General features: G+C 46.9%; 2 protein-coding genes and 1 long non-coding RNA gene across 7 annotated transcripts; 1 reads left to right on the top strand and 2 right to left on the bottom strand.

Moving 5' to 3' along the window:
* Nucleotides 1–18,641: 18,641 nt before the first annotated feature.
* LOC119967636 lies at nucleotides 18,642–24,244 on the bottom strand. The gene is made up of 2 exons (XR_005461035.1): nucleotides 24,147–24,244; nucleotides 18,642–19,779 (listed from the first exon to the last, which is right to left on the bottom strand). It is a non-coding gene; the product is annotated as an uncharacterized LOC119967636 (long non-coding RNA).
* zgc:163080 (uncharacterized protein LOC799515 homolog) lies at nucleotides 24,070–39,491 on the top strand. Of its 4 annotated transcripts, none has more exons than XM_038800424.1 (5): nucleotides 24,070–24,086; nucleotides 29,806–29,890; nucleotides 31,379–31,480; nucleotides 36,714–36,801; nucleotides 37,917–39,491. In XM_038800424.1, the coding sequence occupies exons 2-5, from the start codon at nucleotides 29,815–29,817 to the stop codon at nucleotides 37,954–37,956; spliced, it is 306 nt and encodes a 101-aa protein (XP_038656352.1). In that variant the 5' UTR covers nucleotides 24,070–24,086; nucleotides 29,806–29,814; the 3' UTR covers nucleotides 37,957–39,491. The 4 variants fall into 4 exon arrangements, with proteins under 4 accessions (XP_038656352.1, XP_038656348.1, XP_038656351.1 ...); XM_038800420.1 differs by lacking the exon at nucleotides 24,070–24,086 and adding an exon at nucleotides 24,185–24,325; XM_038800423.1 differs by lacking the exon at nucleotides 24,070–24,086 and adding an exon at nucleotides 24,317–24,458.
* Nucleotides 39,492–77,569: 38,078 nt separating this feature from the next.
* gsta.1 (glutathione S-transferase, alpha tandem duplicate 1) lies at nucleotides 77,570–109,474 on the bottom strand. 2 transcript variants are annotated; one of them, XM_038800418.1, is made up of 7 exons: nucleotides 109,323–109,474; nucleotides 106,465–106,562; nucleotides 96,295–96,346; nucleotides 94,834–94,966; nucleotides 90,172–90,313; nucleotides 82,168–82,296; nucleotides 77,570–78,256 (listed from the first exon to the last, which is right to left on the bottom strand). In XM_038800418.1, the coding sequence occupies exons 1-7, from the start codon at nucleotides 109,438–109,440 to the stop codon at nucleotides 78,134–78,136; spliced, it is 795 nt and encodes a 264-aa protein (XP_038656346.1). In that variant the 5' UTR covers nucleotides 109,441–109,474; the 3' UTR covers nucleotides 77,570–78,133. The 2 variants fall into 2 exon arrangements, with proteins under 2 accessions (XP_038656346.1, XP_038656347.1); XM_038800419.1 differs by lacking the exon at nucleotides 109,323–109,474 and adding an exon at nucleotides 109,111–109,129.
* Nucleotides 109,475–123,110: the final 13,636 nt, after the last annotated feature.

The raw sequence follows: 123,110 nt of genomic DNA, 5'->3' as shown, positions 1-123,110 counted from the left end.
AAGCGGAGTCATTGAATATTTTTGAGGCATAGGTAGATTCTCTGCTCGCACTCATCCCTTCCCCTTCCTCCGAGAATCATGGGTGCCCACTTAGCCTCACTTTCCACCATGACGCCAACTCCAGCATGCCACCAGGAAACATCGTCCCCTCGCCCCCTCCTGTCAGCATTGCACAAGTAGCGCTCTCCCTGAAACCCTGATCCACTCCTCCATCACGCCCAAATCCTCATCCCCTTCCCATGGTATCTTCCCTTGCAATTTTAGGAGGTGCAGCACCTGCCCCTTTGCCTCTTCCATCCCCACCATTTGAAGCCACACATTTTCATTTTGGGTTAAGCAGCGTTTTGCTTACACCTTTTTAAAATTTGATCTACTATATCCGCTGCTCCCAGTGCCATCTCCTGTACACTGGGGTCTAAACTCAGACTGGGTGACCACTTTGAGGAACACCTTTTGTCTGCCCGACCCCAACCTGCCATTGCTTGCCATTTTAACTCAGCACCTTGCTCTAATGATCACATGTCCATCCTTGGCCTGCTGCAATTCTCCATGAAGCCCAATGCAAGCTGGAAGAGCAGAACCTCAGCTTCTGATTCACCACGTTACAACCATCAGGGCTCTGAAACTTGAGTTCAACAACTTTAAACTGTGACCTTTCTGCTCCATCTGAAACCTTTTCTTTAATATTCCATATATTTATTGTCTCCCTGCAAAAACCCTTCTTTCTCCTCAACCCCCAGACACACCACCGGGTGGCCATCCGTCTCTTGTTCTTAAAGTTGCTACATTTTATTGTAATCTCTCCCAGCTACAGTATAACTATCCTCTTAGTTCTGATGAAGAGTCAAATGGACTTGAAACATTAACTGTTTTCTCTCCAGACCTGCTCAGTTTTTAAAACATTCTCTGTTCTTGTTGCAGACAGATTCTTGTTAGGCAAGGGAATCAAAGGTTATTGGGGTAGATGGGAATGTGGAATGCAATATGAACATGATCTTGTTGAACAGGCTTGAGGGGCCAAATTGCCGACTCCTACTTCATATACTTCACAGCTCCAGGGTCCCAGGTTCGGTTCCCGGCTGGGTCACTGTCTGTGCGGAGTCTGCGCGTCCTCCCCGTGTGTGCGTGGGTTTCCTCCGGGTGCTCCGGTTTCCTCCCACAGTCCAAAGATGTGTGGGTTAGGTGGATTGGCCATGATAAATTGCCCGTAGTGTTCTAAAAAGTAAGGTTAAGGGGGAGTTGTTAGGTTACGGGTATAGGGTGGATACGTGAGTTTGAGTAGGGTGATCATTGCTCGGCACAACATCGAGGGCCGAAGGGCCTGTTCTGTGCTGTACTGTTCTAAATCTAAATATGTTCAGTTGCATTGTGTAATGCAAAATGGATCGCAAGAGGCTGTACAGGTTGGTTCTTCCAGTTGATGGGTTAGATTGTCTGGATTCTGACCCCAACAAGTTTATATTTGTATCATCAAATGTATCGGGGGTCCTTGGTCACGGAGAATGGTGGAATCTTCACTGGGTTTGTAAAAGAAAAGGGGACAATTTGAACAGGTTGTTTGTCAGCCTCCAGCATGAATGAGTCTTATTTAATGAGAAAATCGAGCAATGTTCCAAACTGGTTCACTGATTTACTTTGTCGCCAAAGGCAATGCAGTAACAACATCTTCATTGCTGCAGTCAGCAGATCTAGCATAATGTTTGCTAAACAGATTAAAATAAAACAACAGTTCTAATTATTCAATGCAACAAGATATTTATAGTAATGGGAAACAATTATTCTTGCAGCACTGCACTGCTGATAACCAGGGATCACAGATCATTGAGGAAATAAGTTCTGCACATTTTAGCTTATTTCCCTTGTTTCCCTCAGCATGACATCCAGTAATCATACTGTGATTGCCAGATTTTCACCTCCCAACAAGAAAGTTGATTATCGTTTGTCTGAAGAACCTCCTGACTTTAGCCCTTAAAATACATGGTCAAAGAAACATAAAATAAATTAAGATGAGTTGGATAAGCCCAAGCGAGAAGGGGTTGCCCGGAACCCACTTCTACCAACCGGCCGACCCACGCCGGCTGACCTTCACGACCCACCATTATTGCTTACCTTTAATACAACAGGTAAACCTGCTTGGTCCTCACAATCTCACTTGCTTTATCATTCAATGTTACATTTCTGCTAAGAAATCAGCTGGTGATTTTTAAGTTCTCACTGCATCATTTGGAAAAAAAATAGAGGTTTGTCCTCAAACCCACCATGCTTATCTTCAAATGCCTTTGAAGTTTTGAGGGTTTTAAACTTTCATTTGCCAGTACATACAACACAACATGGGCTTTGCATCCTGATTTGCATTCGCACAATTAATAAACCCATACCTCCAATCATCTTAATACTGCTTTGTTCCTGATTTCAGCTTCTTAATGGGCTGTTCACCAGAGGCCCTGGAGCTCACACCACAATTGCTTTATCCTGCTGTGGACTTTCCTGAGCAGCGCTCTCCAGATTTAGTTGCAATATCCTGGTCTGTTTGTGTCTCTGGCCTTCTCTTCCTTAATAAGAAATTATCCATTTAAAATTCTTCAGTCCTGTTGCTTGCTTGCTGACACCTAAAATGGAGGAATCTCTATTCAGTGATATTGCGCCCAGAGCACATGACCTCTGCCGCCGCTTCTGACGGGAAGACTCCCATCATTTTTTTTTTTTAAATCTGCTCCTGGGACAGCGTGCTGGATATCCGAGGAGGGAGTCTGTATTGCTGGGCTCCTGGCCTGCACACTGCTACATCCGGCTGAGGAGGCATGCATGCGTGGGATGACCGGCACTTTTAAAAGCTAGTCGCGATCGTTGGGCACTTCTTCCTGCGATCAGCAACACCTCGACCAATTGCTCCACAAACCTTCCGACACCCAGCCACAGGTCACGACCCTGAGTTTGAAAATTACTGGATTAGAGGGCTTGTTGATGGAGTTCACAGAATCACAGAAACATACAGTGCAGAAAAGGCCCTTTGACCTATCAAGTCTGCACCGCCACATGAAACACACCTGAATTGCCAATCCTAATCCCGTTTGCCAGCACTTGGCCCATAGCCTCGAATGTTAAGACGTACCAATTGCTGTACTTTTTAACCTGCCTCTACCACCCTTCCAGGCAGTGTGTTCCAGACCGTCACCACCCTCTGGGTAAAAATGTTTTTCTTCAAATTACCGCTGAAACTCCCACCCCTCACCTAGTGTTCCTTCGTAACCAATCTTCAACTCCGGAACAGCCGTTCCCAACCCACTCTGTCCATGCCCCTCATAATCTTGTACACTTCGATCAGGTCACCCTCGGTCTTCTCTGCTCCAGCGAAAATAACCCACGCTTATCCAACCTCTTTCCATTGCTAAAATGTTCCATCCCAGGCAACATCCAGGTGAAACACCTCTCCACCCGCTCCAGTGCAATCACGTCATTCCTATAATATGGTGCTAGAACTGCACTCAGTACTCAGCTGTGGCTTTACCAATGTTCTGTACAACTCCAACATGCCACGATAGACAAAGGCAAGTGAACTCTATGCCTTTTTCACCACCTTAATAACCTGCTCTTCTGCCTTCAGAGATCTATTTACAAACACGCCAAGGTCTCTTTGGTTCTCAGGACTTCCCAGTGTGGTGCCATTCATTGAATATTTCATTGTCAAACTGCTCCTTCCAAAGTGTAACACCTCACACTTTTCAGGATAAAATTCCATCTGCCATTTTTATGCCATTTGACCATCCCGTCTATATCTTACTGTAACCCAAGAGACTCCGCTCACTGTTAACCACCCGACCTATCTTTGTGTCATCCGCAAACTTGCTGATCATACCCCCCACATAATCATCTAAATGATATGTATAAATGATTAATAATAGGGGACCCAGCACAGATCCTGGTGTACGCCACTGGACACTGGCTTCCAGTCACTAAATCAGCTGTCTGTCATCAGCCTTTATTTCCTACAACTTGGCCAGCTTTGCATCCATGTTATCATGTTCCCCTGTATCCCATGTGCATTTGCTCTATAAATCTTCCTTGTGAGACCTTTTCAAATGCTTTGCTGAAATCCATGTAAAAGAAATCAACAGGTTTGGATGAGGAAAGAAAGGAAAAGGCTTGAGTAGAGAATAAATGTCAGAATGGGTTAGTTGGACTGAATGCTACTCTATAATCCTGTGTAACGTATGTACCCTTGCCCTGCTGACATCTTATTTTGAAGTATGGTTTATGGTTTGTTAACAGTATACAGTTTACTGTGGGGTGACATAGTGGTTAACACTGCTTCACAGCGTGAGAGACCTGGGTTCGATTCCAATCCCAGGTGGCTGTCGCTGTGGAGTTTGCACATTCCCCCTTGTCTGCGTGGGTTTCCTTTGGTTTCATCCCACAGTCCAAAGATGTGCAGATTAGATGGATTGGCTATGCTAAATTGCCTCTAGTTGGGGCTACGGGGATAGGGTGGGGGAGTGGGCCTAGATAGGGTGCTCTTTCAGAGGGTCAGTGCAGACCCGATGGGCCGAATAGCCTCCTGCACTGTAGACATTCTATGATTACTCTTGTGCACTTCCAAAATGACACTATTCAGTCACTTGCTTTGGAAAACTGAAAAGCCTAGCTGCTTAAACCTCAAACTCATAATTAAACTTCTGCGGGCAGCACACTGGGCAGTGGTTAGCATTGCTGCCTCATGACACCGAGGTCCCAGGTTTGATCCCGGCTCTGGGTCACTGCCTGTGTGGAGTTTGCACATTCTCCCCATGTTTGCGTGGATTTCACCCCCACGACTCAAAAGATGTGCAGGCAAGGTGGATTGGCCATACTAAATTGTCCCTTAATTGGAAAAATGAATCGGGTACTCTAAATTTATATTAAAAAATAAGCTTCTGATTTTATGAAACAGTTCTGGTTCACATTAATCAAAATTTGACAATTTTCAAGGCTGATCAAAGTACTTGGCAATTTGAGCAGGATTTCTGACTACTTTGCAGTTCAGCATTCTGAATACAGCGGGTGCTCAAAACTGAAATAGAAACAAATTGTTATCCTCTTTAAGTTTTAGTTTGTTCAATATATTCCTTTCTTTATTTTAAATCACTTTTATATCAAAGCGCACCTAAACGTTCAATGTCATACCTACCTGTTCTATCTCCCTGGATAAATACCAAAGCAAAATATTATTTAATATTCCTGCCATCACTCTGTCGTTACCTCTGGTACTGCGTTATCCTGCCTATCCTTTAATTATCCTATTCCCATCGCAGCTTTCCTTTTTTAACTGCTGTTCTGTAAAACATTCTACTATTTTATGTTCCTTGCTAATTTAGTTTTATAGATTCTCTTTGCTTTCCTAATTGATTTTTGGCTTCTCTCCTAATCTCTTCATATTCTCTTTCACCATGCACTCCTTTACTGTCTACGTACATCATTTATGTCTTTTTCCTCATTCTCAATTGTTCCCTTATGCCATCATTCATTCATCCTCACTGGTGTTTAATTAGTTCTTGTCGCCAAATATATTTTTCTTGCACTCTGACAATATTTTTAAATGTTTCCCATTGCTGTTCTAAACCATAGTCATAACGCAGTTCCCATTTTTATCCTCCTTCTGTTTCTTTTCTTGTCTCATTGCTTAGGTCTCAAGCTCTGGGATTCCCTCCCGACATCTCTCTTCTTGATGTCCCTGCTTAAAATTTCTCATCTGATCTAACATCTTCTTGTGTAGCTCGGATGTCATATTCTGCTTTGTAATGCTCCTCTGAAGTCCTTTAGGACATTTTTATTACGTTAAAGGCATTATAGGTACTGTTGTCCCATGTGTTGAATAAACTTAAACAAGGATTCCCCAAACGTTTTGAGCCCCAAGCATTCTCAATGACGACACCCCTTTTTTCCCCATGAAATAGGTCTAACCTCAGAAATGTAACAAGTATTTTCTAGTTATACCTATGCATATATTAGGAAGAGACGCGCAGACTCGCCAGCTTCATGGCTCCCTCACATTAAGCACTTGCCGAGCCAGCCTCCAATGGCCCTTTAACATCAACCCCTGGAATTAGTGCCCAATTTAGGAATGGGTAATATAAAAGGTTCTCTGATTAAAACAATATTTTATTTTACCCTTTCTTATTTTTAATGGGAAGAGTGATGCTGGAAAGCCGATACACGAATCGGACACATGAACCTCTCCCTCACACACCGATTTCCCCCCCTCTCCCTCTCACGCACTCTTTCCCCCCCCCCCCCCCCCCTCCTACACACACGCACACAAACATTCTCCCTCTCACACACATACCCCTCTGTCACTCATCCCTCGCTCATAATCTCATCCTCTCACACACACACGCCTGCTCACACACTCGCTCTCACACACTCTCAGCCCCACTCGCACACACTCAGCCCCTCTCGTACACACACAGCTCCTCTCGTACACACACAGCTCCTCTCGCACACACTCAGCCCCTCTCGCACACACTCAGCCCCTCTCGCGCACACTCTCAGCCTCCTCTCGTACACACACAGCTCCTCTCGTACGCACTCAGCCCCTCTCGTACGCACTCAGCCCCTCTCGTACGCACTCAGCCCCTCTCATACGCACTCAGCCCCTCTCGTACGCACTCAGCCCCTCTCGTACGCACTCAGCCCCTCTCGTACGCACTCAGCCCCTCTCGTACGCACTCAGCCCCTCTCGTACGCACTCAGCCCCTCTCGTACGCACTCAGCCCCTCTCGCGCACACACTCAGCCCCTCTCGTACGCATTCAGCCCCTCTCGCGCACACTCAGCCCCTCTCGTACACACACAGCTCCTCTCGCGCACACTCTCAGCCTCCTCTCGTTCACACACAGCTCCTCTCGTACGCACTCAGCCCCTCTCGTACACACTCAGCCCCTCTCGCGCGCACTCAGCCCCTCTCGTACACACACAGCTCCTCTCGCGCACACTCTCAGCCTCCTCTCGTACGCACTCAGCCCCTCTCGCGCACACTCAGCCCCTCTCGCGCACACTCAGCCCCTCTCGTGCACACTCAGCCCCTCTCGTACACACACAGCTCCTCTCGCGCACACTCTCAGCCTCCTTTTATACACACACAGCTCCTCTCGCGCACACTCAGCCCCTCTCGCGCACACTCAGCCCCTCTCGCGCACACTCAGCCCCTCTCGCGCACACTCAGCCCCTCTCGCGCACACTCAGCCCCTCTCGCGCACACTCAGCCCCTCTCGCGCACACTCAGCCCCTCTCGCGCACACTCAGCCCCTCTCGCGCACACTCAGCCCCTCTCGCGCACACTCAGCCCCTCTCGCGCACACTCAGCCCCTCTCGCGCACTTTTTTATAAATTTAGAGTATCCAATTCATTTTTTCCAATTAAGGGGCAATTTAGCATAGTCAATCCACCTAACCTGTACATATTTCACACACAGTAAAACCCTTCTCTTTCGCACGGTTGCTACCCCCTCTCTCATGCACTACATTCCTCTCTCACACGCACTCTACCCATCCCTCTCACATGCACGGTACCCTCTCTCTTTTTAAAAAATAAATAAATTTAGAGTACCCAATTCAGTTTTTCCAATTAAGGGGCAGTGATTAAGGGGCAATCCACCTACCCTGCACATCTTTGGGTTGTGGGGGTGAAACCCACATAAACACAGGAAAATTTGCAAACTCCACACAGACAGTGACCCAGAGCCGGGATTGAACCTGGGACCTCAGTGCTGTGAGGCAGCAATGCTAACTACTGCGCCACCATGCTGTCCCTATACCCTCTCTCTCACATGCACTCTACCCTCTCATACAAGCACTCAAACCCCCCCCCACACATTCTCCGGTCTTACGCACTCATCTCTCACTCTCACCTGTCCCTCCCTCTCTCACCTGTCCCTCACTGCACTCACCTGTCCCTCACTGCACTCACCTGTCCCTCCCTGCACTCACCTGCCCCTCACTGCACTCACCTGTCCCTCACTGCACTCACCTGTCCCTCTTGCACTCGCCTGTCCCTCACTGCACTCACCTGTCCCTCTTGCACTCGCCTGTCCCTCCCTGCACTCGCCTGTCCCTCCCTGCACTCACCTGTCCCTCCCTGCACTCACCTGTCCCTCCCTGCACTCACCTGTCCCTCCCTGCACTCACCTGTCCCTCCCTGCACTCACCTGTCCCTCCCTGCACTCACCTGTCCCTCCCTGCACTCACCTGTCCCTCCCTGCACTCACCTGTCCCTCCCTGCACTCACCTGTCCCTCCCTGCACTCACCTGTCCCTCCCTGCACTCACCTGGCTCTCTCTGCACTCACCTGTCCCTCTCTGCACTCACCTGGCTCTCACTGCACTCACCTGTCCCTCACTGCACTCATCTGTCCCTCACTGCACTCACCTGTCCCTCACTGCACTCACCTGTCCCTCACTGCACTCACCTGTCCCTCACTGCACTCACCTGTCCCTCACTGCACTCACCTGTCCCTCACTGCACTCACCTGTCCCTCACTGCACTCACCTGTCCCTCCCTGCACTCACCTGTCCCTCACTGCACTCACCTGTCCCTCACTGCACTCACCTGTCCCTCCCTGCACTCACCGGTCCCTCCCTGCACTCACCTGTCCCTCACTGCACTCACCTGTCCCTCACTGCACTCACCTGTCCCTCACTGCACTCACCTGTCCCTCACTGCACTCACCTGTCCCTCCCTGCACTCACCTGTCCCTCACTGCACTCACCGGTCCCTCCCTGCACTCACCTGTCCCTCACTGCACTCACCTGTCCCTCCCTGCACTCACCTGTCCCTCCCTGCACTCACCTGCCCCTCACTGCACTCACCTGCCCCTCACTGCACTCACCTGTCCCTCACTGCACTCACCTGTCCCTCACTGCACTCACCTGTCCCTCCCTGCACTCACCTGTCCCTCACTGCACTCACCGGTCCCTCCCTGCACTCACCTGTCCCTCACTGCACTCACCTGTCCCTCCCTGCACTCACCTGTCCCTCCCTGCACTCACCTGTCCCTCCCTGCACTCACCTGCCCCTCACTGCACTCATCGGTCCCTCTCTGCACTCACCGGTCCCTCTCTGCACTCACCTGGCTCTCTCTCTCTCTCTCTCTCTCTCTCTCTCGCATCACCTGTCTCTCTCTCTCTCTCTCTCTTGCATTACCTGTCTCTCTCTCTCTCGCATCACCTGTCTCTCTCTCTTGCTGTCACCATCCCGAAAGACGTGCTGCTAGGTAATTTGGACATTTTGAATTCTCCCTCCGTGTACCCATAGAAACGTGGAATGTGGTGACTAGGGGATTTTCACATTACCTTCATTGTAGTGTTAATGCAAGCTTACTTGTGGCAAAGATTATTATTATAACTGTCTCTTGCACTTGCCTGTCTTTCTCTCTCTTGCACTCACCTGTCTCTCTCTCTCTCGTTGTACTTAGATCAAAGGAAGATGGTTGTGATTGTTGGATCCGTTTGTGTCTTTCTTTGCGTTAGAAGGTCAGAGTGGGGATGTTGGATGATGATCGTACATGTTCAATACCATGATACTGGGGTGCACAGTAGTTATAGAATCATAGAACTGCAAAAGTAGAGTGAGTAGAGTGCTTGTGAGAGAGGAGCATAGAATGTGTGTGAGAGAGGGGTGTGTGTGCAAGAAGCAGAGGTGAGAGAGATGCAGGTAGTGTGAGAGAGAATGAGGGTGCAAGGCTTAGCACTTCTGCCTCCCAGGGCCTGGATTTGATTCCCACCTTGGCTGACTGTGTGGAGTTTGCACTTTCTTCCCTTGTCTCCATGTATTTCCTCCACATGCTCTGGTTTCCTCCCACAGTCCATAGATTAAAAAAAAAAAAATAACTCTGGATTACCCAATTCATTTTTTCAAATTAAGGGGCAATTTAGCGTGGCCAATCCACCTACCCTGCACATCTTTTTGGATTGCGGGGGCGAAACCCACGCAAACGTAGGGAGAATGTGCAAACTCCACACAGACAGGATCGAATCTGGGACCTCGGCGCCATGAGGCAGAAGTGCTAACCACCGTGCTGCCCTCAAGTCCATATATGCGCAAGTTAGGTGGAATGGCCATACTGAATTTCCCCTTAGCCTTCAACAGTTAGATGAGGTTACGGGGATACGGTGGGGGACTGAGCCGAGGGAGAGTGCTCTTTTGGAGGTTCGGTGCAGCCTCCTTCTGCATCGGAAGAATTCTATGATTGTATTCTATGATGAAGCATTCAGTGTCCAAATACAGCAACAAGTCACTCACCTGATGTAGGAGCGACGCTCCGAAAGCTAGTGATTCAAAGCAAATCTGTTGGACTTTAATCTGGTGTAAGACTTCTAACTGTGCCCACCCCAGTCCAACGCCGGCATCTCCACATCACAAATACTGCAAGACCTGGACAAATTAATGCTTGAACTGATTGCCACAAAAGTGCCAGGCGTTGACCATGTCCAACAAGAGAGAATCTAACCATCCGTCTTTGATATTCAATAATATTTGCCATTGCTGCATCCCTCACTATCAGCATTCTGGGTTTGGCATTGACCAGACGCTGACCTGAACCAGCTACTAGCACATGTTAAAGGCTGGGAATCCTGCAGCAAGTAACCCACCTCCTGACTCCCCAAAGCCTGTCCAGCAATGTGATATAATACTCTCCATTTGCCTGGTTGAGTGCACTCTCCAGAACATAGCAGCCTGCTTCAATGGCACCCCATGCACCACCTTGCACGTTCATTCCTTCCACAACCGATGGAGAATGGCAGCAGTGTGTACCAACGACAAGTTGCACTGCAGTAACTCACCAAACCTCCTTTGGCAGCACCTTCCAACATGCAACTTCTAACAGCGGAAGGGCAAATGCATAGGAACACCATTGCCTGCAGGTTTCCCCTCCAAGCCGCATATCACCCTGATTTGGAGCTATACCACGATTAATTCACTGGGGAAAAAATGCTGTAACTCACTATCTGACCACACTATGGATGCACCTACACCTGTTGGACTGCGGCGGTTCAAGAAGGCAATTCCCCATCGCTGTCTCAAGGGAAATAAGGGATGGACAACAAATGGTGATCTTGCCAGCAATGCCTGTATCCCATGAAATAATTAAGAAGGCCTCTTTTGAAAATGGGGAACATGATAACCCATTTCCAAACCTTAGGACTTCTCTGTTGTCCATTCATCATAACTGACAATGCCATCCAAATTCTCTTTCTGCAGAAGTTAATTGAATGCGGCAAGACTACTGCCCTCAACAATGAAAGGTCTTTACAACTACAGTTCAGATTTAATCCCTCCTCTCAATGGCTTCTTATGCCTATAATTAGTGATTCATTGCATTTAAAAATGTCTTGTAGCTGTAGAAAATTGAAATTAAGTTTGGCATTACTTTTTAGCAAATACCTGTATAGAAAGTAATCAAAACAATGGCCTTTTCATATAGAGGACCAAAACACAAGTGATTGGAAGTTATCCTTTGGCTACATAATTTCTGGTTGGACCACACCTGGAGTATTGTGGACATTAGTTTGCCCTAGGAAGGATAGTTTGGTCTTGGAAGGATACCTGGTTTCCAAGGAGCAATTACACAAACCAGGTTTTATTTCCCAGGATTTAGAAGATTAAGGGATTTGATCCAAGGTTTCAGGATAATGAGTGCTGATGGGGCAGATAGAAAGAAACTATTTCAGCTGATTGACTCCTAACTTTAGACTTCCATTGGTCTACAATTAGAGCCGGATGGCAATTAGCAAACAAAGGGTGTTTTGGGACGCTGTTCTACAAATGGCAATTGTTGCTGGGTTAATTTTAAATCTAAGAATGGTAGATGTGTGGGTGGCACAACAGTGCAGTGGTTAGCACTGCTGTATCTCGGTGCTGAGGACCCAGATTCGATCCAGGCCCCGGGCCACTGTCCATGTGACGTTTGCACATTCTCCCGGTGTCTGCGTGGGTGTCACCCCCACAATCCAAAGATGTGCAGGGTAGGTGGATTGGCCGCGCCAAATTGTCCTCTAATTGGGAAAAAATATATATATACTTTTTAAAAAGAATTATTTATTTGTGTGAACCAAAGTAAGGTAGCTCGCCATAGCCCCAGATGACCATACGCTGCTTTCCCCTTTGGACAAGCAGCTGACATTTGAGGGAAAAGCAAAGCTGGGGATCATCATTAAAAAGGAAAACCAGGCCAAAATCCTAGCCAAAAGGCTAGAAGACTGTGTACCTGAGGTGGTCACAGAGGACCAGACGGGCTTCGTCAAAGGTAGACAGCTTACCGCGAACATCAGGCGCCTGCTGAACGTGATAATGACCCCCTCCGGGGAGAGAACACAAGAGGTGATCGTCTCCCTGGACGCAGAAAAGGCCTTCGACAGAGTCGAATGGAAATACCTCATAGAGGTACTGGAGCGGTTCGGGCTTGGAACAGGGTTCACCGCTTGGGTAAAGCTCCTATACAACGCTCCCATGGCGAGTGTACGGACCAACAATACCAACTCCCAATACTTCCAGCTGCACAGGGGCACCAGACAAGGATGCCCACTGTCCCCGCTGCTGTTCGCACTAGCAATCGAACCGCTAGCAATCGCGCTCAGGGCAGCAAAAAATTGGAGGGGGATCCGAAGGGGAGGTAGAGTCTCACTCTATGCGGATGATCTGCTCCTCTATATCTCGGACCCACAAAGCAGCATGGACGGAATCATAGCGCTCCTGAAAGAGTTTGGAGCCTTCTCGGGCTACAAACTCAACATGAACAAAAGTGAGATCTTCCCAGTACACCCGCAAGGGGGGGGGGAGGGGAGGGGGGGGGGGGGGGGGGCAGCGCTAAAGGGCCCCGCCGTTCAAACAAGCCCGAAATAAATTCTGCTACCTGGGGATCCAAATAGCCCATGACTGGAAAGGGGTCCACAAATGGAACCTCACCAGCCTGACGGAGGAAGTTAAAAAGGACCTGCAAAGATGGAACACACTCCCGCTCTCCCTCGCGGGGAGAGTCCAGACGATCAAAATGAACGTACTGCCCAGGTTCCTTTTCCTGTTTAGATCCATTCCGATCTACATCCCCAAGGCCTTTTTCAAAGCGCTGGACAAACATATCATGGCGTTCGTATGGGGGGGTAAAAATGCTAGGATCCCAAAGAAGGTCATACAAAAAACAAAATCCAGGGGGGGGCTAGCCCTCCCGAATCTACAATTCTACCACTGGGCGGCAACAGCCGAGCGAGTAAGGGGATGGATCCAGGAGCCAGAAGCCGAGTGGGTGCGTGCGGAGGAGGCCTCCTGCATGGGAACCTCCCTCCGGGCCCTCGCCACGGCAGCACTCCCATCCCCACCCAAAAAACACTCCACCAGCCCAGTGGTGACAGCCACCCTCCAATCCTGGAACCAACTGCGGCAGCAATTTGGCCTGTACAAAATGTCGGACAAGGCTCCCATCTGCAACAACCATAGGTTCAAACCAGCACTGAACGACGCCACCTTCAAAAGGTGGAGGCAGGACGGGGGGACACTGACAGTCAGGGACCTAGACACGGACGACAGGATCGCAACACTGGACGAACTGACAGAGAAATTTCAGCTAGCTGGGGGGAACGAGCTACGGTACCTGCAGCTCAAAAACTTCCTACGAAAGGAGACAAGGACGTACCCACAACCGCCACGACAGACACTATTGGAAGACCTACTGGACGCAAGTATCCTAGAGAAAGGGAACTGTAGTGACATGTATGACCGACTGGTAGACAGGGACGACACCGTACTGGACGCAACAAGAAGGAAATGGGAGGACGACCTGGGGATGGAGATAGGGTGGGGACTCTGGAGCGAAGCACTGCATAGGGTCAACTCCACCTCCACGTGCGCAAGGCTCAGCCTGACGCAACTAAAAGTGGTACATAGAGCCCACTTAACGAGAAACCGTATGAGTAGGTTCTTCCCGGAGGTGGAGGACAAATGTGAGCGGTGCCAGAGAGGCCCGGCCAACCACGCCCACATGTTCTGGTCTTGCCCCAGACTTGTGGAGTACTGGACAGCCTTCTTCGAGGCTATGTCCAAAGTGGTGGGGCTGAGGGTGGAGCCATGCCCGATAGTGGCGGTCTTCGGGGTTTCAGACCAGCCAGATCTATTCCTGGGGAGGAGGGCGGACGCCCTTGCCTTTGCCTCCCTGATTGCCCGCCGTAGAATCCTGTTTGGCTGGCGGTCAGCAGCACCACCCAGAGCTGCAGACTGGCTGTCCGACCTCTCGGAATCTCTCCAAATGGAGAAAATCAAATTCGCCATCCGAGGGTCGGACGACGGCTTCCACAGAACGTGGGAGCCATTCATGCAACTGTTCCGGGACCTGTTTGTGGCCAACGTACATGAGGAAGAATAGTCGGGTGGCCAAGAACCAGGGGAAAATGGGCGGGAATCGGGGGAAGGTAGCCGGGGGGAGGGGGGGGGGGGGGGGGCTACGGGCTCGGTATGGGGGTTTGATGGCAAGCCAAGGCCCAAAACCAAACTATAAATAAATGCCTATAAACATGTGCCTCGGCCATATTGGGGAATGTAAAATATGTATGCTGGCTAAAGGGGGCGGCCACAATTATTGTTATGAAGATGCTTACCTGTAAATATTCATGTAAAAAAAATGTGTTTTCCTTTTTTTTTTTTCTTTTCTCTCTCTAATAACTTGTAATTTGTCATATATAAAATATGAAAACTCAATAAAAAAACATTTATAAAAAAAAGGAAAACCAACCCCATGCGTGGAGTAATACCACAGGCACAGTATGTAGATGAATAGAGCTACAAGGAACTGAAGAACACAAATGGATAAGGTGCTGAAGCAGTTGGAAAGGACTTCGTTGCTACCTCTGTCCTGAATGGTTCCATACTATTAGCAGGAAGGATACTCAGCAGGTAAGGCGAGTACTGCATCGGGTGATGTAAAATGGTACGCATAGAAAGGAGCCATTCGGCCCATCGTGCCTGCCTGACTCTTTGAAACAGTTATCCAATTAGTCCCATTCATCTCCCCTGTCCCCACTGACGTATAAAGCATTCAATTCCCTTTCAAAATAAAAACAGAAAATGCAGGAAATTCTCAGCAGACCTGGCACCATCTGTGGAATGAGAAACCAAGTTAATGTTTCAAGTCACTAACGTTTGAAAGTTATTTTTCAATTCACCATCTTTCAAGCAATGTGGGGCGGCATGGTGATGTGGCGGTTAACATAGCTGTCTACGGTGCTGAGGACCCAGGTTCAATCCTGGCCCTGGGTCACTGTCCGTGTGGAGTTTTCGCATTCTCCCCTTCTCTGTGTGGGTTCATCCCTACAATCCAAAGATGTGCAGGTTAGGTGGACTTGCCACGCTAAATTACCCCTTAATTGGGGGATGGGGGGGGGGGGGGGGGGGAATATTGGGTACTTTAATTTATAAATTTTTTAAAAAATTATTTCAAGCAATGTTTTCCAAATCATCGTAACTTCAAAAAATTATTGTCATCTTGTTCTTTACCCAACTACCGTAAATCTGCATCCTGTGATTACCGACCATAATGCCACTGGAAGCTGTTTTTCTTTGTTTTACTGGTTCACAAGATATGAATATCACTAACAAAGTCAGTATTTGCTGCTCACCCCTAACCAACCTTGTGAAAGTGGTGGTGAACAGTTTTATTGAACCGCTGCAATCAATGTGGTGTAGGTACATCCACAGTACAGTTAGGGAGGGAATTCCAGAATTTCGACCCAGTGACAGGGAAGGAACGGCGATATATTTCCAAGTCAGGATGATGAGCAGCTTGGAGGGGGTCTTGCAGGTGGTCCTGTTCCCATGTTTCTGCTGCCCTGGTCCTCCTAGCTGATAGAGGATGTTTGGAAGATGCTGTTTAAAGACCCCTGGTGAGTTGATGTAGTGCATCGTGTAGATGCTACACACTGCTGCTATTGTGCACTGCTGATGGAGGGAGTGAATGTTTAACATGGAGGATGGGCTATCGAACAAGCAGGATGCTTTTCCAAGACGGTGGCCAGTTTCTTGAGTGTTGTTGGAAGTGTCCTCATCCAGGCAAGTGGCGAGAATTCCATCACACATGATTGCACTCCATTTGTGGTATTGTGTGAAGCAAATAATGGCATGATGGGAAAACTAGTCAAGTCTTCTTGGTACAATTGAATTTAAACTGATTTCACATAACCTAAGGCACAGATACAAAATACACAGATACAAACAGCCGAGGTCAACTTGACCTGAGAACTGGGTGACTCTGAAATTCTAGGATAAGGCGTGTTCGTCATGAGACTAGAAGCAGTCTCAATACATACCAACCTGAAAAACTGTCTCTTCCTGTACGTAAATAAATTTGTCCATTTCTTAAAACAAAGACAAGATAATGATATGAGACTCCAGTCCCCTAAAGGTCAGCAAGGTGACGCCATTGTAACGATTATTACTTATGTTTTACTTTCGATCAAATTCCTGACCAAGTTGTATTCATGTTATCTTGATCCTATAATGTATAAAAATCGTCTTATTCCTCTGTGAGATTGCAGACTTGGGACGGACTCAGCAGTTTGTACTTGACTGCCTTCCGACTTCAAGTCTCAGCCATACTGCTAGCAGTTCTAATTCGTAAATAAAGTTCAGTTTTGCTTACCTAATGAATGCTGTTTGAATTTCTCTATCACAGACAGACGCGGGGAAAATATTGAATACGACACATTTACTCCGTCAACACCCTCCATAATTTTTCACACTTCTATTAAATCCCCCATAAACCGTCTCTGCTGTAAGGAGAATAATCCCAGTTTCTTTAGTCTCTGTGTAAATGCAAAATGTTCTTCAAATAAGTCCCTCGTAGTTTAATAATCTTTTATGTTCATGTCTTCACCTAAGGACAGCAGTTTCTGTATAGCAGCATTCCTCTAAAGTATTAACTTGGTTTATGTGCTCAAGTAATAGTAGTAGACTCGCCATCTTTAAGGGCATTTAAGTGGTCACTGGATAGACATATGGATGAAAACGGAATAGTGTAGGTCAGATAGGCTTCAGATGGTTTCACAGGTCGGCGCAACATCGAGGGCTGAAGGGCCCGTACTGCGCTGTAGTGTTCTATGTTCTATGTTCTAAGTTATCATTGTTAACACAGTCTAGGGTATTAGAGGCAAATTATTTTGAGATGGGGCAGCAACCTAGCGAACACAAAGGCAACTAACATTGGAAGACTGGATGGTGTGTTCTGACAGGTAGGACTGGATGAGTTTGTAAGGGCAGTGTGGTTCAAGGCCATAAAGACACTTGTCGATGGGATGTTGAGGTATGTGAAGGATGGAATCAGGAGGCTGCTGAAGAGTGCTTTGCAAAGCCTGGAACTGATGAAGGAACAATAGCAGTGAGACCAAGCTATATAATAAATGTGAAGTTCGACAATCTTGAGGGATAGGTTGTAGGGTTTGAAGCTTGTGTTCATACAGGATGCTGAAATTGTGCAGCATTAGGTTCAGTCTAAACTAGCAGTGAAAAACGGGGAATGGAATACGGGTGGCATGGTGGCACAGTGGTTAGCATTGCTGCCTCACAGTGCCAGGGATTCAAGTTTGGGTGACTGTGTGTGGAGCTTGCACATTCTCCCTGTGTCTGTGTGGGTTTTGTCTGAGTGCTCTGCTTTACTCCCACAGTCCAAAGATTAGGTTAAGTGGATTGGCCGGGCTAAATTGCTCCCTAGTATCCAAAGATGTGCAGGTTTGGTGGATGGGCCATGATAAATGTGCAGGGTTACAGGGAAATGGAAGGGGTGCGGGCCTAGGAAGGGTGCTCTTTCTTGGTGTCGGTGCAAACTAATGGGTGGAATCATAGAACTTACTGTGCAGAAGTAAGCCATTCGGAAAGAATATCCTATTTAAGCCCAGATTTCCACCCGATCCCAGTAACCTGACCTAACTTTTGGACACTTAAGGGCGGGCATCCTTCTACACTTAACGGATTCTATGCATTCAATCAGGGGTTAGGCTGCAAAGCTTTTGGTTGGAATTAGACAGGATGGCTTTATTGTAGCAATCTCCTATTGATTATTCAGCAGACAAGTGAAAGTTGAGCCCTTGCTAAAAAGTGGTGTCACCGAGGGCAAGAAGGTAGACAGGAATCCTGGAATATACTTGAAGGCAAACTATATACTCGCAGTATTGAAACAGATTGAAGTGAAAGTAGGGCATTCACAGCCAGATGAACCACAGACAAGCTACTGTGGATGACAATGTAGTGAGGCAACTTTGTTAAATACTGCTGAGAGATTGAAGAAAACAAACAGGAAATGGTCAGGGTCATAAACAATAATGATCATGGAAGCAAAATAAGTGCTATAGACAGGGTACTAACTGACTAGACATATGAACAGGGATTGCTTTGAGTGGTGGACTGTTAAGAATTAGGGAAAATTAAGACTCAAAAATGAAATTGGGATAAAATAAAAAGGGGAGTTGACAGCAGCAGCTTTCTGAGGGGATCTTGATCTGCAAGCTAGCATATCGGTGAGGAAAGCAAGTGCTTGCCTATGTGACTAGGGGAAATCAATGAAGTATAGAAGAGGTAATGTCAAAGTAGCATGATAAGGAGGTTGAAGTGTATGCTAAAAGCAGGGTCCATGGGATGGGTAACATAATAATCTTTATTGTTGTCGCAAGTAGGCTTACATTAACACTGCAATGAAGTTGCTGTGAAAATCATCAAAGGGAAATAATTACATATCCATAGCACAATAACTGGAGAAAGAGTCACATTAGCAACAGCCACACCCAGCTTCAGAAACTTGTTTTCTGAAAACAGGTTATTGCGCAACAAGCAGCCAGTTAAGATCCCAAACTTAAACTGAGAAGATTTTGCCTTTGCTGAAAGTGAAGACGGTTTTCCAAGATGCGGCCAAATAACCTGTGCATGGTTATTATCTACCAGATTTAGCTCTTAGTTATATAATATTGGATGGTGTTTGGGAACAAAGGGGTAAGTAACTTCATGTAATACTGTGTATATAGCCATCAGTGTAATTAAGTGTTGCAGTGTATTATAGTCCTTCTTGTTGCTGTGTGTTTTTTCTTTTAATAAATATTCTTTATTAATTGATCTCACAATGACTGCACTATTCCTCCCTGGTTCGCATATCTTTAGGGATACCAATTTGAAAATATATATCACTAAGAATCGGTTACAAGTTACCCTTCTGGATTTTTGGGAGCCCTTGCATTTAACATCAGCGGGGTTCTTAACATGGACATGACGTTGAGTGACAAAAGTGTTTTCGAGAATCTTGAGGAAAGTTGAAGGTAGTTCAGGAAAGAAGAATTGAGGGTGTACTTTTAGAGATGGATGGCTTTCTATATTACCACCCTTATAAACAGAAATATTACAGGCTGGATTTTCCACCTATTTGTGCCAGTTTGCATTGGCGTTTCGATGGACAGAGGCTGAAATTTTCTCAGGGACATATTCCACTTCATCACTTCTGGTACTGGGTTTGGGAACTCAAGATGTGCCAGTACTGTATATAGGGAGGTCGCCCCCTGGTGGATGCTGGATACGTGGGCTGTCAGTTTGGGTCCAGTATTCAAAAGATGGCGGGTTCTGAGCTCGTGCTCTGAGAAGACGGTCGTGCACAGGTTCCAGCAGCACAAGAAAGTTTTCAACAGGACAAACATGTTTTTTTCTTCAGGCAGATACCTTCTTTCTTCAGGCAGATACCTTCTTCCTTCAGTTGCGGTAGCCTCAGGATCTCGGTCTCTTGGCACAACCTCCTAGTAGAAATTGCAGAGCTCATTTTCTGTACCAACATTACCCAAGACCAGCCTTGCTGGAGATAAATATTAAATGGTAAATGCAGGCCTAGATTATTTCAAAATGTCACCAACATTACATAAATGCTTACTGCCCGAATTTTGTTTCAAATATGATACAAACACCAGTATTGATGTTGTTTTATCCTTAAGTTGATGGCTTTTGCAGAATAGAAGCTACTGCTTTAATTTAAACCAAATGGGGAAAAATAAAAGTGCATAAATGTAAGGATCGTTGCATTGTAATTTAAGGCACCAATGAGTTGGTTAGTAAGATCAGTACAGTACTCTATGCGATTATCCATGATAGCATTCAACATATTACCTAGAGTATGAGTGAAGGAATGTCATACTGTAATCTAGATTTCACAAAGGAACTAGTTTGTAACTTGTCCAACAATAAGTATAGAATATTAAAGTTATCAACTAATTGGAGAAGCTGTTTTATAAATATGTTACATGGTCAGACCTGACACCAAGATAGTATGTTGTCTCCCTGGGCCCAAGGTTAAGGATGTCACTGAGTGGCTGCAAGGCATTATGAAGGGGGAGTGTGAACAGCCAGAACAGTCATGGTTCATGTCAGTAGCAACGAGATAGGTAAAGAGAGGGGTGAGGCCCTGCAAGCAGAGTACAGGGAGCCAAGAACTAAATTAAAGGTAGTAATCCAAGATTACTCCCGATGCCATGTGCTAATGAAAGCAGGAATAGGAGAATAGGTCAGATAAATGCAGGGCTGGGAGATGACATGGGGAGGGAAGGAGGAGAATTAGATTCCTGAGGCTTTGGGACCATTTCTGAGGAAGATCAGACCTGTAAAAGCTGGACAAGTTGCACTACAGCAGAACCAGGGCCAATATACTCGCAGGGGCATTCACTAGTATGGAGCATGCTGAGACATACTCGCGCTTCTTCCAAAAGTTAATCGGAGAGGACTCTGTGATCAGCAGCCTGAAGGATGAGGCCATCTCAGTAAATTCATCGGAGTCTGACATTTTGAGGATCAGCAAATTCTTTTATGCCAGATAGCCTGACGTGAAGCCCAGTCAGTACAGTTTCCCAGTCCTTCCTGTCCTTTACCACAGAGGTCTTAGAGGACAGCAAGTAAGAGAGCCTGGACAACTGCTAACTTTGCATGAGTTGATTAAGGCCCTCGAGTCCTTCAAGAAAAGTAAAACGCCTGGAAGTGACAGGTAATCGGCTAAGTTGTGTTCGGTTCTGAGGGAATGGATTGCTCACACCTGCTGGAGGTGTACAAAAGTCTGCTTCTGGCCGGGAGCATGTCAGAATCCATGAGGAGAGGCATCATTACCCTCATCTATATACAGAAGGTGGGGGAGGAAGTTTGAAATTTCGGATCCAGCTCACTGTTGAATGTGGACTATAAAATTCCGTCCAAGGTCATCGTCAATCGGGTCAGATCTGCTCTGGAGTCAGGGATCCACCCTGGCAAGACATGTGCTGTACCCAGCAGGAAGATCTCTGATGGCCTCACGCTGCTCAGGGGTATGATTGCCTATGTATGGGGCAGGGGTGTGGCTACCTGCCTCATCAATGTGGGGCCTTTGACAGAAGATTGCACACATACAGGGTTTGGGTGGGAACCTGCAGTTGGATCCAACTGCTCTACAGAAACATCATTAGTGTTGTTTCAATCAATGGATGAGAGTCATAAAGCTTTCCAATTAAATCTGGAGTCAGACAGGGTTACCCTCTCCTTTCCTATCCTGTTCATATGTTGCATAGAACCCTTTGCTGAACCCAACAGGAAAGATTTGGGCATAAGAGAGATGATTCCAACAACTTCCCTGTACACTAGCAATGTCACCGTCTTCTTTTATTTATATAAATTTAGAGTACCCAATTTGGTTTTTTTAAGGGGCAATTTAGTGTGGCCAATTCACTTAACCTGCACATCTTTGTGTTGTGGGAATGAGACCCACGCAGACACAGGGAGAATATGCAAACTCCACATGGATAGTGACCCGGAGCCGGGATCAAAGCGGGGTCCTCGGTGCTTTGATGCAGCAGTGCTAACCACTGCGTCACCATGCTGCTTCAGGCTGATCAACATCGGTGACCAGTGGCCTCGAGTGCCAAGGTAAATCATGAAGAGAGTAAAGTCCTGTTCTTTGGGGACTGGGCTGATCTGTTCTCCCCATCACCCTCAGGTAAGACTACCTGAAGGTGCTGGGGATAGGATCTGGAGGTACCAGGCATAGGTTAGAAACGGAAAGGACTGAGTAGGTATAATGAAACAAAAACTGGATATGTGGGAGCAGCACTCCTTCTCCATTACAGGTAACCGGGTCATCATGTGTGAAATACTCTCGATGTTGCTGAACATGACACAGGGCTGGCCCATTTCTCACTCCTGCGCTGTGGCAATCACATGAGCCATTTTGTACTTCATCTTGGGGTTGGAAATGGTTTGCATTTGCAGGAACATGATGCACAAACCCCTAAGGGTGGGGGGGGGGGGGGGGGGGGGGAACATTCACAACATCACCCTAATCCTGTTGATCACCTTTGTGTGTTGCTGTATCAGGTTGTCCCTAGATTCTTGGTACGCAAATGCCAAGTATCACTATGTGCTAAGGTTCTACCTGTACCCAGTATTGTGAAGGATGGGCCTGACCATGCGTCTGTAAAATCTTCCAGTCAGTTGGACTGTACTGTACCACCTGTCTCCCGCGGAAATGTTAATGTAAAGAAACACCTTTGATCACAAGTCCCACGCAGTGGTCTGCATTTAACATCCTTGAGGCCATGTGGGAAAATGGGATGGTGGATCCTGCGGGATGGTTCCCTGAGCAGACAGTCAGTCATTTGTGGAAAGTGCCTTTGCAACCAAGGTCTGGAGAGAGAGATTAGGTAGTTTTGTTGCAATTCATCCCGAGCAGCTGTGATGCAGGACTCTGTGCTCCACGGGCTGTTCCCAGGGTCACACCCTGAGACAAACATCAGCTGTTGCTGGAGAATCATCAACCCTGTGAACTCTGCTTTTTGGTCTGCCCAAAATCTGTTCGTCTTCCAGTGCAGAGTTATCCCTGAGTGAGTGTTGCAGACTGGCACATTCCAAAGCCCAGGACTATGTGCCGGGGGAATTAAAGCTTGTGGCAGCCTCTACAGAGGCATAATGTGGAAAGGTCGCTGTGTAAGACCTTTTAGCCACAGTGCACCGAGGGGCTGGAAATTTTGTAGAACCCCTCCAGCTGTATGACTCACATTGAATTTATAGTGACGATTGCATGTGTCTCAATTGTGTTGAAGCACCTGAGTGAAACTGTATCTAGGTAGACAAATTTAATGGCATTGCACCATTTGTAATAATCATTTTGAAATGTCTGTAATGTTCTTTCAGATATTTTACAAATATAGCATTTTTTTTTGCAACAGAAAGATAGGAAAGGGGAGGAGTGCCGGTATTGATTGATGGGAACATTTCAGTGCTGGAGAAACGGGATGTCTGAGAAAGGGCAAGAAAGAATCTATTTGGCTGGTGTTAAGGAACAAAATAGGTGCAGTTTCATTATTCTGCTTGATCTATAGTCCATCAACTTGTGGGAACGATGTTCAGTAGTAATAGTGTGAAGGACAAGGAGGGACAAGAATTCCTAGAGTGTGTTCGTGAGATTTGCGACACCAGTATGCAGCCAGTCCATCTCTCACCCCCTCCTCTCTGACCAGTCCAGAACTCACCCCCTCCCCCTTTGATCCAGTCTAGCTCTCACCCCCTCATCTTTGATCCAGTCCATCTCTCAACCCCTTCATCTGATCCAGTCCATCTCTCACCCCCTTCTTCTGATCCAGTCCATCTCTCAACCCTCTCTGATCCAGTCTAGCTCTCACTCCTTCATCTCTGACTCAGTCTATCTCTCAACCCTCTCCTCTCTGATCCAGTCTAGCTCTCATCTCTGATCCAGTCCATCTCTCAACCCCCTCATCTCTGACCTGTCCAGCTCTCACCCCTCCCCTCTAATCCAGCCCATCTCTCGTCCCTCCCCTTTAATCCAACCCATCTCTCACCCCCTCCCCTCTGATCCAGTCCAGCTCTCACCCCCTCCCCTCTGATCAATCCAGCTCTCACAAACTCTCTCATGCTGTATTTAAGTGCCGCTCAGCCTTTTCTCTCTCTCTCACCCTTACCCTGACACACTTACTGCCCTCTGGTGTCTGACGGTAGAGTTAATGGCGGAACTATCACTTAAAACACAAATTAAATTCAACATGATGGGGGGGGGGGGGGGGAGCAACAACATAAAGAAGTAAGCTCAGCGGAAGCATAACGAAAATAAATTACCATGGGGTACAAAAGCATCACTTACGAAATAAATAATTTGTTGCTGATATTCGGAAACGTGTCTAATTTAACTAGAATAAAACAGCAGCTATCGGTAAAAGAGCGGCTGTCTGTCGGAGGGCAGTTTGCAGACGGTGGCTGCGGATTTAAATTGGGAATCTCACAGGGCAGAGTCAGAGAGCGCGAGATTAATCCAGGCAAAAGGTCTGTCATCTCCGGGGAGATTTTCGATTTAAATCCATTGTGGTGTTTGATATAAACATTTGTAAGAGGGAGAGAGAGATATATGAGCTGCGTGTTGGCCCTTTTACAATTCACACTGGCTGTACATTGCAGGGTAATCTTTGCACGCTCGGGGTGTTTAAACTGAACAATGTTTAGGGCGAAGCTGCATTTTGTTTTGTTATCAGGCGGTGCATCAGCAAATGCTGCCTCCCTGTGTTTTGTGAACAGAGTCCAGTTGCCAGCCGGAGGAAAGTGAATTTGGGAGGCCGCAAACTCTTCCTCCTGCCGCTGATTTCCAATCTGCTCAGCTCAGCCTCTGTTCACCGCCATTGCTGCTGCTGTCTTCGGAAAGTATGCCTTCCTGCCGAATGGTCTTCTTTCCTCCCCTTAAGTTTCTTGTCTTCTGCCCTGTCGCTGGTTGAATGTGGAAATGGCGCGTTACCGCCAAACTGGGGAACGCGATTTACTCTCCTCACTCCCTCCCAGGCTGCAGAGGGCCTTGAAATGGATTGTGAACGCTTTGTATAAATGTGAATTGTAGGCTAATTATTTTAACCACACTGCAGGTTACTTGATAATCGGTGTGTTCTTCGGGCAGAGCGGGGGCAGGCCCATTATAGAATAGAATCACTGCAGTGCAGAAGGAGGCCATTCAGCCAATCGAGTCCGCACTGACCCTCTGAAAGGGTACCCTACCGAGGGTCAGGACCCCACCTTACCCCTTAACCCAGTAACCCCACCTAACCTTTTGGACGCTAAGGGGCAATTTAGCATGGCCAATCCACTTAATTGCACATCTTTGGATTGTGGGCGGACCGGAGCACCGGGAGGAAACGGACGCAGACACGGGGAGAAAGTGCAAACTCCACACAGATATTCACCCGAGGCAGGAATTGAACCCGGGTCCCTGTGAGGCAGCAATGCAAACGTGTGCAACCCCATATGTTTAAATTTGTATCTTTAAATTTGTATCTTTAAATGATATTGTGGAGTTGGTTTGCAACAATGTTTGAGCTAGTGTGGCATCTGAGTCTGGAGCTGTGTTTCCTCAATTTGCCTCTGCTGAATGTTTCAAAAAGGAGCCATTTGAGTTCTTTGCTGTGGCTGTATCACAAAAGGTAGACAGATGGGCTGTGGGGTAACAAATCCATGGTCACTGGGAATTCATTGGGAATTGTTCATGGCCTTGGGGGTTCGCGAAGGACTTTTCCAGATTCTTTATCCCCTCAATTTGCCTGGCTGTGGCTGGGAGAATACACATAAGTGATGCTTGATTGATTGTGTCCTTACTGTTTGTTTGGGACAAGCTTGATGGACCACAGCCGGATGTTTTCCAGTCTATTGATATTTCTGAGACCCAGCTTTAAATATAGCCCGCGTCAGTGAGATGAAAATGAGCCAACTGAACCAGTCTCGTTTCACTTCCAAGAAAATGGGAGGTCAGCATACTTCCTGATTCATGTCCTACTGGCCAACCCTTCATAGCTTGTACAGTTGTGGGATGTAGGCAGAGCTTGGATCCTGCGCTGCTCCTGCCCTTTTATCTTGCTGTCCAATAAAATAAAGCATTGGAATGTCACCAGGACGTAGGATTATCCAATTCAGTGGTTGAAAAGTCTGCAATCGGGTGGTGCAGTGGATAGCACTGCTGCCTCACAGCGCCGAGGTCCCAGGTTCGATTCCTGCTCTGGGTCACTGTCCGTGTGGAGTTTGCACATTCTCCCGGTACTTGCGTGGGTTTCGCCCCACAACCCAAAGATGTGCAGGGTAGGTGGATTGGTCACAATAAATTGCCCCTTAATGGAAAAACATGAATTGGGTACTCTAAATTTATTAAAAAGAAAGGTCTACAATCTTGGACTGCCAAAAAATACTTGATACAGTGGCATCATTTTCTTTCGCAAATATTCTGAGCACTTGATGCATGCTGTTGCATTTATGTTTATGCAATATTAGGACCCAGAGGTATAATAATAATAGTCATGAGATCTGAGCTGAATATTTGTGCTTTTCATACATGTGCGTATTGAACTGCTTCCAAGGCACCGAACAAACACTTGATAACATGTGATCAGGTACAACTTGTTAAATTGCTCCATGTGGGGTTAACATAGACTCATAGATTCCCTACAATGCAGAAGGAGGCTATTCAGCCCATTGAATCTAAACTGACCCTTTGACAGAGCATTCCACCCAAGCTAACTCCCCGCCCTATCCCAATAACCCCTTAGCATAACCAACATCTTTTTTGGACGCTAAGGGGAAATTTCACATGGCCAATTCAACAAACAGCACATCTTTGGACTGGGAGGAAACTGGAGCACCCGGAGGAAATCCACACAGACATGGGAAGAATGTGCAAACTCCACACAGACAGTCAATCAAGGGTGGAATTGAACCCGGGTCCCTGGTGCTGTGGGGCAGCAGTGCTAACGACTGTCACCGTGCCAACAATTGTTATGACCAAACTGTCAGAGTTTATAGAGCTGAATCCATGGAGCTCATCTTTGTCGAAAATAACAAAGCAAATGTTGTGCTATCTCATTTGGCAGAAACCATCCTGTTTAAATATACCCTTTGGCATTTTGGATCTGTTTGCTGCAGCAAAAACTGTCACAGCTTTCCCTTGAAACTATGTTAACCACCCTCACGGTCTTCTTACTTCAGTAAAACCTGGCAACCAGCCCGTGTCCCAGGTTCCAGCTTTTTAAAAAATCTCTCACTATTCACAAACAGACAGGAATCAGAGGATTTTCTACATGAGAGATATGAGGTGTTTCTCTACCTAGATGAATGAGCAAATTGCTTATTTGGTTTATGGAGCATATGTTCTACCTTTTGTTTTGGTGCTACTTCTTTAAAAAGTTCTTAAAATATTAATAGTAGACCTGTTTGTAAATCCTTTCTGAATAATAGCAAATCTCATGCAGCAGGCCTTAATAAAGAAGATCCATTGTGCTATAATGTTCCTTCAACTTCCTGTGAGAAATACCTTTCCCCCAGTAACACTGACCATAGTGGCATGTCTGAAATCAGGAACTGATCTTGTACAGAATTGCTGATTTAGCCCCATGACACACTTCTCTGGTGCAGCACATCGCAGCATTTTTGAGAGGGATTTGAATTTGATAGAATGTTATCAAGTGCCATTTAAGGATTCCAATCCTTTGGCATTGTTGTAGAGTCTCTGAGAAATAGCGATTAATCTCCTGGAATCTGAAGGTTAGCCTCCTGGGCGTTATTACGAGGGACCCAGTAGTAAAATTGTAATTTTTGTTTTAATTGAGCACTTTCATCTATTAGGGAGAAAAACTTTAGAGATGAGAAAAATTGTTGTTGGATTGGGTGAGACTGTTGGAAGCAGAATATCATGTAGTGAACATAAGAATTTTGAGCAGGTGTAGGCCATCTGGCCCCTCGAGCCTGCTCCGCCATTCAATGAGATCATGGCTGATATTTTGTAGACTCAGCTCCACTTTCCGGCCCGAACACCATAACCCTTAATCCCTTTATTCTTCAAAAAACTATCTATCTTTATCTTAAAAATATTTAATGAAGGAGCCTCAACTGCTTCACTGGGCAAGGAATTCCATAGATTTACAGAATTGCTGATTCTGGGTGAAGAAGTTCCTCCTAAACTCAGTCCTAAATCTACTTCCCCTTATTTTGAGGCTATGCCCCCAGTTTTGCTTTCACCCACCAGTGGGAACAACCTGCCCACATCTATCCTATCTGTTCCCTTCATAATTTTATATGTTTCAATAAGATCTCCCCCTCATCCTTCTAAATTCCAACGAGTACAGTCCCAGTCTACTCAACCTCTCCTCGTAATCCAACCCCTTCAGCTCTGGGATTAACCTGGTGAATCTCCTCTGCACACCCTCCAGCGCCAGTACGTCCTTTCTCAGGTAAAGAGACCAAAACTGAACACGATACTCCAGGTGTGCCCTCACTAACACCTTATACAATTGCAGCATAACCTCCCTGGTCTTAAACTCCATCCCTCTAGCAATGAAGGACAAAATTCCATTTGCCTTCTTAATCACCTGTTGCACCTGTAAACCAACTTTTTGCGGCTCATACACTAGCACACCCAGGTCTCTCTCCACAGCAGCATGTTTTAATATTTTGCCATTTAAATAATAATCCCTTTTGCTGTTATTCCTACCAAAATGGATAACCTCCCATTTGTCAACATTGTATTCCATCTGCCAGACCACAGCCCATTCATTTAACCTATCCAAATCCCTCTGCCGACTTCCAGTGTCCTCTGCACTTTTTGCTCTACAACTCATCTTAGTGTCGTCTGCAAACTTGGACACATTGCCCTTGGTCCCCAACTCCAAATCATCTATGTAAATTGTGGGCCCAACACAGCCCTGAGGGACACCACTAGCTACTGATTGCCAACCAGAGAAACACCCATTAAACCCCACTCTTTGCTTTCTATTAATTAACCAGTCCTCTATCCATGCCACTACTTTACCCCTAATGCCATGCACTTTTTCTTATGCAGCAACCTTTTGTGTGGTACCTTGTCAAAGGCTTTCTGGAAATCCAGATATACCACATCCATTGGCTCCCCGTTATCTACCGCACTGGTAATGTCCTCAAAAAATTCCACTAAATTAGTTAGGCATGACCTGCTCTTTATGAACCCATGCTGTGCCTGCCCAATAGGACAATTTCCATCCAGATGCCTCGCCATTTCTTCCTTGATGATAGATTCCAGCATCTTCCCTACTACTGAAGTTAAGCTCACTGGCCTATAATTTCCCGCTTCTGCCTACCTCCTTTTTTAAACAGTGGTGTCACGTTTGCTAATTTCCAATCCGCCGGGACCACCCCAGAGTCTAGTGAATTTTGGTAAATTATCACTAGTGCATTTGCAATTTCCCTAGCCATCCCAAAAATGGATCCAACCAGATTTTGGCAATTTAGTACCACTGAACAAGATGCTGTGTGAGCTATGGTTAGCTGCCATGTTACTACAGAAAACCTTAAATGGTCACTGCTTTATCTGTACAGTCTGCCAGTTATGCACTGCTCGTTGAAGCAGTATGTATATACCATCCCACAGGATAGTGGAGTTCTGTTGTCTTATCTGATTCCCGACACAGCATGTCCTTGGACCACCGATAGGGAGCTATTAAGTATTGCTGATACTTTCCCACAGACAAAGAAAGGGAACTTTCCCCAAGACATGTTTGTGCATGTCCAGTAACTGACTGAGTGACACTGACAAAGGTCTGGGAACAGGCCACCCAGTTGCCCTCTTGGGGGGTGGGGGGGGGGGGGGGGGGGGGGGGGGGGGGGACCTAAATAGAAAAAGTCGTAAAAACAGAATGCTGATGTTCACTGCTGCATTTAATCTTTTGTTTGTGTTTCTTTTTTCGAAGTGAAAACTGGTATCAATGATAAGATTTTTCTTTCCCTTCCCCTCCTTTCTCCCCTGCCAGAATTGAAGAATGCCTTTCGATTGGATAAGCTATTCCTACGCTGCTATCGTGACTGTGGGTGGCATCCTAGGATACACTCGGAGGGGTAACGTTCTTTTATGGATGTTGTTAACAGTTCTTGGTGTTTGATATTTCTGTCCACAATGTCGAATCTCTTGAGTGTATACAATTTTTATCTCTGATACATTTACTACTTTGAGTACTTGTCGTGAGTGGAATTTCCTTCTGTGTCCCTAATATACCCTTTGCTGGTTTGCCTTTACCAAGTCTTGTCCCACTGTTGTGACTCAATTTGAAGTAGTATTCTGGATGTAGTTTATCTATACCACTTATATATTAAATACATTGAATTTTCTCATCAGTATCCTTCCTTCAAGGGTAACAAACCCTAGTTTTTTTTTTAGAATTAGAATTAGAACAGTACAGCACAGAACAGGCCCTTCATCCCTCGATGTTGTGCCGAGCAATGATCACCCTACTCAAGCCCACGTATCCACCCTATACCAGTAACCTAACAACCCCCATTAACCTTATTTTTTAGGACACTATGGGCAATTTAGCCTGGCCAATCCACCTAATCCGCACATCTTTGGACTGTGGGAGGAAACCGGAGCACCCGGAGGAAACCCACGCACACACAGGGAGGACGTGCAGACTCCACACAGTTTCTCTAGTCTTTGCAATTTTTTAAAACTGCCCTGCTCCATGTTATTTTGGGTTGGGCTAAAGTGCCACCTGCACCCTTAGTCTTCCCCATAAAAGCATTGGTGTTAATTCTCCCATTGCTCATTATCAGCTGTTGTTACAAGCTCAGAGATTTGTTAGTCTGCTGCTATTCGCTGCTGCAGTAAGCAGACCTTTGGTACATTAGTTCCCACACAAAAAAAAACAAGCAGAACTTTTTCAAACTTAATTTTACTCAGGAAATTTTAAAACCAGGAGAAAAAGGTATGTTTTCTTTGCTAGACTTGATTCATATCTGTGTTGTCAGAGATGAAAGATTCTGATTAACCCACTGTACCATGTTTTATTTATTTTTAATTTACCGCATTCTTAAAATTGCAAAGCCAATTCGCAGAGTGGACTGCGCAAGGCCGTAATCATTGCTTGCTTGAAAAACCTATTCAAATTGAACTCAATTCATGATGTAGCAATTGAGTGCATGCTCTAGTTGTGAACCTGCACTCATCTCGTACAAATCTATGTTAAAGACAGACTGGCTCCAGCTTCTTTGCCAGACGAATGTTCAGTGACTTAACACGCCCATCTTGTTATCATTTGCTTTGAAATTTCAATTAATTCCACTTAATTTGTAAATTGTATCATAATCTTCATTCTGATTACATTCCACAACTACCCTTCAAGAAGGCACCAGTGTAACTTTTGACAAAAGGCTCTCTGAGTTTGCTAAGAATAACAAGCTAAGCCAGTTGTACTTGCATATAATTAAATAGTAAGGTATTATGGAATGGCATTTACTATCTGTTGTATGGCTCATCAGAGGATGCATTGAGTCAAAGACTTGGAGGAGAATTAAAAGTGCAGGAAATTATTTGTACTTTTCTTTTCCTAGGGAGTGTGATGTCTTTGATATCTGGACTGCTTTTTGGATCACTAGCAGGATATGGAGCTTATCAGGTTTCAAATGACCCACAAAATGTGAAGATCTCCTTGTGTAAGTTTGTGAGCTTTCTATTCTTTGTATGTTTTAAAAAAGTCAAGTCAACTCTCCCGTTCTGTCACAAACTCATTTAGTGTGAATCTGTTTGTATATCCAGTTGCAGCTCACCTGTCCGAAAGTTCACTCAACTACAATTTAGTGCAGGGGACATTACAATAAATTGTTTAGTTTCCACCTTATATACAAGTGCAAGTAGACCATCAACTCTCACTTTGCTAGACATGTTAGTGAATTAGCAGAAGGAAGGTTAAACTCTTGTCGTTCCCATGTATAAAGTGTGCACTGCACTTGTGTTATCTCTGTACATGGCACAAGTTCACTGTTCACGATTTCGTGCTTCGCTAGTTTTTGCGGGGGCGGAATCCCCACGAATGATGGGAATTGCACATCTAAAATAAAATGAATGGATTACATTTTTTGGTAACTATTTAGGTCTTATGTTTTGTTTCTGCTTCCTCCTGAATTTTGATGGCGGGCACTCACATGGAGTCCTTGTCTGAGTGGCCACTTTACACATTTGAGCTGATTCTAAGGGGTAGCATCAAAATTGAGCCAAATCCTGACTCTGCGTAACTTCCACGCACACTTTCCTACACTGGATTGTGCACAGGAGTAGGAATTCTGCGATTGACATTCAGAATTTAAATAGAATTGAAACCTAATGGATGGATGAGTTAAAAATCATCTTTATTAGCACCAACCAGGGATTAAGACTGGCTCATTCCCTGATATTTTGGTCTTTGTGTCACAGTTCACACTGGGCAGTGCATACAGGCTAGAAAATAAATTTATTTTTTGCTCGAAATATTAATTTGTACTCTATTCCGACAGTTTCACCTGTTTCAATTGTCTCGTAGTGTGTTTGGGGTAGAATGGAGCTTTATTGTTAAGTTTTAATAAATGGATAACTCTGGTTTAAATTCCTAGTGAGATTAGGAAGTTCCACCTTCCATAATGCCTGCACATTACTCTCCAGCTTCTTATAAAGCATAATATCTGAAACTAAGGGAGGTCAAAATAAATTTGAGTTTAAACTTTGTTGTGTACCTGCAGTGCCATTAAGGCTGATTGTTTATCACAAATAAAGCATGAGTCAAAGCCAATATTTAATCATTAAATTCCACAATTTCGAGCCCCTTCATTTATTATCACCAGGAAGCAATTTGCAATTTGCAGCTATCGGTACTTAAGACTCCTTCAAGTAAAACCAATTGTCTTGTTTTTGTTAATTATCCCAATCATCTCAATAAATTGTGCAACAGAAAATTGAATTGCTCAATACTGTATAATTTATTTCTGGTTCAAAAAAATAGTGATAGGTTTTGTCTGTGTTAATGCAGTTCATCGCCAACAGTCTACCTCGGCCCTAACAGCTGCGTCCATTTGATAATTTAATTTCCTCACAAGGCAGCCTCACTCAATGAACTTTAAAAAAAATAAATTTAGAGTACCCAATTCATTTTTTCCAATTAAGGGGCAATTTAGCGTGGACAATCCACCTAGCCTGCACATCTTTGGGTAGTGGGGGCAAAACCCACACAAACGGGGAGAATGTGCAAACTCCACACGGACAGTGACCCAGAGCTGGGATGGAACCTGGGACACCGGCGCCATGAGGCTGCAGGGCTAACCCACTGTGCCACCGTGCTGCCCCTCAATGAACTTTCTGATTAGGTCACATTAAGGGTAGTTTTGTTTGGCTGCAAGGATAACATGGCCCATGGGGGTTGGGCAGAAAAGTAGTATTGAGGCAGATCTTAGTTGAATGGTAGGGCAGGCTCTGGGGGCTGTAGGGCCCCACTTCTGTGCTTACTTTGCTACACCTTGATCCTGATAGGAACTAGATTGATGCTGGCAAGATTCATTTTGTCTTCACAGCTCTCATTCAGACAATCATCTCATAGCATCAATCCTGGACAAAATTAAAAGCAGTCCAGAGTCCAACTGACTGTACCTGCCACCTGTTCCACAGCAACCCTTTTCCCCATCTCTCTTGCCCAGCTTCCTAAAGTATTTACATTTTTCAACTAATAATCAAAATAAAATGTCATTTCAGCAAACCTTTGAAAACTCGTTTTCTGGCAACTACCATATTTTAGGGTTGTATGTGTTGTGTTTTAAAGGGAAGTACTTTTGCTGTTCTTTTCTGTAGAAGATATTCATCTGAGAATGACATTGTAACCTGAACAAATCACAGAGCAACACCGAGCTTGAGTTGCAAGTGATGCAATTGTTTTTAACCTTGCTGTAGCTACTGTTTTTTGCTATAGTTCTGTGGTGTTGGTGAAATGTGCTTAATATTACCACAAAGCAATTAGCTACAAACCTGAAAACAGCCACAAAGTAAGTCAGGGTTAAGACAAGCCACTCAGACTGGCAAAAGGTGAGAAGTGATATTCCAGTGGGATATGTGTGCGTGTGTGTGTCAACAACAACCAAAACCAAAAAGAGAACAAACAAATAGGTAACCAACACCCCCACTCCCCACCCTCCCTGCTGTTACCCTCCATCCACTCAGCCTCTTTTTTTTTTACACAAAAATCCCCCCCCCCCCACGCCCCCTGCTGACTTAACTATCCCGGAAGAAGTCAATCCCTGGGCAAACCCTTCCACAGACCCTCTAAAGCCAAACTTGATTTTTTTTCCATCCTGAGGAATTCCGTGAGGTTGCTCACCCACACTCCCGGGTTCGGCTTCCCGAGTCCCTCCATCCCAACAAGGTCGGTATCCGGGCTACCAAAACGGCAAAGGCCAAAACGTGGCCTCTCTCACCCCTTGGACTCCCAAAAATTGCCAATTCTGGACTCAGGACCTGCAACACCTCAGACATCACGTCAGCGAACCTCCGCCAGAATCCCCCCCAGCTTTGGTCAGGCCCACAACATGTGGACATGATTCGCGGGACCTCGCGCACCATCCACACCTATCATCCACCTCAAAAAACCCGCTCATTCTGGCCACTGTCATATGTGTCTGTGATCTACTTTAAATTGAATGAGGCTAAGCCCAGCTCACAAAGAGGATGCATTCACTCTTCTCAGAGTCTACTCCCATAACCCAGCCTCCAGCACCCTTCCCAGCTCTTCCTCCCACTTTCGCTTAACCTCCTCTATCGGGGCGCCCTCCCAGTCCATTCATTGTTTATAAATCTCCGACACCCTGCCCTCACCAACTCCTGCTTTTGACACCACTTTGTCCTGCAAAGTGGCAGGTCAGGAAAGGACGACACTTGGTTCCTCACATAGTCCCGAACCTGTAAGGACCAGAACCGGCTGGGCTCCTCCAAGCTTGAAAAACTGCACCCCACAAATGGGTCCCCAGACTATTCAATCCCCGCCCGGTTCCACTGCCCGAACCCTGTGTCCAGCACCCCCCTTCCCCTGAACAAACCTGTGATTCCCACAAATCGGAGGCCAAACTGAGGCCCTATGCAGCCTTTGATTTGATTTGATTTATTGTCGCATGTACCGAAGTACAGTGAAAAGTATTTTTCTGCGGCCGAGGGAATGTACACAGTACGTACATAGTAGACAAAAAAGAATAATCAACAGAGTACATTGACAAATGGTACATCAACAAACAATGATTGGTTACAGTGCGGAACAAGTGGCCAAACAAACAAATATCTGAGCAAGAACAGCATTGGGCGTCGTGAATAGTGTTCTTACAGGGAGCAGATCAGTCTGAGGTGGAGTCATTGAGGAGTCTTGTAGCTGTGGGGAAGAAGCTGTTCCTAAGTCTGGATATACGTGTCTTGAGACTTCTGTACCTCCTGCCTGATGGAACAGTCTGGAAGAAGGCAATGCCTGGGTGAGAGTGGTCGCTGATATAATGCTGTCTGCCTTCCTGAGGCAGCGAGAGGTGAATATAGAATCAATGTGAGGGTGGCAAGCTTGTGTGATGCGTTGAGCTGAGTTCACCACACTTTGCAGTTTCTTCCAGTCTTGGGCCGGGCAGTTGTCATACCAGGCTGTGATGCAGCCAGATAAGATGCTCTCTGTGGCACATCTGTAGAGGTTTGTGAGATTCGATGCAGATATGCCGAATTTCTTTAGCTTCCATAGGAAGTAGAGATGTTGTGGGGCTTACCTGACTGTTGCATCAATGTCAGTGGACCAGGACAGACTGTTGGTGATGGTGACCCCCCAGGAACTTAAAGCTATCGACTATCCCCACTTCAGAGCCATTGATGCAGATGGGAGTGTGCTGTGCTACGCTTCCTGAAGTCGATGATCAGTTCCCTGATCTTTCTGACATTTAGAGAGAGGCTGTCTTCAGTACACCATGCACCTAAGTGATTTATCTCCCTTCTGTGGTCTGATTCATCGTTGTTTGAGAGACGGCCCACCATACTCGTATCACCCGCAAGTTGAAGTTAAATCTTGCCACACAGTCATGTGTGTATAGGGAGTGCAGTAGAGGACTGAGCGCACATCCTTGCGGTCCCCGGTGTTGAGGACTATTGTGGAGGAGGTGCTGTTGCCTCAGTTGCTGCCTCCATTGTCCCTGCACCCTCAGGGCCACCACCACTTCCGGACTTGTTGAGTACCTGGCTGGCGATAATGGCAGAGTCGCCATCAACAATGCCCCCAAAGGGCAGCACGGTGGCACAGTGGTTAGCACAGCTACCTCACGGCACTGAGGTCCCAGGTTCAATCCCAGCTTTGTGTCACTGCCCGTGTGGAGTTTGCACATTCTCCCCATGTCTGCATGGGCCCCACCTCCACAACGCAAAAAGATGTTCAGGTAGATGGATTGGTCACATTAAATTGCCCCTTAATTGGAAAAAAATAATTGGGCACCCTAAATTTATTTTTAAAAATCATTGCACTTGTGTTGTGAGGAAATGTGTGATAATGTTGTGAAGTAACCTAAAATCATCAAATAGAAAGCAAATAACAGATGCCTCAGTGAGTGATGTACAAAACAATTTCATTGCTCCTGCTTTGACTGGGCTGGCAGGAGAGATTATGGTATTGCTATGAACTACTGTTAGACTGAAATTGTGGAATTAGCTACTGAAGATTCCAACTCTAAAATCAACGTGCTAACGGCATTCTGGCAAGTGGTGTTTCCAGAGTGTTGGTGTCTCTGTGATGATGTCCTTTGTGACAGGAAGATTTCTAATCATCAAAATATAATGCTTGTATTTTTGGTCAGAATTTGTAGATGCACAAATTACTTGCTGTTTCTGTTTGCCTAAATAGTATTTTCACTTCAATTACAGTAACTGCCGGAATTTTGACCACGGTAATGGGAGTGCGCTTTAAAAGATCTGGAAAGTTAATACCTGCCGGTCTCATCGGTGGGATCAGGTAATACTTCTAACTTTGTTTCAGACTTCGATTTAATCTGCAACAAATCAACTGGAACATGAACTAACATGATACAAAACTAAAACGTTTTACTTATAAATCAAAAAACAAAGTTCAGGGCAGAATTTTATGATTCCCCCCCTTCCCCACTGCCCAGGCGGGTGCTGGGCCTCGGGAAGGAAAACCCACATGATCACCTTTTAAGGTCCGTAAGTGGCGACTAGTGGATTTGGGAAGGAAGGGAAAGTGACATTTACTATTTTTCCCATCTCAGGTGGGAGGTTGGTGGGCGGCTGGGGAGGGGGGGGCACCCTCTGTGGGCTCCCTCAGAGTTAGGGCCATCCCACCTTGGGATATTGGAGCTCTGGGACCCCCCCCCCCCCCCCCTCTGGGTACTCCATGATACCGCAATCCCTTGCCCCACCCCTCCCGGGCATCCACCACCCTCCCACCCCCAGGACTTGCCTTTTCAAAAGGTTTTGGGACTTAGTCCCAGGCAGAGCACTGCAGTACCGCTACTAGCCATTGCAGCACTGTGTCTAGCTGGGCGGATGAGCTATCAACCAATCTTATTTTCGACAGCGCTCTTTGGCAGGACTTCCTTTCAATGGCAGATGGACGTCCCGCCCACTGTCAAACAACACTCAAGTGAGCGTTAGATGGCAGTGGAAGTTAGAAAGTGGATGTTAGGCTCTGATTCTTGGGATGGCAAATGCCAATTGCTCGTCATCTTTAAAACTCTACCTAAAGAGAACATTTACAGATCAGAGAATGGGCACACAGTTGTCAGATGTAAATTTAATGTGGAGAATGTTAATGCAGTTTGAAGATGCAAAAAATATAAAGAAGTGGCAGTACAGCTCACGTGGCAAGATGCTAAGGAGTGTGGAAGAGACTCCGGGACACAAATTCCTTAAAATCTCTGATCAGGGACTCAGTGGTCTTGTTGACCCTGATGTGGTATTAAAACATCTCCCTCCCTGTGGATGGTTGAGGCACAGAGTGGAGGAAAGCTTTGGAAACTGGGGTATAGTTTACATTTGATGCCCTTATTACCATGCTGTCTAACTTTATGTGCAGTTATATCTCTAAAATACTTTTCTTCTTCCTTGCAGCTTGTTTATGGTTCTACGATTGATAATTGTGATGCTTTAAACCTGCAATCAAATCACTACAATGTAATACAGAATTATTATAAATAATACTTTTACTCTGTTAATCTTTTAGATGGTAATTCTTCTGCAAAATAATTCTAGAGAAGCCAAACCTGATACAAAATAACACTTTAATCAAAGGGATATCTATTGTAGCAATAATTGTTCTCTTGTGTTTATGAAGTTAGGTCAAAGATGTAACAAACTGGCATGAATTCGCTCAAAGATTTTTTAAATTCAGATTGCATCAGTGATTCTTAGACCTATGTGTAGAACAGATTTATGAACATTACCAGATGTGTAGATGCACAGATATTAGGGGACTTTAATATGTTTTGCCCTTTCCAAATATTTTAATCAATGTAATACATTCCACATGCAGTTGACTAAACGTTTCTAAACGTATTGTTTCATTTGAGGCTGATTTCAAAACACAGCTGTGTCCTTTTGTTTTGTTCTCTTGCCGATGGGTCTAAGGCGAAAATTTAAGGTGAATCTTAAAAAGGATTTATAACAAGCTGTCTGGTCAGTAACACATCTGTGGATTTCAGAATTGCATTCATTTCTGTCCACCCAGTGCAACATGTGCCTGACCAAATGCTCTGACCATGAGTTAGTGAATAACTTATCTTAACCCCTGCCAGTGAACGCAAGATAAACTGACGGAACAAAGATTAGAGCCCTTATCATGGCAACATATCTTTACTCAAACATTAATTACATCATGGCAATAATTATTGAAAATGGAAGAAATTTATATTTAAATGGAAAATGGTCTTTTCAGAAGTAGTTAGTGAAAGTGCTTCTAATCTCAGTTACAGCACAACAAATTCAAATCACTTCACTGTTAGTGAACTAATACATGGTTCAGGCAAGTGGATCAGGTTTCATCTTTGCGGCTTGGTCGGACCCTGCTTCTGTGTCGTACTCTCAGTTTCAGGCTCACACCCAAACACTTACTGTTGTGCAGTCAACATTTGGGGGACCGGGTGCAGGGAGTGAGGATGCAAAACAATGCCACCTATGCTGGCCAACAAGATTACACAAACTCTTGGCAGTGCCCCAATGCACGTGGACAGCAAAGTCAATGTATGTACATGTTCATATCGAGAGACTGAGGCTCCAGTTATTGAAGAAAACAACAGCACCTGGTTGTTGCAGCAGATCAAATAAACTTGACTGCAGCCTCCAACTGGCCCAAGAGAAGTTTGAGCCTGCAATGCCTATACCTATGACTAATTTCTGCATCTCATGACATTGTGAAGCACCAGATTTCCCTACTGGCTTTAACGGTCATAATACAGTGAAATGTAATTTCATAAACTCCAGGTATGGTAATTATGATTTGCTAATGGTGTATGAGTTTTATGCTGACATAATTTCGGTATTTCGTTTATACCATTAAATGTAACCGAGTAAATGATTCCTTCCAGTGCAATCAGTTTACTGATTCCAGAAAGTGTCTTATAACTGTGTTTCTGAGGTTACCATTGTCTTTGTGAGAAATAAACTTATTATTCCTTCAGTAAGGATCCACATTCTGTGTTTTCTTATCTGGATTTTTTTAACTTGATCAACAGAGCTGTTGCAGTAAAAAGACAGTTTAGGACTGTAATTTCAAACTACATTGTTACATTATAAACTGTAAACAGGAGTTACCTACCTTGATTTTATCTCTCCCAAGAGGTATGAAGGGCCGAAGACAGATATTGCTTTAAAAAATTACTGACCGGAAGAAAAGAAGTACTTGCATTTATTTGGCATCTTTCACAACCACACGACATCCTGAGGCACTTTACAGCTGATGACTACATTTCAAAGTACTTCAGTGTGACAAAATGTAGGAAGTGTTGTCTGTAAAACCTTAGACAAGTCAACCAGTTTATTGATCAAACGTTTTAACCAGATGCCTTTATTGGCGGGGTGAACAAAGGACAACACAAGAATAAAATTCAATCAAATTTATTTAATACAGAGAAACAGTTACCCTTAAATTATCCCAAAATATTACTGACAGGTTCCCAAGATTGATAATACTACCCGTGCCCATGAACACAGTCATGCTGTGGATCCAATTCTCTGAGTCTCGCTTTCCTCAGGGTCTTTGTTGCGTCTCGCACGCTGCTTCCTTCCATCTCTGATCAGTCTTCCAATCTTCACGATCACCTCCACACTGAGTCTCAGGGTGTGTCCTGGGGGAGGGTTTACCTTTATTCCCCCCTCCCCTTGTGCCTTTCAGGACATCAGGGACCCATCTCTGGTGTTTTGTGGTACCATATAAGGTAACGGCGGGAACTCTGGGTGCCAGAAAGTCTGGCTTGACCTGGGTAACCCAAAACAAATGATCCATATGAATGGAGCTAATTATAGCCTTATGGGTGATTGACAAGGCAGGTCTAGACATGGCCTGGCAGTTTGTCTGTGCTTCAAGCTTGGCCAAGTTTGAATTCCCATCAGCCTGCCTGGCGTTGACTGCGGTTCGATTTGAGTATGTCCAGTTCTTAATTTAAAGTGTACAATTTTATTGAGCCTGAAATCTATCCAAATCATTCCAAATTGCCACAGAAGCATGACAGCTAAAGCAATGTTGTTATGTTCAGATAATTTCACAGAATTGTTACGGTGCAAAAGGAGGCCATTTGGCCCATCGAGTCTGCACCCGCCCTCTAAATAAGCATTGTGGTTTACTGCTATTCCCCTGCCTTTTCCCTGTACCGTTGCATGTTGTTTCTATTGAAAGAATCATCTAATGCCGTCTTGAATGCCTCGATTGAACATGCCTCCACCACACTTCCAGGCAGTGCACTCCAGACCCGAACCACTTTTTCTAATATGTTCACATCCTTCCTCTAGTGCCCAGAACTATACACAATATTCCAGCTGAGGTCTAATAAGTGAATGGTATAGGTTCAGCATAATCTCCTTGCTCTTGTACTTTATGCCCCTACAAATAAGCTCCAATTAACTGCTCTCCCCACCAGTCCAACCACCTTCAATGATCTTTGCACATAAACACCCAGGTCCCTCTGATCATGCACCACTTTAAGAATTTTACCCTATATTTTATATATAACCGATCCATAGGAGCATCACTACAAACCTTCCTCCAGCCCAAAAAATATCAATTGACCAATATTCTCTGCTTCCTATTATTCAGCCAATTTTGTGTCCATGTTGCTAATGTCCCTTTCATTCCTTTTTTTGTTTATGAGAGTAAATATGGACCATGACCATGACCCCAGGCTAACTCTCCTGCTCTTAAAAAATAGAGATCTTTTACACCCACCTGACATGGCTTATAGGGCTGGGGTCTAAAATCATTTATGCTGGGTTATAATACTGAGAAAAGGGGTGATTGGTCTGTTTTTAGAATTGTGCTGCTGTAGCATCCTAATCATATCACTGTCATTCAGCACTTGAATGGGTATCCGAGTATAAATCAGGGCACTCGCAACTGACAGCTGAACCCTTGCAATATGCCACAAGGGAATAAAGTGATGTTGTTTGCATACTAAACTTTTGCTGAAGAGCCGCTGAATTGCTCTTGCAGTATTACATTGACATCAGAGGAAATGAGGTATTAGAAAATTCAAGATACTCTCGGGTAATTGTTAAAACATGAAGTCTGAATATAGCTGCAATGATATGTTCATCATCCACTCCTTGATTTGCATGATTCTCAGCAGTTTAATGCACAAAGTACATAGCTACTGCTTAATATGGAACTGCAGTATTTGTACTAATATTTAGAATCATAGACAACTATAGTACAGAAGGAGGGCATTCAGCCTGTCTTTCCTACACCCTCGTTTTCTCAGAGTAATGCAGTTAGTCCCATTCCTCTACTTTTTCTCCATATCCCTTACTTTTTTCCTCCATTTGAGACTTATTCAATCCCTTTTGCAGGCTACTAGTGAGTCTGTGTTCACCGCCATACCAGACAATGCATTTGAAAAATAATTCCTCTTAACCTCTGGTCCTTTTGCCATAACCTTAAATCTGTGGTCATGGACCCTTTCAATCATTGGAAATACTTTATCCTTACTTGCTCTATCTAAATCTGTCATGATTTTGAACTTCTCTATTAAATTTCTTCTTCACTTTCTCTGCTGTCAGGAGAACAACCCAGGCTTCTCTAAACTACCCACGTAACTTTATTTCCTCAGCCTGGGAACCATTCTAAAATACTATCCTGTAAAATTTGCAAAGCCATCACATCTGTCTTCAAGTGTGAACATGAGAACTGGACACAAATCTCCAGCTGGGGCTGAAGTAATGTTTTATAGAGACTTGGCAATATCTCCCGGTTTTTGTACTCTCTACCTCTATTTAAAAATCCAAGATCCCATCGGCCTTACTAACTTTCTTAACCTCTCTTCCCCCACCCTCTGCAAGATTTGTATATGTCTGTCAGTTCTTGCACCCTTTTTTAAATTGTCCCATGTGCCATTGGTTCTTGGGAAATAGGCAATATTAACAAAGCCAACATTTATTGTCAATCCTCGATGTGGTTCTTGAGGTGCTGCAGTTTGTGCATTGAAGAATAGTTCTTAAGTAGTTTCACCAGCACTGCTGTTATTCACCAAGTGGTGAGGGGGTTGGATAATCAGCAGGGCTCAGATGGCACAGTGTGGCTACAAGCCAAAATCGCTGATTACGCTAATGCAGGACTGTTTCTTCATCCGTGCCACGGCAGCGGAGCTTACGGGATCAATCACCAGCCCAAATCTTCTAATCAGCTTTGAAACCACTGAGTCCTATACTGATCAGACAGAAAACTACCCACTTAACCTGGATATGTTGAAAAAGACAAGACTTCTGAGCCCATCATGCAGAAGGACTCCCTCAGTGTAGGAATCCATTCGGAGAGCAGTGAGGAGCATCAGTGCAAAACCTACACACCCTTTTTATGGCACTATCTTTAGCAAGGTAAGTTTTTTAATGTCTTGTGTGAATGTTAGTGAACGGGTGAGTGAATGGTTAGGTTGGGTGAGGTTAGTGGGTAGGGTGATAAGTAAATAGGCCGGCAGCTGGGTGAGGTGATCATGTGCAGAGTTGGTTGAGTGGGTACGAGGAACTAGGAAGAGTCGGCTTGGTTCGACAGTAGTTGCCAGGTCAGGGGTTAATTAGGTCACTTCGAGGGGCGCTTGGGTGGTGGGATCTAGTCAAGTTGGGTCGGGGAGCCGGGAGTCATTGTTGGGGTGTCAAGGGTGGAATCATTAAGTCAGTTTGAGTGATTGGGGAATCATTGCGTAGTTACCCAGGAGATATATTTGGGTATTTCTGTTCAACTTTTCCTTGATAACTAACCAATAAGTAAATTGAAACTGTCCAAAGTCTTCAACTCTAGCTGGGAATTGGTGATGTTTGCGGAGGGGCCCGGTGAGCATGGAAATTGCCCATTGGAAGTTTAAATTCTGAAGGAGTCAGCACACTGTGACTTCTGCAGGGTTCTGGCATGCTTCTTGTGTTGTATGGCGGGTCTCCAATGATCTGAGACTGGATGCTCTAGGCCTCTAATTCTGGTAGACTCCTACCCAAACCAGGAAGATTTGGGAACCCAATTCCAGAAACTTGCTAAGCGGAGAGTCCAGTGGGATTCCAGAAACAGTCTAAAGAATTCCGGGAGATTACAAGTTTCCTCTTCCAGTTCTGGCACCAATAGGGCATTTACCAACATAAACAATATCAGAAAATCAAGACATTTATTCAACAGGGCAACAGAATGCGTTCTATTTTTGCAGTAAAATCACAAGCTGCACAGTCCTTTTTATATCTTAACCTTGTGGACTTTTGTGCATTCATTTTTTTTCTCACATCCCTTCTGCTCCATTGTACAATGCAAACTTTTGGATGTAATCTGCAGCCATTCCTGTGACTGCATGAAGGGATCATTTTCTTCAATCAAGACAATCACTAGCACATTTAAAATTGGGAAAACTGAGCTGGTTACCGACCAGATGCTCACTTTGTTGAATAGGGACCTGCAAAAGTAAAATATGGTTAGGATTTTACAGTGGGGGGAGCAAGCAAGACCTGAAGTCCTGAAGCTTATTTAATCTTATTAAAATGAAAATGTCAGACTGCTCAGCAACCTGACTCGTGAAATTAGTTTGTGGCCTTGGGGTGTGGAACAGAATTATGTAGAAGAGTGGCAGAAGCTAAGAAAATTTCCCCAGCTGGAGAACATTCCATCCCTAAACAGTATTAATTCCAGAAAAGATTGTTGTAGACATATTCCATAGAGTGGCAGTTAACTGTCGATTACCTGAAGCCTGATTAGGAGTCGAGATGATGATTTGCTTTTGAAGCTTAACTGGTGTGTGAGTCATCTGAGTCATCGAACCCTATTTAAGAACCCTTTTTGAGCACAAGCAGTGGGAGAGGCCACGAGAATTTGAGTGTGAATTGAACTGGTAACTCTTTCCTTTTTTCTGTTTTATAAGTTTATTAGTTAAATGTCCAGTTAAAAAGGTTAATAAGGAGCTGCTACCTCACCCAGATATCTGTGGGAGTTAACTGTCCATCACCTGAAGCCTAATTAGGAGTCAGTAGGTGCTGATGCGATAAGAGGTTGTTAAATCAGTTAAGAGCCACTGGTATTAAGGGTAAGATAATAGAGGATTGGCTGACTGACAGAACACAGAGAATGTGACAAAGGGGTCTTTTTCAGGAACGCAGCCGGTGACTAGTTGTGTGCATCAGGGGTCGGTGTTGGGACCACGACTGTTCATAATATACATTAATGACCTGGAAGAAGGAACCGAGGGCACTGTTGCTAAGTTTGCAGATGATTCAAAGATATGCAGAGGGACAGGTAGTATTGAGGAAATAGGGTGGCTATAGAAGGACGTAGACAGGCTAGGAGAGTGGGCAAAGAAGTGACAGATGGAGTAGAATGTGGAAAAGTGTGAGGTTATTCATTTTGGGAGGAAGAATGGAGGCATAGACTATTTCCTAAATGGGAAAAGGCTTAGGAAATCACATGCACAAAGTTCAAGATTCTCTTAAGGTTAATGTGTAGTTGGCAGTTAGGAAGGCAAATGCAATGTTAGCATTCATGTCAAGAGGGCAGGAATACAAGAGCAGGGATGTATTTCAGAGGCTGATTAAGGCTCTGGCCAGACCCCATTTGGAGTATTGTGAGCAGTTTTGGGACCTGTATCTAAGGAAGGATGTGTTGGCCTTGGAAAAGGTCCAAAGGAAGTTCACAAGAATGATCCCTGGAATGAAGAGCTTGTCACATGAGGAGTAATTGAGGAATCTGGGTCTGTACTTGTTGGGAGTTTAGAAGGATAAGAGGGGATCTTATTGAAAATTACAGATACTGTGAGGCCTGGATAGAGTGGACGTGGAGAGAATGTTTCCATTAGTAGGAAAAACTAGAACCAGAGGGCACAGCCTCAAACTGAAGGGACAATACATTGAAATTGAGATGAGGAGGAATTTCTTCAGCCAGAGGGTGGTGAGTCTGTGGAACTCTTTGCTGCAGAAGGCTGTGGAGGCCATATCACTGAGTTTCTTTAAGACTGAGATAGATAAACTCTTGATTAATAAGGGGACCAGGGTTTATGGGGAGAAGGCAGGAGAATGGGGATAAGAAACATATCAGCCATGATTGAATGGCAGAGCAGACTCGATGGGCCGAATGGCCTAATTCTGCTCCTATGTCTTATGGTTTTATAGAATAACCAGAGTAGTGATGGAACACACATTCTCTAAAGAAGCTGCAATATAGTGTTGGACTGTCAATGTGTGCATCATATTGAAGATCCAAAATACAATGCCCAACTTAGACTCGTAGAATGATACAGCAGAGAAGGAGGCCATATGGCTTAATGTGCGTGCTCTTTTATAGAGCTATTCAATTTGAGAAGCATCACCGCTGTTTTCCTTTCAGGAATTTTTCTAATTTCATCTTGGAAGTTACTCTGGTAACCATCCTGTCTGACCACAACAAATTGCTGTGCAAAACAATGTATTCTCATCTCGGCTCTGGATGTTTTGCCAATCACCTTGAATCTGTGCCCTCTGGCTACCGACGCTCCTGCTAGTGGAACGTTTCAGTGTATCAAAACCAATGATGAGTCTGAGCACTTTGATCCAAATTGCTCTTACCCTTTGGTTCTCTAAGGAGAGCAAACACAGTTTCTCCAGTCTCTCAAATGAAGTCCCTCATCCTGGTAGATCTCTTCGACATCGTTCCCATGTACTCAGTTGACATCCTTCCTAAAGTGCAGAGCCTAGAATTGAACACCAAGGCGGATATCTATCAACTAGGTTCCTGCTGGAATGATGGAATATTTTCGGGCCTGGAACCTGCCACTGTAAATGGTGTGCCCAGGAGTTGCTCTTTATCAGGGCAAAGTGTTTGTCATCCCACCTCCAGGCTCTTCAACCAATTCATGAGGGTGGCCGCGTTGGAGGGTTGAAAGGTTGACTCTTCTGTCAAAGGAGAATTTCTAATTAAAAGCAGTAGATGCTCCATGGACTGGTAAAGGAGGCCACCAGCACTTGGATGTTTGAGGCTGGTCCAACTGCAGGAATGGAGAGAAGCCCTTGGAAGGTGGTCTCTTGGGGGGTCTCACTCTTACCTGCCATGGAATCTGAGGGGCTGCAGTGAGTTGAGCTTTAGCAAGGATGGGAGGAAGGAGAAAATTATGAAAAAGATACCTGGGTGGAAGTAGTCAAGGGAATCAGCAGCAGGAGTGTGATCCCTCCGAACAGAAGACAGGACACCAAGAGAATCTAGGACCTCAGTTGAGTGGCCTAACATCTTTTTTTTTGTATATAAATTTAGAGTACCCGATTATTTTTTTCCCAGTTAAGGGGCAATTTAGCGTGGCCAATCCACCTAACCAGCACATCTTTGGGTTGTGGGGGTGAGACTCACGCAGACATGGGGAGAATGTGCAAACTCCACACGGACAGTGACCCAGGGCCAGGATTCAAACATGGGTCCTCAGTGCCGCAGTCCCAGTGCTAACCACTGCGCCAACGTGCTGCCCTCTGTGGCGTAGCATTTTTAAAAAATTTAGAGTAGCCAATTATTTTTCTTTCCCACTCAAGGGGCAATTTAGCGTGGCCAACCAACCTACACAGCACATCTTTGGGTTGTGGGAAGAATGTGCAAATTCCACACGGACAGTGACCCAAGGCCGGGATCCGAACCCGGGTCCTCAGTGCCGGAGTCCCAGTGATAACCACTGTGTCACATGCCACCCGTGGTTGAACGACTTAAGGTGACAAGCCCCAAACCCTGACTGGACCCACATTCTCCAGAGAACAGACGCCCTTTCTCTCACCTATCTGAAGGGGCAACCTGCTGTTTCTTCAGTGCTGCAGCGCATCCTGTTGTCACCCAACTGTGAGTGCTCGCTCACTGTCCTTATTTGGACAATGAGTGTCCGGCCTATAATCATTATTTTGCCAGTCGTCATGTTTTGAACAAAACATCAAACTCTTTTGCTGCAGTGCTACAGTATGGTTCAGAGTCAGCAAAGAATGGAATTAATCATGCTGTCAAACGTCAGTAGGCAAACGATCATAGCTGTGATGTCAGCCTGCAGAAACCTCATCAATCATTCAAATAAACAAACATCTTAATACTTGAATGATATTATTAGATTGGCAAGGAATAGAAATTGAAGCATTTACTGGACAAAAATGTACGAACATCTCTCTCGTCAAGTGATGTATAATACCACACAGATGAAAAGCAATAATTACATTATGAAGCAGCTTGAAAACTAGCAAATCTGGGATAATTCTTGGACAGATAGTAATGAAATGAAATTATGCTGGTAACACCAAACAGGATGGAATATAGTGAGTTTTGATATGTAAAAGTCTTGCACCCAGAATGCCTAACAGTCAGTAAATAGAAAACAGCAAACAGGATAAGATCAGCTGATTTAAAAGGCATGGGAATGATAGGATGTTCTTGTACATAAAACCATCCAAATTTGTGGGAATTGGCATGTACAGATAGCATGAAATGGAGAGTGCAGCATTCTTAGCTTGTGGAGAGATCATTACATGGAGAAGGCAGAGATGATTAAACAGGAATTAAACCTTGCAGTGATTCCACTATGCCAGTATATCTTTATGAACAGCAAGTGAGCTGACAACTGCATCATGTAAGAGCAAACACCGGCAGATGCACAGTCTGGGAATTTGGATGAAGATAAATGGATTAAACAAATATTCTATTCATTCTTTCCTAAGGATTGCCACACTTTCAAACTGAATTTGCCTCATTAGTTATGTTCAAAATATGGTGACCCAATTCCACTGAGCTGACAAGTTCTCCTTTGCTGCTTTTCTCAGGATAGACAAATTGTTGCCAAGCTGTTATTTTGCAATTCCCACAGATGTCCTTTTCTTTATTTCTCCACTTATAGAGAAATAATAGTCATAAATATTTTTGTTGCCATTAAAATTAGTGAAACAAATATAATGGTACCTTAGCAGCTTCAGGGAAGGCTAGGTGAGTGATTAAAAACAGTAATCAAGCAGTTGGTGATGGAGATATATTGTTCCTCTGCTTGAAAAAGGCATCTTGCTATCTGGCTTCACATTTAGATGGATTGGGCACCTAATGCAGATTTTCCTGTATTTATACTGTGGATAGGAAGTAAACTTGCCAGACAAGTTTATGTCAAGTCATTACTGATGTGTTATCTGTGTTGGTTGAACATCGACTGAAACTGGATGCAGTAAAACGAGAAACAGGCTTCCAACACAGAAGAGGGTCCAACACTGAACCTGTTGATTGATGTACATAATCTGCTGTGGGTTGACACCTATTAACCTAACTGATAACCTCCTACTGGCCTGACCAGACTAGCTCTCTATCACATGATGATGATGTTCATTGGCCTGTGCACTGCGACTATCTCCCTAGCCGTGTCCTGTGAGAGAGGGAGAGCCTTAATGCCCTGTGGGCTTTATAGTGGTGGTGTCCTGTTTGGTGATTGGTTGTTCTGTGTCATGTGTATTCATTGGTTGTCCTGTGTGTCAATCACTGCCTGTCTGCATCTCATGAGATACATGAGTGGATATTTTGACATCTCCCCCTTTTAAAATAAATTTTGGAACATGGCTGTATATGCATGCATAACTATGCACAAGTGGGGAATGAATGAACATATGTACATGGGAAGGTGTCTATCGTGCAGATACAGAGCATATTAAACAAAATTTACAAGATTTAAGTCGATAGATTCAGTCTTTGTGGTGGGCGACGAATTCTTGTCGATCACCGCAGAGGTGGAGGGGGGGACGCCAGCACCTGGACAGGCGGGATGGCTGGCATCTCAGTGGCCTTGTGGACAGATGGGATCGCTGCCAGAACGGTGGACTCATGGTGCAAGACGTGCGAAGGAGGCATGATGACATGTGGAGAAGTGCGGTCGGGTGATGGGCAGGGAACTTTGCGCAGCGCCCTCCTGTTATGCCGTAAAATGGAGTCATCAGCCATTTGGACAACGAAAGACCTGGGAGCAGCCTGTCTGACGACAGCTGGGGCTGACCAACCTCCCTCAGGTAGCTGAATGCGAACAACATCGCCTAGAGCCAGCGCAGGCAGATCTGTGGCATGAGCATCATACGAGATCTTTTGCTGGTCCTGGATTGCTGCACCTTCTGCAGCACCGTGAGTGGTCAAGGTCTGAAACATGGACGGCTGGAACAGTCGTCCTCAGGTTGCGGTTCATGAGCAACTGCGCCGGAGACAAAGCAGTCGACAGAGGGGTTGCCCTGTATGCCAATAGCGCCAGGTTGACATCCGAGGCTGAGTCTGCAGCCTTGCACAGCAACCGCTTGTGGACCCCTTTCTCAGCCTTCCCGTTTGATTGCGCGTAATGGGGACTGGATGTGATATGATTAAAGTGGTAGGATCGTGCAAAGGCGGACCACTCTTGGCTGTAGAAACATGGGCCGTTGTCACTCATTACCGTGAGTGGTATCCCATACCTGGCAAACCTCTCTTTGCAGGCTTTGATGACGGACTTGGACGGGAGGTCCGACAGTTTCACCACTTCCGGGTAGCTGGAGAAGTAGTCGACCAGGAGCACATAATCACGCCCATTGGCGCGAATGAGGCCTATCCCCGCCTTGGACCACGAAGAGGTCACGATCTCGTGCTGTTGCAACGTTTCGTTGGGCTGAGCTGGTTGAAACTTCTCACATGTTGTGCAGTTGAGGACTGTGTTGGCAATGGCCTGGCCAATAAACTGCCTGCCGAGCAGGGCCGGCTTAAGGTACCGGCAACTCGGGCAGTCGCCCGGGGCGCCATGTGCTAGGGGGCGCCATCAAGTCTATGTCTATGTATTTGCATTATGTACTTCTGTATGTCCTATGTGTTTCATGGTACAGGTGACAATAAACCAAATCGAATTAATTCAGTGGCCGAAAGGTTGTAAGATTCTAAGGACGATCTGCGCATTTGCAACATGTTGCCTCCGCTTGATGGCAGCTATGCATGCTCAGTAGCTGCCCACGCACAGCCCGGAGTCACGTGGGGTGCTCCTTCAGCCCCGGCCCCGCCCCCTGTGCGGCCGCCATGTTGATTGGCCTCGGCCGCCTGCCGGTCTGGTTCAGCCTCTGGCGGCTGCTCAGTGTCTGTGTGAGGCAGTGGCTGCACGGAGGGTCCTCGGCGGGAGGAGGGCCGCCAAGGGGAGCAGGAAAAGGCTATCCGCAGCGGGGAAAGGTGATGGAGCGCAGCGCTGGAGGCCTTTAAAATTGGCACTTGTAAGGGCGCCGAAGTTCAGCTTGCCCGGGGCGCCAGCAACCCTAGGGCCGCTGCTGCCGAGCTCTGCGTCGACATTTCTCGAGCCCCAGGTGACCCTCATGGATCTGTCTGAGCACCATGCTTTGCATGCTTTGGGGAATGACGATTCTATCTAGTTTAAGAAGGAACCCCTCAACAACCGTCAGCTCGTCCTTAATGTTGAAAAACTGGGGGCACTGCCCCTTTTGCCAGCCATGGGCGAGGTGCTTCATCACGCGCTGCAATAGGGGATCTTTGGCAGTTTCTTCGCGTATTTGTATAACTCGTTCATCAGTGGCTGGGAAGTTGCTGGCACGCAGCTGCACCTGTGTTTCAATGTGGCGAATGAAGTCGCCCTGTTCACACGGCGTGGTGATGGATCGGGATAGGGCATCTGCGACGGTCAGCTCCTTACCCGGTGTGTGGACGAGTTCAAAGTCATATCGTTGGAGACGAAGAAGAATTTGTTGCAGCCGAGGTGTCATGTCATTTAAATCCTTTTGGATTATGTGGACTAAAGGCCTGTGGTCTGTTTCCACTGTGAACTTTGGTAGGCCATATACGTAGTCATGAAACTTGACTATTCCTGTCAGGAGACCCAAGCACTCCTTTTCGATCTGGGCATACCGTTGTTCGGTCGGAGTCATGGCCCTGGAGGCGTATGCTACTGGAGCTCGGGACGAGGAGTCGGCTCACTGGCGGAGCACCGCCCCAATGCCGTCCTGGCTTGCATCTGTGGATATCTTGGTATCCTTGGTTGGGTCAAAGAATGCCAGTGCTGGGGCTGCGGTGAGCTTCGCCTTCAGCTCAAGCCACTCCGCTTGATCTGCGAGAAGCCACTGGAACACTGTCGACTTTTTTACGAGATGCCGGAGGGCTGTGGTGTGGGATGCCATGTTGGGAATGAATTTCCTGAGAAAATTCACCATCCTGAGGAAACGGAGGACCGCCTTTTTGTCCTCTGGGGTCTTCATGGCATTGATTGCCAGCACCTTGTCAGCGTCAGGTTGCACACCCTGCTGTGAAATGTGGTCACCCAGAAACTTGATAGCGGACCTAACAAATGAGCATTTGGCCCTGTTGAGCTGGAGGCTGTTTCCATGTGTCCTCTGGAAAACTTGTTTGAGGCGAGCGATGTGATCCTCTGGCGTCGTGGACCAGATGATCACGTCGTCCACATAACTCGCACCCCTCGATGCCCTCCAACATTTGCTCCATTATGCGATGAAATACTTCGGAAGCTGATATGAAAATAAAAAGGCATGCAGTTGCAGCAATACCTGCCGAACGGAGTGTTAAACGTCCACAGCTTCCTACTGGACTCGTCCAGCTGTATCTGCCAGAACCCATGGGAGGCGTCCAGCTTGGTAAAGAATTTGGCATGAGCAATCTCACAGGTTAACTCTTCACGCTTTGGGATTGGGTAGTGCTCGCGCATGATGTTGCAATTCAGGTCTTTGGGATCGATGCAAATGCGGTGTTCACCAGAGGGCTTCTTGACGCAGACCACAGAGCTGACCCAGTCTGTTGGTTCCGTGACCTTTAAGATGATACCCTGGTCTTGGAGCTCTCGTAGCTGCGTTTTCAGACGATCCTTGAGAGGGGCCGGCACCCGGCGCGATGCATGGATGACTGGGATGGCATTTGGTTTGAGCAATATCTTGTAACGATATTTGAGCGTGCCCATTCCATAAAACACATTGTGGTATTGCGTGAGAATGTTATCTATCTCAGCCTGGAGATTTACATTGGGCGAGGCAATGGCATGGACGCGCTGGACCAGATTCAGGAGTTTGCGTGCGCAAGCACCGAGCAGGGATGCCTTGTCAGGCCGGACGATCTCGAATTGTAACATCGCTTTGATTGCCTTGTGAGATACACCTAGCTGACACGATCCACTGGCAGCTATGGCATTGCCATTGTAGTCAACCAGCTGGCAGGCTGGTGGAAGAATGCTAGGTTGGTCTCGGATGCTGTCGAGATCCAACTGTGATATGAGGTTTGCAGATGCGCCAGTGTCCAATTTAAATCGGATGCGAGACCGGTTAACCGTGACGACAGCACACCACTCGTCGTCAGGATCCACAGTAAGGATTGAAAGGCGGTTTGCAGGCACAGTGGAAGCCAGCTCGCACGTGGTGATTATGCCCACCCGATATGGAAACTCGAGGCAATCAGCATCAGGGTCCGTTGGGCTGTCAGGATCCGAATCCTGCATGCCGTGTTGTACGCAGTGGACACGTTTGCGCTGCAGCTGGGATCGCTGACAGTTGGTCGGTGGAGCGGACCTGCATAAGGCCGCGTAATGCCCAGGCTTTCCACACTGTAGACATCGCCTTCCTTTGGCTGGACATTACCGCTTTAAATGGGCGGAGCCACAATTTGGACACGTCATGACACTGACGTCAGCGCGTTCCGTGCGCCATCGCGCATGCACAGTGCGGTTGGCTGACTTTCACACTTGCGCATCGGGGTCTTCGGCCTCGTCGTCCACCCGGTCGTGGCGCGCATGCCATGTGGACCCGGGAAAAGCGCGCGAAATGGCCACTCTCCTAGATGCTCAGGCCTTGCATTTTTGCTATGGCCTGCACCCTTTCTGCCTCATGGGAGACTAGTTTTGCATTTTCTGCCGCCCTGATGCGGGATTAACGATTCCTGGCATGCTCATGGACAACGCACGTTTCGATGGCGACGGAGAGAGTCAACTGTTTGATTTTGAGGAGCTGCTCCCTCAGGGAGTCGGACTGGACCCTGAAAACAATCTGATCCCGGATGATGGAATCAGCCGTCGAGTCATAATTATATGACTGCGCTAGGATGCGGAGATGGGTCAAGAAGGACTGAAAAGGTTCATCCTAACCCTGAAGCCTCTGTTGGAAGATATACCGTTCAAAGCTCTCATTCACCTCAATGTCGCAGTGGTTGTCAAATTTCAGCAGAACCATCTTGAACTTCGTCTTGTCTTCGCCATCGGCAAACGTGAGCGAGTTGTAGATGTGGATGGCGTGATCCCCCGCAGTCGACAGGACAAGCGTGATCTTTCAGATATCCGATGCTGCCTTGAGGTCAGAGGCCTCAATATACAGGAGGAACTTTTGTTTGAAGACTTTCCAGTTGGCGCCAAGGTTGCCGGAAATCCGGAGTTGCGGAGGAGGTTGGATCTTTTCCATGCCGCTGGATGGCTGCGTGCTGGTCGTTGCAGATTCACTCAAGGTAGGTTTGTTAGAGTTAATAGCTCTCTGGTACCATGATGTGTTATCTAACATCGATTGCAACTGGATGCAATAAAACGAGAAACAGGCTTCCGACACAGGAGATGGTCCAACACTGGTTTATTGAACCTGCTGATTGCTGTACATAATCTGCTGTGGGTTGATACTCTATTAACCTAACTGATAACCTCCTACTGGCCTGACCAGACAAGCTCTTTATCACATGGTGATGATGTTCATTGGCCTGTGCACTCTGACTCTCTCCTTAGCCGTGTCCTGTGAGAGAGGGAGAGTCTTAATGCCCTGTGGGCTTTATCGTGGTGGTGTCCTGTCTGGTGATTGGTTGTTCTGTGTCGTGTATGTTCATTGGTTACCCTGTGTGTCAATCACTGCCTGTCTGCATCTCATGATATACATGAGTGGATATTATGACAATTACAAGTCTAAGTACTCTTTTAACAATGTGAACATTGCTAATTACTGCCAGTCAAACTCTCGGGCGCTGAAAAGTAACTATTGCAAGTTGTGCAATCTTATTCCCCCAGTTTTTAATCATTGAAGAATTTTTTTAATTAGAAAGTGTTTTTAAAAACAATTCTTTCTGTCTCTTTTCCTCTCTCTCCATATCCAATCTTTCTATCATTTTATTTATCGGTTCCTGATTGAATATTGAATTTGCCATTCTAACTTTATCCCTTTTGTTGGTTACTTTAGAATCCCTCAATCTGATTGGGTGAGGAATTGCACATTTGCATTCCTAGTTCCCTTATATTCCGAGTATTACGGGTATTAAATGGGCAAGGGCAAGACTGACTAATTCATTGATTGATTATAGAACCACTAATGTCTTGTCAGAAGCTTGTAATTCAGTAAATTGCTTTGATTTGGTATGTCTCTGTAAAATATGGAGTTGATGCTGCCACAAGGCAATGTTATGTTCAATGTCAACTAAATGGCACATGTACATGCTTTTTAGTATAATGGCGATACTGGGAAAGGTGTGAGAAATCTTTCAAATCCTTTGTAGAACTCAGATTGCATATACAGATCACTACATGCCAATGAGTTACATCAACAGAGGTGGTTTATTAACCTGTGAAGTTACCCCTCTGAAATGCAAACCTATCTTTATCACAGGGGTGATAAGTGACCCACAGTGTGTTACAGTATTTTTTGGTTTTGTCTCCTGAATATTTATCATTTTAGACATGTAACCAGTATATTTTTCGAATTCTGAATGCTAAGTGTTAATCTACTCATGATCCAGTGGTTTTGGATGTTATCTGAATGCGGATTAAATTTCACCTTTATCATTCATCATTTAAACGCTGCAGGTTTCTTCGTGATACCTTTATGTTGGACGCTCAAAGAAAGGTTCTGCTAACTTGTTTACTATTATTTTCCTGCTTCAACAGTTAGGTACCTTAAGAGGTGGAAAATGTCTGTATTTGGCTTTGTTGTAAGATTACTGTTCTTGTCCGTGAGGAGTTTGCACATTCTCCCATGTTTGCGTGGATTTCACCCCCACAACCCAAAGATGTGCAGGTTAGATGGATTGGCCACACTAAATTGCCCCTTAATTGGAAAAAAAATAATTGGGTACTCTACTTTATAAAAAAAAATTACTGTTCTTTTCTGCAGACTGTAATGGATAGATAATGCATCAGAAGTGCCATCAGATCTTCTTGCATGCATGCTAATTCTGTGCTCAATAAGATGAGTTGGTGTGTTCCAGTTCACTCAGGGAGTCAGTGTTACTGTGGTAACATGCACTTTTTTTTCACTGCTTATTGTATGGATAGTGATGGGCAAGGTTCCAACTTTTGTTCCATTAAAGTAATGTCACAATGTGTGCTTCTTTAGATTTAGATTTATTGTCACGTGTACGAGGTACAGTGGAAAGTATTGTTCGATGTACAGTCCAAGCAGAACATGTAATAAATATACAATGTAAATCCATAGACATCAGGTGAAGCATACAGTGTGTCGTTCTTCACAGTGGTGAGATCAGTTCAGTCTACAAGAGGGTCATTCAACTGTCAGGTAATGGTGGGGAAGAAGCTGTTTTTTAATCTGTTAGTGCGTGTTCTCAGACTTTTGTATCTTCTGCCCGATGGAAGAGGTTAGATGAGAGAATAACCCGGGTGGGAGGGGTCTTTGATTATGCTGCCCGCTTTCCCAAGACAGCGGGAGGAGTGGACAGAATCAATGGATGGAAGGCAGCTTCGTGTGAGGGACTGGGCTGTGTTCATAACTCTCTGTTGTTTCTTATGGTTTTGGGCCGAGCAGTTTCCATACCAAGCTGTGATGCAGCCAGATAGGAGGCTTTCTATGGTACATCTGTAAAAATTGGTAAGAGTGCATGCTGAATTTCCTTAGTTTCCTGAGGAAGTATAGGCGCTGTTATGATTTCCTGCTCATAGCGTCGACGTGGGTGGACCAGGATAGATTATTGGTGATGTGCATACCTAGGAATTCAAAGCTGTCAACCATCTCCACCTCTGCATCAGTGATGCAGACAGGGTTGTGTACGACACTTCGCTTCCTGATATCAGTTTTGCTGACATTGAGGGAGAGATTGTTGTTATTACACATGCCACTAGGTTCTCTATCTCCCTCCTGTACTCTGACTCGTTGTTTGAGATCCTACCTACTACCAATGTGTCATCATGAAACTTGTACATGGAGTTGTAGCCAAATTTTGCCACACAGTCGTGTGCATATAGGGAGTATAGAAGGGGGCTACGTATGCAGCCTTGTGTGGCCCCGGTATTGAGGAATATCATGGAGGAGGTGTTGTTGTTTATCCTTACGATTGTGGTCTATGAGTCAGGAAGTAGTCAAGTCCTAAGTTTTGGAGTTTTGATATGAACTTGGCTGGGATTATGGTGTTGAAGGCGGAGCTGTAGTCAATAAATACGAGTCTGACATCGGAGTCCTTGTTGTTGAGATGCTCCATGGATGAGTGTAGGGCCAGGGAGATAGCGTCTGCTGTGGACAGGTAGTGACCACAGAATGCGAATTGCAGTGGATCAAGGCATTCTGGGAATATGGAGATGATGTGTCTCAAAGCACTTGATAATAATAGATGTCAATGCCACTGAGGCACATTGCCTCATTCTTATTAGGCACCGAAATGCTGGTGATCTTCTTGAAGCTGGTGAGAACCTCGGAATGGAGTAGGGAGAGGGTGAAGATGTCCACGAACACACCCGTGAGTTCGTCCATGCAGGATCTGAGTGCTCTCTGTCACGACCCGTTGCTTTCTGCAGGTTCACTTTCAAGAAGGCCGATCAACTTTGGAGGCTGTGACGGTAGGTATGGGTGTGTCTGGGGTTGTTAGGCAGTTGGGGCTTCTCTATGCATAGCAGCTGAAATGAGGGAATGCAAGATACAAATTTGAGTTAAAGCTGTGTTGTGTACCTGCGATGCTCGTTGGAACTGTGGCTTATGGAGAATGAAAAATGAAGATTGCAGCTATTAATAATTTGCCTCTGCAGCATTTAATATTCATGTAGCTGGCCCAACTTTTGAGCCCCTTAAGGTTATCATCATCTGGAAGTTATTTGTAGTCACCAACATTTAAGACTGTTCTTCCAGTGAAACCATTTTTCTTGAACGTGTTAAATACCCCATTCATCTCAATAAATTGGCCAACTGAAAATTGAGTTGTTTACTGCTGAATAAAATATATTTTTTATTGTAGCCCCGACGGTGATTCATGAGGATCAAACGGGGTTTGTAAAGGGGAGACAATTGAACGCCAACGTGCGGAGGCTCCTGAATGTGATGATGATGGCACCGGTGGCTGGGGAGTCAGAAATAGTGGCGTCTATGGATGCGGAGAAAGCTTTTGATAGGGTGGAGTGGAGCTACCTGTGGGAGGTGTTGCGGAGGTTTGGATTTGGCGAAGGGTTCATCAGCTGGGTGAGGCTACTGTACAGCTCCCCGGTGGCGAGTGTAGCGACGAACGGGAGGCGGTCGGAGGACTTTTGGCTCTCCAAAGGGACAAGGCAGGGGTGCCCCCTGTCTCCCCTGCTTTTCGCGTTAGCAATTGAGCCCCTGGCTATGGCACTGAGGGACTCGAAGAGTTGGAGGGGAATTGTGCGGGGGGGGGGGGGAGAGAACACTGGCTGTCACTATATGCGGATGATGTGCTGTTGTATGTCGCGTACCCGGTTGAGGGGCTGCCGGAGGTGCTGAAGATACTCGAGGAGTTTGGGGACTTTTTGGGATATAAGCTCAATGTGGGGAAGAGTGAGTTGTTTGTCCTGCACCCGGGGGGTCGGGAGAGAGAGATAGGGGAACTCCCATTGAAGAGGGCTGAGAAGAGTTTCAGGTATCTGGGGGTCCACGTGGCTAGGACCTGGGGGGCTATGCATAGGCTCAATTTTTCGAGGCTGGTGGGGCAGATGGAGGAGGAGTTCAGGAGGTGGGATGCACTGCCGCTCTCGCTGGCGGGCAGGGTCCAGTCGGTTAAAATGACGGTGCTCCCGAGGTTTTTGTTCCTTTTCCAGTGCCTCCCCATGCTGATCCCGAAGGCTTTCTTCAGAAGGGTCAACAAGTCGATTTTGGGGTTTGTGTGGGCGGGGAAGGCCCCGAGAGTAAGGACGGTATTTTTGGAGCGAAGAAGGGAAGTCGGGGGCGTGGCGCTGCCCAACCTATGTGGATATAATTGGGCAGCGAATGTGGCGATGATTCGTAGGTGGGTGACGGAAGGGGAGGGTGACGCATGGAAAAGAGTGGAGGCGGCGTCCTGTGCAGGCACGAGTCTGGAGGCTTTGGTGACGGCCCCACTCCCGCTCCCCCCGGCAAAGTCTTCTCCGTGTCCCTTAAAATTTCGGGACAGTGGAGGCGGCATAGGGGAGAAGTGAAGGTCTCGGTTTGTGCCCCGATACGAGGCAATCATTGTTTTGTGCCAGGGAGAATGGATGGGGGATTTGGAAGCTGGCACAGGGCGGGCATCAAACAGTTTGGGGACCTCTTCCTGGATGGAAAGTTCGCGACTCTGGAGGAGCTGGTGGGGAAGTGGAACCTTTAGGTACTTGCAGGTCAAGGACTTTGTTAAGAGGCAGGTGGCAGAGTTCCCGCGGCTGCCGCCGAGGGGGGTGCAGGATAGGGTGCTTTCGGGGATGTGGGTGGGGGAAGGGAAGATCTCGGCTATCTACCAGCTGATGCAGGAGGAAGAGGAGGCCTCAGTAGATGAGCTCAAAGTGAAATGGGAGGAAGAGCTAGGGGAAGAGATTGAGGATGGGATGTGGTTGGACGCCCTGAAAAGGGTGAATTATTCCTCCTCTTGCGCACGGCTCAGCCTAATCCAGCTGAAGGTGCTGCACAGGGCTCATATGACTGGGGCTAGGATGAGCCGGTTTTCAGAGGGGAGGACACGTGTGGAAGGTGCTTGGGTGGCCCAGCAAACCACACCCATATGTTTTGGGCATGTCCGGCCCTGGAGGGGTTTTGGAAGAGGGTGGCGGGGATTTTGTCGGAAGTGGTTGGGTCTAGGGTCAGGCCGGGCTGGGGGTTCGCGATCTTTGGGGTAGCTTTGGAGCCGGGAGTGCAGGAGACGAGAGAGGCCGGCATTCTGGCCTTTGCGTCTCTAGTAGCCCGGCGTAGGATTCTGTTGCAGTGGAGAGATGCGCGGCCCCCTAGTCCGGGGACCTGGGTCAACGACATGGCCGGGTTCATTAAGTTGGAGAAGATGAAATTTGCCCTGAGGGGGTCGGCACGGGGGTTCTTTTGGTGGTGGCAGCCCTTTCTCGATTTCCTGGCGAAGGGGTAGAGAGAGATCAGTCTCTTGCAGCAACCCGGAGGGGGGGGGGGGGGGGGGGCAGGGAGGGATGGATTTGGGGATGGTCAGGAGGGTTCGTTCTGTTCTTTTGTTTTCTGTTTTTATTTTGTATAACCATTTGCTATTTGTTACTATTTATTTTGGGGGGGGGGTGAGTTCTGCTCTAGCTTTGGTGTGGAAGCACGATATCTATGTTTTAATTTGCGGGAAAAATTTGTTATTGCTATTAGAAAACTTGAATAAAAATTATTTTTAAAATAAAAAATATATTTTTTATAAAAAAGCGATTCAGTTTTTCAGATTAATGCAGATCATTCCCAGCATAGCTAGATACCCAACAGTCTGCCTCAGCCCTAGTCTCAGATCATTACTTCCTACTGCACCAGCATGATAATTTCAATTCCCCATACTGGCATCCAGTAACCTCACTTGATGAAATTTTCAATTAGGGCTATATTCGGGGCAGTTTTGTGCCAATAGAAAAGATACTGAGACTGCCTAAACTCATTTTGTGTTTGATCGCTTACAGACAAAAGAATCTTTTGTATCATCAGTCTGGTCCAGAATTGAATTGAATTCCATTGTTGTTTGTTACCATGTTATTTTCTTACACACAGGTACATGCAAGGCATTCCAGAGGGACTTAGATTCTTGATGTGAAAGGAAGAATATGCAGGGCTACAGACAGAAGGCGGGGGAGGAGCACTATACGAATTGCTCCTTCACAGAGCCAGCACAATCAAGGTGGACCAAATGGCCTTTTCCATGCCATCGCCATTCTGTTATTTCTTTTTGAAGATAAAGCTGATAAATGGATAATTTATTTACTTCTGCTGTTTGCCTAAATACTCTTTTTCCTTCAATTACAAGAACTGCTCAAATTGTGACGGCACTAATGGGAATGCAATATCAGAAAGTTAACAGCCGCTCCTGTCACCAGGCATCAGATAATGCTTGTAACCCTGCTTAAGACTTTGATTAATGTGCAACACTTCAAGCGAAAATACAATTAGTTCTACCATACTAAAGTAGCAAATGGCGAGGCAGTGCTTAACATAATACAAACTGGAGGAGAACTTGGACAGGTTAGCGAATGGGTGGGCAGTTGACAGATGGAAATTAAATGTGGAGAAGGGTGAGGTAAATTCACTTTTGTGGGTGGGCGGCAGCATGATGGTGCAGTGGGTTAGCCCTGATGCCTCATGTTGCCTGGGTCCCAGGTTCGATCCCGGCTGTGGGTCACTGTCCTTGTGGAGTTTGCACATTCTCCCCGTGTTTGCTTGGGTTTTGCCCCCACAACCCAAAGATGCGCAGGCTAGGTGGATTGGTTACGGTAAATTGCCCCTTAATTGGAAAAAATGAATCGGGTACTCTAAATTTACTAAACTTTTGAGGGTAGGGGGATGGGCAAGAAAACAATGGGATTCCGACTCCCATTGGGCGGCAGAATGGTACAATGGTTGGCACTGCTGCCCTCATAGCGCCAGGGTTCAATTCCAACCTTGGGGTCCGTATGATGTTTGAACTTTCTCCCTGTGTCGGCGTGGGTTTACTCCTGATGCTCCGGTTTCCTTGCACAGTCTAAAGATGTGCTGGTTAGGCCAATTGGCCATGTACAAATTACCGCTTAGTGTCAAAATGTTAGTTGGGGTTATGGGGATAGTGAGGGTTTGGGCCTGAGATGAGTGCAGACTCGATGGGCCAAATGGCCTCCTTTTGCACTGTAACTCAAAAAGCAAGGTGCTGACAGTTATGAAAGAATTGAGACTCTGGGATACAAATAGTTAATTCCATGAACATGCGAGTACCACCAAAAAACTATTGAAAAAAAGATGAGCAGAACTTGGAATTATAATGATACATTTTTACAAAATTATCATTATACTACAGCTAGAGTATCATGTGCAGTTTTGTACATTCCTTCCAGAAAGGGGTGAAAGCAATAAAAATCCAATAGCATATATCAGTGGTGGGCAGCATGTGGCTGGGGGCCACATGCGGCCTGTCTGGGTTTTGAGTGCGGCCCACAAGACATTGTGTCAACTGTTGCCCATGTGAACAGTTGCCACGTTCCACTGATTTCCGTTATGACTGAAGTGATACACGCGTAAAGCAAGGGCAGGGTGAAGTGAGATGAGTGTGACTGCACACACCACTGATTGTGAGAGTTGTGCGCTCCCTCGTGCATCCTAAGCATAAATATTTATTTTGTTGTTAACCAATAGAAGCTGCTGATAGTTCTGTTAGTATATAAATGGTCAAGAATCTTCAGTAACTCATTAGGAAATATTTGGGGTGTATTAAATGTATTTAATCTTATTCATGGGGTTAGTGAACAAGCCTGATTTCAATCTTGCAGCTCACTGAGATGAAGGAGGGCTACTCTTGTGGCCCACACAGCAGCCTAGGCTGCCCATCACTGGCATATATTCCACAGGCTAATGTCAGGGCTGGGAAAGTATAGTTGTCAGGGTAGATATGAAATATGCGACGATGTTGATTGGAGCCAAGCAGGTTAAGAGTAGGTTCTATGGAGATTTTAAAAATTATAATGGGCTTTGGTTAAATAAGCAAAGACGGGCTGCTAGGTGGCGCAGTGGTTAGCACTGCTATCTTACGGCGCCAGGGTCCCAGGTTCAATCCCGGCTCTGGGTCACTGTCCGTGTGGAGTTTGCACATTCTCCCCGTGTCTGTGTGGGTTTTGCCCCCACAACCCAAAGATGTGCAGGGTAGGTGGATTGGCCACGCTACATTGCCCCTTAATTGTAAAAAATGAATTGGGTACTCTAAATTTAAAAAAATAAGCAAAGACCATCCCCTCTGATTAGGATGTCTGCGATAGGAAATCTCAATTTAGATGGGGTGCTCTTTCCAAGGGCCGGTGTGGACTCGATGGGCTGAAGGGCCTCCTTCTGCATTGTACATTCTACGATCTTTGGATTGTGGGGGTGAGACCCACGTGGACATAGAACAGTGCAGGAGGAGGCCATTCAGCCCATCGAGTCTGCACCGACCCACGTAAGCCCTCACTTCCACCCTATCCCCGTAACCCTATAACCCTTCCTAACATTTTTGGTCGCCATGTGCAATTTATCATGGCCAATCCACCCAACCTACACGTCTTTGGACTGTGGGAGGAAACCGGAGCACCCGGAGGAAATCGGAGCAGTCACGGGGAGAACGTGCAGACACCGCACAGACAGTGACCCAGTGGGGAATTGAGCCACAGTGCTAACCACTTCTGCTACCGTGCTCCCCGACACGGGGAGAATGTGCAAACTGCACAACGGACAGTGATCAGGGGCCGTGAGGCAGCAGTGCTAACCACTCCACCACCGTGCCTCCCGGAATTTAGATTCTTGAGATGTTTTATACATACACCTAATTTATCACTAGTTTTGGCTGGACCCCCCCCCCCCCCCCCCCCCCCCCCCCCCAGGTCAATGAACCTTTCCATTGTCCGTGGCGATCTTGTCGGCAGGCGGAGTAGAAGAATCCAGCACTTTGTTTTTAGTAGTGTTTTGTCCCTTGTTGGCTATGATTTATTGGGCAATAAATGCTGGCCTAGCCTTTCATGCCCACATCCTATGAATGAATAGAAAAAAGTCCTTTGGCTCATGAAAGTCCACGATCAAAAAGTGCTCTCATTGTCCCATAATGATCATTGCATGTTGCCAATTTACATTCATCATTGTGAGGAAAACCCCAAATATTTTCTGAATTCAAATTGTAGATCTGTTTAATGAACCAGCATTTTGCTCGGATTGTTTCTTTTTAAGTATGTTAATGGAAAATGTAAGCTATTGAAAAATAATATATTGGAAAAATTAACTTTCAGACATTGAGCACTGTCAGGGAACAAAAAATCTGGTTCAAGCAACTACATCAAATTTGACCTTTGAGACTTGATAGGCCTGTTCCCCACACCCACAGTACTCTCAGCTCCCGGATTACACACTGCAGGAGTTTGCATGTCCATTTACCTTTAGTTTAGTGGTTGCTGTGCTGGTTGTAGCAATTAAACTGGCGTTGGATCATACTTCCATGCACCCAAGATGTAGCGATTTAGGATTTAGTGGCGAAAGTGTATGAATTTCGTACCAGCCTTCTGTTCTTATAATTTCACAGGTTCATTTAAGCCACTAAATGTAACCAAGAAAATACTTACTTCCAATGCAAGTGACGTTCTGCTCCTGGAAAGCCAGAGGCCGATAATTGTGCTTCCGAGATTACCATTGCTCTTGTGAAAAATAAACCTGTTATCTGTTTGATGATAAACCACCTCCTGTTCTTCCCTTTCTGTGCTGCATTAATCGGCTCAATAGATCAACTGGACTAAACACACTTAAGTTTATACTGTACCTTCTTCAAACAGAACTGACACCCAAAGGAGTTACCTGCCTTTGTTCTTTATCTTTCCTTGAGTCAGGAAGACAGATGTTGCTGGGGAACACCGCTGAGCCTATATATTTTAGTCAAGCCATGTTGCCAGCATAGTAAGTTAACAATACTCACATCTTTTTCCAGAACATATCAAAATCAATTTTAGTCGACCAGGAAAACTGCTGAATTGTTATTGAGAATCCAGCAGGCTTATGATTGTTCTTCAGGGGAATGAACCATCCACCTTTACTGGTCTAGTCTTCAGTCTAAGAGTACACGTGTCTCAATGTCCGAACGCCATCTAGGAATGGGTAATAAAAGCCACCTTCCCAGTGTCACCCACATCTGATTTTATTTATTTTTTATTTAAAGCACCAGGTTTGAGCACAGTATTAGTGCTAGCCATTTCTCTGCCCTTTATATAGATAAATACTTGGATCTGGAATGATTTATATTGCTGTTACATTAACAATCTGAGACCAGATTAATACCAGTTTTAAAGTAAATTTATTCTTCTCAAGTGAATATGCCTAGTTTTCCTTTTAGCCTCCAAAAAATGAAGATTTGATTGCACTTTTCACTCTGCAAGCTTGCTGAAGACAGTCGTTAAATGAGGTTTTCTTGTCTGGTATCAGGAAAAAGCAAACTGTGATGAAGCAACATCAAGCAGAAATATTAACTTTGTGTTTCTCTTCACAGATGCTGTCGAACCTGCTGAGTAATTCCAGCATTTTGTGATTTTATATATAAGTGAGTCGTGCACCATTTATATTGGGCTATGATACTGAGTATGAATGGTCGCTCTGTTAGAGGACACTTCAGAATTGTGTTGCAGTGTAACACTAACCATTTTGCACCTATTCAGCACCAGCTTGGGCATCCTAACACAAACCTTGGTACACCCATATTTCAGCTGAAGCTTTGCAATGTACCACGTGTGAATAAAGTAATGAAGTTTGTGTATTGCACCACTCACCTTTGTTTTCGGATTACGGCTTTGCTCTCACGGCATTACAGCAGTGAGAGGGGCAGCACGACGGTGCAGTGGTTAGCACAGCTGCCTCACGGCGCCGAGGATCTCGGCTCTAGGTCACTGTCTGTGTGGAGTTTGCACATTCTCCCTGTGTTTCGTCCTCACAACCCAACGATCTGCAGGGTAGGTGGATTGGCCACGCTAAATTGCCCCTTAATTGGAAAAAATGAATTGGGTACTCTAAATTTATTTTTTTTAAATTACAGCAGTGAGAGGGAACTGAGGTAAAGTTTACATAATTCCAAACACACTCATGGAAATAGTGAAAACAGGAACTCTGAATACAGCTACCATGCAATGTTGTGAGCCGCTCCTTGCGTTGCATGACCTTCTCAGTATTTTAATGCACAAAGTACATTCAAGCAGTTGTTTGATATGGAGCTGAAGTATTTGCATTGCTGGTGAAAAACACTTTTGGTGCTTGCTCTTAAGATGACACCTATTCTTCTTGTAATAACTCTGTTGGGTGTTTATCTCTGTTTATGTCTGGGAAATGCATTTAAATCACATTGTCAGTAGTGCCTTGCATGTGGAATGGGGGTGTGGCTTTTCTTTCCCCCAACACCGTAATCTTTTTCTTTCAGGGTTATTGTATTGACAAGTACAAATTTGTGCCATGTTAATTCATGATTACAGAAGTGGATTGGGGAGTAGCATTTGTATCACTCCCACTGAAGTTAAAAATTAGATACAAATTATATATTTCATTTTTATTTTGACAGGTAAAATTGCAAGTAGATTATTTTCAAAGTACTTCTTGGCAGCTTCTTAAAATTTAGAGGAGTTTAAAGAATTACGATGGTTTCTAGTTACATAATTAGGTGATGAAAACTAAGTGATGGAGGTTATAGACCTTAAGTTTTCAGTTCTGCTCCAGGCACCTTTGTGAATTGTGCATATTTAATAGGTGCAAAAGAAGGAAGGCAGTAAGTTTGGAGAAACTGATGGCCAAGCTGTAACCAGTATATATATTTAAACTGGGAACTACTGAGGAAAGAAGTGTTCTAATAAAAATGGATATGCCGTTAATTTCATAATAGTGGTGTTAAATCATTGTGTTAAATTATAATTTAGACTAATAAAATTGTAGTGTTGAAGGAGGCCATTCGGCCCTTTGAGTCTGCACCGACCCTCTGAAAGAGCACCCTACCTAGGCCCACTCCCTCCACCCTATCCTGCACATCTTTGGACACAAAGGGGCAATTTAGCATATCCAACCCACCTAAGCTACACATCTTTGGATGGGGAGAAGGAACTGTAGGAATTCTATGGTTCTATCATGTCTCTGTGACTTTTCCTATTCAAGCCTTTATGTAATCGTCTTTTGAAGGTTACTATTGAATCTGTATCCAATACCCGATCAGGCATTATATTCCAAATCATAACCACGAGTTGCGACAAATAGTTTTTGTTTTGATATTTTCACCTCTGGTTCTTTTGCCAATAACTGTTTATCAATCCTTAAACTTTGGAAACAGTTTCTCCTTGTTTATCTAAAACAACCGCAACTTCTCCAGTTTATCCACATAACAGTAGTCCCTGCAACCACTGTTGTAAATCTCTCCCATATACTTGCTAAAGACTCTACATCCACACGCCACAAAGACTGCACGTTCTTCTTGAATTACGGGGCACAGGATAGGGTACAATAGCCCGGTTGGGGCCAAAGTGGTGTTTATATAGGTTTGGCATTACTTCCTATCTCTTGTATTTTTTGCTAGGATTGTAAAGCCCAGGATACTGAAGCCGGGATTCTCCGAGCCCGCGGCGGGTCGGAGAATCACCGGGGGAAGTGCGGATCGCGTCACGCCGCTCCGATGGTGGGCCGCCGATTCTCCGGTGATCGGAGAATCGGCACTAATCGTGCCAGCATGGTAGCCGCGGCACCAGTCGGGGCCATTGAAAGCGGCCCCCGCGGCAATTCTGCGCGCTCGACGGGCCGTGTGCCCACCGTGTTCTGCTGGCGTCGTTTGCGTATGGTCCTACCCGGCGGACCTTGGGGTTCTGGCTGCGGGGGCCGACCTGGTGGAGGGGCATGGGGAGCCGACTCCAGGGGTGGCCTCCAAAGTGGCCAGGCCCGCGATCGGTGGTAGCTGGTCGATGGGTGCGTTAATTCCGGGGGGTACCTATGTTCCTCCACACCGGCCACCTGTAGGGCTCCGCCATGTTGCCCGCGCGGACCCGCGCCGGCTGTGGCGGGCCAGCTTTCGTTGACGGAGCAGCGCACAGCACTCCGGTGCTGTTCTTGCCCCCGAGGATGGGGAGAATGACTGGGCCTGCAGGCCCGTTGACGCCAGTGTCACTCGCGCCGGTTTTGGCGCTGGCCTCAACACTTGGCCGGGATTTCGGAGAATCCCAGCCCATATGTTTTATTATCTGTTTTGTGACTGTGTCCTCGCACCTTCAAACAGAGGGCATTTCTCTACAATCCAGTCTGAAACTGGGACCATGTGAAGAATGAGGGAAAATTCAGGTGGTGAGGCTTACTCTGACCTGACTGGGATTTCCCTCTATTCGCCCCCATCAGGCTTCCTGCTGCCTGATTCTTTCCTTCTCCTCACCACAGCAAAGGGCCTCTGTTCCTCGCCATTTTTTAGTGTTATCTTGCTCTGTATGACTGATTTCTTCCTATCGTGACTTTATTTTTCCTCCCCATTCCCAGTCTTTTTCCACCCACATCTGTGATGCTTCCAGTGCCCCCTTGTCACTTTAAATATCCAGTTTCACCATCCTAATTCTCTCCCTTCCATCACGGATCTATAATCTCTCTCTACATCTCCATCTTCTACCAGGATTGTCTGAGGGTTCGTCACTTCCATGAATGGATGCCCAACCTGTCCACCTCCACCACCTTGACTGAACTTGCTCTTACATTGAACAACTTCTCCTTTAATGCCACTCACTTCCACCAAATTACGGATGATTCTATAGGATCCTGTGAGGATCCCAGCTATGCCCTCCTATTTGTGAATGAGAAATATTCTTTGTTCCAGTCCTCTACCTCACCTCACTGTATTGGTGCTGTTTCCTAATGTGGAAAATTTAATCAACTTTGCTTCCAATTCCACCCTTCCTTCACATTCACCTGGTCCAGTTCTGACTCTTCCCTACCTTTGGGCCTCAAATTGTGAGGATAAGCTATCATCCAACTACAAACCCACCGACTCCAACAACCACCTTGACTACACTTCCTCACATCCTACTTCCGACAGACTCTAAGCCATTCTCCTTGTTTGTCCATCATTGCCACATCTGATCTTACAAAGAACCTCATCAGTTCTCAGCTGTTCTGAAGGCTGGGTAGTTTGCTGCAAACAATGATTTGTTTGAGGTTGTACGGTTGTTTGAAGGCAAGTAGTGGGGGGGTGGGGGGTGGGGTGTGGATGACCTTGGAAAGATGTTCATTTTCGTCAATGATGTGTTGAAGGCTGCGAAGAAGATGTCGTAGTTTCTCCGCTCCAGGGAAGTACTGGACGGCGAAGGGTACTCTGTCAGTTGTGTCCCGTGTTTGTCTTCTGAGGAGGTTGGTGCGTTTTTTTTGCTGTAGCGCGTTGGAACTGTCGATCGATGAGTTGAGCGCCATAACCCGTTCATACGAGGGCATCTTTCAGCATCTGTAGATGTCTGTGACGCTCCTCCTCGTCTGAGCAGATCCTGTGTATACGGAGGGCCTGTCCACAGGGGTTAGCTTCTTTAAAGTGTTTAGGGTGGAAGCTGGAGAAGTGGAGCATCGAGAGGTTATCCGTGGGCTTGCGGTAAAGCCAAGTGCTGAGGTGACCGTCCTTGATGGAGATGAGCGTGTCCAAGAATGCAACTGATTTTGGAGAGTAGTCCATGGTGAGTCAGATGGTGGGATGGAACTTATTGATGTCATCGTGTAGTCATTTCAGTGATTCTTCGCCATGGGTTCAAAGGAAAAAAATGTCATTGATGTATCTGGTGTACAACGTCGCTTGAAGGTCCTGTGCAGTGAGGAGGTCTTGTTCAAACATGTGGATGAAAATGTTGGCATATTGAACTTCCGGTTGCGGTGATGCAGAGCTAAGCCGCACGTTCGGCAGCTCTCGCTATCAAAGGATTTTAGGGCCCCAAACTGCGCTGTTTTGATGATTCCCGGTGCGGGAAGGTGCTTGGAGGAATATTCCCCGGAATTTATGGTGCTCACCTGGAGTGGGGCAAAGAAAAAGGCGGCAGCAGCACCCCAGAAAAAGCGGGGGAAGGAGGACAAAATGGCGGCCGGCGGAGCACCCGAGGATTGGAGGCAGTGGGCGCAGGAGCAGCAAGCTGCTCTCCTGCGCTGTTTTGCGGAGCTGAAGGCTGAGTTGCTGGACTCCCTGAAGGCGACTACCAGCAAGCTGCTTGAGACCCAGGCGGCCCAGGGGGCAGCCATTCAGGAGTTGCAGCAGCAGGCCGCTGATCGGGAGGAGGAGGCCGTGGTCCTCGTTGGGAAAGTGGAGTTGCACGAGGCACTTCACAAAAAGTGGCAAGACCGCTTGGAGGAGCTGGACTTTCGCACGAGGCAGAAAAATTTGAGGATCCTGGGCCTTGCGGAGGGGCTGGAGGGGTCGGGTCTGCCGTCCTATGTGACCACGATGTTGAATTCGTTGGTGGGTGCGGGGTCTTTCCATATGCCCCTGGAGCTGGAGGGAGCCCACAGAGTGCTGGCCAGGAGGCCCAAGGCGAATGAACCCCCCGCGGGCGGTGCTGGTGCGGTTCCATCGGTTCAGTGACCGGGAGTGTGTGCTGCACTGGGCCAAGAAGGAGAAGAGCAGCAAGTGGGAGAATGGGGTAGTGCGAATCTACCAGGACTGGAGTGCGGAGGTGGCTAAGCGGCGGGCCGGGTTTAACCGGACGAAGGCGGTGCTTCATAACAAGCAGGTTAAATTTGGAATGCTGCAGCCTGCGCGTCTGTGGGTAACATATAAGGACCGGCATTACTACTTCGAGTCCCCGGAGGAGGCGTGGGCCTTTGTGCAGGCGGAGAAGCTGGACTCGAACTAGGGTTTGGGGGCTGCGGGGTCTTGTGTACTACTGTTGTTGCTGTTTTTGCTGTTGCTGTCATTTTGATACGTTTTTTCTATGCTGGTTCTTGCTCTGTTTCCGGGTGGTCCTGTTGGGTATGGTTTTGTGTTATGCGGGGGATGTTGGGGGTTTGGTTTTTTCCTGTACGGGACTGGGGGATGGGGTGGAGCTGATATTTGGGAGCTGCGTCAGAAGGGTGGGGTGGGGCAGTGTGAAAGCGCGGGCTTTCCTCTGGTTTCCCACGCTGCGGGGCAGGAGGGGTGGAGCTGGCGGTGGGGGCGTGGTCTCTACTGGTTTTCCCCGCGCTGGAGCGGTGCCAAGGAGGAGTGGCAGGAGGGGGGATGACCTCATGTCGGGAGGGGTCGGATTTTGGCGGGAGTTGCCGGGGTCAGCAGAAGTCAGCTGGCTCACGGAACTACCATGGATGGTGCGTCGCGGCTAGGATGGGGTCCTAGCCTAGGGGGGGGGGGGATACCGCGTTGCTGCTGGAATGGCCAGGAAGGAGCTGGTGTGGGCCGTTAGGGGTGGAGGGGAGGCGCTATCGTCATGGGGAACGGGTCAGGCAGGGTGTGCTGGCCTGGGGCGAGCAGTCGATGGGCTATGGCTAGTCGGCGGGGAAAGGTGGCAGGGTGCCCTCTGATCCGGCTGACCACCTGGAACGTGAGGGGGCTGAATGGGCCGGTTAAGAGAACCAGGGGTATGCTCCAGGAGACCCACTTGAAGGTGGCGGACCAGGTTCGTCTGAGGAAGGGGTGGGTGGGTGGGGCAGGTTTTCCATTCGGGGTTAGATGCGAAGAACCGGGGGGTGGCGATTCTGGTGGGGAAGAGGGTGGCATTCGAGGCGTTTGAGGTGGTGGTTGACAAGGTGGGCAGGTTTGTTATGGTGAAGGGTAGGCTGCAGGGAGAGAAGGTGGTGCTGGTTAATGTATATGCCCCGAATTGGGATGATGCTGGCTTTATGGGGGGGCAGCACGGTAGCAGGGGCAGCACAGTAGCATGGTGGTTAGCATAAATGCTTCACAGCTCCAGGGTCCCAGGTTCGATTCCCGGCTGGGTCACTGTCTGTGCGGAGTCTGCACGTCCTCCCCATGTGTGCGTGGGTTTCCTCCGGGTGCTCCGGTTTCCTCCCACAGTCCAAAGATGTGCGGGTTAGGTGGATTGGCCATGCTAAATTGCCCGTAGTGTCCTAAAAAGTAAGGTTAAGGGGGGGGGGGTTGTTGGGTTACGGGTATAGGGTGGATACGTGGGTTTGAGTACGGTGATCATGGCTCGGCACAACATCGAGGGCCGAAGGGCCTGTTCTGTTCTATGTTCTATGTTATGAGGCGTATGTTGGGCCAATTCCGGACCTGGAAGCAGGGCGCCTGATCATGGGGAGAGACTTTAACACGGTGCTGGATCCCCTACTAGACCGGTCCAGTTCAAGGACGGGTAGGAGGCCAGCGGCGGCCAAGGTGCTGAGGGGGTTTATGGACCAGATGGGAGGGGTGGATCCCTGGAGGTTTGGGAGGCCGAGGGCGCGGGAGTATTCTTTTTTCTCCCATGTGCATAGGGTTTACTCCCAAATAGATTTTTTCGTTCTGAGCAGGGGATTGATCCCGAGGGTGGAGGATGCAGAGTATTCGGCCATAGCAATTTCAGACCATGCTCCGCACTGGGTCGATCTGGAGATGGGGGAGGCGCGGGACCAGCGCCCGCTGTGGCGTCTGGACGTGGGGTTGCTGGCTGATGAGGCGGTGTGTAGGAGGGTCTGGGGAAGTATTGAGGGGTACCTTGAGGCCAACGATACAGGGGAGCTCTGGGTGGGGATGGTCTGGGAGGCTCTGAAGGCAGTGATCCAAGGGGAGCTGATTTCCATCCGGGCCCATAGGGAAAGGAGGGAGAGGGAGAGACTGGTGGGGGAGCTCCTAGATGTTGACAGGAGGTACGCGGAGGAGGGATTGTTGGGGGAACGGCGTAGTTTGTAGGCCAAGTTCGACTTGCTGACCACCAGAAAGGCGGAGACACAGTGGAGGAAGGCGCAAGGCGCGGTTTATGAGTATGGGGAGAAGGCGAGCAGGATGCTGGCGCATCAGCTCCGCAGGCGGGATGCGGCTAGGGAAATTGGTGGAGTGATGGGTAAGGGTGGGAATGTGGTGCGGAAAGGGGCAGAGGTGATCGGGGTCTTTAGGACTTTTACGAGGAACTGTACCGGTCGGAGCCACCGGTGGGGGGGGGGGGGGGGGGGGGAGATGGAGAGCTTTCTGAATAGGCTACGTTTCCCAAAGGTGCAGGAGTAGCTGGTGGAGGGGCTGGGGGTGCCGATTGAGTTGGAGGAGCTGGTCAGGGGGATTGGCCAAATGCGGTCAGGGAAGGCGCCGGGGCCGGATGGGTTCCCGGTGGAATTTTATAAAAAGTATGCGGACCTGGTGGGCCCCCTGTTGGTGGGAGCCTTCAATGAGGCAGGGGGGGGGGGGGGGGGGGGGGGGGAAGCCCCCAACGATGTCACGGGCGCTGATCTCTTTGATCCTGAAGCGGGATAAGGACCCCCTGCAGTGTGGATCATACAGGCCAATCTCGCTCCTCAATGCGGATGCTAAGTTGCTGGCGAAGATCCTGGCCACCAGGATAGAGGACTGTGTGCCAGGGGTGATACATGAGGATCAGACAGGATTTGTCAAGGGAAGACAGCTTAACATGAATATGCGGAGGTTGTTAAATGTTATTATGATGCCGGCAGTTGAAGGGGAGGCGGAGATAGTGGTGGCGCTAGATGCAGAGAAGACCTTTGATAGAGTTGAGTGGGGGGTACCTGTAGGAGGTGCTGGAGAGGTTTGGATTTGGGGAGGGGTTCATCAAATGGGTGAGGTTGCTTTATGAGGTCCCGATGGCGAGTGTAGCTACTAATGGAAGGAGGTCAGAGTACTTCAGGCTCTACCGTGGGACCAGGCAGGGGTGCCCCCTGTCCACCTTGCTTTTTGTACTGGCAATTGAACCTCTGGCTATGGCGTTGAGGGAGTCGGGGAAGTGGAGGGGTCTGGTGCGGGGTGGGGAGGAACATTGGGTATCGCTGTATGTGGACGATCTGCTGCTGTATGTGGCGGGTCCAGTGGGGGGAATGCTGGGGGTGATGGAGCTGTTGGCTGAGTTTGTGGGCTTCTCGGGCTATAAGCTGAATCTGGGTAAGAGCAAGGTGTTTGTAGTGCACCCGGGTGATCAGGAGGAGGGAATTGGTAGGCTCCTGTTTAAGAGGGCAGTGAAGAGTTTTAGGTACGTGGGGGTGCAGGTGGCCAGGAGTTGGGGGACTCTCCACAAGCTTAATTTTACCAGGCTTGTGGAGCAGATGGAGGAGGAATTTAAAAGGTGGGACATGGTGCCGCTGTCGCTGGCGGGTAGAGTGCAGTCCGTCAAAATGACGGTGCTCCGGAGGTTCTTGTTCCTGTTTCCGTGCCTGCCCATCCTTATCCCTAGGGCCTTTTTTAGGAGGGTGACTAGCAGCATCATGAGCTTTGTTTGGGCGCATGGGACCCCGAGGTGAAGAGGGTCTTCTTGGAGCGGGGCAGAGATGGTGGGGGGGCTGGCGTTACCCAACCTCTCGGGGTATTATTGGGCGGCCAATGTGTCGATGGTGCGCAAATGGGTGATGGAGGGGGCGGGGCAGCATGGAAAAGGTTGGAGATGGTGTCCTGTGGAGGCACAAGCCTGGGGGCCCTGGTAACGGTGCCGTTGCCGCTCCCTCCTACGAGGTATACCACGAGCCCAGTGGTGGTGGCTACCCTCAAGATTTGGGGGCAGTGGAGGCGACATAGGGGGGAAGTGGGGGGGCTCGGTGGAGGCTCCGCTAAGGGAAAACCATCGGTTCGTCCTGGGGAACATTGATGGGGGGTTCCTGGGGTGGCACAGGGCGGGCATCAGAAAGCTGAGGGACCTGTTCATCGACGGGAGGTTTGCGAGCCTGGGTGAGCTGGAGGAGAAATTTGAGCTCCCCCGGGGAATATGTTCCGGTACCTTCAGGTCAAGGCGTTTGCTAGGCGGCAGGTGGAGGGATTCCCTTTGCTGCCCGCGAGGGGGGTGAGGGACAGGGTGCTTTCGGGGGTCTGGGTCGGGGATGGGAAGGTATCTGATATCTACAAAGTAATGCAGGAGGTGGAGGAGGCGTCAGTAGAGGAGCTAAGGGCTAAGTGGGAGGGAGAGCTGAGGGAGCAGATCGAGGATGGGACATGGGCGGATGCCCTGGAGAGGGTTAACTCTTCCTCCTCATGTGCGCGGCTTAGCCTCATCCAATTCAAGGTGCTGCACCGGGCCCATATGTCCGAGACTAGGATAAGTAGGTTCTTTGGGGGTGAAGACAGGTGTGTCAGGTGTTCGGGGAGTCCAGCGAACCATGCCCATATGTTCTGGGCATGCCCAGACGCCGGTGTTTTGGCCTTTGCGTCCCTAGTAGCCCGGCGGAGGATCTTGCTACAGTGGAAGGATGCGAGGCCCCCAAGCGTGGAGACCTGGATCAATGACATGGCGGGTTTTATTAAGCTGGAGAAGGTCAAATTCGCACTGAGGGGATCGGTACGAGGGTTCTTTAGGCGGTGGCAGCCTTTCCTCGACTTTCTGGCTCAACAATAGGGAACTAGGTCAGCAGGAGCAGCAACCCGGGGGGAAAGGGGAGGGGGGGGGGGTGTTGACTATGTTTATTTAATTTATTTTCAAGTTCTCTTGTTGTTTACCGGGTTTGGGGGGGGGGGGGGGCTCGATATATGCGTTATTACGGTCTTGGGGGTGTTATGCTTATTGTGTTGTTTTATTGTTGTTTTTTCCTGTTTGTTGTTATATATTTTGTAAATCATTTTCAATAAAAATGAGGTGCGAATTTGGTCCCCATGGCTGTTCAGTGTGTCTGGATGAAGAACTTGTTGTCGAAGGTGAAGATGTTGTGATCCAGAATGAAGCGAATGAATTTCAGAATTGCGTCTGGAGATTGGCAGTTGTCGGTGTTGAGTACCCTTACAGCATTCGAAAAAAACTGCTCTCTCTGTAAAAATTGATGGCTTTAAGAATATCATAAGATCAGCCAGCATAGAATTGTGATTGCCTAACAGAAGGTGGAATTCTCTTTCTGTCTCCAAACATGGTCTCTTTACAGCCAAGGACTGGGCTGAAATGGGGATAGCAGTCAAGGAGTATGGTGTACTCAAGGATCCTATGTCGAGGTTTCCCAGTACATGCTCAATGCTGCCATTCTGGAGATGATGGGATGGAGGCTTGTACTGAGATAAGGGTCAGGGACAAATGGCAAGAGAGCTGAAAAATAACCTTCAGCTAATTCTCAGATGGGAATAAAACAAACGATTGACACGGCGTAAACCACCAGCCCCATGACTGGGAGAATATTCAATCTTTTACAAATAGAGGATGGCTGGGGGAGCACTTCTTAGCATTTTAGTTAGCTCTGGAAGACAGGGAACATAAAAAAAGGTTGTAAACAGAAAAGAGCTCCAGCTGCAGAAATCGGCTTCAACTGTCTGTTTGTCCTCTGGGACCAGTAAACCTGTCATGGTTCATATGTGTTCCCTGGCTATTTAAGCTTATATCTCATATTTAAATTGTTGCTTCTCGAAAACTACTCCACAGACTCATTTAAAATCATCTGAGCTGACGAGTTGGACCTTCTTTTTGGATAATGTGTGACTCTGGACCTCAAATCTTACAATAGGTGGCAAGATGTGAAATATCACAATCATCATGACTATAACCGATGGGAATTATGACTGCATTGTGAGTAGACTTCTTGAGGAGGCCCAGAAATGCAAGCTTAAGCTAAGGAAGGTTCGAGATGAGTTAGCATACAAGGAACACAGCTAAGAAAACGGATAAGAAAAAGAAACTTGAACTTGAACCTGGCATGGAAGCTGGCTATCAGCTTTAGTGTCAAGAAAAATTCAACGAGAAAATTTTAATGAAAGCAAAGGGAGTAAAAGTATAGCTACTGTATATTTTGTCTGAGGACTGCCTTTGAAAGTGTGCATGATTGATTATAGCGCTGCTCATGGTCTGTGTGTCTCGTCTTTAATCTCAATAGTATACTGGCATATTCTGGTTTAAGTTCATTACTTGCATGGCTTTGTTTCTGTGAGATGCTCGAGTCCTGTTTTAGTTTTCAAGCAGTACTTTTAAATCATGTTAAAGTATGAAAGTGTGAATGTGAGTCTGTCCGTTTCCAATTTAAGGCTGTCACCAAGATTTTGAAACACATAAAATTGAATTACATTTTAAGTTAAGGATGTTAGTGTGGATTTATTTTTACCGAAGTGTACTTGCGCAACTTTGAACGGTGTCAAAGAAGTTGTTTCTCAAAAGATAAGCTTCTGCCTCAGGTTTATGTTTGCTGGAATGTCTGACAGAAATCTAATTTGAACTTCTCAAAACTTCTCTGCTTCAACTGAACTTGAGATTTAAAATAAAACTATTGCTTTGTACAGTGCAAATTAAAGATCTATGATCTTACTGACAGTGTTTCCAAATGAGGTTAAGTAGAGGGCAGCACAGCTGCCTCACGGTGCTGAGGTCCCAGGTTCGATCCCAGCCCTGGGTCACTGTACATGTGGAGTTTGCACATTCTTTCCGTATTTGCATGGGTTTCACCTCCACAGCCCAAAGATGTGCAGGTTTGGTGGTTTGGCCATGCTAAAATTGCCCCTTAATTGGAAAAAATGAATTGGGTACTTTAAATTTATATTTAAAAAAAAATATTAAGCATCACATGCAGTGGTTAGCACTGCTGCCTCATGGTGCCGAGGTCCTTGGTTCGATCTCAGCCTTGGGTCACGGTCAGTGTGAAGTTTGCACATTCCCCCCGTGTTTGCATGGGTCTCACCCCCACAACCCACAGATGTGCAGGGTAGGTGGATTGGCCACCCTAAAATTGCCCCTTAATTGGAAAAAAATGAACTGGTACTCTAAATTTATATTTTAAAAAAATAGTAAGCATCACACGCAATGGTTAGCACTGCTGCCTCATGGCACCGACGATCCATGTTTGATCCTGGCCTCGGATCACTGTCTGTGTGTAGTTTGCACATACTCCCCATAATTCACAAAGATGTGCAGGGCAGGTGAATTGACCATGCTAAATTGCCCCTTAATTGAAAAAAAAAAGAATTGGGTAGTCTATATTTGAAAAACAATAAGCATCACCAGCAGCTGCTTACCTGCCCTGCAATGATCACTAGCACTGGTAGGCACAGTGACTGAAAATGCAAGTTTCGGACCCAAAGTGATCCCAATCTACAATTACTTTTAAAGGGCATAAAATTCTACCCTGAATGTGCCATTGAGCCCTGACCTACAGTCAAAAATTGAATGGCACTCACAAGAGGCAGACACCTGAAAATACGATCCTGGAATAAATACAAAGGCAAAAGCAACTTGCAGGACTGAACATGATCTTGTATTGATGAGCTTTGTAAGTTTATTCTAGACAATGGATTCCCCGCCAACAAAAACATTTAGAGAAAATTTAATTTTCCAGAATACACCTAGAGATAATACTTTCTTCAGTAATTTTCCAAACGAAAAGGGAAGTAGAGAATTAGCAAAGCATCCAAAATAATTTGCCTTAGTGTCAGAACATGATATTGAATATTACTAAACAATATAAATTACAATGAAACATCAAGCATTCAAACAGTTTCAGAATCATTTTTCCATACGACCTGCAGTTAATGTTTTCTAAGACATGTATTTCTAAATTACTGTCATTTACAAATTAAACATAACATTTTTATTCAGGTAATCAAAAATATTTATCATCTGTTAGTATAGATTCACACTTGGAAAGTTAAAATTATGACGATTCCACCTATATTTAGTTATGCATTATTATGAAGTGCTTTGACAGCTAGGAACCTCTTTTAATATAAAATCATTTTTAAGCTTGGAGTGCAACTACTTTTGATAACATTTGAGATTTGCACTCCTTTCATGACATCCCGCTCAAAACTTGAGAACTTCTCTTGCAATCTGAACGTACTGATCATCCGGTGGAGGCTTTCTGGGACTACCAGGTTGCAGGAACTTCTGAATTCTTGGGATGGTGCTGATCTTTAGCTTGAATTTCTGGAATTAATTGTTAGAACACGCTCCATTAGGCAAGATTATTAGCACAAACGGATCAGGGCACATTGTTGGCACAGCCCAAATAAGCATTTCAATTAGAATGCCACTGCTTTGTCAACAAGCGAAAGGGTTGAAGCCAAAAGTAAAATCACATGGAGAGCAGTTGAATCATTGCAAAGAGACTATTGTTTCGATGCGCACAATGTTATCTCAGTTATATCTGTCAAAGATATTCTATCAAATGATAAAACAATTCTAATGTCCTTTCCTCCAAAATTCAATTTTAACTTCACCACTGAAGTCTCTCCAGTATTAAAAAAATACTCTTATTCTTCCTGGCGGAAAGGTAGGGAAATAGGCCGATAGCAGCAGCAACCCGGAAAGGGGGGGGGGGGGGGGGGGGGGGGGAGAAGGATTGGGGGGAGGGAGAACTGTGCACATGGGTTCGTGGAGGGTGCTATCTCTCTCTTTTTTGTTTTTTTCTTTTTCTTTGTTTTTGTTCTTTCCTTTTGTTTGAAGTTGCTCTTGAAGCTGGGGGGGGGGGGGGGGGAGAGGGGGGGTATTGTTTATGGGGTGTTACCGCGGTTGTATATTAACAGAGTTAAGATGTTTATATTTTGTATTTTGTAAAAATTTCAATAAAAATTATTTAAAAAAAAACTCTTATTGGCGACCATGGCAAATAAGCCATCAGTTATGCATGTGCGGGCTACTGACTGCCCAAGATCTTGCAAATGTCTCCGGCAGAGCCCTGGAAGGAGCCAGAGGCCAAGAATTTGACGGTGGTGGTGACTTTGACAACCCGCAGGTTAAATATGGCCACCAAGTCCAGCTAGAAACAGAGCTTCATCCAACAGTCTGGAAACATCGGCCCTCAGCTCAGATGACAACCTCGAGCCTCTTGGTAGAATGTTTTCAAACATCTCCAGGAAGCGTAACTACCAGGCATGGACTACTGTGAGCCTCACCTCTCTGCGGCTTCCTTCTCTTATAAGGAGCAACAAGTTTGTTGCTGCTACCGGTCAATTTGATTCTCGACTGAAGTCCAGTCCCTTGCTGACCTGATAGACCATCAAACTTTCAAAGTGGAGTTGAGATAAATAATTACATAGAACAGAGCCTAGTAGTGTTAAGCACACGTCGAACTCGGAGGCGTGTTAATACACTCCAATAAACGCGTTTTACGCCCATAGTAAAACGTGCAACACACCCTCCCCTCAATCAACCTTCCTGGTCACTTCATCAAAGAACTCTAACAAATTTGTAAGGCATGATCTCCCATGAACAAAGTTGTGCTGACTACTCCTAATCACACCCTGTCTTTCCAAATGGCTGTATATCTTATCCCTCAGAATCCTCTCTAGTAACTTACCCACCACAGATGTTCGGCTTACCAGTCTATAATTCCCAGGTTTTTCTTTGCAGCCCTTCTTAAATAAGGGCACAACATTTGGTACCCTCCAGTCTTCTAGTACCTCATCCGTGGCTAATGATGATGTAAATATCTCAATCAGGGCTCCCGCAATTTCTTCTCTCGTCTCACACAGTGTTCTTGGGTTATACCTGGTCAGGGCCAGGAGATTTATCCACCGTCATACATTTTAATACGTCCATCACCTCTTCTACTGTAATGTGAACTGCCCCCAATATATCGCCACTAAACTTCCCAGGTTCTCAAGTCTTCATGTTTTTCTCCACAGTACACACCCAGGAGAAATATTCATTGAGAACCTTACCCATCTCCTGCGGTTCCACACTGTACACTTTGGTCCTCGAGGGGTCCTATTCTCTCTCTAGTTGTTCCTTTAATATACTTTAAAAATCCCTTTGGATTCACCTTAATCCTCTCAGCCAAAAAGCTACTTCATGCCCCCTTTATGCCCTAATTTCCTTCTCGAGTATACTCCTGTATCCCTTGTACACCTCCAGGGAAACCCTTGATTCCAGCTGCTTGTTCTCCTGGCCAAAACCTCAATATGTTTTGTCATCCAGGATTCCCTACTCCTGCCAGCCTTGCCCTTCACCCTAACAGGAACACCTAGACCCTGAACTCCAGCTATTTCACTTTTAAAAGCCTCACACTTGCCAGTGGTCCTTTTGCCCTCAAACAAGCTACTCGAAACAACCCTTGCAAGCTCCTGTCTAATTCCATCAAAATTCGCCTTGCCCCAATTTAGAACTTGCACCTGTGGACCAGTTTTGTCCCTTACCATAACTATTTAAAAATTAATAGAACTATGTGCTGGGATTCTTCCCTACCTGGCGGGGCCTAGAGTCCCGACGGGACGGAGTGGCGTGAACCACTCCGGTGTCGGGCCTCCCCAAAGGTGCGGAATTCTCCGCACCTTTAGGGGTTAGGCCCACGCCGGAGTGGTTGCCGCTCCGCTGGCCAGCGTGAAAGGCCTTTGGCGCCACGCCAGCCGGGGCCGAAAGGCCTTCGTGGGCAGGCGGAAGTCCGCGCATGCGCCGGTGCGTCAGCAGCTGCTGATGTCATACCGGCACATGCACAGGGGAGGGGGTCTCTTCCGCCCCCGCCATGGTGAAGGCCATGACGGGGGCGGAAGAAAAAGAGTGCCCCCACGGCACAGGCCCGCCCGCCGATTGGTGGGCCCCGATCGCAGGCCAGGCCACCGTGGGGGCACCCCCCGGGGTCAGATCGCCTCGCGCCCCCCCCCCCCCCCCCCCCAAAGGGCACGCCGACGCCGCCAATCCCGCCGGTACTAGAGGTGGTTTAAACCACGCCGGCGGGAAAGGCCCGTCAGCGGCGGGACTTCGACCCATCGCGGGCCGGAGAATTGCCGCGGGGGGCCCGCCGACCGGCGGGGAGCAATTCCCGTCCCCGCCGAATCTCGGGGGGCGGAGAATTCGGGACATGGCGGGGCGGGATTGATGCCAGCCCCGGGCGATTCTCCGACACCCCCCCCCCGGTGTTCGGAGAATTCCACCCATGGTCACTTCCCCAAAGTGGTCCCCCACTGTCACCCTCAGTCATTTTCCCTGCCCTATTTCCCAAGAGTAGGTCAAGTCTTGCCTTTTCCCAAGTAGGACCCTCCACATACTGCCTGAGGAAACTTTCTGTGAGGAACACTCAAAAAATTCCACCCCATCTAAACCCTGAACACTATGGCAATCCTAGTCTATGTTAGGAAAATTAAAACTCCCTACTATGACAACCCTGTTACTCCTGAAAGTCTCCCCAATCTCTGCATATTTTTGTTCGAATTCCCATTGGCTATTTTGGGGCCTATAGTACAACCCCAATAAGGTCACCATCACCTTCTTATTTCTTAGTTCCACTTCCCCTTCTTATTTCTTAGTTCCACGATTAATTGAATGATTAATATCCACTGCAAAGAAATGCGCACGTTGGCAGGTTTGGAGCTGGGTTCCCCACCGCTGCCAATTTAGTCAGTTTAACCCTTCATCCATTCCCAAACCTGTGCTCTCCTTCAGGTTAAAATCCAGTCCTTTGTATCTAAATGAGGCAGGAGCTGACCTCCCAGTCTCAAATCTCATTCTCACTTCAGGTCTGCTCAGATAGAGCCCTACCAAAGGTGTGTCAAACGCAAGGATGTGTATTCAAACCCCTCCTAAAGAGAGGTTCAGTGAGGATTCCAGAAGCAGTACAGAATTCCAAGAGAAAAATGCACACTCATCCCGTTCTGACCAAAGAGGCCACTTCAGAACATAAGCAATCTCAGGAAATCAAGACATCATTTTGAAAATATTAATTCTATGGAACAACCATATGAATCTGAATGAATTTTATATTAGTCCAAATATCGCAAAAGGTTTTACAGTCCTGTCTGTATCTTAACCTTTTTCATTTTTTGTGCATTCATTTTGTTCTTTCATGTCCTTTCAGCTTCATCACACAATATAAACTTTCTGATTTAATACATAAACCCTACCTGCAGCTGAGGGAACTCAGACAGAATGAGGGGTGCGTTCTCTTCAACCATCAAGATAACCTCCAGCAAGTGAAGATCAGCAACACTGAGCTGGTTACCAACCAAATATCCACTTTGTTGACTTAGGACCTACAAGAGAAATAAAATCTCACATTAGAGGTGCAAATAACACGGATGTCAAGAGGACAATTATATCATGCCGTTAAAAGTTAAAATGTGGGACAGCCGAGCAGCCTGCTCACCTCAATTAATTTGTGGCTTTTGGCTGCAGAACAGAATTTGGAATGACAGTGGCAGAAAGCGAAGACACTTTCCATCCCCAAACAGTTTTTGTTCTAAAATGGAATGTTGTACACACATTCCCAGGATGCTTGAAGAGACTGTGAAACATGTATTCCTCCCATGATGCTGAAGTAGAGGGCAAGGCTGCCAACATATGCACCTTAAGAGACCCAGGAAGGTTGAACGACTGGTTCAACTGCCATGTCAGGCAACCCCTTCTGCACAATTCCAAATGTCTGACAGGGTCAAGATAACATTTGGCTATGATCTCTGGTGTAATCTCTGGAACAATGATTATGTTGCTGGATGAGGAATCCATAAGACATAGAAGTAGAAACAGGCCACTCGGCCCGTTGAGTCTGCTCTGCCATTCAATGAAGTCATGACTGATCTGGTATGATAATCCTCAACTACACTCTCCTGTTATACCCCCCCCCCATAACCCTGGATTCCCTTTACTGATTAAAAATCTGTCTATCTCAGCTTTGAACATTTTTAATGACCCAGCCACTACAGCCCTCTGCGGTAAAGAATTCCACAGATGCACTACGCTCTGAGAGAAGAAATTCCTCCTTACCTCGGTCTTAAATAGGCAACGCCTCACTCTGATATTATGCCTGCTGGTATTGGACTCTCCAACAAGGGGAAACAACCTCTCAGCATCTACCCTGTCAACGCCTTGAGAATCCTATGTATCTCAATAAGGTCCCCTCTCATTCTTTTAAACTCCAATGAGGACAGGCCCAACCTACTCAAACTCCCCTCATCAGAAAATCCTGCCATACCCAGGATCAACCTAGTGGACATTCACTGGACTGCCTCCAATGCCCAATCTTCCCTTAGATAAGGGGACCATAACTAGGACTTCCCTATTTTTATACTCCACTCCTTTTGAAATAAAGTCAGAGGACTGGGCTATTAATCTGCAGATGAGTTCAGATTCTACCATGACAGTTGGGGATTTAAATTCAGTTACTTAAATAAATCTTGAAGAAAAAGATGGCATCAGTAGTAGTCAAACTACCAGATGGCCATAAAAATGCAACGGGCTAATTTATTGCACCAAAGGGAAGGGAATCGGCTATCCTTCCCAGTCTGTCCGAGACTGGACTTCAGACCCACAGAAATGTAATTCTTAGTGGCTCTCTCAAACGACCTAGTAAGCCACTAAATTGGCCAATTGTTAGGACTAGGACCACTGCTTTTCCTGATATATATGTTAATAACTAAGATTTGCAAGTTGTTAAAGCGCCCTGGGCTAGTGTGCGGTTAATTCCAGCCCCACTTGACCCGGAGGCACAACACAAATTGAATTAACCAATCATTTGGAGAAAATATCCAAAGTCTTTGGCTCTTGGTGACTCAATAATTAGAGCCACCAGGTTTGTAAATTTAAACACAATTACTTTTTATTTATAACAAGAACTATAATAAAATATGCAGCAAATACAGCTGGTTAACTATTTTCTAATTCCTAATCCCCCACTTTATCTTGTCCCCACCCTTTGTGCACACACAAGACAGACAAACACAGAGGGTAGGAGAGGGGTGTAAAAAAACAAGTAAAAGGAAAAAGAGTCTTTGTTTCAGATGGTTGACTTTAAGCACACCTTTCTTTAAAGTAAGCTTTCAGATCCAGGTCTCTATTTGCAGCCTGTAATAGTTATCCTGTGGATACGTTTATTCAGATTCCCTATAGGTTCAGGGTTACAACAGAGGCTGGTTTAGCACAGTGGACTAAACAGCTGGCTTGTAATGCAGAACGAGGCAGCAGCGCGGGTTCAATTCCCGTACTGGCCTCCCCGAACAGGCTCCGGAATGTGCCGACTAGGAGCTTTTCACAGTAACTTCATTGAAGCCTATGTGTGACAATAAGTGATTATTATTGAGAGAGAGAGAGAGACCAGTGATAGACTTCAAGAGGACATCGGCTGGGTTGCATTGTTCCCGTTGGCTTTTGGACAACAATGTCAGGGTCAAATGAAGGTCAAAAATCCACAATATGGGGGGGGGAAATAGTCAATCAAAAGCGATTTTTCCCAAATTGGGGTTTTGTGCCAGAGGGTGGGCTCATTGTCCAACTTCTGCTTTGTTTACCATTTTGTTTTGTGGCCTTATTAAATTGTATCGTCTTTTGTGCATCCTTACCCCTAGATCTCTTCGCACCAATACCCTATTAGACTAATTCCCAAGCAGTCCAATCATCCTTATTCTTCCTACTAAAATGCATCAATTCGCACTTAATCACCTTGAAATTCATTTGACAATCAAACACCCATTCTGTAAGCTTAAGAGTCTTCCTGTATTCTGTTGCATTTTTACTTTGTATTGACTACACCATATGGACTTCCCGTACCAGCCTCCCCGGACAGGCGCCGGAATGTGGCGACTAGGGGCTTTTCACAGTAACTTCATTGAAGCCTACTCGTGACAATAAGCGATTTTCATTTCATTTCACCTCCCTATTTGATGTTATGTTCAAATTTTCTAATTGTATTTCCAACTCGCAGAATGTGTTATAATCTCTTAGAGTTCTAAATGCATATCATAATTAACATATGCCAATGAATTCTACCAGAATAAGTGCTTTATTCTCCTCTGAAGGATTCCTTCTGAAACGCAAATCTATTTTCCCTCCGTTAGGTGTTAAGTGGCCTGCATTGTAGTTACAGTATTTTCTGTTCTGGTCTCCTGACTATTCATTATTTTTGACATGAAACCAATATACTATTAGAATTGTGAATGGTAGGTAGCCTATCTGAATTTAATCAAGATCCAAATCCTCATGGGTTCTTATGTTGTCTGAATGTCAATTAAGTTACCAAAAATGTACGATCGGCCATGCAAACCAGTTCCGTCATCCAATGAAATCATGTCTGATCTGCATCCTAACTCCATATACTCTCCTTTTCCCCATATCTCTAAATATGACAAACATAAATTTGCCAATTTCAGATTTAATAATCAACAGTTGATCCCGCATCTACCAATTGCAGAAGAGGGTTCAACCATCCTACCCTTATAATGGTGTTCCTAACTTCACTTCTGAAATATCTATTTTTCCAAGTCCTTAAATCCCAAACTGGAAGGAATAGGTTCTCTTTTTCTAGCTTATAAGCTCCCCTTGATATCTTGAAAACTTAATCAAATCACCTCTTGTCATTCTCAATTTTAGAAAGTAAATCTAATTTGCACAATCACTCCTCGTAATGTAATCCTTGGAGTCCAGGTATTATTCTGAAAAATCTGCATTGCACTCAGTCCAGAGCCAGTAAGTCCTTTCCAAGGTGTCAGTACTGCAGGTGAGGTCAAACAAGGACTTTGTATAGCTGTAGAATAACGTCTGTGCTCTTGCATTCTAATCCTCTAGATTCAAGGCCTGGTATTGCATTAGCCTTTTAATTATTTTGTGTAACTATTCAGGACATTTTAATGATCTATGTAGATAGACTTCAAAATCTCTTTGGGTCTTCACTGTTTCTAGCTTTTCAGTATTTAAAAAGTACTCTAATCAATCTGTTTTATAGATCAAATGTGGGTGACCTCACAATATATTGAAATCGATTTGCCGCAGTTTTGCCCATTCGCTAAATCAATTAACCTATCTCTGTATTTCTTTGCTTCCATCAACACTGCCGCCTTTCTTGGTGTTATCAGTAAATTTGGATGTCCTTCTATCCTATTATATAAATTGATAATAATTAGTTGAGGTCTCAAAATACCGTATGGGTCACCACTTTGTCCGTTGAAGTACCTGCCTATTAATCTCCACCCTGTTGCCTGACACAAGGCTAATTTCATTAGCAAGTTAATAATGTGCCTCTGGATCCATGAAATTCAACCTTACTTAGCAGTCTCTTCTGAGGGACTTTACCAAGCACCTTCTGCGAGTTCATATAAATAACATCCACAGATATTGCCCTAAACACTATTTTTATTTACCTTTTGAAAATAAATAAATCAGGTTCGTCATTCATGGCCTACCCTTCAAAAGTCTGTGCTGGCTTCCTTTGATCAAGTGAAAATTTTGAAGGTGCTCAGTCACTGTCCTTAATTATCAATTTGAGCAATTTCCTGACAACACATATTAAGCTAGCTGGTCTGAAATTCCCTTTTTTCTCACACCTCTCTCTCTCTATGTAGCATCTTTGGTTGTCTGAGAGTTGCTAATCATGACTATCCACAAACCATGATGCCGAGCACAGTGCTTCTATTGAAAACCAGGATATCACAATGGGGAACGGTGAAAAGGCAAGAACTACTGCAGCCGGTACTGGGATTGAACTCACACAGTTGGCTTTATTAAGCACTACACTCTTATTCAACTAAGAATTAATCAGCCCTACAGTTTTCCCTCTCACCGTTCGAAAATAGTAGAACAGCATGTGTGATTTTGCAAACTACAGGAATGGTTCCCGAATTCAGAGAACTTAGAAAGGTTACAAGCTCCCATCTACTTCCTTTAAAAGCTTACGATGGAAACCATCTGGTCCAAGACTTTTTACTCTTTACTCCCATTATTTTCTTTATATCCTATGATTTTGGTGAATCCCTTTCCCTGATTCTTTATTAGTTTTGTGTGCGGTTTAGGTATTCCGATCCGAAGGAGCTACCTTACTAACCTATATCAGGTTAAGCCACCAAAAGAGGGAAATCTGTTACTCTTCTAAGACTCAGAATAGGTCTCACAAGGGGAGGTAGTCTTTCTGTGTTTCAAACAGCTAAACAGGATTTCAGTTACTTTCTCATGGAAGGAGTTCAGACACGTCACTCATAACTAAAAACCTCTTATCTCTGTCGGTCGTGGATCCTTGTCATTTGAGATTTCCTAAATAAGTGTCCAGGATCGAAAACTTGAGAGCAAGACTGCAGTTTAATTTCTAATAATAGTATTTTTATTATAAAATACTCTCAATTGAAAAAATATAAATCAGTTGACAGTCCTTTGTTATCTGCTCACAAACTAATTTCTCCAAGAGAAGGATATATCTAAACATGGAAAATCCTAAAGTATCTCAGACCAATTTCTAATACATTTCTCAGAAGTTTAATAGAAACATACTTACAAAAACCACGATGGTCTTTTTTTGATGAAGCAGGCTGAAGAACAGAACTTTGACACGCCCTGGCAGGAGAGAGTGAGTGCCAGTTCTGCAAAACTGCTCCTCTTTTCACACATAATTTTCCCTATTTAGTGAAGGGCTTTCCTGTATATTGTCTTTCGATACTGGCCAATTTCCTATAACTAAATCGTCAGATTTGTTGTTTTATCAACAATATGTAATTTAATGATCTTAGTGTCTTTGAATGTCAGGTGTCGAAGATATATTGTTGGACAGGGAGTTGTTTGAGACACATTTCTACTTCTGTCTATTTTCAATCTGTCAATTTTCTTAGATACGTAGATGTTCAGATTACTCCAAATGGTGTTATCTTAAGTGTCAAAAATTATATAGCTCAGAAAGAACAAATTTTTATTGCTATCTTGTAGTGTTCTTCCCGCTGTCTAGCTTTCGGTTATAATTGCAGGGAGGTAATTTAAAGAATTTATGGGCTGTCGATTCAAGGATCTTCTTTATCCCACATATGTCTGGAATGGCTTAATGATCCTAGGGGTTATCTAACGCTCTTTGCAGCAAATGGTGAGTTTTGAAAGACTTTTCGCTGAAGTGATTTTATTCTACTTTGAATTAAAATACTTGATGTATTAATTTCTGCTGCTTATACATGTCCTTATTCGAACCTGAATTCTGCGGACAGTATGATCTCCATCACAGTTTCCTTGAGATATCTGGCATGTTATCCTTTCCCTCAACAATAAATACGTTTGCAAAGTCTCTATTTAGTATGTTCGACATTTTAATTGCAATATCACCATCATCAGTTTTCAAGGTGCCCCACAATGCCCATGGCCATTTTCTTTTTCTAATATAATTGTTGAAAAAAGTATTTATTTTGATATCCCTTATAAGTTTATTTCCAAAATCAATTTTAGTAGCTCTCGGTATCTATTTTTTGTCACATTTTATTACATATCATTTGCCACGATCTGTGCCATTTTTCACGTTTTTGCATGTTTCTTATCTCTTTTGCCATCCCCTGAATTTTTAAAGACAAGCAAAGCTCTTGCCCCTTAGGGATTTAAACTGGTTCTGCATCATTTAAAAAAAATTTTTTTTTTCGAGTACCCAATAAATTTTTCCAACTAAAGGGCAATTTAGAGTGGCCAATCCACCGACCCTCACATCTTTGGGTTGTGGGAGCGAAACCCACACAGACAAGAGGAGAATGTGCAAACTCCAGACAGGCAGTAACCCAGAGCCAGGATCGAACCTGGGACCTCAGCGCTGTGAGGCGACAGAGCTAATCACTGCGCCACCATGCTGCCCGTTCTGCATCATTTTAAATTATTTTTTGAATCCCTGCTTTCCTTCTATCAATTCACCAAGTTTACTTACCCAAATCCAAAATGTTGCTGCCATTTTGCATTTCTCCTTTCAAACAGAAAACTGAACTCAATTTGACCACTATTTATTCATGCACCATTAGATCGTAAACTAAATCAGCATTTTATTAATTCAAATATGGCCTACTCCCTTGTTGGTTTTGAGACATGTTTTTGCAGAAAACTAGCCTGAATGCTCTCCAGAAATTCTCCACCGTTCCAACTTGAGCTCATCCCAATCTCTGTGCAAGTTAAAGTCTCCCATCAAAAGCATTTCAGCCGGAATTTTCCGGCTGTTCACGGCAGTGGGATCTTCTGGTCCTGCTGATGGCACGTAACTCCACTGCGGGTTTCCCGGTGGCAAAGCGTGCATTTAAAAGGAAGCCCTGGACGGGATTCCCTGGTCTCCCCCCCCCCCCCACCGGTGTGTTGTGCGGCAGCGCGCCGTACGCTGGCGGTGGGATTCTAGTTTCTTGCCGCTTGTCAATGGGATTTCCGATTGAAGCCACCCCACACTGCCAGGATATCCATGGGCGGAAGTGATCTGTCAGTGGGAACAGCCTGTTGACAGCGGCCAGAATCCCGACTAGAAGATCCCACTTCTGGTCAATGACGGGCTGCCTCTGCGAATCATGTGGTGGATTGCGCAGAAAATTCTGGCCTATGTCTTTGCTACATGCTTGTTCAATCTCTGCATTTCTTAATTCTACTCATTAATCTCCAATGTGCCTCCTTATGTTTCTTATCACAAGGTGATTTCATCATTATTCACTGAGGCTACTTCACCCCCCTCAGTTGAAAATGAAATGAAAATCGCTTATTGTCATGAGTAGGCTTCAATGAAGTTACTGTGAAAAGCCCCTAGTCGCCACATTCCGGCGCCTGTCCGGGGAGGCTGGTACGGGAATTGAACCGTGCTGCTGGCCTGCTTGGTCTGCTTTAAAAGCCAGCGATTTAGCTCAGTGAGCTAAACCAGCCCCTCATTCCTCTATACCTTATAAGCGGTTAGTTTCTAGCCCTGACCATTCTTCCTTTATCGCTTGCTCTGGTGCTCCTATAATATTACATATTTCCTGGTGGTAGTGATAGTAGGCCATTTGCCAGTTGGGCTGTCCCTCGATTAGAGGATGATGCCTACCCAGGGTCGCGAGCTCTTGCCATCTCACCAAGCAGGCCCTATTCTTGACTAAAGATCTTTTGTCATTTGTGCAGCATGGTCAAAATAAGATTGAAGTTAGTTTCTTTAACATTATTCTCCTGCTTTAACACTGCAGTACCTTCTCAAATGCTGGAAAATATCTATTCTTGGCCTTACTGGTGATCAACGTACGATTGCTTTCCTTTTCTGCAGAAGGAAGGAAGGGATGCCTCATCACAAGAGACATCAGATCTCTGGCTCCCTCTGCATACATGTCAATTCTGTGATGAAAGAGAGAAAAGTAAATAAGTCCAAAAGGCTTCCATGTAACAATAGTTACTGAAGTTTTTAATTTTTTTTATTGTCACTAAACAAGGGTAAATTATAACAGGGCACGTGCTCCTGTGTTAGTTTGTTTGAATAGGGCCCAGGACCCCCTGACGTGTTTGAATGCATTCCGACTACAATTCGCCATGGTAAACAAAACTGTTTTGATACACTCTCCATTATCAATGCTTTTACTAACAATATCCTTGGGGTTTCTTGTAGATCATGGTGGCCGTGGGAGCCGGCTTCAATTAATTATCTACTGATCTATTTGCTAGAAAAAATCCCAGAAACATCACCTACATCTTAGGAAATAGGAAACTGAATCGGGTTCAGGGCATAGTAATCTAGGAATACAGGTGAAAAAATAATTAAAAACAAAATTAATTTAAAATGCTAACAATGTTCTGGTGTTGTATTTTATATTTTCCCCGTGTCTTTACTGTGATAGAGAAATTCAAACAGCATTCATTAGGTAAGCAAAACTGAACTTTATTCACGAATCAGAACTGACTGCTAGCAGTATGGCCGAGGTCCCAGGTTCGATCCCGGCTCTGGGTCACTATCTGTGTGGAGTTTGCACATTTTCCCCGTGTTTGCGTGGGTTTCGCCCTAACAGCCTAAAAATGTGCAGGCTACGTGGATTGGCCAAGCTAAATTGCCCCTTAATTGGAAAAGAAAATGGAGTATTTTTCATGGTCATCGTTAGACTTTTAATTCAGAGTTTTATTGAATTAAAATTTCACCATTGGCAGTGGCAGTATTTGAACCTGGAACTCCAGAGTGCTCTATGTCATTGGATTACTAATTCAGTGACAATACTACTATGCCACCGCCTCCCTGAATTGGCTCACTACCATATTCATAAGGACAATTAGGAATGGGCAATAAATGCTGGTCTAGACAGCGACTCCCAAATCCCATTAAAAGATAAAATAAAGAAACAGGAGTTAAGTTTTTGATCTTTCGTTGGAATAATGATGACCTGAAATGTTGACAATGTTTCTCTCTCCACAGATGCTGCCAGATCTTTATTTATTTGCCAGAATGGTTCCTGAGATGAGGGATCACAGTTACTTGGATGAACTGGAGAATAGTAATAGTAATAATAATCTTTATTATTGTCACAAGTAGGCTTACATTAGCACTGCAATGAAGTTACTGTGAAAACCCCCCAGTCGCCTCATTCCGGCGCTTGTTCGGGTACACTGAGGGAGAATTCAGAATGTCCAATTCACCGAACACCAAGTCTTTTAGGGCTTTTGGGAGGAAACCAGAGCACCCGGAGGAAACCCACGCATACACGGGAGAAAGTGCAGACTCCGCATAGACAGTGACCCAAGCTGGGAACCAGGGACCCTGGTGCTGTGAAGCCACAATGCTAACCAATGTGCTACTATGCCGCTCTCCACTGTGCTACTGTGCTGCCATTGTCCTCCTCAGAACAGAAAAGACTAGGATGACTTGAGAGAAACGTTCAAATTTGTGAAGTGTTTAGATGGATTAAATAAAAATAAACCTTTTCCAATGGCTGAAGCAACAATAACAAGAGGGCACAGATTTAAGGAGATTGGCACCACCAATAATTTCACAACACAATTTTAAAATAGTGCCTGGGCCTGATGGACTTTATCAGATCTGCCCTTGTGTGTGAAGCAGGGAACAAGAGAGAAATGAATACCGAATAGGCAGGCAGCGAAGTTCTGCAAGCAAGCTACAAATAAGACAGGCAACTGGAGGAAGGGAAGGTCCTGTAGGCAATTGGATAGAATAAAGGCGAGTTCTGCCACTTTCATTATGGACACAATGACCTGTATTTTTGTATTATAAAGCACAAATAACTTTTACAAAGTTCATGAGAAGCATCAAGAAGGAAATGTTGCTGGGAAGGTCTGATTATCGGCCAATTCTTTTCATTTTCCAACAGGGGAAACCTCCATGACTTGGTGAATACCAAAAGGTGGCATAGGTAACACATGACTTAAAGTATGTCATCGAGGAGATCATGGGATAGAAATTCCTATCAAAGCACGTAGTATCTGACTGGATACCATACCTCTCCATCTGATATTCAGTTCCACTGACCCAGAGATGCAATGGAGTGTTGAGTAGCTCAAGAAACATCTTCTCTTTTGTGCGACTTATGAGGTTCCTCTTCCACATTTCCCAAGCACCCCAAAGGACTTTGCATACAGTGGTTTACTTTGAAATGTAGTCACTGTTATGTTATGAAATGGCAGCGAAATGAATGATCCGTTAATCTGTTTTTGGCAGTGTTGGGATTTGTTCTGCAGAGACAGAAGAACATTCTTCTCCTTGGAGACAAAGTAACTTGCCAAACCAAATCAGAATGAAGAATAAAACTGCAGCTTCCTATAACTGGCTCTTTAATGCTGCTCTCAGAGACAAGTGTAAATTTATTTATTGTGAAATTCTGCCAAAGAAGCAATTGCCATCTCCAAATTGCTTAAAGATGGAAATTAAAGAAGGAAAAACGGAGAACATTGTAGGAACATGATACAGAAATCAAATGTAGATTTTTATATTGCAACAATGGTTTATTATTTAATTTTGTAATTAGACATCAAATCTGCCCTAATAGATTATGAATTGGCACGCTCTCTAATTTCATATAAAGAGGCTCACTGAGCTCTGAAGCAGAAGCTCTGCAATTCGGTCCTGGTACAAACAAAATTTTAAGATGTACAGACAAATAAGCAGAGCACAAGTCTGATGCTGCCACGTTGAAGCCGCACAGTGCTCTGGTCTTGTTGTACCATGTCTACGTCTGATCACCAAGGCAAGAGAAAACTACAAGCAGCTGGAAGCAGCTAAGAGGATCAGGAACCTGATGCCAAATATCAGATAGGGCACTATGGTGGCACAGTGGTTAGCACCGCTATCTCACAGCAGTTGGCACTGCTGCCTCACAGCATCAGGGACCCAGGTTCAATTCTATATTTGGGTACTCTCTGTGTTGAGTTTGCACATTCTCCTTGTGCCTGCGTGGGTTTCCTCCGGGGTGCTCCGTTTTCTCCCCCCACAGTCCGAAAATGTGCAGGTTAGGTGGATTGGACAAGCTAAATTGCCCCCTAGCGTCCAGGGAGGTGCACGTTAGGTTACGGGGTTACAGGTATAGCGGGAATGGATTGGTGCAGACTTGATGGGCCGAATGGCCTCCCTCTGCACCGTATGAATTTATGGAGATAGGCTGCAAAGGCTCGAACTCTGCATTTTAGGGGAGTTCCTTTAGTTAGGGAGATTTCTGGTGGGTCTCCCTATTGAGGGGTACTTGGGGAAATGGGGAGCACCCAGAAAATCCAGGGGCGGGGGGTTGTTTTACAATGTGGGGGGGCTGGAGAGTTGATTTATGGTACCGGAGAGGAGGGGTGTTGGAGAGGCACCCACAGGTACTTCGCTATCGGGCCTCCCACTCAAAGTTAATGATTGCCGAGGAATAGAAAGGATTCTTGAGGGAAACCCACTATCAGGCCGCAATTTTGATTGGACGCCCTTGGGAATCCCTCCAATCCCTCGCCAAGCATAAATTTGCACGGCGAGTGATACTTAATTGCTTCCTGATTTGCACTTCCAGGGGAATGTAAATTGGTAGCAAACCTCCTCCGTCGGAAAAACATAGATTCTCCATAGCCCGACGCCGAAATCATGATCGGCGGAGAATGGATTTCTATGTCGAAATCGGGGCCGGCGCTGGTTTGATGCCGATCCGCCTTGCTCCGCCCCCTCCAAATTGCCATCGTCGTGACACGCGCTGTGCGCTGAGTCAACGGTGTTGGCACATCATCGGCTGGCCCACCCGCAATGCTCCGCCCCCAATGAGCCGAGTACCCCATGCCGTGGGCCACGTGTGGTCCCAACCTTGCGGGAACCCGGTGTGACGGCTGCGGATTGTGTCCAGCGCCGCCACACTATGCCGGGATCTGTGCCGCTGGCCGGGAGGGCTTCTTTTAGGGCTGGGGGTGTGGCCAGGGGGTGGATTGTGGTGATGTGGTTGGCGGGTTTGTGGATTGTGGTGATGTGGGTCGCTCACGGCTGGCGCCATGTTGCACAGCGTGACCGGTGCAGGTTGTTAACCGTGCACATGCGTGGCCCGGGACCCGCCCATTCGTCAGCCTTTTTCAGTGCGGGCAGTGGGGGCTTGTCGGCGCCGATGCTAGCCCCTCACCGGTATCGATGAGGGTTTCATGCCGCTTTTCCGGTCGTGAAAGACCACACATGCTCCATTGGCGTCAGCACTTAGTCTCCCGAATGGGGAGTCTCACCCATTGTTTTCATTTGAAGATTAATTTAAGGATAGCACCTCCAACAATGCAGCACACCCTCAATACTGCACAGGTCATCGGCCTAAACTAGGTGCTCAATTTCGTAAGTGAGATTAATGGTGAAGTTCGGTTTTCACTTTTAACAACAACATTTCAAATGAAAAAAGAAGAATTGAACTAGTTTGACATACAGTGCTCTTTCCTGGATATCCTTCCCGTAAAGGTTGTATTTTCCAGCTATGTAGTTTAAAATAGCATTGGTCTGGACCAACTTCATTCCATCAATTTCAACCATAGGCACCTGTTCATATAGGAGAGCTCCATCTGTTGAGAAGAACAAAGCAAAGTATATTCTCGGGACTATCTATTTTTTGTTTCCCTAAAAGGCTATAAACATTCAAAGGTACAGAAAATTAATTTTAGTTAAAGAAATACTTAATTTAGAAAAACAATTACAGCAAAATATATTAATGCAAGTACCACATAGGAAATGTGTAAAAGAAACTCTCCTGATATCGAGGTAATTTTCATCTTGGCCTAAAGACAGAGGCTAAGGATCACGAGAAATTGGCCCATCTTTGTAGAAACTGATCTTTACAGGCCACAGGCATGCCTGGAAGTAAAGGGCTCCACAAATTTAGCAACTGGAGAAACTACGGTCTGCATATATTGGATGCAAGCCATCATCCAACTACTAAATTGGTAGGCTGTGTGTCAATTTTTTCTTAAAGTATTTTTGAGATTTTAAATTTTGTAAGATAACGCAACAAAGTTACAAAATAATACATCAACATAAGCATGGAAGGGAAAAATAACCCAGAAACAATATCATAACTGGCTTGATACAATTGTTAGGCAGAACCAGATGCTCACATCGCCCCACAAGAGACTGAGGGGGAAACAGGATAAGATCATGAAAACATGACAAGTTGGCGCACACCCTCCCACGCCACACAACCCCGCAATCATCAAGGGAAATCAGGATAAACTTCCCACGCCATGCTCGAGAAGCACCAATATGCATGCCCCTTAACTCTAGCAGCACCAACGGTACCAATGATCCATCACAGCCTTCTCTTTCTGGATTCCAGACCAGCTGGAGCCAAGAACGGATTCATCATAACACCCTTGCAAAAACAAAAGAAAGTACACGGGAACTCCAGATCCAACATGCATGTTACACGCACTTCTAAACCCCAAAACAGAAAAACAGGCCCAGGGCAGAACCAAAATCTTGACATGCAGTTATGAAGAGAGGAGAGGAAGAGAAGGCCGGCAGCAATGACAACATGGTCAGACCATCACCTTTCCACGGTCGAAAAGAAGGAAATGAAGAGCGGGATAAGGAACTTACCAGAGCTATCCCACCAGATGACAACATCCACCAGTGAAGAGAACAGGCCGTTCAATTAACAAGAGGGTGACCCACCTCCCACAAAGCGGAATAACAGGATATCCATCAAGGCACAGTGCTTGACCCATCCCCAGCAAGAGACAAGGAAACAAAACACAAACTCCCAGGAAGGCTCTCGCAACACCCTCGGAGAGGGACCTCCTGAGCCTTCTCGGGACAACAGGATAACAACCACAGCACCAGGCCTGGCCTAGCCCAGCGTCAGCCGACACACAAGAAATGAATCGAGGCTTCATACCTTTCAGTAGTTTTTCATACTGTTCCCTGGTCTCTAGGTATTCTTCCTCAAACTGAAATAAATAATTAGGACAAGGTACTTGGTAAAAGGTCTCAAACATGCAGATCATCAGCAATGTCATTCATGTTTTCTTTCCAAAGCAGTATGGATGTAGTGTGAGCACTGTGAATTTTAATATCCAAACACCTAAAACTGACAGCTTGCTGTCAAAAGGTTAGCTAACATTTTCTGTTATTCTGAAATCCTGAAACTGTATAATGGACAGCATAATTATGAGATTCTCCAATTACTAACCATTTCACTGTGGGAGCTGTGCGATATGCACCACGATCGATTTCCCTTGGAACGGAACATCAGGACAGATGAATAATTGGCAGTTGATCTGAATAGATATCATGGCCGGGATCCTCTCTTCTGGGGACTAAGTCCCCACGCCGGTGGGGAAACCCAACGCCAACCACTCCGGCATCAACAGCTCCCCAAGGTGAGGAATTCTCACCTTTCTCGGGGGCTAGCTTGACGCCGGAGGGATTGGCGCCACTCCAGCCGGCATGGAAGGGATGGCTCAATTTCGCGCATGCGTGCAACGGCTGGCGTGATTCTGTGCATGCGCGGACTGCCTGCATATTTTCGCGCAGGTGCGGGTGGCTCTCTTCTCCGCGTCGACCCCCAGGCAATATGGCGGAGCCCTTCAGGGGCCCGGCACGGAAGGAAGAAGTGCCCCCATGGAACAACCCCACCCGCAGATCGGCGGGCCCTGATCGTGGCCCCCCCCGTGGTCGGAACCCCCCCCCCACCTCCCCTCCGAGGACCACCCCCGCACACTCACCTGCCAGGTCCCGGCATGCGTGAGGTGAGTAATTCATGTCGGCTGGACTGGCCAAAAATGGACAGTTGCTTGGCCCATCGAGGCCTGGAGAATCGCCAGGGGGCCGCTGTCAACGGACCCCGACCAGCCGTGGCAAGAATCACGCCGCCGCCCGAAAAACGGCGCCGGAGAATACGGCAGCCAGCGTCGGGGCGGGATTCGTGTCTCTCACCGGGGATTCTCCCACCCGGCGCAATGTCGGAGATTCCCACCCCATGTATTTAACCCTATTGCTAAAGTTAGATCCACCCCCCATATCACGGCTTGCTTTTTTTAAAAAAATGAACATTTTATTGAGGTATTTTTGGTATGACAACAACAACAAAATGAACCTATAAGCATAGTGCTAAAAGCAGTCTCCCTCCCTTACAGGTCCCACTTTTATTAACCCCCTACTCTAAGCTAAACTAACCCTTCCCCTTTCTGCTGACGATTAATTTTCAGTAAAGAAGTCGACGAACGGTTGCCACTTCCGGGTGAACCCTAACATTGACTCTCTCATGGTGAACTTGATTTTCTCCTAACAGAGAAAGCTAGCCATGTCCGAAAGCCATGTTTCCGACTTCAGGGGCTTTGAGTCCCTCCAAGCTATTAGTATCCGTCTCTGGGCTACCAGGAAAGCAAAGGCCAGAACGTCTGCCTCTTGTTTCTGCCGTTCGTCGACTTCTTTGCGGAAAATTATTCGTCAGCAGAAAGGTAGCTTAGCTTAGAGTAGGGGGTCAATAAAGGTGGGACCTGTAAGGGAGGGAGACTGCTTTTGCACTATGTTTATAGATTCATGTACATTGTCACAAGTAGTAACTATGGGTGGGTAATGGATGCACTCATCTCATCAGTCACCTAATATACATCTAAAATTAAAATCAACCCCACATCACTTTGACTGATCACTGCAATATAGAACACAGATGAAAAAAAGTGAATCAATTATCCTTGGGTTACAATTAAAGATGCACAGTTGAACAGCATAGATTTTTAGAAAGAAACCATTCATAACAGGCTGCTTATCTTAATTATTTCTTTCAACAGAGTAGAATGGGAACTTTGGTGGCAGTTCCATTGACATGAAGATATAGTTCTCACCTCACGTCTGAAACAAAAGTTTTTAGTGTCACATTTCGAGTCTTAGACGTTTATTTCTGATGATCGCCTGATAATATATTACACTACAGATAGTATCTTAGAACCTGGATCAAGTCAGAATCATGCTGTGCCTAATCAGGCTGGCAGCTGGGCCTTTACAGGGGGGTCTGCCAGCTACCAGCGAGCCGTGGGCAGTAGAGGCCCCAGAGGCAGCACAGCCTGTGAGATGCTGGGGCAGGAGTAGCCAGCTGAGATGTTGGCTGAGGCCTCAGGAGTGTCAGGCAAGGGGAAGGGCCATATTATTGTTGATAACTTTCAGCAGTATGTTTAAACAACATAAGTTTGACCTTTGAGCACCTGAAGGAATGAACTGCTACGTGCATGGCAGGTGCTGCGGTCAATCACAATTAAGCTTCACAATGTGGGCCTGAACATAGGATTTAGGAGCTGGCATAGGCAATTCAGCCCCTAGACCGGCTCTACCATTCAATAAGATCACGGCTGATTTGGTTGTGGTCTCAAATCCATTTTTTTGTCTGCATTGTGGTAGTGAAAGCAGGCTGAGAAGATACACGTAGACCAGGAACAGAAACTGTGTCATGAGGCCCTGGTTGAAAGCGATACTGGCCATCTGCAAGAACACTCAAGTCAATGCATAAACTTGTTATCGTTATATGGCCTTTTGTGATTACCCACTCCAAAGAACAAGACCATGCTATGAATATGACAAACTTCCAGACACAGGCGATCAACAAAAAACAAGGGTCTCACAAACGTTTTTTTTCTCTCTCTGAACATTGTGTATTGTACTGTTTGCTAATAAGAAGTGATAGGGTAAATTCCAAAAGTTTAGGATAGAACCCGGAGGGATCAAGACCGGAACATAGCAGTAAGCCGTACCCGCTGTCCAATCTACTCCCTACCCACTTTCTTTCTGTGGAAAATGTCAGGAAAGAGCTCATGAGGTAGAGAATTGTACCATATGGGAAGCAAAATTAAGGCAGTACATAAAAAAGGGTGGCCGCTATGGACAGAATTTTGCAGCAGTAGTCAAACGGGACTGGGATCCCTAAAAGTCACGGAAGAAGGAAAGAATATTTGAACCACCTTGTGGAAGATGGCCAGTGACAAAAGACTCCTCGAGGGATCCTTTGTGTCAAAGGGGGAGGGGAATATGAGTTTTGGAAGAAGTCATTGTGGAAATATGAGTTTTAGACAAAGTCAGTGTGGGAATATGTTTTAGAAGAAGTCAGCGTGGAAATATGTGCTCTGGATACTCAGGGATTACCCTAACGTTAAAAGAGACTAGTGAGTCATGGTGGATGACGTTTTAGAAGTCAGTGTGGAAATCTGTACTCTGGGAGCACATTAATGTTAGAAGTTAGGAAAAGAGGTTAGCGTCTCCAGTCTGGAGAGTTTCCAAAATGTGTGCTTTTAAAGATGACAGATATATAGATTGGGGAGATATGTCTTGCGTTTAAAAAAAAGCAAAATTAACAATTTGGAAAGAGTTTGAATTATATTCTGAATGCATATCTGAAAGAAATTGGGACGTGGTTGGTTTTATTCCATATAAGGTTAAAAGTTAGTCTGCAAACTTTAATTAACTCATTCCCGAGCTGCTGGCGCTGAAAAAAATAGAACTTGTGTTTGTTTAGTTCCTGCTTGTGTTTTGGTGTGTATGATTTTTCCTGGTCTGTGAGTTTGTCGAGTGTTTGTGTCACTGAGGTAACCCTCTGTGGTCTGTTTTTTTTAAGTCATTTCAAAGTTGCTTGTTTAATGTATGTATGTAGTTGCATTTTGAATTAGACTGAAGAGCAGGACAAGCTGTAAAGCAATTGTTTGAACGGGAGAGTGGTGATTCTGAGGCAATGGAGAAGCCACTGTGGCTGCAGAAGAATTTGAACTTACTATATATATATTCGCGAGAAAATTTACCTTTTCTTTGAGTTGTAATTACAGTTTTGAAGAAAGACTACCGTCTTAATCCGTTTCATTTGTTTTCTTTGAAAATTCAAATTATTTTTCAGTTTGCTTAGAGTGAAAGTATAATGCTTTGACTTCCTTTTGTTTGAGTGGAGTTCTCCATGGATGAATGAGTGTGTGTGTGTGTTTAATAAGAATTTGTGAATTTCCTTTGGTGTTTCTAGCTTTATTACATTGCATTTTGCAAAACTGAGTTTTGAACTAATTGGGAGTTATAAACTGGATTTAAAATAATTTAAAACGGGGTAATTATTTGAAATTTCTTTAAAAAAGCAGTATGAATGATCAATATCGTGGAAGTTACTTAGAACACAATTCTCAGGAAGTAAAAAAATCAAAGTATATAAATTGGGATTTGGAAATGATTAGTTTGAGCTTGGTACAATCTTGCGTGCTCTTAGCTCAAGGTGGGAAAAAAGCCCAAAGGGATCTAAATTGGAATGTGAAGCCTAGTCATTAATTAGCCCATGTGCTTCTTGATTTACCGACATTTAAAACCTTCGCTTTTTTTTCTTTGTTCCCAAATTGGTAGAGGTTTTATTATTTTCTCTGTAAACTCACTACAGATCAAATTTATCGATCAGAAATTTTCATGAAGCGAAGACTATGAATTTTAATTTTCTTTTAAATTGACAGATACATCTAAACCAAATTAACTAATTTGGCTCCAGGCCAAGTGTATCTTTGTGCTTTTGTTTTAAATACAGATGAATGACGAGTCACAGCCAACGATTCTAGCTGCTTCAAGAATTCCAAGATTGCTCTGTCACAACAGAGTGACAATCGGGCCATAAAGGCTTTTCCTTTTGTGGAAAGGGTTAACTCATTCAGAATTCACTGTTGCCCGTTGAATTAAAGTGTTTGTGAAATGTCACACTTAACTTCCACACCAATTGGTAGGGGCTGGTTTAGCACACTGGGCTAAATCGCTGGCTTTTAAAGCAGACCAAGGCAGGCCAGCAGCACAGTTCAATTCCCGCACCAGCCTCCCCGAACAGGCGCCGGAATGTGGCGACTAGGGGCTTTTCACAGTAACTTCACTGAAGTCTACTTGTGACAATAAGCGATTTTCATTTTCATTTTCAATTGCAATGTCTGATGATTTGACTTCCCTTAAAATTACCATGCCGGGATATAATTGCTCTCGAGATCTAATTTATTAAAAAGCAATTAAGTAAAAATAGAACTAATATGGAAAGGATAATAAATAAATTCCAATTTTGACAAATAAAGGGCAATAGGAGTTAGTCTGTATGGGTTGCTGAGTTTTAAAACCATTTCATTGTTTGAAATTATCGACCGCTATAGCTCTGACATTGTTCCTCCTCCCCTCTTGTGCAGAAGCACCATCCATGTTGCCATGCAGTTGGCTACCACTGCTTTTCTCTGTACAGTCATCTCCCCCAACAGTCCATCTGTTAGAAAGGGGGATGGCCACAGAGGACTCCTGGACAACGCTGCCTTCTTCTACTCTGCCTGGTGGTCACCCATGCTCTTTCTGCCTGTTCAATCGTCACTTGTGGTGTGATAACGTGCTATCCACGACCTGATCGCTCATTCTAGAAACTGCTTATTTCTCCTTCTTTATGAACAGTTCCAGCCACTGTTAAGGCATCATGCACAGTGCTTTTGTCACATATTTACACTCCAACTAGTTTAGTTCAAACTGTAGGACGAAAGGCTTTCACAATCTTCTGCAACATTTTAAACTAATTCTAAGCAGGTCCACTTGCAGAGGGGTACACACAGATACACACAGAACATACAGTGCAGAAGGAGGCCATTCGGCCCATTGAGTCTGCACCGACCCACTTAAGCCCTCACTTCTACCCTATCCCCATAACCCAGTAACCCCCTCCTAACATTTTTGGACACTAAGGGCAATTTAGCATGGCCAATCTACCTAACTTGCACATCTTTGGACTGTGGGAGGAAACCGGAGCACCTGGAGGAAACCCACGCAGACACGGGAGAACGTGCAGACTCCGCACAGACAGTGCCCCAGCGGGGAATCGAAACTGGGACCCTGGTGCTGCGAAGCTACCGTGCTGCCCAGAAAGGCCCCATTGAGTCAAAAAAAAGATAATGAGCTGCTTTAATTTGGAACTGAATGAAATTAAGTGAGGCATTATTTACTCAGAGTGACATTCTGGGGGGGGGGGGGGGGAAACGGCCAGCTGTCGTGATGCACATAGGCACCAACGATATAGGTAAAAAACGGGATGAGGTCCTACAAGCGGAATTCAGGGAGTTAGGAGTTAAACTAAAAAGTAGGACCTCAAAGGTAGTAATCAAATATTGGCCCTTTAGAAGATGAGAAGGGTTTTAATAATGGGAGATGAGGAAATGGCTGAGGAACTGAACAGGTTTTTTGGGTCGGTCTTCACAGTGGAAGACACAAATAACATGCCAGCGACTGATAGAAATGAGGCTATGACAGGTGTGGACCTTGAGAGGATTGTTATCACTAAGGAGGTAGTGATGGGCAAGCTAATGGGGCTAGAGGTAGACAAGTCTCCTGGCCCTGATGGAATGCATCCCAGAGTGCTAAAAGAGATGGCTAGGGAAATTGGAGATGCACTAATGATGATTTACCAAAATTCACTAGACTCTGGGGTGGTCCCGTTGGATTGGAAATTAGCAATCGTGACACCACTGTTTAAAAAAGGAGGTAGGCAAAGAGCAGGAAATTATAGGCCAGTGAGCTTAACTTCGGTAGTAGGGAAGATGCTGGAATCTATCATCAAGGAAGAAATAGCGAGGCATCTGGATAGAAATTGTCCCATTGGGCAGACGCAGCATGGGTTCATAAAGGGCAGGTCGTGCCTAACTAATTTAGTGGAATTTTTTGAGGACATTACCAGTGCAGTAGATAACGGGGAGCCAATGGATGTGGGATATCTGGATTTCCGGAAAGCCTTTGACAAGGTGCCACACAAAAGGTTGCTGCATAAGATAAAGAAGCATGGCATTAAGGGTAAAGTAGTAGCATGGATAGGGGATTGGTTAATTAATAGAAAGAAAAGAGTGGGGATTAATGGGTGTTTCTCTGGTTGGCAATCAGTAGCTAGTGGTGTTCCTCAGGGATCAGTGTTGGGCCCACAATTGTTCACAATTTACATAGATGATTTGGAGTTGGGGACCAAGGGCAATGTGTCCAAGTTTGCAGACGACACTAAGATGAGTGGTAAAGCGAAAAGTGCAGAGGATACGGGAAGTCTGCAGAGGGATTTGGCTCAGTTAAGTGAATGGGCTAGGGTCTGGCAGATGGATACAATGTTGACAAATGTGAGGTTATCCATTTTGGTAGGAGTAACGGCAAGTGGGATTATTATTTAAACGATAAAATATTAAAGCACCTGGCCACACCTGGAGTATTGTGTTCAGTTTTGGTCTCCTTACTTGAGAAAGGCTGTACTGGCACTGGAGGGTGTGCAGAGGAGATTCACTAAATTAATCCCAGAGCTGAAGGGGTTGGATTATGAGGGGAGGTTGAGTAGACTGGGACCGTACTCGTTGGAATTTAGAAGGATGAGGGGGGATCTTATAGAAACATTTAAAATTATGAAGGGAATAGATAAGATAGATGCGGGCAGGTTGTTCCCACTGGCGGGTGAAAGCAGAAGTAGGGGACATAGCCTCAAAATAAGGGGAAGTAGATTTAGGACTGAGTTTAGGAGGAACTTCTTCACCCAAAGGGTTGTGAATCTATGGAATTCCTTGCCCAGTGAAGCAGTTGAGGCTCCTTCATTAAATGTTTTTAAGGTAAAGATAGATAGTTTTTTAAAGAATAAAGGGATTAAGGGTTATGGTGTTCGGGCCGGAAAGTGGAGCTGAGTCCACAAAAGATCAGCCATGATCTCACTGAATGGCAGAGCAGGCTCGAGGGGCCAGATGGCCTACTCCTGTTCCTAGTTCTTATGTTCAGGTGTTCTTTATAAAAAAGAAAGAAGTTAATTTGAAATGAAACAATTGTTTTTGCAACCCAACTGACTGGAGTGTGATTAGACGACAAGGACACGTGGCTGATATTTCTCCGTGCTTGCTCGGAAACATGGGAGAGCAGTGCCTGCTTGTGCTTCTCTACTGGAGATCAAATACCTCAGTATCGAATCCCACCGTACGTGTCAGTCCACACACCATTTACCATACCAGCAGAGGAGAATCCAGCCCCTCGTCAATAATAACAGCCATGATGAAGGATTGATAGTTGGGCCATAATCACTGAAAATGTACTTCAGTTCTAATCCACAGGAGATGACTGGAAATAACACCGTGTCACATAGATACATAGGGCAGCACGGTAGCATGGTGGTTAGCGTAAATACTTCACAGCTCCAGGGTCCCAGGTTCGGTTCCCGGCTGGGTCACTGTCTGTGCGGAGTCTGCACGTCCTCCCCGTGTGTGTGTGGGTTTCCTCCGGGTGCTCCGGTTTCCTCCCACAGTCCAAAGATGTGCGGGTTAGGTAAATTGCCCGTAGTGTCCTAAAAAGTAAGGTTAAAGGGGGGTTGTTGGGTTACGGGTATAGGGTGGATATGTGGGTTTGAGTAGGGTGATCATTGCTCGGCGCAACATCGAGGGCCGAAGGGCCTGTTAGGTGCAGTACTGTTCTATGTTCTAGAAGATAGAAGCAGGAGGCCTTTTGGCCCTTCGAGCCTGCTCCACCATTCATCACGATCATGGCTGATCATCCAACTCAATAGCCTAATTCTGCTTTCTCCCCAAAGCCTTTGATCCCATTCTACCCAAGTGGTATATCCAGCCGCCTCTTGAATACATTCAATGTTTTAGCATCAACCACTTCATCTGGTAATGAATTCCACAGGCTCACCACTCGTGGGTGAAGAAATGTCTCCTTATCTCTGACCGAATCCTCAGACTGTGACTCCTGGTTCTGGACACACCCATCATTGGTAACATCTTCCCTGCATCTACCCTGTCTAGTCCTGTTAGAATGTTATGTTTCTATGAGATCCCCCCTCATTCTTCTGAAGCGAGAACAATCCCAACCTAGTCAATCTCTCCTCATATGACAGTCCCGCCATCCCTGGAATCAGTCAGGTAAACCTTCGCTGCACTCCCTCGAGAGCAAGAACATCCTTCCTCAGAGAAGGAGACCAAAACTGCACACAATACTCCAACTGTGGCCTCACCAAGGCCCTGTACAATTGCAGGAACACATCCCTGCTTCTATACTCTAAACCTTTTGCAATGAAGGCCAACATACCAAATTAGGTTTTAGCTTTCTTTACTGCCTGCTATACCTGTTTTTGCTTCCAAAATGAATAACCTCAAACTTATCCAAATTATACTGCATCTTCCATTGGTTTGTCCACTCACCCAACTTTTGAATTAATAAATATGGAATGTAAAGTTTGTCTCAGTAATGGTGACCATGAAACTATCGCTGATTGTACTGCGCTGTAATGTCCTTTCGGGTCAGAAATCTGCATTCCTTACCAGGTGTGTCCTACATGTGACCCACAGCAAAGTGGTTGACTATTAAAGTCGACTATTAAATTCGCTGCACTCCCTCGAGAGCAAGAACATCCTTCCTCAGAGAAAGAGACCAAAACGGCACACAATACTCCAGGTGTGACCTTAACAAGTCCCTGTATAATTCCAGCCACACATCCCTACTTCTGTACTCAAAACCTCTCGCAATTAACCTTCTTTACCGCCTGTTGCACCTCCATGCTTACCTTAAGCAACTGGTGCACAAAGACACCCAGGTCCCACTGCACACTCCTATCTCCCAATTTACAACCATCCAAATCAGTATTATGATCTGCAACTCATTAAATCTGAGTTGTGATAAACTTGAAACTGCACCCTAAGCTCCCCGAGTCACGGATTGTGTGTGTGTGAGGGGGGGGGGGGGGGGGGGGGGGGTCTGTTTTAGCACATTATTGCTGCACACTGTTATTAAAAGCTTTGTCCCAATGGTAACCTCACTTTCCATTGGGTAGCTAACAGTTTTTGAAGAGAAGCACGTGAAAATCTCAATATTTGCAGAGTGTTAAACACAGAGAAGCATTTTAATAATGTAAATTGCGGTTACACTAGTGTAAGTGCCTGTCCCCAGTCCCATACTCATAACGTAGGTTTTGATAATCCTAGATCATTAATTTCATACATACTTCAAGTCTGATATAGATCAATAACACATTCTTAGTTTCATCAATTAACTTTGATACAATGTATTAAAAAAGTCAGTTCTTCTCATACACAACCTCAACTCCAGCAGCTGCCAAAAGCCAGCGAACAGACTCCATTTTCCCTCTTCCATTAAAATAATGGAGCTTGGCCTTGGACATATTGGTATATTTTTCTAGAATGAAGGAAATAAGAAGGAACAAGAAATCAGTTGTGCAATCCATCTCTGCCTCCCCCTCCCCATCTGCCACATCACCTCAGCACCCTCAACACAATAAACTGGGTACGGTGGGGCACAGATCTACAGATAGCAGCAGCCTTGAAGTACAAGCTTTGCATGCAAGTCTGGATATTGAGCTACGATAGATTACTTAAACTTTTGGAACTATTGCAGCTAAAACTGATAACAATGTACACAATTTCCTGCGGTGGTTACTACATTGCAAAGTGCGGAAAGAACACAGGCAGGATTCTCCATCCAGTGATGCCAGAAGCACAAATCGTGATCGGGCTGAGAATAGGCCATCAGCTGAAAATTGAGGTCAGCGCCTGCCGCCCAACGGAGACGTGAATGTGTTCCACGCCTGGCCTCAGCATGGGCTTGCAAAACATACAGCAGCCTTCGTTAATGGGTCTTATCCGGTAGTCTCTGGCCTCCCGTGATGCTCCGCTTTCCCCAGGCGGAAGTGACACGGCGCGGTCACTTGTGGTATTTAAAAATGGGGACCAGGCGCCTTGGCTGCTTTGGGGGGGGGGGGGGGGGAGAGGAGCAACAGTGGCTGACAGTTGTGCCGCTGGCTGTGGGCGGGGTATCTGCCAGGAGATAAGCCGTGCGTTCGGGTGTCCTCCCAGGACCGGGATGTCCGGCACTGACCGCCATTGCCGCTAGGCGGCCATCTGGCGGCGCACTCCGCTGATCGCTTACATATGGGTGCCCTCTCCCCTGGCTAGGAACTTAAAGACCCCAGCCGACGCAGCAACAGGATGGGCGTGGTCCAGCACAGACAGTGGCCCACCAGGTGTTGACAGTCCTCAGCACACCCATCCAAGGTGCTGGCCCATTGCAGGGGTAGTAGGGGGAGAGCCGAGTCACCCGTACAGCGGGTTCCTGTACTCCATACCCAGCCCCAGTACCTCCAATCCTCTCCAAAGATTCACCAGCATCACCACAGGATGTTGGCCCTGGGTTAGCAGTATAGCAGGTCTGGTCAATGGGATGGAGGATGATGGCGAATGAAGGAGGTACAGGGGAGGGGGTTTAGGGGTGTGTGGGGGTGGGATGGGACGGCTGAGCTGATGGTGGCCAGGCAGCCTAGTCGGCAAACCCGGAGGCAATTAGGTTGTCCCGTGCATGGTAGCCCAGGGGGACATGTTGTGCGGCCTCCTGTGCCTGCCCAGTTCCCATGCCCTGCCCATCCTCTACATCCTCCTCGTCGGACGGCATTGTTTGACAGAGTCTGACTCCTGCCCGGGGTCACATTCCATTGTCCGCCTGGGTGATCCCTGGTTACGTGCTGGCCATTCCATCACACGCGCCCACACACCTTCAGGGAAGGTGGGTGCAGGTGGGTCCGGGGTGGGGTTGGATCTGGGGATGGTAAGCGGTAATGGGTCACTCACCAAGTAGGCCCTACCACATGGCACCCCAACATCTCTGGCCTAGTCCCCGGCTGCCTCTGAGGGCAACCCGAGAGGGGTTCCTCTGACTGCCTGGGGGCCCTGACCCGTGCCATCCTCCAACACGCGCACCCCACATCACCTGCCTCCCACACACCTCCCACTCCACCCCGGCACACCTTCTGCATCCAGGCCAGCATGCGGTACTATTTTTAAGTTTTCAAACTTTGCTTACCTTCTCTCTCCCCCTCAACAGTCATGGCGCCCAGTGCCTGCTTATAAATGTAGTAAACCGTGCCGCGTGAGTTCTGTGAGACAAGGTGGCTCATCGTACAAGAATCATCGGGAGGGATTTTGGGGAGAAATCTACAGACATTCACTTGGGTTCAGGGGAGAGTGTGCCTTACTACATTCAACTTGTGTGTTTAAAAGGGGCTTTGTGTGTTAAACAGACATTTGTAGATGAAGATGTACTTTGTGATCCATGTTAATCCTGTGTATAATTGTTAAATTGTATTTAACACCTTTTTTCTTGTTCTTAAAACTAATTAGTAATCTTGTGACTTGTTCCTCCATATTTTATTAAAAAAATTAAAGTTAATCTTTTGAGCCAGGGTTCCATTCTGGGATTTCCCCATCCAGGTAGAACATTAACCGGGACAGTAACAACTCAAAATGCAACCATCCCTTTGATGCCATGGACTTTGATTTTGCTGATGGGCATGATATGTGACACTGTTATCAAACATATTTCCAAAGTCCAGATCCTTCTCTCTCTACACATCATTAAACTGTGGGGTGGCCACATTTTAAAACACAGAGAATGTCAGAAAAGGGAAACTATCACAGTACCAGTAATATGTTATAATTTTGTTCATTGGAGGGCTACACATTTGAACTGGAGCTCCACTGCGGGGCAAGGTGTGCCCCTGCCAGGTACAGGTGTCAGCTTTCCCCACAGCTCATGTTTCAGGAAGGACCTTTTGAACACAGTTTGGAAGCGAAAAGGATCACTGCAGGTGTTGGATGTCGGAAGCAAAAACAGAAAATGCTGGAAGTACCGAGCAGGTCTGCGGATACTATTTTAGACCATAAAGTACACTCACTGACTCCTCTTCAATGATCCCTGCAAACTCACAAAAAGTTCAGTCTGAGCACTTTCAGCAAACTATAAAGGAAGGATATTAAAGTGCAACATTTACACAAGTAATCTGCAACTCAGCAAAAGAAAGATATACATTTTATAAAGATAAATTGAAGCCTGAGGTAACATTTAAGCTGCAAATCCTACGTCTATCTTCATTATCACAGCACTCACCAACTGCAACGACGAGCTCGCCTGAGAACTTGGATACAAATGTATAATTGCAGCAAAGCTGACTCCGCGTCAGCAGAGGAGCTCCGATTTCACCAATAGTAGCCTGTCTACTCTGCATGTTCGCAAGGGCTAATGGGAATCGGCGCCACTACTACCATCACTGAAAAGAGTATCGGACTTTGGTGGTTTATATAGCGAACTGCACACCATCGTTCTTTGGGTGTGAGGGCGATCTGGCTGCGACATCTGTCACCCCATTGATCGCTAGGGTTGATTCGGCTGATCTGGCTGGCTAGGCGGGTGTCCCCCTTCCCTCACAGCTCCATGTGCGTCCCTCCCGAAGCTCAGCGCTCGGTCGCAGAGGATGACCCCCTAGAAGAGGACCGCTGCGTCGGTCTAGGGTATATGACGTAGCTACACTCCCCTGCTAGGCTAAACCTCCAAGACTCATTTGTAGGATGACGTAGGGAAGTCAAGCTCCAAGACTTCAGACACATCCAAGTCAGGCACTGCACGTGGCAGTCTGCCGTTCTTTTTGTATTTTCAATACATTACAAATGTTTATTTTATTTATGATGCCGGCGTTGGACTGGGGTGAGCACAGTAAGAAGTCTTACAACACCAGGTTAAAGTCTGTTCCAACAGGTGTGTTTAACCTGGTGTTGTAAGACTTCTTACTATTTTATTTATGTTATGGGGACCATGTTAATGGGGACTATTAAAAGTGCAACTATTAAAAAATAGTTATAAAAAAACTATTAAAAAATAGTTTCAAAATAGTTTCACGCAAAATTCAACTGTAATTTGAAATATTACAAATATTTTTGTATTTTTGAACAGCTACTTCTGGCTACTTGACGACGTTCAAATCTAATTTTCCACATTGTTTCTCTTTCGAATCAGTAACTTGGAGCAAAACGTTTCGATCTGGAACAAAATTTCCTTGGTCAAGAGGAGATCATGCAAGGAGTCAGTGGAGGGGGAATCAAGGACAAAATCAAAAAACAAAATCAAAAGACAGCGAAACAAGAAAAGTGAAAGGCAGACAAACTAAGGGCCCAGATTCAAACAGGGCCATGTATGTGGTGGTACATAGTGAAAAATATTGGGAGTGGAACAAGTAATGCTAAAAAAAACCAAGCCTTTTTGCCTGAAGTGCATTCGCAATAAAGCAGATGAACTAATCGCGCAAATAGATGTAAACGGTACAATGTCGAGATAACGGAGAAACGGCTACAGGGTGACCAGGGATGGGAATTGAACTTCATAGGGATTCAGCATTTAGAATGGACAGACAAAAAGGTAAAGGTGGTGGAGTTGCATTTCTGGTTAAAGAGGAAATTAACGCAATAGTGTGAGGACCGACAATGTGGAATCTGCATGGGTTGAGCTGAGAAACACCAAGGGGCAAAAGCATTAGTGGGCATTGTATCTAGACCCCAAACTGCAGTGGTGATGTTGGGAATGGCAACAAGCAGAAAGTTAGAGGTGCATGCAATAAAGGAACATCTGTAATTATGGGTGATTTTGATCTGCATATAGATTAGGCAAATCAAATTACTCACTCTACCGCACAGGAGGAATTCCTGGAGTGTATATGAGATGGTTTTCTAGAACAATACGTTGAGGAACCAGCAAGAGAACAGACCAAGAACACAGCTTCTTCCCTGCTGTTACCATACTCCTGAATGACCTTCTTCTGGACTGAACTGACCTCTCCACGCATCTTGCCTACTGTGTAGCACTACAATCCAATGCTTCACCCAATGTCTATGTATTTACATTGTGTATTTATTGTGTGTCCTACCTACGATTCTCTTTAGAAAAAAATTTGTGAAAGCATTTATAATTTTACCCAAACAAGATAACCAACACCCCCCCCCCCCCCCCCCCCACCCCCCCTCCCGCCACCCAGTAACAAACCCCAGCCAACATGGCTTACACAAACAGGACCTCTTTTCCCAGCCCTCTTTCCACTGGTTTTCCTGATCTTACTCAACCCACCAAGCCTCCCTTGTGTACCCAATTTTTTTTTCTAATTAAGGGCCAGTTTAGCGTGGCTAATCCACCTCGCCTGCATATCTTTGGGTTACGGGGGTGAAACCCACGCAGACATGGGGAGAATGTGCAAAGTTCACACGGACAGTGACCCAGGGCTGGAATCAAACCCAGGTCCTCAGTGCCGTAGGCAACGGTGCTAACCACGGCAAATCGGCCTATATGACCCACAATGTTTTGGGTCTTTTCCCCCTTCAAAATGAGGGAGATTGAAGCCTGCTAGCTGGGTGGGCTACATCATGGAAGCACAGTGTTGCGGGGGGGTGGGGGGGGGGGGGAAGGTTAGTGGGGGAATGGGATTAGGGATTGTTGTTTTGGGGACTTAGTGAGGGAGGCATACTGCTGACAGGGGAAGGGCTTCTAAAAAGTAATAGGAGGATGATCGATGATGGTGGGCGCCCAAGTGCATGCCTGGGACGGTGCGGGACACAGACTGGGGGCTGGCCCAAGAGGGGCTATGGTTGATCAGCAAGGGGGGGGGGGGGGGGGGGAAGTGGGGTTGGGAGTGGTAATAATGTCAGACTCATGTTATTCTGAGTGTGAAATTGGAGGGGATGCCGGTGGTATTAGTGATAATCTATGCCCCGGACTGGGATGATGTTGAATTTATGAGGTGCTGGGGAGATTCCCCGGCCTGGACTCACATCGGTGAGGAGGGGACTTTAATACGCTTCTAGATCCGAGACTGGACCGGTCGAGCCCGAGGTCATGGAGGGTGTCGGCAACAGCAAAGGAGCTAAGGGGGTTCATGGAATACATGGGGGAGTTGGATCCGTGGAGATTTGGGAGACAGAGGGCGAATAAATTTTCATTCTTGTCCCATGTGCACAAGGTGTGCTCCCGAATAGACTATTTTGAGTTTGATATGACGTTGCTGGTGGGGGTGAAGTATGCTGAGTACTCGGCAATAGTGGTGTTGGACCATGCCCCGTACTGGGTGGACCTGCGGGTGAGCAAAGTGGAGGGTCCAGCGCCCGCAATGGAGGCTGGACATGGGGCTGTTGGCGGAGGAAGAGGTGTGTGAGCGGGTGAGGAAGGCCATCCAGGGATATGTGGAGATTAATGATATGGAGGGGGGTCTCAGCAGGTACAGTATGAGAGGCACTAAAGGCAGTGATCAGGGGGGAGTTTATTTCGATTCGGGCACATAGGAAGAAGGAGGAGCGGGCGGAGATAGAAAGGCTCATAGAGGAAATCCTGCAGGTGGATAGGAGATATGCGAATGCTCCAAAGACGGGGCTGCTAAAGGAGTGTCAGAGGCTGCAGGTGGAGTTTGGGGTACTATTTACTAGAAAGGAGGTGGGGCAGTTGAGAAGGGTGCGAGGGGCGTTCTATGAATATGGGGAAAAGGCGAGCAGGATACTAGCGCACACAGCGCCGGCCCTCGGGTTGCTGGAGCCCCGGGCAAGCTGAACTTCGGAGCCCTTGGGGGGGGGGGGGGGGGGGGCGAGGGGGGGGGGGGGGGCGAGGGGGGGGGGGCCGAGGGGGGGGGCGCGGGGGGGGCGAGGGAGGGGGGTCGAGGGGGGGGGCGAGGGGGGGCGGGGCCGGGGGGGTGAGGGGGGGCAGGGCCGAGGGGGGGGTGAGGGGGGGCGGGGCTGAGGGGGGGCGGGGGCAGGGCCGAGGGGGGGGTGGGGCGGAGGGGGGGAGGCGGCGGACGGAGGGGGGGGAGGCGGGTGACGGAGGGGGGGGCGGCGGACGGGGGGCGGCGGACGGAAGGGGGAGTCGGAGGGGGGGGAAGGGGCCGCCCTGGGGGAGGGCGGCAACCGCACATGCGCTGGTTGGCACCGGCCCAACTGCGCATGCGCGGGACCCGAGTCTCTGGCGCCCCCTAGCACATGGCGCCCCGGGCTACTGCCCGAGTTGCCGGTACCTTGGGCCGGCCCTGAGCGCACAAGTGAGGGAGCAGAAGGCGGCGAAGGAGATCAGGAAATGGACATGGGAGAGAATACGATCTTGGACCCGGCGGGGGTGAATGGGGTATTCAGGGACTTTTATAGCAAGTTGTATGGTAGGGATAAGGTGTTTTTTTCAAGGGGTTAGAGTTCCCGAAGATGGATGAGGAGTTGGTGGAGGGCCTGGCAGCCCCAAATGGGCTGGTAGAAGTGGTGGAGGAGCTGGAGTCGGGCAAGGCCCTGGGTCCGGACAGGTACCCGATGGAATTTTACAAAACGTTCTCAGGGTATTGAGACCACTGCTGGTAAGGGCTTTTAACGAGGCAAAGGAATGGGGAATGCTCCTCCCGACATTGTTGCAAGCTTCGATCGCCCTCATTTTGAAGGGGAAAAAGACCCGGTACATTGTGGGCCATATAGGCTGATTTCCCTGCTAAATATAGATGACAAACTATTGGCTAAAATCTTGGCCTTGAGAATAAAGGATTGTGTGCCAGGGTTGATAGGGGAGGACCAGACGGGGTTTAAGAAGGGGAGGCATGAAGGGGAAGCAGCCTAGCATCCTTCCCCGCTCTGATTCCCCTCCCTCATCCAGCCAACCTGCTAGTGCAAACAACAACAACCCCACCCCAAGCCCAATCGAAGAGAATAACCCCTCCATCTTCCAACAAAGAACAGAAACAAACATGAAGCAAACCAATGGCCACAAGCACGGTTTAAACACAGCGCCAAAGCATCTCCGCCAAAATTCAATGTCTTTTTTCTCCTGCCAGTCCATTTTCTCTGATAAACTCAATCGCCTCCTCCGACGTCCCAAAGTACAGTTCCTGACCTTCAAAGATCACCCAGAAGCATGCCGGGTACAGCATTCCGAACTTCACCACCTTCTTGGCCTTATTGAAGCTCGTTCTCCTCTTGGCCAGATCGGCACCCAGGTCCTGGTACACGCAGATTTCACTTCCCTCCCAGGTGCTACGCCTAGTCTACCTGGCCCACCTCAAGATCTGATCCTTGTCCAGGAATCGGTGCAATCGCGCTACCATCGCCCTCGGCGGCTCGTTCCTCTGGGGCTTCCTCATTAGCACCCTTTGTGCGCGATCCATTTCCAAAGGCCGTGCGAATGCTCACTCTCCCAGCAGCTTCTCCAGCATCCTCCCACTCCTGCACTGGCGTCTGCTCCCTCACGGAAGTCCAGCAGGCCCACGATCCGTAGGTTCTGACTGCGTGACCGGTTCTCCAGGTCCTCAACTTTCTCTTGCAGCCGTCTCTGCTGATCCTGCATCAGCCTCATCTCCACTGCCATCGTGGTGAGCTGCTCCTTGTGTTCCCCCGCCACCTCCTCCATCTTCTGGATCGCCTGACTCTGGGCCTTCAGCCTCGTCTTCATGCGGTTGATCGCCGCTGTAGTCGAGTCCACCACCCTGGCCAAATCCTCCAGATTCTCCTTACATTGCTGGGTGAACTTCCCGTTCAGGAAAGCCCACTATCTGCTCTGTTGACCACGAAGCCAACAGGGCTGCTCCCTGCCCCTCTGCCATCTCCTCGTATGTCTCAGGCGCCGCACCAGCTTTTGCAGTCTCTTCCCCTCTTTTGAGACCGCTTCTGGTCCTTGACTCCATGCACCTGTGGGTCGATCTCTCCTACCAGCACTCCTGCACCTTTTTTCCTCCACACATACACCTGTTATCTGGGGAAAAGGTGAGAAAAAACCACCACGAGTGGGAGCCACCAAATGTGCGACCATTCACACCATGGCTGCCACCAGAAGTCATATCCTATGTATCTCATGTATGGAACAAAATGTCTGGGCTGTACACAGAACAATACTTTTAACTGTACCTCGGTACATGTGACAATAAATCCATATCGAATCCAAATTAACATGTCTTTTTCCAAATGGCAGTGACTAGTCGGGTATCACAAGGATCGGTGCTGGGACCCCAGCTATTCACAATATATATTAATGATTTGGATAAGGGAACAAAATGCAATATCTCCAAATTTGCAGATGACACAAAGCAGGGTGGGAGGGTGAGCTGTGAGGAGGATTCAGTATGATTTGGATAAGTTGAGTGAGCAAATGAATGGCAGCTGCAATATAACTGGATAAATGCAGGGTTATCAACTTTGGTAGCAAAAATGGGAAAGCAGACCGTTATCCGAATGGCCAAAAATTAGGAGAAGGGAATGTGCAATGAGACCTGGGCGTCCTTGTACATCAATCGCTGAAGGCAAGCATGCAGGTTGTGGTAGTCACCACTAACTGTATATTAGATGTCGTAACTGGGGGTCAGCAGGAGTCGGCTGGCTTACGGAAGTACAATAGAAGGGGTTACGCAGCTAGGGGGGCCCTAGCTTAGGGGGGGGGTGGGAAGTTTTGGGGGGTGTACCGGGTTGCTGCTGAAGTGGCATCGGAGCTGCAGCAGGTAGAGGGGGTCGGGATGGGGGTTTGCCGCTGTGGGGAACGGGAAGAGCGGGGGACGCGGGCACATGGCGGATTACGGAAGGGTGATGGCTAGTCGACGGGGAAGTGGGGTAGGTGGTCCCCTGATCCGGCTGATCACCTGGAATGAGGGGACTGAATGGGCCGGTTAAACGGGCCCGCGTGTTCGCGCACCTGAGGGGGCTGAAGGCGGACGTGGCTATGCTTCAGGAGACGCACCTGAAGATGGCGGATCAGGTTAGGTTGAGGAAGGGGTGGGTGGGCCAAGTGTTTCATTCGGGGCTGGATGCAAAAAATCGGGGGGGTGGCGATCCTGGTGGGAAAGAGGGTGTCGTTTGAGGCGTCGAATGTGGTGGCAGACAGCGGCGGGAGGTATGTGATGGTGAGTGGCAAGCTGCAAGGGGAGCGGATGGTCCTGGTCAATGTATACGCCCCGAATTGGGACAATGCAGGTTTCATGCGGCGCATGTTGGCCCGGATTCCAGATTTGGAGGTGGGGGGCCTGATAAGGGGGGGGGATTTCAACACGGTGCTGGATCCGCCACTGGATCGATCCAGTTCCAGGACGGCTAGGAGGCCTGCAGCGGCTAAGGTGTTGAGGGGGTTTCTGGCCCAGATGGGAGGGGTGGACCCATGGAGGTTTGCGAGGCCGAGGGCCAGGGAATTTTCATACTTCTCCCATGTGCATAAGACTTACTCCCGGATTGATTTTTTCATTCTGAGTAGGGCGCTGAGTGCGAGAGTGGAAGATGCTGAATATTCGGCGATAGCCATTTCTGACCACGCCCCACACTGGGTGGACCTCGAGCTGGGGGAGGAGAGGGACCAGCGCCCGCTTTGGCGCTTGGAGGTGGGGCTGCTGGCGGACGAGGAGGTGGGCGGACGGGTCCGAGGATGTATAGAGAGGTATCTGGAGGCCAACGACAATGGGGAGGTCCGAGTGGGGACGGTCCGGGAAGCGCTGAAGGCGGTGGTTCGGGGGAGTTGATCTCTATTCGAGCGTACTGGGAGAGAAGGGAGCGGAGAGAGAGGGAGAGATTGGTGGGGGAGATGGTGAGGGTGGACAGGAGATATGCGGAGGGCCGGGAGGAGGGATTGTGCGGGAGCGGCGCAGCCTTCAGGCTGAGTTTGACTTGTTGACCACCAGAAAGGCGGAAGCTCAGTGGAGGAAGGCACAGGGAGCGGTGAATGAACATGGGGAGAAGGCAAGCAGGATGCTGGCCCATCAGCTCCGTAAACGGGATGTGGCTAGGGAGCTTGGTGGAGTTAAGGATCGGGGAGGAAATGTGGTGCGAAGGGGGGTAGACATCAATGGGGTCTTCAGGAGCTTCTACGAGAAACTGTATCGGTCCGAATCCCCGGTGGAGGAGGGGGGGATGGGGCGCTTTTTGGATCGGCTGAGATTCCCGAGGGTGGAGGAGGGACAGGTGGAGGGGCTGGGGGCGCCAGTTGAGCTGGAGGAGCTGGTTAAAGGGATAGGGAACATGCAGTCGGGGAAGGCACCGGGGCCGGATGGGTTCCCGGTTGAATTTTATAAGATGTATGCAGATCTGTTGGGCCCCCTGTTGGTTAGGACCTTTAACGAGGCAAGGGAGGGGGGGCTCTGCCTCCAACGATGTCGTGGGCGCTGATCTCCTTGATTCTTAAGCGGGACAAGGATCCCCAGCAGTGTGGGTCATACAGGCCAATCTCACTCTTGAATGTGGACGGCAAGCTGTTGGCAAAGATCTTAGCTACGAGGATAGAGGACTGTGCGCCGAAGGTTATCCACGAAGATCAAAAGGGGTTTGTGAGGGGGAGGCAGCTGAACATTAACATACGGTGGCTTTTGAAAGTTATAATGATGCCATTGATGAAGGGGAGGCCGAGATAGTGGTGGCACTGGATGCGGAGAAGGCCTTTGATAGGGTTGAGTGGGGGGTACTTGTGGGAGGTGCTGGAAAGGTTCGGGTTTGGGGAGGGGTTTGTCAGTTGGGTGAGGCTGTTATATGAGGCCCTGATGGCGAGCGTGGCCACGAATAGGAGGAGGTCGGAGTATTTTTGGTTACACCGAGGGACGAGGCAGGGGTGTCCCTTGTCCCCCCTACTTTTTGCGCTGGCAATTGAACCCCTGGCTATGGCGCTGAGGGAGTCGAGGAACTGGAGGGGGCTGGTGCGGGGTGGGGAGGAGCACGGAGTGTCGCTCTATGCGGATGACCTATTGTTGTATGTGGCGGACCCGGTGGGGGGAATGCCGGAGGTGATGAGGATTCTCTGTGAATTTGGGGACTTTTCGGGGTACAATCTCAACTTTGGGAAGAACGAGCTGTTTGTGGGTACACCCGGGGGACCAGGAGGGGGGGGGATTGGTAGGCTCCCATTGAAAAGGGCGGAGAGGATCTTTAGGTACTTGAGGGTGCAGGTGGCCAGGAGCTGGGGGGCACTGCATAAGCTTAACCTTACAAGGCTGGTGGAGCAAATGGAGGAGGAGTTTAAGAGGTGGGACATGTTGCCGCTGTCTCTGGCGGGTAGGGTGCAGTCAGTCAAGATGACGGTGCTTCCGAGATTTCTGTTCCTGTTTCAGTGCCTCCCCATCCTTATCCCGAAGGCCGTTTTCAGACGGGTTAACAGGAGCATTACGGGGTTTGTGTGGGCACATGGGACCCCGAGGGTGAGGAGGGTGTTCTTGGAGCGGGGCAGGGATAGGGGGGGGGGGGGGGGGGGCTGGCGCTGCTCAACCTCTGTGGGTACTATTGGGCTGCCAATGCAGCGATGGTGCGTAAGTGGGTAATGGACGGGGCAGGGGCAGCATGGAAGAGGATGGAGATGGCGTCCTGTGTGGGCATGAGCCTGGAGGCGCTGGTGATGGCGCCGCTGCCGTTCCCTCCAGCGAGGTATACCACGAGCCCGGTGGTGGTGGCTACCCTCAATATCTGGGGGCAATGGAGGTGGCACGGTGGAGGTGGGGGCCTCGATGGGATCCCCGATACGGGGGAGCCACCGGTTTGTTCCGGGGAGAACTGTGCGTGGCTTGGCCTCATACAGTTTAAGGTGCTGCATAGGGCTCACATGACCGGGACAAGGATGAGCCGGTTCTTTGGGAGGATAGGTGTATTAGGTGCTCTGGGAGCCCAGCAAATCATGCCCATATGTTCTGGGCATGTCCAGCATTGGGGGAATTTTGGAAGGGCGTGGCAGGGACGTTGTCGAGGGTGGTAGGGTCCAGGGTCAAACCGGGCTGGGGGCTCGCAGTATTTGGGGTTGCGGAGGAGCCGGGAGTGCAGGAGGCGAAAGAGGCCGGTGTTCTGGCCTTTGCGTCCCTGGTAGCCCGGCGGGGGATTCTTCTTCAGTGGAAGGATGCAAGGCCCCCAAGCGTGGAGGCCTGGGTCAATGACATGGCAGGGTTTCTCAAGCTAGAGAAGGTGAAATTTGCCCTAAGGGGATCAGTGCAGGGGTTTTTCAGGAGGTGGCAGCCATTCCTGGCAGAATGATAGAAACAGGCCAGCAGCAGCAGCAACCTGGTGGGGGGGGTGGGATGTTTTGTTGTTTTGTACTAAAGGGACGGGCATAGTTGCTCTGTGCCAATGCCGGGCATGAATTCATTTCCTCTTCTGTGTACACGCGGGTGGGAGGGTTTCTGTCCTGTCTATTGAAGGGACGGGCAGATGTTTTCGGGGAATGATGGGTGTTAGTTTATCTCTTCCGCTGTGTTTGCATGGGGTGGGGGGGGGGGGGGGGGGGGGGGGGGGTGGGGGGACTGTTCTTTCTGTCCTTTGTTAAAAAAAAATTCTGTCTTTTTGTTGTTGATATTATGCAAAAATTTGAATAAAAATATTTTTTTAAAAAAGATGTCGTAACTGTATATCAGATGTAGTACGGTAAGGCTCCTGTACTAGAGGTATGGGGGTAAATCCCTGCCTGCTGGCTCTGCCCAGTAGGCGGCGTATAAATAAGTGTGCACACCAGAGCTGCTCCCAGAATGGGAGCAGCTACATCTCAGCTCAATAAAGCCTCGATTATTCTCTACTCTCGTCTTTGTAGTAATTGATAGTGGATCAATTTATTAAGCTGAGAGTTTACAGTGATGGAACTTCGTATCAAGCCTGATTGCCTACAGCTGCACTGCCAAGCAGCCAATGCCACGTCGGCCTTTGACCACAGGCTAGCCTGATTCGAAAGCTACCTCTGATCATCGACTGAACAACCCTCGGACGCACAGAAGCTCCAGATCATTTATTCACGGGTGAGCTCTGATATTTTTCCCCTTATCTGGGATGCGCCCACTTATGCTGACGCAATGTAGTTCCTGAAAGGACATTACATTCAGCCGGTTAACAAACCCTACGCCAGGCACCTCCTGCCAACGACACAGCAACTCCCGGGTGAGTCCTTAGATGATTTCTGGCGTTCCCTGCACATCCTGGCAAGGATCTGCGACTGCCAGGCAGTTTTGGCAGTCGAGTATACAGAACTTTTAATCAGAGACGCTTTTGTTACGGGCACGGGGTCGGCGTACATCCGCCAGCGCCTATTGGAAGGGGGTACGCTTGACCTTATGGCAACCAGGCAGCTCGCGAATTCGCTAACAGTAACCTCCCGTAACGTACAGTCGTACCGCCCCCGACCGCACGGCATACGCACACGATCGCACGGCACCCTCATGGACATCGTGGGCCCCACCAGCTACCGCCCCCAGCCCACCCCAAGCCTGCGCCATACGGCAGCCTGCCAACCCCGAGGGGCCCAAATGCTACTTCTGCGGGCAGACCAAACATCCCCGGCAGCGCTGCCCGGCGTGGAGCGCAACCTGCGAGACTTGCGGGAAGAAGGGACATTTTGCTGCTGTGTGCCAGGCCCGGTCGATTGCTGCTGTTTCTAGCCCCAGCGTTCCTACACCCCCCACGTGCAACCCGTGGGCGCCGCCATTTTCGTCTCCGCAAACCACATGCGGCCTGTGGGCGCCGCCATCTTCTACTCGACAGACCACGTGTGGCCCGTGGGCACCGCCATCTTTAACGCTGTCCGCCATGTGCGCACCGTGGGTGCCGCCATCTTCGGCGCCATTTAGGACGGCGCCTCAGGACCCCTGCTCGCCGGGAACTTCGTCTGGCCGTTCATCGCCTGCCACCATCGCCAACCAGCCCAGGGCCTACCAGCCGCAGCCACAGCTCACCTCGATCACCCTCGACCAGTCTCGCCCTCACAACCTCGCAACAACGACGACTACGGTGAAAATCGATGGGCACAAGACTTCCTGCCTTCTTGACTCCGGGAGCACGAAAAGCTTCATCCACCCCACTACGGTAAGGTGCTGCTCCAAGGTGCTGCTCCCTCGTGGTACACCCAGTTACCCAGAGAATCTCGCTGGCCTCCGGATCCCATTCCATGGAAATCCGGGGGTACTGCATCGCGACCCTCACCGTCCAGGGCGTGGAGTTGAGCAACTTCAGGCTCTATGTTCTCCCCAACCTCTGCGCTGCCCTGTTACTTGGTCTGGATTTCCAATGCAATCTCCAAAGCTTAACTTTAAAATTCGGCGGACCCCTACCACCCCTCACCGTTTGCGGCCTCACGGCCCTTAAGGTCGATCCACCTTCCTTGTTTGCAAACCTCACTCCGGATTGCAAAGCCGCGCCACCAGGAGCAGCTGGTACAGCGCCCAGGAAGGGCCTTCATCAGGTCGGAGGTCCAGCGGCTGCTCTGGGAAGGCATCATCAAGGCCAGCAACAGCCCCTGGAGAGCCCAAGTGGTAGTGATAAAGACTGGGGAGAAACACAGGATGGTCATTGACTACAGTCAGACCATCAATCGGTACACACAGCTCGATGCGTACCCCCTCCCACACATATCTGATATGGTCAATCAGATTGCACAGTACCGGGTCTTTTCTACAGTGGACCTGAAATCTGCCTACCACCAGCTCCCCATCCGCAAGGCGGACCGCTCATGCACTGCGTTCGAAGCAGATGGCCGCCTATATCATTTCCTTAGGGTTCCCTTTGGCGTCACTAACGGGGTCTCAGTCTTCCAATGTAAGATGGACCGAATGGTTGACCAGTACGGACTGCGGGCTACCTTCCCGTACCTAGATAACATCACAATCTGCAGCCACGATCAGCACTAACACAACGCTAACCTTCTCAAATTTCTCCACACCGCCAAACTCTTTAATCTCACGTACAATAAGGAGAAGTGCCTGTTCCGCACCAACCGCTTAGCCATCGTTGGCTATGTTGTGGAAAACTGGGTTCTAGGGCCCGACCCCGACCCCATGCGCCCCCTCATGGAACTCCCCCTCCCCCACTGCCCCAAGGCCCTGAAATGATGCCTGGAGTTTTTTTCCTATTATGCCCAGTGGGTCCCTGACTATGCGGACAAGGCCCGCTCACTTATTCACTCCACAGGTTTTCCCTGACGGCTGAGGCCCGCCAGGCCTTCAACCGCATCAAGGCAGACATCGCCAAGGCCACGATGCACGCGATCAACGAGTCCCTCCCTTTTCAGGTCGAGAGCAATGGATTGGACGTCGCTCTGGCCGCCACCCTCAACCAGGCAGGCAGGCCCGTGGCATTCTTTTCCCACACCCTCCATGCCTCCGAAATTCGACACTCCTCTGTCGAAAAGGAGGCCCAAGCCATTGAAGAAGCTGTGCGGCATTGGAGGTATTACCTGGCCAACAGGAGATTCACTCTCTTCACTGACCAACGATCGGTTGCCTTCATGTTCAATAACAAACAGTGGAGCAAGATCAAAAATGATAAAATCTTAAGGCGGAGGATTGAGCTCTCCACCGATAATTATGAGATTTTGTATCTCCCCGGGTAGCTCAACGAGGCCCCCCACGATGCCCTATTCGGCCCTACACGATAGTCTCTGTCACCCAGGGGTCACCCGGTTATTCCACGTCATAAAGGGCCACAACCTGCCCTACTCCATTGCGGAGGTCAGGGCTGTCACCAGAGACTGCCAGGTCTGCGCGGAGTGCAAACCGCACTTCTACCGGCCAGACCGAGCGCACCTGGTGAAGGCCTCCCGTCCCTTTGAACGCCTCAGCATGGACTTCAAAGGGCCCCTCCCCTCCACCGACCGAAACACGTACTTCCTGAACATGGTCGATGAATACTCCCGATTTCCCTTCGCCATCCCATGCCCTGATATGATTTCTGCCACGGTCATTAAAGCGCTGAACAGCATCTTCGCCCTGCTTAGTTTACCCGCTTACGTCCACAGCGACCTGGGTTCCTCCTATATAAGTGATGAGCTGTGTCATTTCCTGCTCAGCAAGGGCATTGCCTCGAGCAGGAAGACCAGCTGCAACCCCCGGGGAAACGGGCAGGTGGAGAGAGAGAACGGGACGATCCGGAAAGCCGTCCTGCTGGACCTGCGGTCTAAAACTCTCCCGGTCTCCCGCTGGCA

The sequence above is a fragment of the Scyliorhinus canicula genome, chromosome 6, assembly GCF_902713615.1.
Source record: "Scyliorhinus canicula chromosome 6, sScyCan1.1, whole genome shotgun sequence".
NCBI lineage: Eukaryota > Metazoa > Chordata > Chondrichthyes > Carcharhiniformes > Scyliorhinidae > Scyliorhinus > Scyliorhinus canicula.
Note: the sequence above shows the minus strand (reverse complement) of the source record. Positions and strands in the feature narration are given on the sequence as shown.

Coding starts and splice junctions, on each gene's coding strand:
- zgc:163080 (XM_038800424.1), top strand. CDS start 29,815: ATGCCTTTCGATTGGATAAGCTATTCCTACGCTGCTATCGTGACTGTG. Junction 29,891..31,378: donor CCTAGGATACACTCGGAGGG/GTAACGTTCTTT, acceptor TTCTTTTCCTAG/GGAGTGTGATGTCTTTGATA. Junction 36,802..37,916: donor GGTCTCATCGGTGGGATCAG/GTAATACTTCTA, acceptor TCTTCCTTGCAG/CTTGTTTATGGTTCTACGAT.
- gsta.1 (XM_038800418.1), bottom strand. CDS start 109,440: ATGCAGAGTAGACAGGCTACTATTGGTGAAATCGGAGCTCCTCTGCTG. Junction 96,347..106,464: donor TGGCAGCTGCTGGAGTTGAG/GTTGTGTATGAG, acceptor TATTTATTTCAG/TTTGAGGAAGAATACCTAGA. Junction 94,967..96,294: donor GTATGAAAAACTACTGAAAG/GTATGAAGCCTC, acceptor TCTTCTCAACAG/ATGGAGCTCTCCTATATGAA.